The 139,287-nt window shown below is 52.2% G+C and overlaps 5 protein-coding genes across 13 annotated transcripts in view; 3 read left to right on the top strand and 2 right to left on the bottom strand.

Moving 5' to 3' along the window:
* The window catches only part of SEZ6L (seizure related 6 homolog like), a 167,567-nt gene extending 122,655 nt beyond the window's left edge, over nucleotides 1–44,912 (top strand). The window contains exons 10-17 of one of the 2 annotated variants that reach the window (XM_053929081.2): nucleotides 16,639–16,835; nucleotides 22,121–22,315; nucleotides 24,473–24,664; nucleotides 32,933–33,127; nucleotides 34,895–34,927; nucleotides 36,902–37,010; nucleotides 38,847–38,949; nucleotides 41,660–44,912. In XM_053929081.2, the coding sequence (XP_053785056.1) occupies nucleotides 16,639–16,835; nucleotides 22,121–22,315; nucleotides 24,473–24,664; nucleotides 32,933–33,127; nucleotides 34,895–34,927; nucleotides 36,902–37,010; nucleotides 38,847–38,949; nucleotides 41,660–41,689 (1,054 nt within the window). In that variant the 3' untranslated portion in view covers nucleotides 41,690–44,912. Of the gene's footprint in view, nucleotides 1–16,638; nucleotides 16,836–22,120; nucleotides 22,316–24,472; nucleotides 24,665–32,932; nucleotides 33,128–34,894; nucleotides 34,928–36,895; nucleotides 37,011–38,846; nucleotides 38,950–41,659 lie in introns of both variants that reach the window. The other variant, XM_053929080.2, reaches the window with a different exon arrangement.
* Nucleotides 44,913–67,664: 22,752 nt separating this feature from the next.
* Nucleotides 67,665–80,109, top strand: ASPHD2 (aspartate beta-hydroxylase domain containing 2). Of its 5 annotated transcripts, none has more exons than XR_008427400.2 (5): nucleotides 68,001–68,216; nucleotides 71,673–72,770; nucleotides 77,833–77,946; nucleotides 78,467–79,064; nucleotides 79,194–80,109. XR_008427400.2 is itself a non-coding variant. In XM_053928928.2 (5 exons), the coding sequence occupies exons 3-5, from the start codon at nucleotides 71,963–71,965 to the stop codon at nucleotides 78,574–78,576; spliced, it is 1,032 nt and encodes a 343-aa protein (XP_053784903.1). In that variant the 5' UTR covers nucleotides 68,030–68,216; nucleotides 70,247–70,306; nucleotides 71,673–71,962; the 3' UTR covers nucleotides 78,577–80,109. The 5 variants fall into 5 exon arrangements, 4 of the variants coding, with proteins under 4 accessions (XP_045056962.2, XP_053784904.1, XP_053784903.1 ...); XM_053928928.2 differs by adding an exon at nucleotides 70,247–70,306 and having other exon boundaries at nucleotides 68,030–68,216; nucleotides 78,467–80,109; XM_045201027.2 differs by lacking the exon at nucleotides 68,001–68,216 and adding an exon at nucleotides 67,665–67,760 and having other exon boundaries at nucleotides 78,467–80,109.
* Nucleotides 80,110–87,787: 7,678 nt separating this feature from the next.
* HPS4 (HPS4 biogenesis of lysosomal organelles complex 3 subunit 2) lies at nucleotides 87,788–114,512 on the bottom strand. 4 transcript variants are annotated; one of them, XM_053927741.1, is made up of 14 exons: nucleotides 114,428–114,512; nucleotides 112,157–112,695; nucleotides 110,420–110,510; nucleotides 108,382–108,525; nucleotides 104,839–104,946; nucleotides 104,290–104,406; nucleotides 103,073–103,167; nucleotides 101,458–101,530; nucleotides 99,542–99,578; nucleotides 98,723–98,819; nucleotides 97,187–98,120; nucleotides 92,283–92,415; nucleotides 91,676–91,784; nucleotides 87,788–89,245 (listed from the first exon to the last, which is right to left on the bottom strand). In XM_053927741.1, exons 2-14 carry the CDS (start codon nucleotides 112,195–112,197, stop codon nucleotides 89,074–89,076), a joined length of 2,151 nt encoding a protein of 716 aa, XP_053783716.1. In that variant the 5' UTR covers nucleotides 112,198–112,695; nucleotides 114,428–114,512; the 3' UTR covers nucleotides 87,788–89,073. The 4 variants fall into 4 exon arrangements, with proteins under 4 accessions (XP_053783716.1, XP_053783715.1, XP_053783717.1 ...); XM_053927740.1 differs by having other exon boundaries at nucleotides 114,424–114,487; XM_053927742.2 differs by having other exon boundaries at nucleotides 114,343–114,444.
* A 31-nt stretch (nucleotides 114,513–114,543) lies between these two features.
* Nucleotides 114,544–122,102, top strand: SRRD (SRR1 domain containing). The gene is made up of 7 exons (XM_024566732.3): nucleotides 114,544–114,714; nucleotides 116,302–116,342; nucleotides 118,797–119,056; nucleotides 119,149–119,247; nucleotides 120,935–121,089; nucleotides 121,517–121,562; nucleotides 121,722–122,102. Exons 1-7 carry the CDS (start codon nucleotides 114,554–114,556, stop codon nucleotides 121,941–121,943), a joined length of 984 nt encoding a protein of 327 aa, XP_024422500.3. The 5' UTR covers nucleotides 114,544–114,553; the 3' UTR covers nucleotides 121,944–122,102.
* TFIP11 (tuftelin interacting protein 11) lies at nucleotides 121,246–137,192 on the bottom strand. Its single transcript, XM_024566887.3, has 13 exons — nucleotides 137,082–137,192; nucleotides 134,996–135,213; nucleotides 132,911–133,064; nucleotides 132,425–132,581; nucleotides 130,789–130,916; nucleotides 129,120–129,272; nucleotides 127,267–127,794; nucleotides 127,057–127,163; nucleotides 126,162–126,330; nucleotides 125,434–125,677; nucleotides 124,830–124,972; nucleotides 123,999–124,164; nucleotides 121,246–122,595 (listed from the first exon to the last, which is right to left on the bottom strand). Exons 2-13 carry the CDS (start codon nucleotides 135,202–135,204, stop codon nucleotides 122,240–122,242), a joined length of 2,514 nt encoding a protein of 837 aa, XP_024422655.1. The 5' UTR covers nucleotides 135,205–135,213; nucleotides 137,082–137,192; the 3' UTR covers nucleotides 121,246–122,239.
* Between the last annotated feature and the right edge of the window lie 2,095 nt (nucleotides 137,193–139,287).

Here is a 139,287-nt window from a genome sequence, read left to right as displayed (position 1 = left end):
AGGGTCTGGGATCCTCACCAGCCCTTGAAAGGAGGGAGCCCTGCGTCTCCAGAGCTCAGTGACACAGGAGTGGCATCAATGGGGAGGCGCCACCAGGCGGCAGTGGAAGCAGACAGGGCTTTGAGGGGTGCCCTGGGGAGTCCAGATTCGCCCAAACTGGGCAGCAGAGGCAGGGCAGTAAGCAGTCACCGGGCTGAGGCTTCCTCTGAAAAAGTCCAGCACACGCCCGGCAGGGTGGCATCTGGACTTGGCACCTCTTTCCTCCCACGGAGGGAGTGAAAATAGCATCTCACCAGCGAGGGTTACGCGAGGCCCAAGAGCTGCTGGGTTTAATTTATCTCGCTTGGTTTCTGCTGACAGTTTTAGTAAACCAATTTGGGTTTGATAGTAAAAATAATTTTGTCCTCAGGGCCCCTCAGCCCTGCCTAAGTGTTAGCAATTGTTATTTATCACAGCGGCGAGGAAGAGAGTGTCTGTGCTGCAGAGCAAGGTGGGTAGGTGGCCCGTAGGAGGCGCCAGGCAGTGGTTGCTGGGTCATGAGGGCCCAGCCACATGTGCCCGGTCACGGCGGGGGGGGGGGGGGGGGGTGGGGGGCGGGGGACTGTTCTTCTCCCTCATGTGCTGGATGGGTCTGTTCATGCTGTGTGCATTTAAGATAACATTTATGAGGGACCTACTGTGTGCTGGGCCCTGGGCTGTGCAGTTTATATCTGTGAACAATAATGAACAGGAATGTTATTATGCAGAGATAATAATTGTATGATTTGGAGCTAATGTGAATAGAGATCATTACAGAGAGGTGATTACCCAAATTAGAGATAAGACATGCAAAGCGTGTAGCATGGGGTCTGACGCATAGTCGGCGCTTCGTGAATGGAGATTACAGTGACCAAGCACCCTTATCAGGCAGGCATTATTATGCTGTGGATTTGGAAACGACAGCGCAGACACGTTAAGTGACTTCCTCAGGTCACACAGCCAGTAGAGGACAGAGCCACGGTTTGCACACACACACAAAACCCTCCACCTTCGTGGACTTGCACAGCCTATGGGGGGACCAGCCACATGACCATGATGAAGCAGGGGGGCTCCCAGGCCTCCAGGAGCTCGAAGTTCAGGAAGGGAGGAAGGGCCACACAGAGACCTGGTGAGAAGCGGGCAGAGTGCTGTGCACAGCAGGGTGGGGATGGAGACGTCGCAGGGCCCTGGATTTATCTCTGCGGGTTGTGGAATGTCACAGAGAGGGTGACATCCAAGCAGTGTTTCGAAGAGGGTCAGTTGGTCAAGCTGTCATGGGGGCAGGGTTCCAGCAAGGGACAACAGCGACTGATAGACACCCAATGGATGCCCAGAATTGCAGCATTAATTAGGACCACCCAGGGTGCATTGTTGGTGTTGGAGGAGGGACAGGGGTGCCTAACCTTAGGATGAGTCAGGAGCCCCCAGGGTAAACCCCCTTCACACCCCAAATGCCCAGTCCCCAACCTGTCATGAACCCCCCCGCCCCGGCTCCATCAGGAATCTGCCACTTACTCTAAAACACAACCAAGCAGGAACCTTTTAAATCCCGAAGGATGTGTTAAATCTCCGTCTATCTATCCGTCCATCTACCTATCTCTGTCTCTCTCTCAGAATAAAGCATAGAAAAGCAATAAAACAGCTAAGGAATTATTAGTGAAGGCATCAAAGAGTGGAAGAGCAGAGAGGGGCCCAGAGAGGGGAGCTAACTTACCTAGAATCACACAGCAAGTCAGACTTAGGACCAGAAAGACAGCCTCAGCGTGGCTGCAAGAGCCAAGCACAGAGGCCACAACCTTGAAAATGCCCCATGACAGAGACAATGGAAGAGCTTCTGGAGTCAAAAGAAAAAGCTGCAGTTAAACCCCAACTCTGCCACTCACTAGCTCTGGGGCCTCAGGTGGCGATACCTGCCTCCCGGGGGGATCGATAGTTCACTTCATCCCCAGAGCCTGGCACCCAGGAAGTGCTCATTAAATGTCTGCTACAGAAAAGAGAGAGATGGTGAGTGTGGAAGTGAATCAAATAACACGTAAAGGTCTTAGTAAGGTTTCCGACGTGAAACAGCCAAATAACCACAGCTAACTCTATCTTCACCCCCATCACATCCAGGCTTTACGCCAAACACTTAGGGTGCATTGTGGTCATCGCTGATGCTGGCCGTCATTACCGCTATCATCATCAAAATCAATGTCCATTGTTTATAGAGCGCTCCCTAGTTGCCAGTTACTAAGTGCTTTATTCACATTAAGCCATTTAACTCTTACAAAGTAACCTATGTGATATCCCCTTTTGACAAATAAGGAAACTGAGCCTTAGGGAGATGAAGCTGTTTGCCAAGGTCACGCAGCTGGGAAGAGGCCAAGTCAAGACTCAAACTCAGGTCCCTGGGACCAAAGCCGGTGTTCTAACCACACAATACAAGGTGGTGAGGTGCTGCACGAGGGAGAAAGCCCTCGCTCCACCTTACAGGAGAAGAAACCGAGGCTCAGAGAGGTCCCTCCTGGTCCATTTCCTGGGCTCCTATTGCAAATACACGTATATCTCTAAAAGAAAAAAATTCCAACCGGGCTCCAGCTGGCTTTCCGGGCTCCACTACAAAGCCCAGCCCTAAATCTCCCTCTGTTTATGGGTCCCCGCACAGTTCTTTAACCAGGAAATAAAAGGCCCTAATAACAAACCTCGATAACCATATGATTGATAGCTGCAGAATATTTCTCTTCAGCTGCTGCCAATCTGCTCTGTGCTAAGTTAATTCCAACCCCTAAAAAATTAAGTGCCTTGTCCAGAGGCACTTCAGTCCTTCAGTGACAGAGCTGGTTCAGGCTGCAAGAATTCAGCTTGAGAGCCCAGCAAGAAGGAAGCTCCAGGGTCAAGGGCAGTGTTGGCCCCAGAAGTACAGATCTGCAGACACTAGCGGAAAGCATGGGAGAGACAACCACTATAGAAATAAAAAATCTTCCAAAGCGTTAGCAGAGGGAGATGGGATTTCCCCAGAACCAAAAGTCTAAGGAATCCAAGAAGGAACAGCAAAGTTCATAAAGCCCAAACTCCATCAGGTTGCAGGTGAGGAAACTGAGGCCCAGAGATGGGAAGAGACTGCCCCCCAGACCACTCTATCAGTCAGCTATTGCTGTGTAACAAGTTACTCCAAACCTGGTAACATAAAACAGCAAGCCTGTAGCACTGCTTGTAAGTCTGCAGGTCAGTGAGGTGATTTTTCTGGTCTCAGCTGGTTCACTCATGTCTGTGGGTAGTTACAGGTTGGGTGGTGGCTCTGTGGGTTGTAGCTGATGTTTCTCGTGTATTTGGGGGGAGGCGGCTGTCAGATGGACTAGGCAGGCCCTGGCAGAGATGGTTCATCACTGGTGCATGTGTGTCTCATCCTCCAGCCACTAGCACAAGCTTCTTCCCATGGTGACTGGCCAGGGTTCCAAGACAATGAGCAGAATCACTGGAGGCCACCTCCTACAGCGAGTCAGAAAGCAAGGGCCAGCCCAGATTCAAGGGAAGGAGAAACAGACTCCATTTCTTGATGGCTGATGCTTCGAAGCCTCGCTGCTAAGGGTGCAGATACAGAGAGGGGCAGAGCTTTGAAACCATTTTTGCACTCAAGCTACCATAGTCAAAGAAGAGTGGAGGTCAGAACCCAGGTCCTCTGGCTCTAGCCCAAGCTCCAGATGATGTTAATGTGTACAGTGACCCTGTGAGTGGCCATCACTCTCCCCGTTTTGCAGATGAGGAAGCCAAGGCTCGGAGAGGTGAAGTAACTTGCCTGTCATCCCCAGCTAGGAAGTGAAGGAGCCCAGACTGGCATGTAAGGCTTAGTCCCTGGCACTTAGAAAGCTCAGAAAACATTCCCTTCTCTACACGGTGCTTCCATCAAGTAGGAGGACCCTCTGGAAAGATCCTGAACTTTCTCAGAAAGAGGAAAAGGCCTTGACTTGCGGGAGGAAGCCTCGGGTTCAGATCCCAACTCTTCCACTTATTGGCTCTGTGACCTTGGATAAGTCACTTCACTTCTCTGAGCCTCAGTTTCCTGTCTTTAAAGTGAGGATGGTGATGGTACCCACCTCTCAGAGTCTATGAGAGGATGGACACTTGGCAAGTGCCTGGCACATGACACGCACTCAATAATTTAATCGGCAGCTATGGCAGTGATGACAGTGCATTCCTTCCGTGGTGTGTGCTGCATTACAAGGCCACACACACACACACACACACACACACGCCATGCACATACAAAGTCTGAGCTTGGGGTTTGGGGGTGACTGTGAGGAATGAAGTGGGTTCATCTAAAGCTGCTACCCAGGGATCCCCCCTGACTACTTACACCCCCTCCCCCAAAGTGCAAGGGACTGTCTGCTCAGCGCTGACTGGGACACAAACTCTGGATAGCTTCTCCCCCGATGCATGCTTGTTTTCTGCCTCTCGGCCATGCCGGCTCTTCCCAGTCTTGGTGATTCCAAGAGCGTCTCTGGGAGGGCACCCGCTCCCTGTCTCAAGCCAGGACACTGCCTGGCTGGTGCACACCTGGGAGCTCAAGACGCTCCGATGCAATTAGACCTGACATCCCAGAGAGCTGCAACTTCTTGCTTCATGAATCCCTGACATGCACTGGCCTCAGGCACTTACTATTCGGCAAGTGTTTATGGAGGGTGAGCAGTGTAGCTGTTGTTGCGTTTAGATTTTCCGAGGCCCTGAGATAACAAGAACTCCAAGGATTGAGCCCTGACTGCGTGCCAAACTCAATTCTGAGCAAGTTACCTCTGTTACCTCAATTCATTCTCAAAACAACCGATGGGTTCACGCAGGTATGTTCCCCGTGTCACAGATGAAGACAGGGATGCCCAGAGGGGTTCGGTGGCTCGCCAGCTGGATGTAGGGGTGCCAGGGTCTGGACCTGGCTGTCTGACACTGAGCCACGCCCCACATCACCTCTCAGCCCGGCCTCATGGAATGGAACCCACGTTCTCCCGATGGCAGCCAGCCTCCCTGGAGAGTTCTGAGCAGGCCTGTGCTTTAGACAGTGCACCCGATGAGAGGCGCAGTGTGGAGGGAGGAGTCGGGAGGGGAAGCCCGTGGGGAAGAAGCCCTGACCAGATCCTGTGACAGCCAGGGCCCCAGGAAGCCACTGCACACCTGTCTGGTGCCTCCGGGAAGAGCTCGGGATGAGTCTCCCAGGTTCCAGACAGTTCTTTTTTGCCCGGAGGGCAGTTCCCACGTAGGGCCCATGATCCCGACCCAGGCTTATGGGGAGGCACTTGACAGCTCAGATGAGCCACACTGAGGCTTTCCGAGGTGATGCCTTCACTGCGGAGATTCAGAATGACAGGAAACACAGGCAGCAGCTGTCAGCTCCCGCTGGGGAGGGCTCGTAAACCCCGCCCCCAGCAATGCAGAGCCCCGGGCCCACCTTCCTCTGCACAGGTGATGTGCATACGTACACACCAGACACGCGCCACACCAACAATGCACACAACACACAAACCACACACCATATTACATATGCCACACGCAGCATACCTCATATACAAGCAGCAATGTACACGCCACACACCACCCACTGAATAGAAGGACAACAGGAAGTGTTTTTGACCCGTGGCCGTTGTTAAAGAATTTTTTCACAGTTCATGGATTCTGAGATTTTTCATCCCAGGCTGGGCAAGCCGCCTGTCCTTCGTCACAGAGCAGGAATGTGACAGAGGGGTGCCTCTCGCTGAGGTCCCCAACACCAGGTTTTGTTGCCACACCCCTTGCCTCTTAGCAGACCATCTAGTTCACTATAAATGTCTTAAAGATGAAAGATGCCCCTTTAATTGAATTTCTGGCACTAATTATGTTATTTACAGCGCTCAACAACCTTATGCCCATTTTACAGGTGGGGCTACTGAGGCTCAGAGAGGTGAAGCCACTCATTCCAGGTCACCAGCCAGAAACCAGCACATCCAGGATCTGAATCCAGAGCCCATTATTTTAGCACTGTTTCCCCAGACGGAGCAAAAACACCAGGGTGGCTAAGGGCTGATTTCTCAGTCGACAGAGCAGCCCAGACCTGCTGGGTTTCCCAGGCCGCGGTGCTGGGTGTGAAATGTCACGTCACTGACCTTGACAACTCAGTCTGAGGAGTAGAAATGAGAAGCAGCTCAGCCCGTGGGGGACCCCAGAGGAAAGGCACATCCAGCTGGGGGTGCCTTTGTTCTTCTCCTTCCTTTGGGGGTAAGAGAAGGGGATTGAGAAGGGGAGAAGTGTGGAGGGGACGGAGAAATAAGAAAGAAAAACAACTGTGGAAAAGCGGGTCCGGTCTCCTCCACAGGGAACCCCCCTGGGTCTGTAATGAAAGCCACGCCAGGGCCCCGCCCCCACAGATGCTGAGGGTCTGACTCGTCTGGCACGCGGCCTGGGCATCATCTGAGTTTCGAAGTCTCCCCTGCGAGGCTCACGGGCAGCCAGGACTGAGAACCACTGGGCGAGGGCCGGGCTCCAAGTCTGACACAGACAAGCACTTGGTGGTGCTGGGGGAGAGAGGAAGGGGGGGAGGAAGAACAGGAAAATGAGAGGAAAAATCAGAAGGAAATAAGAAAACTGGTTTTTGGGGGGGTTTTTTTGCTTTCAAGTGTCCTTTTAGGGAGCCAAAGAGATTGGCTTTCTGTGTCCTCCCTGGCGTCGATATGCTTTCTTGTACCGTCTGCCATTCTATCAAATTAAATTGAAACCAAATTAGCACTGGGCCGAAGGGGCCCTCAGCAATCCACGGTGCTGAGAAGAAGCAGAAGCGGCTGGCGCTGGCTGTGAGGCATCATGAAGGAGCCCAGGCCTTGGGATCTGGGCCCTTCTGGGCTCAGTTTACTCCTCTGTTAAATGGGATTACTAACCTTTTCTCTGACCACCCTGCTATGTGGTTTAGGGAATCTGATCAGAAATGGACACAAAGAAACTCTGAACAGGTCTGGGGGTGAGGGGGTGTTGTTTGTTTTTATGGCCTAGAAAAATGTCTTTTGTAAAAGTTTTATTGCTCCTATAACTTCATGTACAGACTTTGTTTTTTTCCCCCTTATTTAAATCCTATGGTATGTTTAATCACCACCTCTACTGTCCTGTGGAGATCTTGCCTTCACTGCAAGATCTTTGTTTTTTTCTATGCAGAAAATACCTTTGGTATTTTCTTAGGAAAGTCATTTAATAATCCCTCCAAATCTCAGTTTGCTCATCTGGAACATGGAGAAAAATTCACCATAATTCGCTCATGGAAACGACATTTATTTTCACCTGTGCCAGGCCCTGGGCTGGGCTCCAGGGCCATACAAGCAAAGAACACGTGACTTCAGGGGGCTCACAGCCCCCTGGGAAAGCTGACCCAGGCAGCGGGGTCCTGTGGGTTGTGGCTGAGGTCCTGCTGTCCACCGTTGTCGGTTTGGGTTCTGGCTGTCCTGGATGACCAGCTCTTTGAGCTGCGGAATGTTTCTTTACCTCTGGGTGCCTCGGTTTGCTCATCTGTGAAAGGGGCGGCAATAGTGGGTCTTCCAGTATTTGTCTGGTGATAAATGACGTGCTGTGTGTAAAATGCTTAGAACAGCTCGTGGGGACCTTGGCTCATTGTCATGTAGCGGTAGCAGAGGGCCTTGAGGAATCAGCGAAGCGCCCAGCAGAGAGGCGAGGAGAGGCATTCCAGGTAGAGGGACCAGCAGAGGCCAAGCAGGTGTAGGGTTCCCAAAGGCTCTGGGATACAAAGAGGTTTGAGATGGCAAAAATGCGTGGGGGCCCGCCGGGCAGTCCTGAAACGCTGAGAAACCACACCTCATTCCGTGAGCGAATTTTTGCTCTTTCCACAGTCTAATTTCTATTATCAGCTACTTCCCTTTTCCCCCCTTACACTGCTTGTAAATTGGCTTGCCTTTTTCACTATGCTTACTCTAAGCAAAATAATGTCCATGAAATGAGAAGTTTGATGTGCAAACCATATATTTATATATTTTTCTAATTCACATTTAAATAAATACATAATCATTAGACATTTTCAAATATGTTTTGTCTACCTAAAACCATCTTGTGAATACCACCGGGGAACGCTTTTTAAAGGCAAGATTTCTAGGCAAAGGTCAGACGTTGATTTAGAAAGAAATAAAGAAAATGCGAGGTGGTTTGCTTATCATTTCCTTCTGCGCCTTCTGTGGAATATTAACCCCTGCTCCACAGTTGCAAAGCCCACCTACCACCTGCCCCCCCACACATCCAGGCTCCTGATTGGTTGGGGTGAGTCGAGGGGGCGCCTGCTGCCTGAGAAAATAGTTGCTTACCCCATGCTCTGGCGTACACTGCCCTCTACTAGCCAAGAGAAGAACTGCTTTGCCAAAAAGAGCAGGTTCATCTGTCAGATTGAAATTTGCATTCCATCCTCACCTCTCTGGCTGTCTAGACCCTAGTGGAAAGCAATAATGAGGGCTCCTCAGGCAGTTTTTATCTGTTTTTGAAGAAGTAATATATTCACAAGATTCAAAATCCCAAGGTACAAAGGAGTCCACTGTGAAAATTGTTTCCTACCTTCCCCCACAAACAGCCCTCTTTCCTGTTCCACTCCCTGGGGCAACCCATTGAACTAGCTTCCTCTGTACCTTCCCCAACTCTTTAGACATTTCAAAAACCATAAGAGAAATCTTGTATCTACCCAAATAGAGCCACGCAGACTAAGTAACCAGTTTAACAATGATTTTATTACATACGCTGTTATACACAATCGACAATAACAACAAAACAAAACAAATTTAATTGTTACCAAGAGATGTATAATATTTAGGAGACAAGATCTTTTTGACACAGGGAGTCTGTAGAGAGAAGAAATATTATTGTGATTCCAAAACAGTGTTGGAGCCCTGGCCGGCCCGGCTCAGTGGATTGAGCGCGGGCTGCACACCAGAGATTTGCCGATTCGATTCCCAGTCAGGGCACACGCCAGGGTTGCAGGCCAGGTCCCCCGTTGGGGGTGCGCGAGAGGCAACCACACACTGATGTTTCCCTCTCTTCCTCCCTCCCTTCCCCTCTCTCTAAAAATAAATAAATAAAAATTTTAAAAAAATATTAGAAATCATAGGTTTAATCAAATAAGCTTTAACACAGCAAAAGACCTGTCAGGATGAGGTGGGGCAGTCAGATGGGGCTTCCTCCTCCTGCAGATTTTATTTGTAATGTTTACTCACATTTTCTGATACAAGACTGAACGCAGGGACACTTACTGGAGATGTATCGCTGGCTTTCATGAACCATCCTACAAAACAGTGGTCATACCTCAGGTCTTGGCATCCAGCTGTCAAAAGGTGATCCAGAGTAATATAACAAACCCATCCTTTCTCCCCCTGCCCCGTCATGCACAGTCTCAATTGTTTGTTCAGACCTAGGTTGGAACCCTGCGCCTTGTTTGTAGGTGACCTTGGGCAAGTGGCTTCTCCCAGTAGAGCCTCAGTTTTCTGGTCTCTAAAATGGGGTGCTCATAAGTCTCAGTTGGTGGCGCTGTGGTCGTTTGAGGGCAGCATTGCTGTTCCTCAAAAGCTAAATGAGTCTCTCGCGAGATCTTTTCTCAGGTGGTCGGTGGGGTCAGTATTTCCATTGCCCTGAGACCGGGAGGAGTTAGAAGAGGGTGTTAGAAGTGGAGGCACTGAACAGCAGCCCAGAAGTAGCTGCTCACAATCCAGAAGGGGCCACAGGATGTGCCTAGAGCAGGGTCGAGGGGAGGACAGAGCTAGCACCCCGCTGGCCAAGGCCAAGGATCGGCATTGGAATGGCCAGTCAGGCACATAGAGGCATCGTGGTGTCAGGCTTGATTCGGGTGACCTTCACATGTAAGAAGAATGGAGACTGTAGGCAGTAGGGGGCCCAGGAGGTGGGCAGGACACAAAGCATCTGGGGCAGCTCCAAATATTTAGGGCTTTTGAATTAAGCCCTGGGAGCAAGTGCTGAAGGCAGCCAGGATGAGAGGAGTCTCCCTCCCCACCCCCACCAAGGCTGACACAGGTAAGGGTATATTTGGGGACAGGGCCCCCCGGCAGAGGTGGAGTCAGAGCCACAGTCCACCCTGCATGAGAGCTGCTGCTCATTCATCCAACACCCTCAACACCACGCTGAGAACTGGGGATGCAATGATGAGCGGGGCAGACCTGCTGCCTGGCACCGCGGAGCTTCTGTCTGATGCAGGCCTGGCCCAGACCATCAGAGCGCCGAGTGCTCTTCGCCACACGAGGGGTGAGCACAGAGGGGCGCCCAGCCCAGACTCAGAGGGGGTGCCGGGGACCCTAGCATGAACAAATCACAGAAGACTGAACCTAAAGAACGGTGGCACTTACCCAGGTCTAGAGAGGGAAGGAAGCAATTCAGGGCCAAGGGAACAGTGTGTGGAAAGCTCCAGAAGTACTTCTACATCCTTTGGAGAGACTGACAAGTCATTCAGTCTGGCTGGAGCATAAAAGGGACAGTGAGACATGAGGCTGTGGAGTGGCGAGGGGTGCAACAACTAGCTCCACGGAGCCTTGAAGCTAGGGTCAAAAATTTGTACTTTACCCTGAGGTGGGGTGCGTTTTTTCAAATTTAGGCGAAATTCCCGTGATGTGACAGTAACCATTTAACACATGCAAATCAGTGGTATTTAGTGCATTCACAACGTTGCACAACCAACACCTCTGTCTGGTCCCAAACATTTCCATCATCCCCCAAACTAACCCCATGTTGATTGATCCGTCTCTCTCCTGCCCTGCCCACCCTGCTCCCCAGCCCTTGGCAGCCACCAAATTGCTATCTGTCTCTACGGACTTCCCTTTTCTGCACATTTCTTATAGGTGGAACCGTGGAATGTGTGGCCTTTCATGACTAGCTTTTTCCCCTTAGCATAAAGTGTTTAAGGGTTACCCATGTTGCAGCATGGGTTAGTACTCCATCCTTTTTCACGGCTAAATAATATTCCATGGCATGGGTAGACCACATGTTGCATATCCACTCATTTGCTGAGTGAAGGGGCCAGCTGTGTGTTTCAGACGGAGTCACCCGTCTGCTGAGGGGAGAGGGATTGGGGTCAGGCAAGGATGGAGTCGGCAGGCAACGCTGCTCCCCAGTCCGACTGACCAGGGATGGAGAAAGGCTGATGGCTGTGGCTGAGGGGGAAGGGGTGGACTCTAGTGTTGAAGGAGGCACAGAAGCTAAGGTCTGCTGGCAGGAGCTCAAGCCCCTGGGCCCTCTCCCTCTGGCAGCGAAGAGGGGCTGGGGCAGGCAGGGGCTGACCTGGGAGGGTTCAGTTTTCCTGGGGAGTACTCCCTGATCAAACCCACCTGCCTGCCAGCACCTTCCATCAGCCCTTCCTTCTGGAGTCAAACAACCATCCTCATGTCTCGGCACCTCCTTGGATTGTATCTGGCTGACATCTCACTTCGGTCCTCAGCACAAAGCCTCACTCTGCCCTGTGGCCAATCTCTCTGCATTTTATACCTCTGCATTTTCATCTCAGCTGGATGCACTCGGTGTATCAAATAGAGCTGGATGGGCAAACGAAAGCAAGCTTGTCTTCAGATTGGGAGGGGTGTGAATTACTGGCATTTGCTATGTATGAATCATCGGAATCGGTCTATCAGAAGGTGACCCAAAATAATATAACAAATCCATTCTTTCTCCCCCTGCCCCTTCGTGCACATTCTCAATTGTTTGTCTACTGCAGGTGAAATCTTAATTCTCATAAGTCTTCTGGTCGTAACAAGGGCAGTTCAGACTAATAATCATAGAACTCTAAGCGCTATTCATCTTAAAACTTCCCCCTCCCCCCAGCAGGGCTCCTCAGGCTGGGAATGCTGCAGTGAGGAAGAGCCTGGAGGGCTGCTTCTTTCCCACAGGAAAGCCCACCTCCTCAACACTGTTTGGGAAGATACCCAGTGCTGATTTTTTTTTTCTTTTTTAAGGGGTACTTGATGTGGGCAAAGCCTGCTGAGCCTGGCTGCCCTTGACTTTCCCCTCAGCTGGTCTCCATCACCCAGCTGGAGAGGAACATTTGGGGAGGGGAACACTTTCAAGGATACTCCCAGAGGCTGCCTTCTGCAGGGGCCACATCTGAGACCCAGGCAATGTGAATTCTGTCCCCACCCTCATCCATGATGGGCAGCTCACTGCCCATACCTGCTTCCCTCTCTCTTCTCTGCCTTCAAGCGGGCGGGCAGCTCCAGGCTGATTTTTATCACTATGCCTGGCTTGGCCAGTGTCAAAGGCAGCTGGTGTTTTCCAAAGCCTAGATGGTGGTAGCAGGCACCGTTGGTGCCCTATATGAGCCCTGTGGCACTTACACTCCGTACCCATGACAACTTCCTCCTGAAAGTCCACCTGAAGGCTTTCCCTGATGGCATGTGGGCAGGCCGGAAGTGCTGGAGGTTCAGCACCCCTCAGAGTGGCCCTTGGCCAATGAGAGGGGGCGGTTGGAGGATAAATGCCCCAGCTCCCTCTCGCCCGAGGTATGTTCTGCTCTGCCTCTCATGGTTGCTGCAGGACTGGGCCCCGTGCCCACAGTGAGACTCGCCCACTGATGCACCATGGGCTGGCTCCTTCCCTTCCTCTTGGGTCACTCCCCCAGCAGTGCTGACTGGGGTGGCCTCCCAGGTCACCAAACTCCAAGGAACGGTCACATGTTTGGTCAGGCTCTGCTCCTGGAGAACCCAATCTCAATCAATATATCCCTTTGAAGAGTAGAAGAGCTCAGGACCTATTGATTTGTTCTTTGCTCAGGGACCTTTGCTGAAATTCCAGGGCAACAGAAGTTGCATTTAATAGTCTCTTTTTTCCTGTTTACAAAATGCATCCATATAAGTCGGGCTTTCTCAACCTTAGAACTTTGTTGGGTAAGGCTATCTTGTGTGTTGTAGGATGTTTAATAGTACTCACCTGTGGCAACCCCCTAGGTGGGGCAGCCACGTCTCGAGACATTGCCAAACTTCTCCTGGGGGTAAAAGCACCCCTAATTGAGAACATAAGTCACCTGATGTCATTTGATGTAAACAGCAATCCAAAGAGAAGATGATGATAATGATGATGATGGTGGTGATGGTGGTGGTGATGGTGGTGGTGATGGTGATGGTGGTGATGATTGTGGTGATGGTGGTGGTGGTGGTGATGGTGGTGGTGGTGGTGATGGTGGTGGTGATGGTGATGGTGGTGGTGATGAAGATGATGATGGTGGTGGTGGTGCCCATGATAATGTCGCAACATGACAAAACATTCAAATGACTTGACCAGACTTGCTCAGGTGCCACAGTGGACCTGGGATTTGATCCCAGACCTCACTGCAGAAGCCCATGAGATATTAAGCTCAATTCACTGACAAAGAGCTTTAGATAAACGTGAAAGTGTCAGAGCCAAGAATCAAGCCAGCGCTTTCTGATTTCCAAGGCAGTGCACTCTTCCCAGCATGCTGCTCCTTCCCATTTTACAAAGAACAAAGGGTTGTTTCAGGGTTTAGAAGGAAAGCTATTTCACTCTTGAAGATGTTTCTGTTATTGGCAAACAGCACTAGGTGTTAGAACTCAGTCCTTGAGTTTTGGCTAAGAAAGAATTCAGAGCCAAGACTTAAATACAAGCAAAAGTTTATTTAGAAAGTCACAGAGATGGAAGAAGTGAGCCACCTGGGCTGGGGTGGGGCGGGGGGGCTCAGGAAGCAAGTCACAGAGGCAAAAGAAGGGCCCTTGAAGCTGAAGAGAAAGAAAGACAATGAAAAGGTGCTTGGGGAAGGAGAGGCAGAAAGGCAAAACAGGAGAGAGAGAGAGAGAGAGAAAATCCTTTGTTTTGTGGGGTTTTACCTGGAGGTCTCAGGGGAGGATCTCAATAGATTATTCACCAGCTTTCCAGGTGGGTCCTTTCAGGGTCATGGTCTCTAATGATTGGTTGGCACCAGGGCAGGGAGTCGGCCATCGCAGCTGGTCCTGATTCAGCCACCGTGTCGCTCCGCCTGGTTTTGCTGTTTTTCTGGACCTGGAGCTGAAACACAGCTGAGGCCTAGATGTTATCTCCAGTTTGACCAAAACTCTATCTCTGTGGACAACAGACCCAAAACTTTGTTCCTACGATTACTTGATGTGGGTCAGAACCTCATTATCTTGTTGTCCTGATGCTTAAGGCAGCGGTCACACTAGGACTTGTGTGGGAGTTGATTGAGACTTTTCTTCAGCCCCTTCGTTCTGCCTCTAAGGGGGTCTACTGCCTGACCAGCCACATGCCAGCAGAGGAAGGCCAGGGTAGGGATCAAACCATGTGGCCAGCGATATGAAAGGTCAGGAGGTCTAAACTGGGTGACCATGTGGTATGCTAGGGGAGGAAAGGTCGCCCTGGTGGCGAGGCCCCACCCTACGGTTGTCCGTTGCTAGGCACCCAGGGCTTGCCCCCCTAGGTGACCTTCTGCAGCTGGCCTGCCATTCCTACCCTGCTCCTGTCTGTCTGGCCGCCTGTGATGTCACTGCTACTGCATTCCGATCATCGCGCTGATTGACAGATAAAGCTAAAGGGCCCAGTGTCTAGAGCCCACGTTACCAGCATTCGGCTGTGAGGTCGGCGTAAGGGATAAACACCTGCCGTTGCCACACGCACACTGGCCTCACCCAGCACTTCCACGAGCCATCCATGTGTTTGTGGTTCTCCACGTCCAGAGGCTCTTCCCTACCATAGGTCAAGCGCTGACACCAGCCCCACTATTCTGCTTTCGGACAGACTCCCAGCATGTTCTTTATACCATAGCATTTACTGAACACTGACTGTGTGCAAGAGAAGGTGGCAACTCCAGATTCCAGTCCAACAGGAGTTCAGAGGCTGTGGCCTGACCAGAAAGTGGCAGGGGGTAGGAGGAGTCGAGGGGTTTTGTCTGGGAGCCAACGGAGTGTGCAAAGCAAGCGGACAGCTTTTCGAGGAGAAGATCTTTTTCAAGTAGTGCAGGGGATGCTGCTGGAGATTACAGGGGCAATTAGAGCCTCCCTAAGCCAGCCCTTGGGGCAGCTTTCCCAGAGGAATTGTGGGAGGGGCCGTGGAAAATATTGGGATGAATCAAATGCACCCTCTGCCCTCTGGAAGTACGACTCCAGCTGGTACCTTGTGGTCCTGTGGTTTTGTTCTCACTAAGTGATGCCCCAGCATGAGTGGTTTCCACCCTTCTCCCCGCTCCCTGGCCGGCAGCAATCAGCGCCCAGGTTGGATGAAGCTGTCGGGGGTGAGGACTATTGTCAGTCTGCATCAGTTCCAGAAATTTCACTCGGGGCTATTTCCTGGCCCGCCTCTCTCCTCTGGCGGTGGATTGCTCAGTCAGGAGACTCCTAACGGAAACCCTTCACTGTCTGCCATTCCCAGCACGATGACATGCAAACAAAACGCCTACACTTCTCTCTCTAAGCCCTTCCTGGTGGGCCTCCCGCAGATCTCTCCTGGTTCCCACACGCGCCGGCCACCAAGCAGGTTCCCTCAGGAGCCATGACCTCGCTCCCTTCCTCCCTCTGCCTGGGGCTTTGCTTTCTCCCCACTCTCTGCCTATCTGCCTCATGGTCCCCTACTCTTTCTGAAGGATCAGACACAAGTATCACCTCCTCCAGGAAGGCCTCCGTGATACCCCCCCAATCTGAGTTAACACCCTCCTCTGCACTTACTTTGATTATAACTCCCACCACCACCCCCGGTTCACTAGTCTATAAATATATCACTGCTCTATGACTCCTCAGTCTTCTAAGCACAGCACCGTGCCTGTCACATAGTAGGTGCTCAGAAATATTAGGGAGAAGGACACAAGAAAAGAAGAAAGACATAAGAGAAAGGGAAGGAAGAGAGAGGGAATAAGGAGAAGGGAGCGAGTGAGGCATGTGTTACTGTCTGTCCACGATTCATGCAATTGGCATTCTTTCTCTCGGAGATCAATCTTACCCAGGACGCCTACCAGGGCATACGGTCTGGGGCCTGCCGAAGTGCTTTCCGTGTTCCTTACAGTCCGAGTATCTAGTGTCAGCGTGCCTTCGAGAGCTGGAGTGTTTGAAATGTTGTCACGCTTGAACGCTGTGAAGAGTGATAGCAGGCTTGAGCCGCCCATTGTCTGCCCCACCCCCAAAACATAACAGATAACCGGGATGATGTTGAGGAATTACCTGCATGATAAATGAAGCGTCATTCCATCTTACACGGAAATGCAAATGATAATGAGCAGGCAGCCAGCTGGTTCGGCATCAAAGGAAAATGAACGACCCAGGCCACGCCCCAGCATGTACCCCAGAGCCCAACACTTAGTCTCACCCCTGAAACGGTGGTTGATGACAGGGATATTGAAGGCAATTCTATCTACAATGCAGCAGTTGACCCTGCATGGGAAGGCCCTTTCGTGAATAATGAGCCTTCAAAAGCCCGACCCACCCACCGATCTGTGCCCCAGGCTCGTGGGAAGGATGGGCAAGTCCCGATCGCACTTAGAGCCCATGCCCAACCTGGAGCTCCACCCCAGGCCTTAGCCTGGGACCTGACACGTAGTACGTCTCAAAAAAAAAAAAAAAAAAAAAAAAAGTGTGTGTTGTCTGAAAAAAATACATCCAAAGCTGGTTGAACGTCCCTAACTTTGCTTCCCCACGCCCCCTCTCTGCCCTTAAGCCTGAACCTGAGCAACAGCGACATCCTGACCATCTACGACGGGGACGAGGTCCTGCCCCATGTCCTGGGGCAGTACCTCGGAAACAGTGGCCCCCAGAAGCTGTACTCGTCCACACCAGACCTAACCATCCAGTTCCACTCGGACCCCGCCGGCCTCATCTTCGGGAAGGGCCAGGGATTTATCATGAACTACATAGGTAGGTGTCACATCCGGTGAGGTTTCTTTTTCTTTGTTTTTAGATACAGGTGGAAATAATTTCCTCCAAATATATCTTTTTCAGGGGGCAGTTTGTGCTACACGGGCCTTTTAATATATTGGCACAGTAAATATGTGTAGGTTTTAAGACCTTAGTCAGACGGACCAGGGTTTGAGTCTTGGTACCACCGTCCGTGGCCTGGTGGCCTTGGGCACGTCACAGAACCCCTCTAAGCCTCCTTTTTGTTGTCTGTAAAATAGAAACAGTGATACACGCTTCACAGGGTCGGTATCAGGACTTCGTAGATAAAGCCTCATCACTCCGGGACTCACTGCGTTTCATCTGTTGCCAGCGGGGACTTTATTTCGTCAAGGCTGTCCCTAACCCTCACCCGAGGAACCTTGGTTCTCGCTGAAGGACTCTTCTTCCCCTGAGTCCCATCGAGTGGAGACAGCCCTTGCTCGCCCACCCCCCAAACTTCAGGACGAGTAGATGCAGGCGATGCTTCCCTGATCCTCGGTGTGGCTTCCAAACCATTTACCTCCCCGCAACTTAAAAAAAGGCCTGCTAAGTTCAAGCCAAGTTCACACTTGACCATCCCATCCCCCCTTACTGTTTTGTCCACACACACCCTTCCCTCCTCACTCCCCACCTTGCAGGGCTCCCTTATTGCTCCCTTGTGAGCTCCATCACCCTCCTCGGCTCAGCACCTAAACACGGGAGGGTCCCAAGCTCCATCCTGGACCCTGTCCTCCTCTCTATCCAAACTTACTCCCTGTGTGATCTTATTCAGCCCCACGGTTTTGAACACTTATTTATACTGCACTGAGCCCTAATTTGTACCTCCAACCTTGGACTCTCCCATCAACTCCAGATTTACATAACTCCTTACTGAGCATCCTCTTGCGTGTCTAACTGGCGTCTCAGATTTAACGTGGTGAAAACAGAACTCGTCCTTTCTCTACCCCCCAACCACCGCCACCACCCAGCTGCCCCTCCTGCTCTCTGCCCATCCCAGGAGAGGGAACCGCATCTCTCCTGGTGTCTCAGGCTGCGCCCTCTTTCCCTGCCCGTGTCCCACCCAGCCTCTCAACTTGACCTCTATGCTGTGTCTCAGATTCAAGCTTTTATCTCCATCTCTCCATGGCCATGAACTGAAACAACATGAGGCCCCACTGATCCCAGCCCTGGAAGGGACCTTAACTGACAGAGTGTTGGCTTCAGCCCCGCCGTGCCACCACAGAAGAAGCCCTGGGCCATCGAGGATACTTGATGGCACTTGCTCATCAGGGCCATACTCGAGGGTCACAGCCAGGCTCCCAGCTCTTAGGGTTTCTTCACCTACAACATCCTTGGTGACAGCAGAGAACCTGGGAGCCACAAGAGGGCAGTTGAAGCCTAATTCCTTTGGCACCCAGAATGCTGGGTGGTACGCTTTGAGAATTGCAACGGGCAAGCTTCATCCAGAAAGTAGGGGACATGCTGACACCTCCCAGGAACAAATTCTTGATTTTGATGTCTTGATTTCCAGGATGGAGAGGGAAAAGGGGGGACCCCCTAACCAGACCCCCACCTCTGCCCCCAGCGCCAAAGACCCTCTGGCTGGAGCAAGATTCCGGGCCTCCGGTTCTTTCCCCCCCTTGGGTTAGACACTTGCTCGTCTCGACCTCAATAAAATGTTGCCCTGTGCCACCTCCCACCTCTAAAATCCAGCCACTGGCCTGACCACTGGCCGTGTCGGGAGTCTCCTGTGTGTGAAAATAAGTCCCTCGTTCATCTCCAGCCGGCGGGCACTTCTTGCCCCGGCCTGCTCTGCCCAGTGTCAACAGTCTTCACAGTCTTCTTTCCCGTGTTTCTCAGGGGCCTTTTGCCCTGGACCGTGCTGCTAAATCTTTTCAGAGTGTGATTGCTGCCACTTTGCACGCGTTTCCCGCTCTTGCCTGGGCAGCACCCTGGGCACGGGGGGAGGGCTCATTCCACCTGCCCAGGCGACGTGCCCTCCAGGGTCGGCTGCCTTTGGAAGGAGAGTCTGGTGGCGCGGCTTCAATCTATCTCCTTGGACTTTTCCCCCGTTCCCTGCCAAAAGATGAGGTCACAGTTTTGCTCTTCTGTCTCCTCTGGTGCCTGAGTCAGTCTTCCAAAGCTGCGTTCAGCTCGACAGCAGAAACCTGACTCCGTCCAAGGCTATCCAAGGGTAACCGGGAAGTCTGGCCAGTGTTCATCTGGGCCACATTGAAGAGGAGGTGCTCTTGTTAATTGAAGCTGAAACTTAGACTTGTGTGACAACTTGAAGTTGGCAGGCGCTCTTACATATATTACTTTATTTTATTCTCTTCTCCAAATGCATTATCTTCATTTTCCAGACAGTTTGGTTCACAAAAATCTCTCGACACCTCCTGTGGGCCAGGCCCTGCTCTAGGCACCAGCATCTGGGAATGAACAGAATTCCACCGTCGCTGCCCTTGAGCTGGCCAGTGGGAATGGGAGGAGGAGCCTGGCCCCAGGCAATGTCAGAATTGGGTGTGATGCCGTGGGAGAGGCAAGCACGGGGTTTCAGAGGCTGCTTCCCAGGGGCACACAGCCTGGCTAACGTGGGCCGCACACAAAAGACAGAAGAGTTCCCTTTGTTCTTCTTTCTGTTAAAGAAATACACAGTTGACTTTACAGGGAAGGCAAGTGGGCCTCTGCATTTCTTTTGAATGCCAGTCAACTGCTTGTGACTGCCGGTGTTGAAGACCATGTTGAAAAGAATTCAGAGGCGGTGATGCCTGAAGTCAGGGGAAAGAATGGCATGATTGATTAGCGATGTCTGCCACGGCATGCGAGAGGTATTTGCTATCATAGGTCTAGATCTGGCCAGACGCAGATGCAATCTCCCTTCAGCAGAGGCATCAGAGGGAAGGGTCGGGGTTTCTGTGGTCATCTAGAGAATTCTGAAGCTCTTGACTGATCTCGAGGCCCGAACCCCACCCAGCTCTGGACGTTGGGCAAGGCTTGCCTGCTACGGCTGCTGTCAGAACCATGGGCTTACATGCTTCTGACCTCCCATCATTCTTTGCACACACAGAAGCACAGGCCCATTCTCATCACTGCTTCTCGTGCTTTGCGAGTGTCTTTGCCCAAGTGCATCGGAGGGAATGGGAATAAAAAAGCAGTGTTTTTCAAAGAGATGTTGCTCGCTTGTGTATTTACTCCTCTAACCCTGGGATAATGACGAAGCTCTAGACGGTAGATCAACTCCAATCACATGGCAGCAGCTCCCTGGAGGGCTGTGTTGAGAAGGGCTGGAGGGTTTCAGCTTGATCCAGTGAAAGGGACTGCTATGATTGATTAGCGATGTCTGCCTTGAGCACAAGACCAGTAGCTTGTGGCATGTATTCAATGCATTGGGGTGTTTCTTTTGTCAAAAGTTTGACCGTGGTACTACTGATCTTCACCATAAAACTAGAGCCGTGACTTCAGATCCCCGTTTTCCTAGTGGAGGAAGTTCCTCCAGCTCCTAGGCCAGTTTTCTCACTCCTAGCAAACCTAAGGGCCCCCAGAACCTCCACCGAGGGTGCTGGATGACTGCAGATTCCTGAATCAGGGCCCCTGGGAGTGCAGTTGAGACACTGAAGAACAGGAAGGCTGCGTGACTGAGCCAAGGCCACTGAATGTGTAAACTGTGAGGCTGAGATTTAAGTCGAGTCTCTGCTACAGGGTGGCAGCAACCGAGATGTAGCCACGAAGGAGACAGAGGTCTCCCAGGAATGTGTGGCCTTGTGGGCTCACATTGAAAAGTCTGACAAGCAAAGACCTTTCTCAGCAAAGTACTTTGGCACTGGGCGGACCACCCACCCAGTATTTGCTCCCTTTTCTCCCCTTCCATCCATAATGTGTGTGTTTGCCGCTGTGTCCTAAATCCGGGGCTTGGCCGATTCTTCAAAGACCTAAAAATAGAGGCTCCTGTTCCCCACCAGACGATTCCAGAAGCCATCGCCTCTCCCTACTTGGTGCAGACAGCCATGAGACCTCCTCTCCCCAAATAAAGCTGCAATGAAATCCCAGGAAGAGCCAGTGCTTCTTTCTCGGAATGACTCTCCTGCAGACAGTGGAGGTGCTTTGCTTTCCCCAGAAGCACATAAGAACTGCAAATTAATTATGCGGCGTAATTAGCTCTTTCTCAATATCTGTGCAGTGGGCACTTGGAAGCAAGAAGAGTAATAGTGGGCTTCGGATTGCTATCTTAGTAATGAGGGTTTGCTAAAGAAAAACAAAATTATTCCAGAGGAAGACTCTAAGATAACAAGCTGCCAGCAGCATTTTCTGGAGTGTGGTTAGTGTTCACCAAGGACCATGCAATGTGACTCGAAGAAGGCCCCCATCATTGTTCTCATTTTAATAGTCAAGTATTGCTCTTCACCTGCATTACAAACATATGTAGTACTAATCCATCAGACCCATGGATTTACAGATATTCCTAGGGTGAGGCTGAGTGTACTAGCTATCTATTGCTGTGTAACAAATTATACCCCTCCCCCCTAAAATCAGCAATAAACATGTATTACGTCACAGCTTCTGTGCTTCTGGCTCAGGGTCTCTCATGAGGTTATAGTCAAGATGTCAACGGCGGCTGGTGGCCCCCGTTCCACAGTGGCTCACTCCTGTGGCTGGCAAGTTGATGCCAGCTGTTGGCAGGAGGTCTCAGCCTCTCCACATGCATGCCTCTCTCCAGAGGCTGCTCGAGTGTCCTCACAACATGGCCGGTACACAACATTGTATCGCTTCCTCCAGAGAAAGTGATACAATAGAAACAGCAAGGAGAAGAGCCTCGGTGCTTTTGATGAGGTATCCTTGGAAGTCACACATTGTCACGTCTGCAACAGCCTACTGGTTGTGTGTGTCAGCCCGATTTGGTGTTGGCTGGGCCTATACAAGGATGTGAATTCCAGGCTAGAACAACTGGGGGACGCCCTGGAAGCTGGTGAGGGCAGAGAGGCAGGCATGGTTGTGATAGGCTGTCCTGTACAGCGGGGACCTTGAGACGCAGAGAGCAATGACTGTGGCCAGTCACACTGCTAGTGAGTAGCAGAGTGAGGATTCTGTCTGACTCCAAACCCTAAAGTAACTGTATCAAACCGGGAGGATGTTTGGTAAGTCCAGTGACCCACGGGGAAGAGGTCATTGTAGAAGCTCACCATAGGAGAGTTCTTACTGTTTTGAGGGCTTTGGGAAGTGTGTTTTTACCTCTGACATTTGTAAAACAGGCCACCTCCCCACTTAAGGACAATGTCTTTGTTTCAAAGAGGTGTCACGGAACGACTCCTGCTCAGATCTGCCCGAGATCCAAAACGGCTGGAAAACCACCTCGCACACGGAGCTAGTGAGGGGAGCCAGAATCACCTACCAGTGTGACCCCGGCTATGACATCGTGGGGAGTGACACTCTCACCTGCCAGTGGGACCTCAGCTGGAGCAGTGACCCCCCATTTTGTGAGAAAAGTAAGCATAGTCTTATTTTACTTCCTCTAGGTCAGTGGGTGGTGAATCCCCCCCCATGGACTTTTTTTTCACGGATGCACTGGAATTATTTAAGGTAGAATCCGGCCTCCCTTCTCCTCCACCAGCTCACTGGTGCTGCTCACAAATGTCACTCTGTGGCCTGAGGGCAGGAATCTCAGACTCAGGTACCTTCGGAAGCCGGGCAGGTGATGTAAATGAGTAAAATAGACTCCTGTCAGACACTAGGGAGGGATATGGACTGCGGCGAAGGGGGCTGCACATAGCCTGTGCAAAAACATCATTCAAGTTCCAGTCTTTAAAAATTCCTGTAGGAGCCAAGCAAAATAAATTCAGTCGGGCCCTGGAATCACAGTTTGAAGCCCCTGTGGTAGGTGGCTGACCCCTCCAGGCAGCATCCATCCCAGGTTCCTGGCTCCTTAGGCTTGCTCCCCTCCAGAGTGTGGGCCGGGCATGTCCAGGGACGGCTGAGTCCGGTGGGTAGAAAAAGGAAGTGCTTCTGGTTTCTGCACAGATGCCTCTATGGCAGGGGAGGAGCTAAGTTCAGAGATGGCCTCCTCCTCCAGCCGTTTGTCTCCACCTCCTATGGAAAGCTCTAGTCTGTGACCCTCCGACTGGGAAGCCTTGGGGGTGCCCTGGTGGACCCCTTCAGGGTGACCTGAATCACCAACTGCACAATAAGCAATATAGTTGTCCCTCTGTCCCCGCGGGGATTGGTTCCCGGAACCCCTGACAGACACAAAACCCCTCGGATGCTTAAGTCCCTTATACGAAATGGCACAGAACAACGCATAGTCGGAAAAGACTGTTTTTCACTTCGCAGTTGGTTGAATCTGCAGATTCGAAACCCGCACACGCAGAGGGCCAACCCACCAAGTGCGACCAGAGAAAGAGGGTGTGGGGAGGGGTGCGGGGCTCACGTGTAGTTCCTGCCGTGAGCATTTTGATGTCTAAGAAAATTATTCTTGTGGAAAATGTGAGAACTTGCCAAAGATCCACAAAATCAGCTACACAAACAGATCTCTTTGTTCCGCCACAGTGTGTGGTGTGTGTGTGATTGTGTGTGTGCGTCCACAACAGAAAATGGAAAATGAACACTGAGAAACGCCACGGGCGGTCACAGGAGAGACCCATCACGAGCTCATTAGTGTGATCTCCGTCACCACGTGATCAACATATATTGTGACATGTGTTACATACATAATAATATGTAGAGTAGTATGATATATATTACGTAATAATTTTTAATGTTGTAAATAGTTATTTTTGATGTCTTACATGATAATAACTTAAAATTACTCAAGTAACAAATGCTTACTTATTATACCCAAGCTGGCGTAAACTGATGAAGTAGAAGGAAAAGTAAAATCCCCTTCACTCTTACTCTCTAGAAATGATGCCACTCTTCAAAGTGCATTGTGTACGGTCCCAGGTGCATTTGCACGTGTGTGCGTGCTACCCTCAGACACATACATGCACAGGTGAATGTACCCTGTGTGCAGACGTACAGAGATTCGCAGTCGGAAATAGCTACAGATACGGATATCCTACCCGAACGGGGACCAGTTTACGGAAGCTTCCTCGCAGCTGCAGCTCAGCAATGCGGATGTCTTTTCGCTCTGCACGCGCGGTCTACCTCGTGCTTTGTAATTGGTTTATTGTTTTCCTCTTTCCACATTGATTTTGTAATTAAGAAGTAATGGGTACTTGTTTTACTCTATTCCAGCACTACAAAGGAAGCCCTGAGCCCCCTCACGTGGTTCTCCTTCGTGATTGCTCAGGATTTTATGAATGGCTGTTCCATATTTAACTCTCCCCCTGTTAAAGAATTTGTGTTGGGTTTTTTGTGTGTGTTTGTTTTTGCCATTACAAATAATGGTGCAATGCACAGCCTTGTAGGTAGAGCTTCGGGCTCTCATGCAAACATTTCTTTGGGCAAATTCCTGCAAGTGGCATGAAATCCAAATCTCTTTCGCCCTGGCCTATTCTCCAGCCACCTTTGATGAGCCCGAGATGCATCATCTTCCAAACCGGAAAAGAGCCACGTTAGGAACCTTTCTAGACCATCCTGTAATTCTCAGGAACCCTGTGACCATCAAGAGCCCTAACGCGCACTTGGTCTGATCTCGTCTCGCGTAGTTATGTACTGCACCGACCCCGGAGAAGTGGACCACTCGACCCGCTTAATTTCGGATCCCGTGCTGCTGGTGGGCACCACCATCCAGTACAGCTGCAACCCCGGCTTTGTGCTGGAGGGCAGCTCGCTGCTGACCTGCTACAGCCGCGAGACCGGCACGCCCATCTGGACCTCACGCCTGCCACACTGTGTCTGTAAGTCCTGCGACCCACCTGAGCCGGTGCGGTTTCCCGTTTGCTTATTACGGGAGGAGCGGGGGCTGGGCTGCTGGGGGAGGTCTTCCTCCCTGTGGGAGTGTTCGTTACTATTCCTATCACGGGACAATGGTTGACATGCATTGAAAGCATGGAGGCTACAACATTTAGGGTAAATGTACCAGGCACCGCAATAACCCCATTACCTAGTGTCCCTCCCTTCTTCCCCGCCCCCAGCCGTGGGGGCGTGGCATGACTGCCTCCCTTTTAAGAAGGTTCAGAGAGGTGAACTCATTGCCCCAGGTCACACAGCTGGAGGCCTGAGGCAGACCCAGGCCAGCCTGGCTCTTTACGTGCGTAAAAGCCAGCAGTCCAGCAGGTGCTAAACAGGGAGGTTTAAACTCTTCCGCCTCGTGCATGTGGAGACATGGAAGCAAATGTTCGGTTAGAAAAAAAAAACGTTCTGGATTTCTTAACCACAAAAACTCTAAAAAGGCTTCCCAGGGCACTCCGAAAAGGGGGTGGGGGGTTACCCTTCTTACCAGACAGAGAAGGTGGAGAGCGGTGGTCCAGGTATCTCAGCCCCATGGCACCTGGGAGCCACCTGGGAAGGTTTAACTCTCACTGGGGATTCGGACGCAGGTGGTCTGGGGTGTCACCGGGGCCGGGAGCAGGTTTACGGCTCGCTGGGGATTCTGATGTGTGGCCAGCTGGGGACCAGAATCAGTGCTTGGGGAAAGCAGGGGGTCTCCGAGCCGCGCGTGGTGTCTGGAGTTTAGACACTGTGGGCAGCACGGACCTCGTACATCAGTGTGTTACAAATGGCTTTGTTCAAGGCACAGCCACCTCCAGAGCAGCCGGGAGGACTCCATCAAAATGTAAAGCTGGCTAAAGCTTTTGTTGTTTCTTCACATGTAACTAGGGACCTCAGGCCACACAGCCCTCTGCTCCCATCTGCCCCTTCAGTCCGATTTCCGGAATTTCAGAGCTGAAGGGAGTCGGGGAGATACAAGCAACTGAGGGGTAACAGACATAAGATGCAGCTGCCCCGTTTTTCAGATAATACCAAGAGCTGCTGTTCACTGACAAAATAGCCTGTGTAAGATACTTTGCAAAACACATCGGATATATTTGTGAACATGTGTGTGTGGTATGTATACATGTGTGTATATACATGTGTGCATGTGTGTTAGGGAAACTAAAGCTCGGGGGGAAACAGGTAATAACCGTTATAATTTACTGAATGTATAAAATACATTGCTAAATGGATTACATATAAAAATATCTGTGTGTGTCTATGCGTGTGTGTGCATACAGTATTTATACCTATAACCCTGTGTGTGTAAAAGAAATTGAACCTCAAGGCAAATATGATTAAGATCACAGCTCTTCTTCATGGGCAGAGGTAGGACCCCGGTCTCCAAGTTCAGTGTCCTTTCTACCAGCCTGGTCTGCACCACTGTTCCACCGTGAGTGGCAGGGACGTCCCCGTGGACTCGTAGCCCTAACCCTCAACTACAACCCCATCCCCTCCCCAGTCCCCAGACCTTTAGGTCAAGTTCCTGGTATGGGTTGGATTGTGTTCTCTGAAAATAGATGTTGAAGTCCTCACCCCCAACCCCAGTCCCTGTAACTGTGACCTTTTTAAAGAAGAGAGTTTTTGCAGATGTCATCAAGGGAAGGTGAGGTCATACCAGATGGGGACGGGTGCTAATCCAGTGACGAGTGTCCTTACAAGAAGAGGGGGGACACCATGTGATAACAGAGATGGGGCGCTACACCTGCAGGTCAGGGAACGCCAAGCACTGCCAGCTGCCCCCGGATGCCAGGGAGAGGCGAGGCCAGTGCACCCCTGGTTTCAGAGGGAGCCTGGCTCGGCGGACACCTTGGTCTCAGGCGTCGAGCCTCCAGAGCTGTGAGACCAGGCGTCCCTGTTGTCCTAAGCCCTTCGGTTTGTGGCGTTTCCTCACAGGAGCCTGGGAAGTCCTCCTAGTGGCTTGTCGGGGTGAGGAATGCAAGCTGCAGAACCCCAGGCCTGAAACGCTAAAAATCAAAGCATATTGCATGTATCAACTATGGAAAGGTGGAGATGCCATTTTTAAAAAGAGAGAAAAGGCGCTTCACTAATGAGGCACAGCTTCCCGTGACCCTCTGGGCTGCAGCGGCTGCTGGTGTCTGAGGAGCGAGCCTCGCTCCCTTCTTCGGGGCACCTTTCCCTGAGATCTCAGCTTCGGGGTTCAGTGGAGTCGGCTTCCATGACACTCACGCTAATGAGTTCACAAGCCAAGCTGGGTGCCAGGAGACTCACAATCCTCCCCGAAGCCTGAAAAAGCAGCCGAGCTGTGGTTCCAGCGACGTTACCAGCCGGCGAGGCTGGCGGGGGACAACACCTGAGGTGAGAGCTTGGTCAGCTTCTTGCAGCGAGGCGCCCGGCGTGGACAGGAGGTTACGGTCTGGGTTCTGAGGGCGTTTTCCAGGATGGCAGACAGAAAACGTCTTTAAAACGTTTCCTCTCCTGAACAAACAGCCCCGATTTGATGGGCCCCTCCGCTGTGCCGTGGCCTTCCCCAACATGAACACGTTTAACCCCCACAGAACTGCATGAACGGTATGTGGGTCCACTTAAAAGCAGGCAAAGGAGGCCCAGAGAGGGTGAGCCACTTTTCCAAGGTCACACAGCAGGGAAGGGGAGATACTAGGATTTCCACTCCAGCCTGACGAACCCCCAGAGCGCTATCATCCCACCTCATCACTGTGGTCCCAGCTTCTGGCAAAGTTCTGGTGCTGAACTGCTGACAAAGATCTTCCACCAACTAGCTCTCGAGACAGACGGAGCAGATTGTGTGAGCTCTGGTCACCCACAGCTTCTGTCCCGGGTCACCAGCTCAAGGCCATGGTTTGGTCCAGCTGCTACTCCACACGATGCCTTTCACTCCTACTCCAAGCCACTTCAAGAACAGACAGTCAGGCATCAGCTGGGGAAAGAGTCTGGGACGCACAGTCAGACACACTCCCAGTTCTGCTGGGTGGCCTTGAGCAAGCGGCTTGCCCTCTCTGAGCCTCAGAGCCCTCCTCTGAGAGCTGAAAAGGAGATAATACTCCCGGCCAGGCAGGGCTGTTGGAGGCAACTTATCTGGTCATTTAATGCCACTTCCTACATGCAGGCACAGGGCCTGGACAGAGGTTCCCAAACTTTTTCAACTCAAGGTAACTGGTGCCTCAGGAACTTTTTCATAGATTTCTTGAGCCAAAATACCTCACAATTCTATTTATCAAATAGTTCAATCCAAACACCTTAGTAAGTAGCTATATCTGGATAACTTAGTAGCTGTTTGAGAAGTAGTGCACGTGATTGGAAAGAAACGGTTGAATTTTCATTGCATTCTTTGTTAACTACAGTTACTGCTACCGGGACCGTATGTCTGTGGGGCTCCTTGGAAGTCCTCAGACATCAGCATCAGGCTGGACGCTGCCTCCTTCAGTCCCTGTGCCCCCTGGGTTGGTCACAGTTCTTACCTTTTAGCACCACAGCTGCGGAACACCCAGATTTGCAAAGACGAGGCATCAGTAAAGGGAATGTTGAAACTGGGACCTTCCTAGAGCTAGTAGTTCCCACGGGTCTGAGACATGTCACTGCGTCTCCTCAGATTTTTCAAAACACAGCACCGCTGTGAGTTTGCAGTGGCACCCCAGGGTTCCTTGGTACACAGTTTGGAAACTGGTGGTAGGCCCTGCAAATACAGCAATGTACCAACAGACACGATCAGGTTCTTGTGGACGCTGGGGTCTATTGGAGATGATGGGAGGAAAAACAAATCTATGAAGAAAATAACAACTGTCACCCCCTCCAGGAAGGCCTCCCTGACTGCCTATACTAGGTCACATTTCTCTCCTCTGAATTCCCATGGCATGTACAGTTACAGCTATCACAGAACCCTCTGTAGCTTATTGAAATGATCTGTTTATTTGTTTAGAGAAGCAAACACATAACTCACCTGCTAGGATTGTATCCAATTAATTCTCACATCCCTCAGGCCCAGTATGTGTTACTATTACTGTTGTTATTGTTAGCACAACTAATATGGCCTTTATTATACCTTGTGGCTTCCTGGCACCTTCCCACCTTCCCTTCCTTGCTGGTGGCATGGTGAACGACTCCTCAGGCTCCCATCCAGAACACACAAACCACACTCCCAGAGTAATGAGGACAGGACGAATCAGTGAGGGTTTTATGGATGGCTCTCCGGGGAAGCACTTGGCTATTCCCCAGGAGGCCCTGGCAGAGCCCATGCGGCCAGACGGTGACCTGAGTCAAAGCTCCCATTGATGAGCGGTCCCTAGGTTCCCTGTCTCAGCCAGCACGCCGGCTCTAGCTGGGTGTCTATCTTCATTTAGAAATCCCTGTCTCTGAGAAAGCAGTAGCTCAGGGGAGCCCCTGACAACTCAGGGACTTTGGGCACGAGAAGGGCCCTTCGTTACAGCAGAATCGTTAAAAGCCCAGGACTGGAAATCCAGCAGGTCCGGGGGTGCGGCCAGCTCTGCCACTTGGCAGTTGTGTGACTTTGCATGAGCTGGTTCCTCATCAAAAAGACTGAGAAAATGATCGTGCCAACCACAGACATAAAAGCTCGTAACAATGTGTCTGGTGTATAACAAGTGCTCAGTTAACACTGTTTGCTAGTTACCACTCATGGGATACATTACAAACCAACTGTACCAATAACTAGTGAACCTGCCCTGGCCCGTAGCTCCACTGGTTAGTGCACTGTCCCTCCACTCCAGGGTTGTGGGTTTGATCCCTGGTCAGGGCACATACAAGAAGCAACCAACGAATACATGGGTGGCTGGAACAGCAAGTCGGTGTTTCTCTCTCTCTCTAAAATCAATAATAAAGAAAAAAGTAACTAGCAAACCTTATTTTGAGCATTTTGCTCAAATGTGCTCCAAAAATGCACATTTTTTCGTATAGTTAAAGACAGGGGGGAGAATGAAACAATAAAAATGAGGGGGGGGGTTGTGGTCCCGTCTCCAAGACCACCAGTCTAGCTCACTCGCATTCCTGGGAGAGAATGGGGGGAAGCCACATGGATTTGCAACCAGAATTGTTTAAACCTCTGGCCAGTGTTTCTCAGCCAGGGGTGATTTTGCTCCTCAGGAGACCTTCGTGAATGCCAATTTCCAGAGACATTTTTGGCTGTCACAGGACTGGGCAAGGGGTGCCGCTGGCACCTAGTGGGCAGAGACCAGGGGTGCTGCTCAACATCCTACAAGGCGCAGCACAGCCCCACCATGGAGAATTCCCCAGCCCAAAATGGCAGGAAAGTCTAGGATGAGAAAACCCACCTTAGATGATTAATTTTCAAAATGTGGGACATCCTCAGAGTGGGAATGTCATTGTCAGCGCGTCTCAGCTGAGGACGGGGCCTTGGTGCAGGCCATTTACTTCACAGGTGGGAAAATGTAGCCCAGGGGCCTGAAAGGAGTCACCCAAGGTCACACAGCCGATTCAGCCTCCAGTTTCAAATTCGCGTCGCTTTTCATGTCACTCTCCTGCCATCTTCTGGGAGCTGAAGATAAACACAACCGCCCCCAAAGAAAGCTGGTTTCTGCCCCAGGGGGAAATCGACACGGAATTCTTCTCAGACGGTTGCTGATGGTTGGATCAAAATCAAACCGACCCACTTGACAGAGAATCCTGGACTCGAGTCACAGCACAGCTACTTCCTTCTGGGGGGGGAGGGGGAGGATTTCACGAGTGGCCTTGCCCCTGAGCCTCAGTTTCCCCATCTGTAAAATGGCTGTAGGGTGTGGTGGTGAAGGGTGGGCTTGGACCACCTGGCTCTCCCACTAGCTCGTTTAGGCTGCCCAGCAGTTCTGTGCTTTGTTTGCCCAGATGCCCATGGGGGTGGTGATGATAATATCTGTGCCTTGGGGTTGTTCGGGTAATTACATGAGCCGGCAGATATAAAACTCCAAGCAGTGCCTGACGCACAGGGTGCCCTCAGTGAACGCCGGCCAGTCCGGTCATTAGTGTCACTGCCTTTAAGGATGTGGGAAGGACTGGAAATAATATATGCAAATCATCGGGTCCCAAATGAATGTTGGAATACTTTGGAAATTAATTAAGTGATTAATATTTTGTAGTTCCGGGCCCCAAACCCGTCAGCCCTAAAGCTCTGGCTGAACTTTAGAATCCTCTGGGGAACTTTAAAGGAATGTTCTGGGGGACGAGTCAGAACGCCCTGGGGGTGGAGACTCAGCCCTGAGTAATCTGGTTTGTCCGGGGCCAGTGCAGAACAGCTGTGGACGCCTCCCCTCACCTTCCCCAACTTGCTGGCAACACCTTCCTTTGCCTCCAGATCTAGGAATTTACTCTTTGTCATTTTCTATCTCCCCAGTGCCAGGGCAGTTCTTGGCACGGGACTGGCATCCAAAAAATATTTGTGGAATACATGGGTGTTAAGTTACATGAAGGCAGGGGCCCTGTCTGTCTAACTTGTTCATCGTTGTATGTCCAGGGCCAAGAACAGTGCCTGGCACAGAAAAGGTGCTCAATAAATATTTGTTGTACTCACTTCTCCGTTAATTTATGGAAGGAAATTCCGGGAAAGGTTGGGGGGAGATTCTTCTGAGCTACCACTGCCACCTGCTGGCCACTTTGCTACATTGCAGGTAATATACAGCCATAAGGATCCCTTATTTCTCCACCCACTGGGGAGGCCACCCCCATTCCCAGTCCCCAGCCCGAGTCCTCACTCTCCCCCAGCAGAGCCCTGGATTTCCAGGTTTCCCCTGGAAACCTCCCCTGACCTTCCCTCCCGGGACTGAGTCAGGTGAGGGTTTCCCCTGTGCTTCCCCATCACAGCCTTTCCTGTGCTGGGCCACAATCACCAAATATCCCCTCTCTCTCCCTCTAGACTGAGTTCTGGGCAAATAGAAACCCATTTTCCAGCTCATCACACTGTACCTGTCTCCCTGCCCAAACCTGGCGCGGAGGGCAGAGCAGTGTCTGCTGGACCAAAAATAAATAAGTAGATAAGTGAGTTCTAGGCTCTGGGGCTCACAAACTACAAAGTGCAGCGCGTCGGGCTGCCTTCCCCAAGGAGTGCTATGTACACCCTGGTGGCACCGGCGCGGCTTGCTCGAGACAGTGCCCAGGTTAGCTTTTTTGGCGTTTTGTTTTGTCAAGAAAAATGAAAACTGACGTTTGAAATCTGTGATCATCAAAATATTACTTAGGGCGAGGCTGAATTGTATAGCACTATTTAAGTGGAAAAGCAGACCAACAGAAATAAAAAATGTTAAGTAGACAGTAGTACCCTTGGTATGAAAAGACGACAGAAATCGTAAAGGCCGCACAAGTGACTGGCATCCACTGGGCGCTCACTCTCTGCTGCTCCCTCACACGCTTGGGCTCATTCAACCCTCCTAACAGCCCTGCGAGAGAACCCATTTTACCCATGAGGAAGCTGAGGCTCAGAGAAGTCAATATTTTGCCCACAGAGGTTACTTATGATGTTCCTACTGTATATGTTGAGGTTATTTATGATGCTCCTACTATATACCAGGCCCTGAGCTTCAAGCAAGCCTTAACAGGCTCATTTCCAGTAAGGGAAGCTACTAGTAAATGATTAAATATAATACAGTGTATGCAGTGCTGGGGTGGAGGAAGAACTGGAAAGACTAGTGACTGAACTAGGGATGGGAGCATCAGGGCAGGCTTCCTGGAGGTGGAGAAATGAGAACTGAGTATTGAAAGACAAGACTTATCCAGCCTGGGAGGGCAGGTAAGGTGTAAGGTGAGAAGCAGAAGGAATACTTCATAATTTAACACCACCATCCCTCTTTTATAGAGTATCCAGGACATGCCGAGAGCATTTTACACCTTCTCTTATTTCATCTTCCAAACCCCTGTGAGATATTATTATTTCAAATCCCTGTGCTATTATTCCCATTTCGCTGATGAGGAAACTGAGGCTCAGAGAGTCTGTGGCCTTTGCTGGAAGTCACACGGCTAACTAGTGAGTAGCAGATACAAGATTTTAACCCATATTCTGCAGCCCAGCACATACTACTGTGCCCACGTGTAACCCACGCCCAGAGGTGGGAGAGAGAAAGATACATTTGAGGATGGGAAACAGTTCCGCATGAGGTGGGGATGGAGACGGAGAATGTTGCCGAGTGGCCACAGCCAGATCTTCCCAGCTGAGTGGGAATCCCCAAAGGTTCGAATCACCTCATCAGAGCTCCTTTTGGCTTGCATTTCAGCGGAAGAGTCCCTGGCATGTGACAACCCGGGGTTACCAGAAAACGGATACCAAATCCTGTACAAGCGACTCTACCTGCCAGGGGAGTCCCTCACCTTCATGTGCTATGAGGGCTTCGAGCTCATGGGCGAAGTGACCATTCGGTGCATCCTGGGACAGCCGTCCCACTGGAACGGGCCCCTGCCTGTTTGCAAAGGTAATGAAACCCCCTCGAGACACGGGGACTGGGGGCCCTGGGGGTGTCAGGACTGGCTCGCAGGGATTCTGGATCTGTTACAAAAAGCTGAGCTCCTGCCTTTCATTAAATCTAAGATACCACCATCATTTTCTGCACCACTGAGTAAGAAAAAATCGCTGACCATTAAACTGTGACACCGTCCCTTCTCCTTGCTTAGCATTCTTATTTTGACTTACTGAAAGAGCTCTTTCAAGCCTAATTTTTATCATAAAAGAGAGCCATTCTGCTTCTGACTCACTTCGACAAGGTGGCTGGAATGTCTCCTGCCTCCTGCACCTGCTTCTCACAGCCACTCGGTTCCCAAGGATTACAGGGCTTAAAGAAGCTAAGTACTTAGGTAAATTGAGAATGTAGGAGAAATGAACTCAAGTGCTTTTTGGTATCATGTGATCTGGGAAATTATTTAATATTAAAACTAATTTAAGTTTGGTTTAATTAAAACAGACATGTCTGTGAAGTTATTAACGTGCCTGGCGTAGTCAAACAGGATCCGAAGTGGCCTTGCCGTCGTGGGCCTGCATCCCAGACAGCCAGGCGTGGCCCCTGCAGAGCCTCCTGTGTGCTCACAGCCCCCACGGGTGCTGTCTCCCCACCTGCCGAGGCTCGAACCTCCCTGCTCTTTGGGTTGAAGTCAAATGCCTTTATTTGAGATGGTGGGAGGGGCTCTGAGGGTCACAGCAGTTAGTTAATTAGTTAGCTAGTTTTTTGACTGGTTTCGTTTTGATGAAAAACAAAAGCTGGCTTTGTTTTCATCACACTGTAATGATGAACATTGGAGGCACTAGTTAGGAAGTCTAGGTATTAGGTAGGACATGGGTGCACCTGGGTCACTGGGGGGACCTCCCTCCACCCCCTCATAATGCAACCTTTCTATCTCAGCCTTCACCCCGAGGTGTTGCATCCTCGAAACCCACCCGTGGGGGCCTGTTTTTGTGCTCAGCTACGACGATGACTTCGGTGCCAAAGCAGGAGGGGCCAGCCCCCATCAGTTTGAACTTCCGGAGGGGTTTTACAGGGAAATGAATGAATTCCAGAGAGCTCTAGTCTGTGGCAATGAATGAATGAAAACAGTTTTGCAGGGAATATAAATCTTTGTCAAATAAGCATGGAATAAAAGTGAAATCAGACAGGTTTGCATAACTGTGTTTGAAAGCAGGAAGAAGGTTCTACCTCTGGCTGGATTTGGGGTTTGGGATTTTGTCTCGCCCCTCACCGTTCACCAGCCTTTGCTCTGCCTGGCAACACTAGAAAGACCAGCGCTCTGTAGTTAAGAGCGGGGGCTCGAGAAAGGCAAGCAGCCTGGGTTTAAGTCCTGCCTCTATCACTCAGAAGCTGTGTGATGTCCGAGAAGTCCATTTACTTCTCTGATCCTCTGTTTGCTCATCTGTAAAATGGGGCTGATAATAGTGTCTACCTGACAAGACTGTCGTGAAGGTTAAATGAGCAGGTATGTATAAAGCTTTTGGCACAATGCCTGACGTATGGTGAGTGCTCCGTAATTATTCATTATTACTCTTGCTGCCCTTGTCTCCTTCATATCAATCTTCTCTTCTCTCAAGAACTTGGGAAGAAAAGCACCGAGGAATTTTCACTAATTTCAGTAGCCCACAATAAAGAAAACATAACCCTGTCTTCAGCCAAGTGTGGTATGGGGCTTCTGCTCCTGTTCTTTTGGCTTCATTACATTCACTTGACATTGACCAGTGCTTTCTTTGTCTCTTTCAGTGAATCAAGACAGCTTTGAACATGCTTTAGAAGGTGAGTTCCATCGTGAAAAATCCAATAAATCAGGCTAATACCAACAAACAAGGGCAGGGCCTAAACTATCCCAGTCCATGGGCTTACAAAGAGAACAAACTAAAAAAAATCTTCCTTCACCCTGCTGAAGATAATTTCAAAACAGATGACACTGTAAAGAGAAATAATTGAATTTACAACATTCAGTCCTCCCTACGACCTGAAAGGCATTTGATGCCAATACTGTCTGTGAGATACAAAAATCCAAGAGCCCCTCCCTGTGACAAAGGCGTCACCCTATCATAAAACTTTTCAACCATGTGGTCCTCTTTGGGGAAACCATATCCTGCGATGTTTCACCTTCTATGCTGAGCAGCATCCTGGTTCTGGAAGAGAAAAGTTGACCCCAGGAGATGGTCTGTTTTTCAGTTGGTCTTTTTCTTCTGCAACATGTCTGTCCCTGTACCCTCTTCTCTGTTCTCCTTTTATTAGGAATTTCCCAGTAAGATTTGTTAAAGTGCAACAGAGGCTGAAAGCTATCCAGGATTTATTTTGGTTTTCATGTTGTGGTTCCTTCCCCTTTCAACTTCTCTCATAACTAAAATATTCTCTATATTTTTAAAGATTTTGTTTATTTATTTTTAGAGAGAAGGGAAGGGAGGGAGAAAGAGAGGGAGAGAAACATCGATGTGTGGTTGCCTCTTGTACACTCCCAACTGGGGACCTGGCCTGCAACCCAGGCATGTGCCCTGGCTGGGAATCGAACTGGCGACCCATTGGTTCTCAGGCTGCCACTCAATCCACTGAGCCACACCAGCCGGGGCTGTATTTTCTATAACCTCCCTTCGGTGGTACAAAACCACTCACCAGGGTATGGCACCAGAAAAACATAAAAATATATTGTTTTGTTTTGTTTAAAGTTGTAACCAATTAAGCAGCTTTAGTTATTATTTTTGGAGCCATTTAACTTTCTGGCAATGAGTAGTTCACTCAGACTCTGGGGCTGTGGCAATGCCGTGGCTTCAGTCACTGTTCCTTATAACAGATGACATTTTAATCTGAGCAGACAGAGCGGAGGACGTGTTATTAGTCACTTCACTGGACGTTTCATGGTGTGTGTGTTTTCAGGCCGTCCTTTCCTGCCCTTTGCCAGCCGGTGAACCATGAGAATGCCCCGAAGGTGTGGGGTTGCTCGGAGACTGTGGCGCCCTTGTGGTGTTTGGTGCTCATGCATGTATTGTGGGTGTTAGGGTCGCCTTTGCAGACTCCATAAGTGGTGGTTGATGAATTATTGATTGGCGAGCAGCTGAGCTCTGTAGACATGGCAGGGAGAACGGCAGAGGGAACCCTGGAGGCCCAAAGAGATGGGAGGTCCCCTTCAAGGCATGCTGGGAAAACACCCCTGGCCCCCACAACAGCTGTCCTAGTTCCTGTGATTTCCATAAACATTGAAAGGGAGCTGGAGGCTCCAGGTGAGGGGGAAAGAATGTGCAGCTTCTCAGTTGGGGTACCACCGGGATGTGCAGTACTGAGACCAGCCCCAGCTGCCCAGCGCCCCCTGCTGGAGGGACCCGCCCGTCTGGGTACAAGGAGCTCCCTCCTCTCCACTCTGCGGAATGTGATGCCAATCTGCCTTCCCCCTTAGCACATTTGGGATTTCTCCGAGTCTTGCCTTGAATTGGAGTTTAACCAGATTTCACCTGCACCCCCACCGGCCCCCCAAAATGGGCCCAAACAGCGTAATTCTCGGTAGACCCCGTGACCGCCCCACTCAAGGATGGGTCTGGACTCAGTTGCCCCGAACCAGCACCAGCTCCTCTAGTCTCCGCCTCCTTCCCCCTCGGAGACGGTTCTCCATTGGCGAAGGCTCCGTGACGTCAGTTCTTTGAATGGGTGCAGGACTGGGAGGGTGGGTGCTCACCCGGGACCCAGGTACCCAGGTGGGCTGAGCGTAGGCGGCGTGAAGGCCTCACCGGCTTGCGTGTTTAGTAGCAGAAGCGGCAGCCGAGACGTCGCTGGAGGGAGGAAACACGGCGCTGGCCATCTTCATCCCAGTCCTCATCATCTCCTTGCTGCTGGGAGGAGCCTACATTTACATCACCAGGTAGGCGCCTGGGGGCGGGGGGCTGCCATCTGCTCAGCCAGCAGTGTGCCAGGGGCTGGGCACTGCACCTCCCTGAGCCTCAGCGTCTGCACCTGTAGCTGGAGGGCAGGGGCGTGTGTGCGACTGAAGGATGATGCGATTCAACTCACTTAGAGGCCGTTTCTATTGGAGAACTGCCAACCCTCCATGGCAAGGGGGCCGAGTGTGCCGCTGCCAAAAGACAGACTCTATCCCTGACCTCAAGGAGCCGTGGTTCGGTGGGAGAGATAGACATTTCACATCAGCAGTCCTACCAACCCATTCGTTCCAGCGTTCACTCGTTCACTCATTCATTCATTCATCCCCCTGTTCAACAACTCTATGTGCTGACAATTAAATGTGTACCAGACATTGTCCCAGGTGTTTGGGGATCACAGAACTTGACTTCAGTGAAGGAAGGAGGAAAGTATTTAACATGGCTAGGACAGCCACTAATTCATTCAAAGTCACCATCATTAAGCACCTACTATGTGCTGGGCAGTTTTCTGGACTCTAGGGACATCGTTGTGAAAAAAACAAAAAAAAACGAAGGAAATCTTTGCCCCCATGGGGCCAGATTCTGATGGTGGAAATAGACACCAGTATATCAGAAGCATAGGTAGTACATTAGAAGGTGGTAAGTGCAGGGAGGAAAAGAAAGCCAGGAAGGGAGAAAAAGGGAACCAGGCTAGGGGCCAAATAGGTAGAGGAGGCACCCCAGAGAAAGGACATTTGAGTAGGGACTTGAAAACAATGCAGAGATAAGCTATGCAACTATCTGGGATAAGAGGATCCCAGGCGGAGAACCGGCATGTGCAAAGGCCCTGGGGCAGGTATTGCCACATATAAATCGTCCCTGCCTGCATGGAGCTCCCAGTCTAGTAGGAGGAGAGGGGCCATACACGAATTATGAGACACTGGGACAAACACAGTGAAGGAAAGAGTGTGGTAACCGAGGGGCCACCTTTAAATAGGGGCTCAGGGAGGGCTGCTCTGAGGCAACGAGGCATTAGCAGACACTCTGAATGCCCATTAGTGTTGCTCGTCGCATTAAAGAAGGACTTGAATCACTTTTCAGGTGGAGACAAGTTGAGCCCCACCCCTCTGCAGTCAGGGGAGGTACTGAGGCTTCAGTTATCACTGACAGGGTTGGAAGTTGAGAGCAATTATGATTTCAGCTTTTACTGCACTCGGATTCTCGCCTGCAAGGAGCTGTTTCCACACATCCTCCTTGTCATTTGTGGCGGTGCCGGCGCTCCGAAGGTGGCACCTACTGTTGTCCTCAGGCAGCGACTTTTCAACCCGTGGGCCGCAAGAATGTTTAAAACATGCAGTCCCTGACTGCTTGGTCAGGGTCACTGCCTTCTTTTCCCTTGGACTATCAAATTAAAAAATGACAACAGCCAACACAACAGCCCTCCAGTGTGAATGCCCGGTGTTGAACCATAAAGATACAGGTCATAGAATAGAGATGCATCTTATTGGTCCCATCACATAATAAGGTCACATCTGATTGGTTAATTCTTGGTACCAGAAATCCTTTCACACAAGTAGAGGCACCTGATTTTTTTTTTTTTTTTAGACATCACTTTGGAGCAAAAAGGGTAGGCAATAACCATTTTTAAAACATCAATCCAAATTATACCTATTTCTTGTCAGATTGGCAAAAAATATGGTTCTTGGTGTGCTGCAGAATGCTGGTAATTAGTTTATGTATGCCCTGGGAAGGAGAAGGTTGAAAATTGCTGCCTTGGGGTTTATAAGGTGTCTCCAAGTCCAGGAGAAGTAAGCTCTCTCTCCTTCTTTCCTCTGCTCCAGATGTCGCTATTACTCCAGCCTCCGCCTGCCTCTGATGTACTCCCACCCTTACAGCCAGATCACCGTGGAAACCGAGTTTGACAACCCCATTTATGAGACAGGGGTGAGTTGGTCTCTCTTTCCTCCCTCTTTGTCTGCTCTGAATTCGCTGACACCAAAACAGGTTGCATTTCCTTTTGCTCATGAAACCACTGGCAGAAAGTCATGGCAGGTGGTCCTGTCTCGTCCCCACGGTGACCCTCACTGAGCTAACTGCTGAGAGAGCCCTGCGCTCTTTGGACCCCTATGACAAGCCTGTAACGCCGTTCACTCCTGGCAGAAGGGTCACAGGAAGAAGGGGCTGCACCAGATACTCTTGGGGAGACGGCTGAGGTGGGTCAGAGCCCGCTGGCGGCCTGGTGGCAACAGGCAACATTCCCACACGTCCTGCTGGGCGCCGCGCCCTAATGAATGGCAGTGAGCCCCATCCCTGCGCCTTTGAGTGGCAGGCCTTGTGCCAGGCACGAGGGACACCGTCATGAACCAAGTAGACACAGTCCAGCCATTAATGAACTTCGAGTCTTGAAAGGTGACCGATGTCACTAACAACAATAATAATACGGGTCATGGGCTGGACATCTTGCATGCGTGATCTCCCTGAATCCTTGCAACTCCCTGGGACAGATGCTGCAGTCAGTCACCTTTGCTTCACTCATGAGGATAACGAGGTTCAGGGAAAGGAAAATGTGACTTGGCCGAGGTGGCACAGCACCAGAAGGCGCAGCCTGGAGCCAGGATGCAAACGCTACCTGGTGCCATTAATCATTATGCTATCCTGCCTCCCTTCAACCTCAAACAATCCAACATGCCCACGAATACCTTGACTGCAACAAGTCATCATTTTTAAGGACTACAGAAGAAATTAGGGTGCTACGAGAGTGTATGATGGGGGGCTCTTATTGTAGAAGTGATGGGGGAAGGCATCAATGACACAGTGGTGTAAAGCTAAGTCTTGTAAGGTGGGCAGACCTTAGGCGGGGGTTATAGAAGGTGCCAGGGGGGAGGGAGAGCCCATGCAATGGCCCAGAGGCACATGGGAGGAGCCAGAGGCTTGGTCAGGACTTTGCAAAACCACGACCCTTCGAACTCACTGTGTAATCATCTCCCCATATTTGGGGAGCATAAACTTGATTTGTTCATTGTCCCTGCTAAGGTTCCCTCACCACCCCCACCTCTGACCTCCTATGTTAGTTATTGACTGATGTGTGGCAACTTTATTGCAAGTTTGGGAGCCTAAAGTAACACACGTTTTTTATCTCATAGATTCTATAGGTCAGGAGTCCAGGCACCGTTTAGCTGGGTCTCCACTTCAGGGCTCACAAGGGCTGTGGTCTCATCTGAGGCTTCACTGGGGAAGCCTCCACTTTCAAGTTCACATAGTTGTCCGCAGCACTTAGTTCCTTGCAGGATGTTGGACTGAGGGCCTCAGTTTCTTGCAGGCAATAATCTGGAGGCCACCCTTGGTTCCTTTCCATGTGGTCTTCTCCATAAAGCAGCTCACCTCATGGCAGCTTGCTTCTTCAAAGCCAACAAGAAAGAAGGAAATGGTGGAAAGAAGGGGAAGGGATTAGTCAAGGAACATGTATGAATGACCCATGGACATGGACAATGGTGTGGGGATGGACTGTGGGAGCGGGGGTCAGGCCGGATGGAGGAGGACAAAGGGGAAAAAATTGGGGACAACTATAATAGAATAAACAAGAATAAGACATAAAATTTAAAAAAGAAAGAGTACCCTTGCAAGGTGGAACTCATAAACCTGTGTAATATAAAACACAGAAATGGCCTCCTAGGACCTTTGTGCTGTATTCTCTTGGTTAGAGGCAAATCACTGGCCCTACCCACATATAAGGGGAGGGGGTCACACAAGGGAGTGGGTGCCAGGAGGTGGAGATCATGGGGACCACCTCAGAGACTGCGCACCATGCTCCCATATACCATGCAGCACAGACCTGATTGCATGTCTGTGTGGGCTCAGCAGGAACTGTAGACTTTCACTAAAGCATGTCCTGTGGCACAGCCTTCCAGCCGTGTGGCACAGCCCATGACGTCTTATACCTCCTGCTCCTCAGCCCCAGGGCCTGGAGAATGTTACACACACTCTCCATCAATAGTAGGGAAAGTGTACTAGTTACTACCCACATATTGTAATCGTTTTAGATATGACACTGGTAAGAAGCCATATGTTATTTTGTATTCCATGTAGCTTCTTTCCAGATCCGTAAAGAAGGTCAGGCTGATGAAAAACAGCACTTTAGGAACCAGACGTTGTTATTACTTACTAGCATGATATATCAGTTACCTGACACTCTCATCACGCTGCGTAACAAACAACCCCAGCACTCAGAGGCTCAGAGCCACTCGTTAATTTGCTCATCAGTCGGTGAGGCAGTATTTTCAGCCAGTGGCAGCTGAGTGGCTTCCCTGGTTTGCCTGCGCTCACCCACACACCTGGGATTGGCTACTCGTTGGCTGGGGGTCTCAGCTCTGTTCTCCACATCCCTCATCTCTCCCCCTCTTCTGGGACCAGAGGCCATCAAGTCATGCTCTGCTCAGGAGGAAGAGAGAAGGGCAGGGCACAAGCACTTTTCAAGCCCCCCTTGTGACACGTTTCCTTGTAACCCATTGGCCACAGCAAGTCAGGGTCAGAGTGGAAGTCACGGCAAATGACAAGGCCAAGGTGGTGGGTACAGGGAGGGATGAAGCGCTAGAACCATCCATGTGTCTCTCCCCCACACAAGGCTTTGCTCGATCTCCGCTTCTCCCTCCTGCAGGAAACCAGAGAGTATGAAGTTTCCATCTAAAGAGCGTGACACTTGAGAAGGGAACCCCACAGATACGAACTCAACCGGAACCTCCTCGAGAAATTCATCCAGAGACCAGATGGCCTTTGACTGAAAAACCCCGGAGTGTCGGCTGTCTTTTCTTTAGACTCTTTATGGAAGACTTCCTGTTTTCTTCTTCACTGTATTTATTATATTTAAAATTGAGATCGGTGTGGCTGGACGTATTGCAGCTGCACTAGGGTCAAGTCACAGCCTCAGCCAGTGCGGAAGGCGGGCGGAAGACCTGCAACACGGCCAACACCGCAGCAGAGGGGAAAAAGAGAGAAAAGGCAAAAACAGGCTGAGTTTCTCCCATCAGCCATGCCGTTCTGTGGCCGCCTCAAATTGCATGCGTCTTTGAGACCGATGCCCATGGTGTTTTTAGTACAAATCAGAGTCCCCAGATTAGGTTGGAAAGAGCATCTTTTTTGTTGGATTAACGTGGGTTGGAATGCCACATGGAGACTTAACCAGGTCTGCTCCTGAACAAACCCTGCGTTCCCTCTTCCAATTTCCCGGCCTCTGACAGGTCGTGCCTCATCCCCGCCCACCCGTGGTCCTTCTGAAGGCAGCAAAGGCGTTACATAAACCTTCCCTTTGCCACCCTGGCCTCACTGGATGCTGGCAAAATAAGAAAATGTTTTCTTGCTAGAAGAGTGATATAGGACAAAAGAAATTTTTTCAGAGCAGATGAGAGATTTGACAGTTCTGGGCGAAGGGGAACGCTTGCTGAGGGAATCCAGTTAACAAAATGTTTTCCTTTGACACTCCTTCAACGATGAAGGAGCAGGTCACTTACTCTACAAGTGCCAGAATCGACCCCCTTGTTCAGCAAGGCCGCCCTGCGATGCTAGATCCGCAGCCTTGGGAGGCAGGGGCAGCTTCGTCCACAGGGTTATAAGGGTTTGTGTTGGAGGGGGGGTGCTGTGTCCTGAAGTCCACGGGGGCAGTGTACGGGGGACAGGCGAGCTCTGTTTTTCTCCTGGGGTGCCGGAACGCCCAACCCCACTAAATAGGGGAGACCCAAGGGCACTGTTTCTCTGCAAGGTGTAAATTCAGACTATATTTGCAATCAAGTCCTGCAGGGGGAGGGGAGGGGCCTAAGAGTAGCAAACTATTTTCTTGTCCTCGGAAGCTCTACCCAGGCATCAGACGGTGGCCTGAATGCAGAGAAACAGAAGATGCGGGGGTTAAAACCACACAGGAACCCGCATCAGATGGCTCAAACCCCCGTGAGGCGAGAAGGAGGAATTTCAGGCTGGAAGGAATTCATAGCACCTGATTACCCACATGCACATCCCAATAGTTCATCCGCGTCATGTCCTCCCGACTCAGTGGGACTAGTGAGTGTGCAACTCTCAAGGAAGAGTCTTTTCTAAATGCAGGTATTTAAAAAGGCAGGGGGTGAGGATGCGTGGAAGGAAAAGTAGGTGCAAGGCAGATTCACCTCCCTGGGACTATCAGTCACCTCCCTCGTGACAGCCGGTGGCTCAGAGCAGCACACTGGTTCAGTGATTTGGGAGCCCTCTTCGGCTCCCACCCGCGCTCTCCAGAATCGTTTTAAACCGGCTGGCTTTCAGACAAGACAAGACATTTCTGGCTGCCGGGCTGTCGGTAGCTTGTTTGGGGAACACCTGGACCGGCACAGGGTAGTTGGCTTTGCACCCACACGTATACACACAAACCCCTCCTAACAAGGAGCGGGTACCTCACTGAGTCTTGCAGGTCTGAGGCTGGAATATTTTCTTTCTGCCAGAAAAGATAACACTCCCTAAGGCACGCATGTGGGACGCACAGCAAGCGATAATGAAAGGCCGCGTTTGCAGCTGCCCAGGGCCCACCCCGTTTTCTGAACAAACCGGGAGAAGAAACGGTGCAGACCATTAGCGAGGAATAATCACGTTTGGAGAAAGGCCAACAATGCAAATGGTGTCACCATTTTTTTTTAAAGACAGGATCCCATCTTTGCTTTTACTTTCACTTGATGATTCTCACCCTAACCCTGGGGCACCCGGAAAGAACGCTATTAATGAGTCTTCATTTGAGAACATACTATGGTTCTGTGAAAACTAAACATTTGCCTTTCATAAAGACTGACCAAGTGTAAAATCCTTATTCTAACCTTGTCCCCCCAAACTGGCCAGGCCATGGCCCAGGAATTCTTACTGGTTGTTGGATGGGTAGAAAGGGTGTCGATTTCTTTCCCCGGGATACCCACGTCTTAGTTCTGTGTTAGTAGTGCAGCGCCTGTGACCACATTTTAAAAGTTTGTTTTAACCTAAAGATGGATCGTGCGAGCTTGACGGTGTACAGTGGGATTGAAAAGACAGGCCGGTGTCTACTTTTCTTTCCGAATGTGTACTTGTAACAGGTAAAGGTAAAGAAATCATCGTCGTCGTGCCAAAAATGTACCAGGCATCTCGTTGCAGTTCCTACATGTCTGTTTTTATAAGATCGATATTAAAACCCATTGAGATTAAATATTTTTGAACAGGATACAATCTTGAGAAACTCGAGAACGGATTGGACCTTCCTACAAGCCACTCTTTGTTTATCAAACAGCGGGGAAATACGTTTACAGAGATTTCGAGCTTCGAAGAATGCATGGGATGGCGTGTATTACATGCTCATTTATGGAAGCTGGATCTGTCAGCTGGCACCCTGTACTTTAAAAACACGTACACTCCACCCTCTTCAGCTTGGAGCTCATTCTTTTGCTATTGGGGGGTGTAGAATTATTTAGCCAACATAACTCTTCTGGTCGCTCTTTGATGGCCGTCTTTACTTAGTTCCATAGACATGCTTTAAATATGATCTTTTGAAGTCCGCTCCTTGGAGAGCCTACAGAACCTCAGGCTGACAGCTTTCGAAACTGCCAACAGCCCTGCAAGAAGCGGAGTGGTTACATCTTCAGGATGGCTGTATAAGCGGAAGTGACTTGGCAACGAAATGGGTAAATTTAGACTGAGCGTGAGCCTTGGGCAAAAATGACCTTTTTAGGGGGTAAGTCCAAAGAGCACGACCTTCCCGTGCCCTGAGAGGTCATGGTGGGTCATGGGAGTCCAGCACCCCCAAAGGCAGGCTTTCTCCTGGGATGTTTTCATGTTCACTTTATCCCCACACAGAATAAAAAGCAAAACCAACTTTCTAAGCTAGAACAATGAAATTAAGTCATTTTCCACTTTGTATATATTGATGCTAATAAAACGGATGAAAAAGAGTCAGTCTATGGGTTTTTGTGACCGACTCTGCACAGTGGCACCCAGCTCGTGTTTCCACTTCCAGGAGGGTGGGGGGGATGCCTGCTGAAATTTCGAATGCCTAGACCACACTGCCGCTTTGAGGGAGTTCTGGGAACATTTGGGGAGTATGTGAGACAAGACAAGTTCACGGCCATCATCAGACATACTGCCACCCTCCCTCCCTGTCTCAGCTCAGGCTGCTGTAACAACACACCACAGACAGAGTGGCTTAACCAACGGACATTTACTCCTCACGGTTCTGGAAGCTGAGACGTCCAAGGTCAGGGTGGTGAGCGATTCAGCTCCTGGTGAGAGCTCTCTCCCTGGCTTGTCCTCACATGGCAGGGAGGGACAAAAGATGTCTTCTTCCTCCTCTTCCTCCTCTCTCCTCCTTCTTCCTCCTCCTCTTCCTCTTCCTCTTCTTATTCCTTCTCCTCCACCACCTCCTCCTTCTTCTTCTCCCCCTCCTCCTCCTCTCTCTGTTAGGACTCTGCCCAAGATTTACCAATCCTTTGTACTAAAAGACAACATAAGATAGAAAAAGTAGTTTCTATGTGAATGTCATGGCTTAAAGATTTTAAAGACCTGGTTTTTATTGCCTTACATTTCCAGTATGTTTCTGTTTGCACTAAACTAAGACATTAGTCTTATCCTAAACTATGCTCTTATTACTACTATTTGCAATATAGCTGCCTGGCACATAGCAGGCACTCTGAAGCATTCATTGAAGGAATGAAGAGCACAGAAGCCCTAGATACTTGGATGGTCAGTGCCGTGAGGGCGCTGGGTCCCTTTGCACCACCAGATGGCGTCCTCAGCACGGTTTGCTCCGAGGCCTTCCTAATCCCAAGGGTTATTTCCACTGAGCAAAGTCACGGGATGGAAGGGGTTGTTTCTGATACAGCAGAGTTCTATTTGGAGAATGAGCAGGGTGCCCTTCACTCCCGCCAGAAACAGAGAAACCGACATCATTGCCACCCCATCCTTGCCCACGAAAGGGACTCAGGTCTAGTGTGTTCCCAGGGCGCCATGGGGTTGCCTTGGACCCGGGCTCATGGAGTGTGGCTCTCACCTGGAGTTCGACTCCAGGGCTGTCAACAAGGACTTTACAAGGCTTCTACTGAAGGCCTCTCCAGGGGACTGAGTGGGAGGCTATCACCGGTGCGTTGTCCAGGGAAACACCTTGAAAACCTGCTGTAGCCACTTCCTTCCCCGAGAGCCTCACATTCCTGGGGACCTGCTCCAATCTCTCTCCCTCCCCAGACTCCAGCCCTCTCCTGGTGAGAGAGCTGTGGCCCCCTGCTCACTACCCCCACCGCTACCCCAACCTCCTGCTTTCTTCCACATGGAGTTAACAAATTCAGAAAGTAAAAATAAAGCACACCCAGTTATATTTGAAAATCAGATTTTTTTTTTAAAAAAAGCATAAATCTTTAGTGTAAGTTCGGACTATGGGTACCTTGACTACCACCACGTGGTGTGGTCCGTGATTCTATGATTAGTTCAGAGATGGTCACGTGACCCCATCTGGGCCAATGGGAAAGTGCAATATTTGGGACATATTTATGCTAAAAATTATTCATCCTTTATTTGAAATTTTATCTACCAACCCTACCTCCTCCTCCTGTGAAAGCCATGTCTGCCTGTCCCACTCAGCCTGCAGCCTCTCAGGGAGGGCGGTAGGTGCCTGGTCCCCGAAGAGCCTGCACTTGGTTTAATGCTCTGCTGTCATTGTCCTGATACTCTTTTTTAAAAAAATATATTTTATTGATTACGCTATTGCAGTTGTCCCACTTTTTCTCCCCTTTATTCTCTTCCACCCTGCACACCCCCTCCACCAGCATCCCCCCACCTTAGTTCATGTCCAGGGTCGTACGTACAAGTTCTTTGGCTTCTCCATTTCCCATACTATTCTTCACCTCCCCCTGTCTATTCTGTGCCTACCATTTATGCTTCTTCTTCCCTGTACATTTCCCCCATTCTCCCCCTCCCCCTTCCTGCTGATAACCCTCCATGTGATCTCCATTTCTGTGATTCTGTTCCCGTTCTAGTCATTTGCTTAGTTTGTTTTTGTTTTTGTTTTGGGTTCGGTTGTTGATAGTTGTGAGTTTGTTGTCATTCTATTGTTCATATTTTTGATCATCTTCTTTTTCTTAGATAAGTCCCTTTAACATTTCATATAATAAGGGCTTGGTGATGGTGAACTCCTTTAACTTGCTTTACCTTATCTGGGAAGCACTTTATCTGCCCTTCCATTCTAAATGATAGCTTTGCTGGATAGAGTCATCTTGGATGTAGGTCCTTGCCTTTCATGACTTCTAATACTTCTTTCCAGCTCCTTCTTGCCTGTGAGGTTTCTTTTGAGAAATCAGCTGACAGTCTTATGGGCACTCCTTTGTAGGTAACTGTGTCCTTTTCTCTTGCTGCTTTTAAGATTCTCTCCTTATCTTTAATCTTGGGTAATGTAATTATGATGTGCCTTGGTGTGTGCTTCCTAGGGTCCAACTTCTTTGGAACTCTCTGAGCTTCCTGAACTTCCTAAAAGTCTATTTCCTTTGCCAGACTGGTCAAGTTCCCCTTCATTATTTTTTCAAATAAGTTTTCAGTTTCTTGCTCTTCCTATTCTCCTTCTGGCACACCTATGATTTGGATGTTGGACTGTTTAAAGTTGTCCCTGAGGTTCCTAAGCCTCTTCTCATTTTTTTGAATTCTTGTTTGTTCATTCTGTTGTTGCTAAATGTTTACTTCTTCCTTCTGCTCCAAATCATCTATTTGAGTCCCAGTTTCCTTCCCTTCACTGCTGTATATTTTGCTTTATTTCACTTTTCATAGCCTTCACTTTTTCCTTATTTTGCAATCATACTCAACCATTTTTGTGAGCATCCTGATTGCCAGTCCTATCACTGGCAATCAGGATGCTCAATCTCCATAGAACTGGCTTCATCGCTTAGTTCTACTTTTGGAGCTTTGATCTGTTCTCTCATTTGGGCCATGTTTTTTTTGGTCTCAGCACACCTATTACATAGTAAGGGGTGGAGCCTTGGGTATTTGCCAGGGAGGGGCAACCCATGTTGCTGCGTTGTGGTGCCGTATTTGGGGGAGGGTCCAAGAGGGAACAATGTTGCTTGCTCAGCTCTCCCCCAACTTTCGGTCACTTCTCCCGCTGCCAACAAGCAAATTGGGCCCTTCTGATGCTAATTTCCAGGTGGGTGGATCTGTGTACATTCTAGGACCCTTTGGGTCTCTCCAACAAACTCTCCAGTGAGGCTGGGAGTTTCTCCTGCTGCCTCAACCCCCACAGGTTTTTACAGTCAGAGGTTTTGAAGCTTCATTTCCACACACTGGAACCCGGGGTTGCACGGTCTGTCTCACTCCCCAGTTGTTCCTCCCAGTTTATCTGCACTCAAATGTGGGACCGCCCACTCTGCCAGCCACTGCCTTGTCTGCCTGGTCCTCTCTGCCCCAGCTGCCCATCTCCACCCTTCCTACAGGTCTGAATGAATGCTTCTTCTTTAACTCCTTGGTTGTTGAACTTCCATATAGTTTGATTTTTCTGGCAGTTCTGGTTATTTTTCTTTTTAAATTTGTTGTTCTTCTTTTGGTTGTGTGAGGAGGCAAAGTGGATCTACCTATGCCTCCATCTTGGCCAGAAGTCCTCATTGTCCTGATACTCTTAATAATTGTGGAACAAGGGGCCTTGTGTTTTCATTTTGCCCCACCAATTATGTGCTCCGTTCTAGCTATGGGTGTTTCACAGGGTCTTTCCAAAGTCATGCCCTATGGAAGAGCATTGAAGGCCTGGAGAGGGGTCTTCTTTGGGAAAGAAGCTGATGGAGAGGAAAGCTGAACAAACAGGTGTGAACTCTTTGCTAACTTGGAGGAAAAATGTGGGAGAGAGAGAAATGGTGAAGGGTAGGGCACCAGGGCATCCTGACTAATAACATCCCTCCCTCCTCTTTTCTCTCTTCCACTCAGCTTTTCTCTCCTTTTTCCTTCTCCTCCTTGCTTTCAGGCTCTTTTCTCCTCCAGTTTCCCAACTCTCTTTGGTTCCCCTGCCCTCGTTTTCTAAGATCTTGCTTCTCATTCTCTTTAAGTCAACAACTACTTGGGTCCCTACTTGGAGAATCCAGGCCCAACCCTCAGCTTCTCTCTCTTTCTCCTGGTTGCCTTTTCGTCCCATATGTTTCTGTCAGTTCTGCTGGTGGGGGGGTCAGGGGGGTGTTTTATTTCTCAGTCTTCCTTTTCTTTTTCCATCTTCTCTCTCTCCTCCTGATCTTTCCGTCTCTGCCTCTTTCCCTTTCTCTCTCTGCCTTTCTCTGTGTGCTTTCTGTCTCTTATTCTCTCTCTCTCTCTCTCTCTCTCTCTCTCTCTCTCTCTCTCTCTCGATCTCTCTGCATCCCCCCAACGCCATGTCACCCAGCACCAGCCCCCTCTTCCAGGGACCCATTGTCATTCTGCTCACATCACGGGCTGTCTTAAAACCTGGCACTCGCATTCCCTGGCTCAATTTTACCTGTGTCCTCCTCTGTTTAAAAACAAATCTTTGACCTCTGAGATTCCAACAAAAAGAGTACAGTATGACCTTGGGGGACAGCAGTAGGGAACAGCAGCGCCTGGAACAAGAACCTCATTCCTATAGCTTTGTGTTTTGACAGATGCATGGCCCGAGGGTGTGGAGGTTCCTAGAGGTCTGAGGGAGTTGTCACACCCAGTCCTGGGCTGTTCCCCTCCTACGCCTACTGTAAACACCAAGGGGAGTTGAGCAGGTGACAGTTTTGTTTTCTGGAGCCTCCACATGGACCACAGAGAACCCAGCATTTGCCTGCAGATCCCGCTGAGCCGTTTGCCACTGAGCCGCTTGCCACAAACTCCTCTCTTGTCATAATTTAGCTGAGAGCTTAAGAGAGTGACAAAAGAGGAGGAGCAGAATGAGGCCGTGAAAAGATCCCGGGGAGGCGTTAGGAACAAAGCAGCAGAGTCAGGCGTCCTTGGGACCAAGACTGGCTGGACACAGAAGGGCTGGACAACCTTGGCCAGGGCGACAGCTAACAAGCGTTTAGCATTCCCAGTGTGCCTGGGGGTGTGATAAGCCCTGTAGAGATCGTCTCATTTAATCCTCCCAGCAAGCCTGTAAAAGACAAACCAGTATAGATACAAAAGTCAAGCTTCAGAGAGGCTGAGTAACTCGTCCAATGTCACACAGCTAAGAGGTCACCCTTTAAACGGTCTGACTCCTGAGCCCACTGCTGGAGGTGGTGGTTCCCGGGGCCTCCCTCCCAGCCACCCCGTGGCCCTCTCCATCACCCCGAAGGGAATGTTTTATCCATCGCAGGCCCACTTCGGGAACTGTGCAGCGGCCTTTACTGCTGCTCCCTCCCCGGAATGGAGTCCATGTAGCCCCTTCAAGTTCAGGGACCCACAAGACCCTGACCATCAAGGAAGATGGGTGAGTATCTGGAGTTTTCAGCAAATCTTGGGGGAGGCTGGGCCTGTTCCCTGAGCGTGCAGCACTCTAGCTAGTGGCCTCCCAGGCAGCAGAGAAGGGGCAAACGGGCTGAAGAGGTTAAGCAACTCTCCCCAGGAAAAACGTTCAACTCTTCAGACAGACTCTTCTCCGGGAAGGGCGAGATGGCCCGCAATCAGACTTTTTTCTTTTCACATTCGACATTTCTGCAATCAGGGCGTATCTTACAAAGGATGCCCTTTCATAATTATGCGGCAGCACTTTCCTCAGGGAACATAAAAGAGTAGGAAATCCTACAGACGAAGACACAGCCTTCTATTCCCCGGACTACGGGAGCTCCAACGCTGGCTCTCATTAGCCCAACCTAGATCACATGCCTCTCCCTGGCCAATCACCTGGACTCTGGTTGTAATCCCTTAAGCAGGTGCCTTCCTTGTCTTAAAAGTGGTGCTACCCGAAAGAGAGGTTGGGGATCCCGGGCAGGCGGAAACAGCTGCCTCCTCTACCCAGAGCCATGCTGAGTTTTGGTGACAATGTGACTCTGTACCAGTGATGTCCTAGGACCTGCCCACTATTCTAGTTCGCTCTCATTATTAAAGATGCGAAGTTGAAACTTTCCCCCTGAACCTGTCGAGGCCTCTAGATAAAACTTCCGATTTACATGAAATACCCGAGACAGAAGAACAAGTTGAATGATACTACCCGCAACTACTCAGAGAAATCCAAAATGCAGACTCGGGGCGCAGGATGTGCAGGTGTTTTCAGTTTGGGGTTTTTCTAAACCTTTTCAGTGTGGGGGAAATTTTTCAAAATTAAAAGAACTAGTGGGAACAAGCACAGGAAAAGACACGCAATGAGATACTACTCGGACACCCATGAGGGCGGACGCAATTTTAAAAGCAGGAAAGCGGGAGCGCTGTCGAGGACGTGGGAAAATCGGAGCCCTTGTGTGACTCCTATGGGAACCGTCGGGCAGTTCTTCAAAAGCTAGACAGGGGACTAATTAGATGATGCAGCAGCTTCACTTTTAGGTACGCACCCAAATGAACCGAAATCCTGGGACTCAGGCAAAAACCTGCGTGGGAACGTTTGTAGCAGCCCTATTTCCAAACAGCGGAAGCAGCCTAAATGTCCACCCACGGGCCGACGAATAAACCAACGGCGCTCTGTCCGCACAACGGAATGCTCCTCAGCCATAAGAAGGAGCAAAATGCTGGTCCGGGCTGCAACAGGGATGAATCTTGAACACGTTATCCTGAGTGCAAGAAGTCAGACACTAAAGGCCCGATTTTGTAGGATTCCGTGTATGGGACAGAACCAGAAGTCAGTCTATAGAGATAGGAAGCAGGCGGGTGCTTTGAGGAGCTGAGGGAAGGGGAGGAGGGGGAGTAACTGCTTAGCAGGTGCGGGGGTTTGAGGGGAGTGATGAAAACGTTCCAGATCGGAGATGGGACTGCATGACATTGCGAATGTAGCGAAGGCCATTGAATTGCTCACTTTAAAATGGCTAATTTTACATTATGTGAATTTCACCTCAAAAAAAACGAAATCGGTGGGGAAATAAAATAAAAATAAATACACAAAAAGCCCTCTCTGGAAACATCCATAGGTGAGTAGGGAAATGAGGCAGGGAAAGAGAGGTAGTTGATAAAAAAAAAAACCCACAGACAGCAAGGTACACCTTTGCTTAATGCAGCTCTGTCCCACTGGGAGCCCTGGGCGCCAGTGGAGATGAACAGCTTACTCCCCCCGCCCCCATTTTCCGTGGCGAGAAAGCAGAGAGAATTGTCTCCCAGCTCCTATCAGTCACTGGAGAAGGGCTGTTCTCAGAGGGTGTTAATTCCCTGCCACTGCTGGCCTGGCACCTGTGCCAACAGATGGGGCTCTCCAAAGAAAGCCCTCAGAGCAAGGGACACAGGTGCAGAGACAGGGAAAGGACGGGGAGGATCGGTGGCTCGTCCTGCAGATTCTAAGATGAGCATCTATACGAAGACGAAGGCCTCTCTTCTGTGGCCAAACGGCTTCCAGATTCCAGAGCAAAACAAAGTCAACAGTTCCCCTTTTCCTGTGTGAGAGGGGGCAAGGTGCTCACCGAAGCTCACTGAGGGTCCCTTTTGGGTTTTTCCTACACACGTGCCACATCCAGCTCGTTAGGGAGCTAAGAGAGAGGTCAACGGCCCTCCTGCGGACAGTGCCTCCAGTAACTGGACTTCTGCACGTGGTCACCCATCAGCCAGGAACGTCCCCCAGAATCCAGCAGAATGTCAGAGTCTGTGAAAAATGTGTGCTCTCTCTCTCACCCCCCCACTCAAGTATGTAAAATATTACGAATTGTTGAAGCAACGAACCCAACATGAAGTGTCCTAGCAAGACACACAAAGACTCCCAGGAATTCATTCCACGAGGAAGGAAATGCCCGCCAGTGGGCAAGGCACCCTTCCAGGGCCTTGTCATCTCCCTGGCGCTGTGAACGCACGCGTCTGACAGGCGGCAGTCCCTGCATCTGCTCTGCTGCTGGCGGAACACCGGGAGTGGGAAAGACGAGGAGTCAGAACCCTGGAGACACGGAGGAAAAGTACGCAGACCCGGAACACTGGGGTGGGGGGAAAGATTTCGTCTTCATCCTTCTGCCCCTCTGTCTCCAGAAGGTCCAGTTGGCCGTGTCGGAGAAAGCCCCAGAACACAGTTAATTTGCCGTTAACTTTCGCCAGTAGACTCACATGCCCTCCCCACGGTAGCTGGTGTGTGCTGAACCTGTCACCGCCTCTTCAAAACACTGCTGGTTTCCATGGAAACAAGAAAGCACTGACTGAAAGAGCTGCTGGAAATCTCAAGATGTCCAAAAGCCTCCCTGCAATCTATTTTGCTAAGACCTGATTGGAAAGAGAAACAACAGTACGACATGGCAAAGAAGATGAAGGAAGACAAATGATAATCAGAATGGCTTGACACCATTTCTGGACCCCAAATTCCTGTTGCAATTCTGTGCTTTTAAGAACAAGCTGGAGGGACGTGATGGGTGCAGCAGACCCACAGAGGCGCGGACCCCTGACAGTGGGCGTGAGTTTGTTATGCTCAGCAAGCCCATTGCCGCTCAGAGTTTACACCTTGACAGGACAGTGCAGCCGCTCGACTCCTTGCACACCTGCTAAATGAACCCGGTGTCTCCTGCCTGTCAATCTGCCTCCTACTCTCAGAGCTAAAAAGGGCCCCTCGGCTGGGATGATTGCATGTCTCTTTCTTCGGTCCCCTCGGTCAGGTGCGGATGTGAAAGGAAAGACAATGGCTTTCTTTAACAGCTATCAAATTGCCATCACGTCAGATGACATTTTCTTTTCAAACTCCTTAAGAAGCTATTCAGTGCATAGTTTTAAAATAGATTCAAAAAATAATTAGGCAAACTGGATTTTTTAAAAAATTCTCTATTCATAATTTAAGAACTTGTCAATCATGCCCTCTTGTTCTGGTCTTTGAATTTGGTTTGGGCCATTAGAGGACCATGGCCTTATGCTCTTGGTTTTTCCCCAGGATTTAAATAGTTAGTGGGAAACTTCTGGCTTCTTCTCTCTTTCACGTGTTGGAATCACCATCTTCCCCTCCAGTTACCCAAGGTAGAAACTTGAGAACCGATTTTGATTCTTCCTTCTTCTTCAACTCCCATGGCTTGGCCAGCTGAGGCCGCTATAACAAAATCTCATAGGCTGGGTGGCTTAAACAATAGAAACATATTTTCTCTTGGTTCTGGAGTCTGGACACAGAGATTGGGATGCCAACATGGTGAGAACTCTCTTCCTGACTTGGAGACGGACACCTCCTTGCTCTAGTCTCACGTGGCAGAGAGGGGGAGAAAGAAAACGCTAGCTCGCTGGTGTCTCGTCTTCGAAGGGCACTAATCCCATCATGAGAGACCCACCCTCATAACCTCATCTAAATCTCATTGCCTCCCATCTCCAAATACTATTGTGCTGGGGGTCAAGGCTTTAACGTAGGACCTTGGGGGAGACACAGTTCCCCCAAGTCAACAGCATCCTTATGTCCACTGATCACCAAATCTTGTTCCTTTCATCTCCCAAATACTCATCAGGTTTTCTTCCCTCTATTGTCACTACCACTGTCCTAGTGGAGATGCCTCTCACCTCTTGCTAAGACCATGGCGGTAGCCTCCTGGCTAATCTCTCTGCTCCAGACCTTGCCCTCCTCAAATCCACACCCCACATAGTAGGCTGCTTTTCCAAAAATTGAGGCCAGATAGTATAGTATGGAAGCCAGGCATAATGGGAAGGCGTAAGGATAGCTGAGAAGTTCAAGCGGTGGATTGCATCAGTCATAATCGAAATCCGGTCTCTTGGAAAGCCCAGCGACCACCACTGCCGAGGAAGTCTCCACTGCCTCCTGCTGGCTGCCTTGCTTCCTGGGAGCAAGCATGGGGTCAGGACAACCACCACTGAATGAGCCATGGCATCCAGGCCCATGAGCACAGCAAACTCATGGAGACCTCATCAGGTCTAGACTTGGATGGAGCTCCGTGCTGTAGAACCTGGGGAACGGCATCCTCAGCAGCTTCCCAAAAGGGCCTGGTAATGGTGGAGACTTAATGGACTTAATGCCCCTGTAGATAAATTTTGACCAATGAGGGTCAAGGGCCAGGAGAAAATTCCTCCCTCTTCCTTTCTTCAGTGAACTGGTCTGTGGCAGTTTCTATCCAGCCTGTCCAGGGACCCATGTGAACAAGCAACTGTCTGAGCCTCTCCACAGTCCCCTTTTATTTGTCCTGCTTCCTTCTATGGCTCATCCCCTGACCTTTGGTCTTCACTGAACTGCCCAAGGTCGCGTCTCTCTATTTCAATTCCCCTGGCTCCCCGTCATCCTTGTCCACAAACAAGGTCAGAGTCAGGTGTCCCTCCTCTGGGCTCCCACAGAGATCTGAAGTGTTGAAGCCATCAGCTTTCTTGAATAATGTGCTCCTCCATCGCTGTCCCCTGCTAGACCGCGAACTCCTCTGAGAGCAGGGACTGTATTTTAGTCATATCTGTGATCCCCAACACCCAGCGCTCTGTCTGGGGAACTCCGTAGGGATTTGCTAACCAGGGGGACCCATTCATGAGCACTTTGTCCAGCCTCAAATGATGACCAAGATTTCTACAGACATGAGGCACTAAAGGAAGGCATTCCTGGATATACAGACAGCCTCAGCCAATACCCAGAGGCAGGAAAATGCTAGCATATAAGGGTAAGTGTGGCTGGGCAGGGTGGGGCTCTCTTTTGGAAGACCTTGACAACCAATCTGATCGGGTTACATGTTTTGGTGGGGGAATTGGGAGCCTTTGAAACCAGAGAGTTGCTTTAGAAAGCAGACACTGTCAGTGATGCGTAGGATGAACGGAGGGGGAGGGGTACAGATCAGAATTGCTATGGTAGCAAAGAGAATGGGACAGAGATGCTAGTGAGAAAGACAGGTGAGGCAGAAGCTGCCGGGTGTAGCAAGCACTTGGGAGTGGAAAGGATCAAAGTTGGCTTCCAGTACTCAAAGCAAGGGCTCTGGGGCCCACCGCAGAGAAAGAAAAGACAGGAGGGGTTTTCGGTTGGGGGCTGGGAAGAAGGACTGAAGAATTGTCAGAGGCGTTTTTATAAAAGATGAGGCTCTTGCTGCAACACACACACACACACACATACACACACGACCAACAGCAGCAGCAGCAAGCCGACAGCCAGGCATGGTGGTTCTTCACTTCCATTCTCCCACCGCTGTTACTGTCATCAGTGACGGGCCCAGGAGGAAAAGAACATTTCCACCGCTCCAGAGAGCAAGTGCCGCGTGTCCTGCCAAATTAATGCTTTCGATGTAAGGCGCGCCCACAGAGGCGAAAGCGTTGGGCCCCTCTCAGCTGTCCGTGCCAAATCCCATCTCTCTGTGTCCGCCCAAACATTCACTCTGTAGGCAGAGACCTTTGGAGGCTGAATGAGTACATTACTTCAGGGACAGATCATGTTCGTGGGGCAGGAAAGAAAGCCAAAGAGGGAGGACAAATGTAAGTCCTAGAACAACAGAAAAATTCGTCCTTCCTTACCCCAGGTCATCCGTCTTCTAGAAAGGAAGAAACGCAGAGCCTGTGTTTCCAGCCAGCTGTTATGATTGTTGCACCTGTGGTCATCTCTGCACCCCAGGCACTTAGCCTGTGCCCAGCTGCGGCTGTAAATTGGTCAGTGAGTTAAGAGCGCCAATGAGTGTCCTCTTGGACAGCTGGCACTAAGGAAAGATGTCCCTGGCCTCCGAGGTTCCGCTCTAAAGTGGATGATTCCGACATAGAGGATTGTTTAGAAAAAAGAGACTAGAGATGATTAAATACTCAGCAGTGAAAGGCTAAAGGTAAGAATTTAGTATTTTCATAGGGGCAAGGAAGTAGGACACTTAGGCAGGCATGTTTGGGGAGCCCAGGAGCATCGTCTGGGAACGGAACCGTTTGGAGAAGGTCCTCTCCTCCTTTTCATCGGTTATTCTGGGTGGGCTGCACCCACGCAACAGAAAAAGATACGAAGAGCTGTCAAATCGCACGCCTGGGGACTGGAAAGTGATTCTGAGATGAGGGAAGAGGAGCAGGGCATTCCCGAAGGGAGAATGGTTAGGGGAGGTGGTCAGTTCCTATAAGGAGAGTCCAGCGTTTCTCAGTGTGGTCCTCAAAACAGCTGCATCAGCCCTGCCTGAGCAGCTGGCCAATGCAGACTCCCAGGTCCCACCCAGAGACTCTGATTCCGTCCGTCAGGAGTGGGGTCAGGGAATCTGAATTTTAACCCAGCCCCAGGGGAGTCTGGAGCATGCTATGTTTGAGGACCACTGCACGTCTTTCTCCTGGGCCCTCCCATCCCCACCCCTCTCTGTAATCATTCTTGCGAATTCAGTCTTTTAGTCAAGCATGTGTACTGAATCTCTGCTGTGTGCCAGGATCTGTTCTAGGCTCTAGAGATTCAGGAGAGAACAAAAGAGGCAAAGTCTTGCCCTGGCTCGTGTGGCTCAGTGGGTTGCAATGTCGTCTGGTAAACTGAAAGGTTGTGGGTTCAATTCCCATTCAGGGCACGTACCTAGGTTACAGGTTCAGTCCCCGGTTGGGGCATATACAGGAGGCAACTGATTGATGTCTCTCTCTCTCTCTCTCTCTCTGCCCCGTCTTCCTTCCTTCCTTCCTCTCTCTCTCAAATCAATAAGCATGTCCTTGGACAAGGATAAAAAAAAAGAGAGACTCAAAGTCTCTGCCTTTCTGGAGTTCAGTGGAGGAAACAATCCATAATGAAATACATACGCAATAAACATGCCCTGTGGGGAGGAGCCCCGGGGGGTGGGGGGACGGCAGGGGTTCAAAGACCCCATGGAGCATTGTTGCAGTCCAAGGTCATGGAGGCCATCTCTGATAAGTGGCATTTGAGCAGAAACTCAATCCTTTTAAGTCCCCTGGGACCCCTACGGGCCTACCCCTCCCCCCAGTCCATCCTCATTCTCCAATTTCATTCATTCACCGATATTTATCCAGGTATCGAGGGCCTGCTGTGCACCAGGCAATTCTCTCCACACCCCACCCAGCCTCATGAGGGTGGCTTAGTGTTTGTGCCCTGCCCTTCTCAGCCGTTCCAGTTTTCACAGCCTGCTGATCCTCCAAGTCTCTCCCATGCCCTCACCGTCTACGACCCTCCACCCACCCGCCCCAGCACTTTCCACTTATTGCTTTGCATTCGCAACTTCCCGAATCAACATGGCACTTCAAACGTTGCCCTCTGTCATCGCGCAGTGGCAAGGGCTGGATGACCGCTGGATGGAGGGGGCCACATGGAGCAGTGAAGCCTGTGAATAGCAACAAACTTCTTTACGATGATGCTCACTCCGCTGGTGGTTAGGCAAGCTCCTGAAGTCAGCAGCTCAGATGAAAAGGGTTAAAAATGTGTGCACGTTGGTGAGTCCAGAGACTGGGAACAGGAGGAAACTCACACGTTTGATCCCCTCTGAACCAGGCAAAGTGTTAGCAGTTTGCCCGTGCCATCCCGTTGAATCCCGGCAACAATGCGGTGAGATAGGCATTAAGCCCATTTTTGCAGACTGGCAGCTGAGGCTCAGAATGCTTAAGGAACTTGGTCTAGAGCCAGCCGCACAGCCAGTGATGGGCGGAGCTGCAATTCAAACCTTGATCTGAGTGTTCAGCTCCTTGTTTTCTTCCACCAAATGAAGGTAGAGTTTGGGAAGGAAAAAAAAATCCCAGCAGTGCATCTCAGGTTAACAGAAATTGTGATGACTTTGCCAGCTCAAGGCTCGGAGGAACTCTGAGTACAGAGCCTTTCAGTCCTAGGCAGGGCACATGTGTCAGCCAGCAGGCTGCGTGCATAACCTGACCACCCTCCCACGCCAAAGCAGCCGTATAGAATCTGGCACTACCTTAGACAGGTGTAAGCAGGGGGCAGATGTGGACAAAGCACAGCAAAAGGGAAAGTTGCAAAAACAAAAAATAAATAAATAAAACAAAACAAAAAAAAGCAACTACAAGTAAATCCTAATGCGTCTGGCTCAGGCTGTTGCAGACTCCCAGATGCATAAAAACCAAATTAACTAATGAGAAATGCAAAAAGATGTAGTTCCATGTGGCTGTCCTAAATTCATTTACTGTGCCCAGGCTTATCACTGTGACCCGAGTGACTTCCAGTTGCGGTTGGGCGGTGCTCACCCTCTCCCTCTAGGAATGTGACCTCTGCGAGGAGCAGACTTAGACTGCCTGGTCTCTTCCCACTTGCTTCTTCTTCCTCCCTGGAATCCAGAAAATTCTGGTGACCTGCAATGTGAGAAGGCAGCTGGCCAGGCAAGGATGCTGGCGCCAGGTCCCCGGGGCCCCTCCCTGGTGGGGAGCAAATGCCTCTCGAGTTACAGCTGCAGAAAGAGGGAGGAGACTGCGGGGGGGGGGGGGGGCACAGGATGGTGAGCTGTGGAGCCCCTGGATTGGACATTAACTCTGTGACTCATGCGCCTGGAAGCTTTTTCCAAGAGTTACAAATTCCAGTAACAGCAGATCAGGGACATCCCCTCGGGGGAATTTTGACCGATCCCAAGTGCCTCTTGCTCCATCTTGGCAGTTCTGAGCCCACATCTGAATAGCTTGTCTTCCAAACCAGATCCTGAAGCTTTCAGTGCTTTGGTCCCTGGGCTTCCTGAAATGGGAGGTTACTCTGCCTGGAAGTTGGAGGAGCCTGATGATATTCATTCCCATCGTCAGGGGACACTACACCTGGGTGTGGCCCCCAGTCCAAACACAGGTGTGATTTTCTTTTCCCAAGACCTGCAGGGCAAACCAGGTATCTACCTTCCGTTTGCCCCGCCAGGTGTGCTCTCGGGCTTCTCCTCTCTGTTCTCTCCCTGGGCAGGGTGACCTCCCAGGTCTCCATCAGTGGGCTCCCTCCACTTTGGCATCCACTTGGATATGGCCCATGGGGAAACCCAGCAGAGGATGAGAAGGTAAGGGGAAAGTGAGGTCATTCCTCTCAGCTTTCTCTTTGTGGGGTCTCACCGGCTGTCTTTGTCCCTTACGGGAAGAGGAGAGTTGTCTCCAAACAGTGTCTCTATATCCAGGTTGCATTCACTCTCTCCCTAGACCCTTCAGGCCTATGGGGGTAACAGCGCCCCCTATCACTAGCCCTGGGTATTTCATCATCCTAGAGGAGCCTTTTCACTCTCTTCAACCCCTTTATGAAACCCCACTCAAAGGACCCAGTGGGAATGTGCCGTTTCCCACTTCTGGGCACCTGGGTGATAGTAAACATTTAGGGAAAAGCCAACCTGACCTCTCTTCTCCCTCGCTGTTTCTGCTACCCTAGCCTACCCTAACATATTCAATACCTGAATTTTCCTCAAGCCTTGTTCAGGAGGAGCCTTTGCAAGTGTCTAGCAGAATGCATGTCAAGCCTTTTAGAATACAATAAAACCCAAGCTTCTTACCACGAATTAAAAGACCGGAGCCTGTGCCCGGGGCCAGTGTGGCCCAATTGGTTGGAGCATCATCCTATAAACCAAGAAGTCACAGGTTCGATTCCCCGTCAGGACACATGCCTGGGTTGTGGGTTTGGTCCCCAGTCAGGACACGTGTGGGAAGCAACCAATTGATGTGTTTCTCTCACATCAATGTTTCTCTCTCCCTTTTCCCCCTCTCTCAAAAATCAATATGCATGTCCTCCAATGAATTAAAAAAAAAAAAAAAAAAAACTTGGGCCTGCTCTCCAAACTCATCGCCTTCATGCTCCCTGCTCCCTCCTGTCTGCCCCAGCCATGTGGGCTTCCTGCCACGTCTTCAACAGGCCAAGCTTGTTCCTACTTTTAATCCTTTGCACTCACTGTTCCTTCCTTCCCTCTGCTTGCTACTGGGGCCTACGCGGGTGAGAAGAGGGAGTTCTCACAGGTTGTCAAGTTTAATCCTCAATCCTGCAAACTCCCTGGGCAGACATCACTTTTTTATTTTCTAGTTTATGGCACAATCGCGTTCCAGGAGCTGCAAACTCAAGTGCCTCTGAAAGCGTCAGGTAACATAAACAAGGCAAGTGGCCAAGGTTAATAAGCATCACCTGGCCCTTGGTCTGGCTTTTGTTCTCCCACTTTTGACAGAAATGTGGAAGCAGAGAAATGTTTCCTTACTAAGAACACAGGCACGCACGCACAGAAACCCACAGGCACGCAGCGCAGAGTCAGTGGCGGTGGTAAGTGACAATCGTGCGTGGTGGGGAGGGATGGGAAGAGGGGGGGAGGCTGTCACACACCATTGTCCAGCCAATTTGCTGTTTTGCAGAAATTTGGGCCACTATGGCCAGAGAGTGCCCTTTTGCAAGAGAAGTAGCAATTCCAAACTTTTGGATGGTGTCTCCTCATTTGTACATGTTGGTGATTTTTAAAAGCCCCGAGAAGGCCACACTGGATATTGCTGGATTTAACACAGAGGCTGCCGATACTCCATCACTGCCACGTATTCAGTGGGTACCTGGTATATGCTCAACAGTTATGTGCTGAAATAAATAATAGTCCCCCCAGTTGACTTCTCAGAGTTGAGAAGTACCTGGCAAGCAGTACAACTCCCGTCCGTTGGGAGTGTAGAAAAGGTGAGTCCAGAATGGGAGGCAGCATCTCCAAGCTAGCTGGCAGCTTCGCAAACGCACCTGCTCCTGCGCTCAGATGCAGCCTGCATGAAGTTTCATGAGGATGCGGCTTCTCTACCACCTGGTCGGGGGCTGCTGTGGGTCAGTGTGCCCTGATATGGCCCTGCCTGTTGTTTACAGCCCTCATCCATTCTGGTGATCGGTGCCACGATGTACTGATTATTAAGTAGTTTTAATATCAACCCAACCAGGTGCAAAACCGGAAACCTTTCCTGGCCACCGTGTGTTACCACCAAGAAAGGCTCTTGGAGGTGAGAAGTGAAGCGTGTCGTCACAATACAATCTCATTCATTTAGGGGTTGAATTCTATTCCCGGTTGGCTAGAGGGCTGGTTCTCTTCGAGATCTTAGGACTCTGGCCACATCAAAGAGACTTAGAGGTTCTCACAGCCACCTTCCATGCCTGGCCAAAGCTATTCCAAAGCTTCTGGAGGATGCAGGATGCCTGGAGTGGTCCAGATAGAGAGAACAAGCCAGAACAAGTGTGGGGGTGTGGGGTGACCCAGTGGAAGGCCACGGCAGAAACAGGTGATGGCTTTGGGAGGAAGTTCTAATTAATTCGCTTACTCCAATGTACAAAGCAAGCTCTCTGGGACTTCACAAGCAGCAGGCTCCTGTCTGGTTCTACCTATTTGCATTGTAAGCAGGAAGTTCACTGTCTGTTCAGATACTAAATAGATGTTAGCGGCACTTTATTAGATCAGTTCAAGGTGATTTAGATTGGTTCTTGGAACTTATTCAGCATTTGATAATACTCGGGTGTGGCTCTGCTTTCTGGGGAGACAGAATTACACATCTGTGGGAGCTGACCAACCGAAGTGTATTATCCAATGGAATAAATCCATTTGGAGGGATATGCAAGCTTATTCCCTAGAATTTCTGACCCAGGCTTACCCTAATAGTTCCCCGGGGGAAAGCTTCCCAACTTTTATTTGGTTTACAAAGTTATTTTAGTCTTGGGATCTTTTACTGCCCAAATGCAGAAGGTCAACATATAAAGCTGGCCAAGGGCAAGCTGCTCAGAGGGAAGGAACTGAGAGCCCCTGAACAGGTGCATGTCCCTTTCTGCCCCTTTGTCGTGTCGAACCTCAGTTCAAACAGCTGTGTTCTTGAATGTCTCCTACTCGCTTGTCATATGGGAAACTTGCAACCTGAACTTGCAAAGTCAAAGTGCATTTTACCTAATCAAATTGGCTTTTTATAATTTACAATTGTGTGATATTTCAGACGCTCATAGAGATTAATAGGACAAACATTTATGTACCCAGCACTCCACTTCATGAAATCTTAACATTTTACTCTATTGCTTCGGTTTTTGTAAAGGAATAAAATGTTACAAAAATATCGTTACATTTGTCCTCCCCTAATCCCAATACCCCCTCTTCCTCCCACCTGCCCCAGAAATAACCACTATCCTGAATTTGTGTTAATAATCCCCATGCGAAATCTTTACTATTAACACTTATATTAATACACTTAATGTATACATTTCCCCGGAATATATACATATTTCCCTGAATAGTGTGCTGCATGGTTTGCACGAGTTGACACTTTTATCAACACTATTCTGCCCGCACCAACCTGCAGTTTGCTTTTCCAGCCCGGCAGTGCATTTCGGAGAATTACCCACGGGGAAACATTTCGCAGTGGCTCGTGCACTGTAACACAAGTGTCTGCTTGACCTTGCGTGTGCATCCTCTTCCTGGTGAATATTCTTTGCCTCCCGTCTCTCACAAAACGTTGCAGTGCACATTCTTGTGCGTGTCCCATTCCGAAAACTTCTCTGGGGCAAAGGCTCTCACACGTACCCGACTGCCACCCATTGTCAGAGATGCCTGTTTCCACCGGGGCCTAGTGCAACACACACACACACACAGAGTTCTCTTAGGACACATGCAGAAGCACTCCGATGCTTTCTATTGTGATTTGTTCTATTTCATTGCTTTGTGTGTGTGTGTGTGTTTTTAATTCTTATCCGAGGATATATTTATTGATTTTTTAGAGAGAGGGAGGGAGAGAGAGAGAGAGAAACATTGATCAGTTGCCTCCTGTCCACACCCCACCTGGGGACCAAACCCACACCCTAATATGTGCCCTGACCGGGGATCAAACCCACAACACTTTGGTGTATGGGCCGGCACTCCAACAAACCGAGCTACCCAGCCAGAGCTATCCATTGTTTAAATTGTGGTCATGACTCCCCTCCCAATACTACAACTATCAGCGGGACTCCCAGTTTGAAATTCAGGGCTCTAGAGCATATACCCGGAATGGAAGGGGGAGGGGCTGGGGGGGGTGCGCGCCCCTCCAGCTTTGCTCAAGATGGCCAGATTGGCTGTGCGAATTTACCTGCACCTGCAGCATACAATCATTCGGCATCCACAACAGGCTTTTACATTTTTGCCGACATGATGAATGCAGAATGCTGTCTCCTTGTGGTTTTATTTTCAATCATTGGGGTGATGCTGGTTGGTAAGACTATATGAGTTTTAACACACCATCTGTATGGGAATTGCTCTGTGTGCTCCCCACCCAAAGTCCAGTCTCCTTCTGTCACCACGTATTCGATCCTCTTTACCCTCTTCTCCCTCCCCCACCCCCTTCCCTCTGTCTGTCTATGAGTTTGTTTGCTCCTTTTGTCTGTTTATTGCTTTCTGTTTTATATCCCACACGTGGGTGAAATCATATGGTTCTTGCCTTTTCCATCTGACTTATTTTGCTTACAATGATACTGTCAAGACCCACCCCTGTTGTTGTAAATGGCACTGTTGCATCTTCTCTTTGGCTGAGCAGAATGGAAACAGCCTAAGTGCCCCTCCACGGATGACTGGATAAAGACGGTGCGGCGTCCATATGCAATGCAATAGTATGCGCTGTGGTTTAGTTTGTGTCTCCATGGCGTCTGTATTACGTGTGTATCCGTGGTTCCCCTGTCCGAACGGCCAGCTCTGATCCTCTGCTCTCCTTTTATTAGGTAGTTTCAGTCTGTCCTTAGTTTTCCTGGCCCTTTGCTTTTCTACATAAATTGTATGATCTATTTATATGTTTCACTAAAAACACCAGGTTGTCATAAAAATTGATTTAACTGTCATAGATCACTCAGGGAAACTGACATATTTATGATGCTGTCTTTTCATCTGTTGAAATTCTGCATCCATTGTCATTACTCACAATTTATTCTGTACCCTTCAATAATTTTATTTTGCTTTTTTTTCATCTTCTCCATTGTAGTTAAATTCATTTGTGAGTTCTGTACAGTTTGCTGCTGCTAGGAACAGTTTTTTCTATTACTGTTCCAAGTGCCTCTTATTTTATTTTCTTTCCTCGCTGCACTGGTCAGCACGTCCAGCCCAATTCTCGGCAGGAGCAATGAGAGCAAACTCCTTTGTCTGGGTCCCAGTCTTTGAGGAAAGGCATTCAGTCGCCAACCATCAAGTAGGATGTTGGCTGCAGGTTTTTCATAAATGTTCCTTATTAGATTGACAGAGTTCCCTTCTATTCCCAGTTTGCTGGGAGTTTTTAATCATGAGTGGGTGTTGAATTTTGTCAAATGCTGTTTTCCGCATCTGTGAAATGACTGTATAGTTGTTTGTCCTTGCTGTGGTTAATGTGATGAGTTCCATCACACGAGTTTCCAGTGTCAAACAATTCTTCATTCTTGAAAAGTAATTGTAATGGACTTTTAAATCCGTGTTTCATGTCACTAATGACATACTAATATTGCCCTTTTTTAAGCTAAAATACTTCTGTGTGTGTACAAATGCGTAGCATTTTCCTGGACAGAGGCACAATACATTGGTTACAATGACTGTCTCGAGGAAGGGGATGGGGGACAACAGAGGTAGCCCTGGTAACTCATTTGTCCTTTTGGTGTTGTGTTCCAGGAGCATTTAAATCTTTTGAACATGTTAAACCCAATGAAAACGTTACAGAATATGCCACAGTTTGCTTTGTCCACTGTGCCCAGTTCTCCATCCTCTCTCCTGAAGTGACAACTCCTGAGGTGGTGTGCCTCCTGAAGAATAGCCTCGGCATCTGCCAACACTGCGATATTTTAAGTGTTAAAAAAGAGAGCATACTAGTGTATTCTTCTAGAGCTTTTCTCCTGCTTTTACATAAAGATAAACATACACTTACATGCATTCATATCCGCAGCAACTACAGAGCTACGTATTACGTACTGCTTTTGTCATGTCTTACTATTTGGTTAGAGGAGCTGTATCCATATTTTTACACATGCATCTAGCTCCCCTCTTTTCATTGTGGGTGAGCTGTGCAGGATGATATAAAATGAAGACATAACTATGCTTTTATCTACCCCAGAATTTCTCTAGGGTAGCTTTACAGTAGTGAAATAGTCGGTGTAGGGTATACACACTTGGCGTTGTTAGACCAAATACTACCACATTGCTCTATGAAGTGATTATACCAGGTTCTTTAATGCAGCAACCCAGCACTTGCCTACTGACTTGCTGTGGGTTTGATTGAGCAAGACATGTTTTCTCTGGACCCCCAGTGACTCCATCTGTAGGAGGAAGAAACTAGGTGGCCCCCTCGAGGGTAGGAGACGGCATAATGATAGGCTGCCTCAGCCTCGGAGTGGGTCGGAACGACTGCCGGGGGAAGACAGTGAGGGCGGGAGGGCGCCCGGGTGGCAGCCAAGCTGGAGGCAGACAATTTAGATGCACTTGGCCCTTATCTCAACTCCTCCATTAGCGCAGCGATCATTGCTCTGGAGCGCTCACCCAAAAGCCCCTCTGGGAGGGGGGGCTCACCTCCCAGGGTCTCCCAGAGGAAGAAATGACAAGCAAGGTTAGCAAAATGTGTGCATGGTAATGTTGCCACTGAACAAATAGAGAACTCTTAAGAAGCACAGAGCAGTATAATTTGCAGTGGCCAAAGATAATTACAGGATTTACAGACAATATTAATTCATAATGTACTACAGATGGCGTGGTCCAGGAGAACACACATTTATAACTATATGAAGAATATTTTCCTTTTTCCTCCCTGTCAGTGTGTTGCTGTGGCTGGCTGTGTGAGCACCTTTGGAGAAGTGTGAATTAGAGCAACTTTCTGAATGGGGGATGGACCAATGCCCTGCCCCCTTCTCCACCCTACCCAGGCTCGACCACGCTGCGGCTGGCAGTGAAAAGAGTTTGTTTAATGTTTCTAAATCTGATGCCTGTTGATTACCCACACTTGGAGCAAATCTGGGTACATTTTGGGGTTTCCCGATGTATTGTATGCATTTTGGCTTATTTCAGTAGAATAAAAGAGAAACGAAGTTCTTCCCCCTTTGGGTTGAGAAAAGGGATGAAGTCATGGTCCAGGTAGACTCTGGACCACAGTAGGTGTGGATTCTGCGCCACAACAGAGGTGGGATCTGGGACAGTGGCGGGCCGTGGATTCTGGGACATGGTAGAGGTGGTTCTGGGACATGGCAAATTGGGTTCTGCGATGGAGCGAGGCAGATTCAGGAACCCGATAGAGGTGGTTCTTAGGGCAGGGACCAGGTGGATTCTGGGAAAGCAACAAGTGGCTTGTGGAACTGGAACCGAGGGGTTGCTGTCCCACTCTGTCCTCCCAGAACCTGCCCATGCAAAGTTCCACTGGAGCACTTCCCGCATCCGATGGCCGCTGTTGGCTTATTTTTTTCTCCCAGAGGCCTTAGCTCAAACATCACTTCCTCAGAGAGGCCCCCACGCCCTCGTGAGGTCCCCGTGTTGCACACTCTCCCCTGTCCCTTTCTCTCTCTTCTAGAGATGGTAGATTCCCACCTCTGATTACTTGGGCGTTGTCTACTCCCGGTTGGACTGCGACTCCCTGCCCGCTGTGGTCTTGTCTGAAACGCTCCCACAGAGCACAGGGCCAGGCACAGAGAGGTTGCCTTATCCTTATTCGCACTGGGCAAAGGAGCTTTCCGTGAGACTAAGGACGCTGTGTGATTTGCGGTTTCATACCCAGTGCCCAAGAGGCCTTGTGAGTGTATACTGAATCAATCGATAAAGGAAGAAGGATGTTAGGGCGGGACGAAGTGAGAGGAAAGAAGAAAGTGAAAGAGAATGAAAGGAGGAAATGTAGGAGGGAGAGACTCAGAGAGCCAGAGAGAGGGGCAGAGGAGAGAGACAGAGAGGAGAGAGAGGGGCAGAGAAACGAGGAACAAATGAATTAAGGTACGCCGAACTGAATGAATTACTGAACTCGGACTGGGCGGACGGAGCCTCTTGCTGCGCAGGGTCACGGCAGCTCCAGCAAAAGCCACTTGAGCGGGCGGCGCGAGTCCGCCCTCCGCAGACCCCGCTCAAGACCAGCGAAGATCAGCGCTGGGAATCGGGGTCCCAGGCAGCGGGCCACCCCCGCCCCGCCCCGCCCCGCCCCGCCCACACCGGCCCGGCGGCGCAAGGCATTGTGGGAGTTGTAGTTCCCGCGGCCCCGCGGAGCGCAGCGCGGCGTCGGCAACGGCGGGGCACTACCTCCGCTCCAGCTCGGGCTCCCGCGGCGTGGGCCGGGCAACTGCCGGGCGGTGGCTCCGTGGCGCGGGCAGGGGGCGTCCGCGCGTCCGCGCCCTCGGGTGGCGGCGTCGCTCCGGCCCCAGGAGTCGCCCCTGCCGCCCGCGCGCCGGGGCGCAGGTAAGCGGCGTCTCTGGGGGCTGCGAGGCGAGACGGCGGCGTAGCCGGCCGACCCTGCTACGCTAGGAGGAGGCGGGTGCCGGGCGGCTGCAGGCCCGCGGTCCCCACGCCCCGCGGCGCGGTCGCTGGGGATGCTCTAAGACGTCGGCGCCCGCCTGCGCCCCGCATCCCGGCCCGGCCAAGGGGCCCAGCCGCCCGGAGCTCGCTGCGTGCTGAGCGCCACCGCCTCGCCAGTGTTCGCGGCCCCGGCCGGGCATCACCCTCCTCCTAACCCCTGCCCCATCGCGGACCCTTACCTCGTGTTAATGCGCCACCCCCCACCCCGTCCCAGTGCTTCGCGATGACCCTCCTTGATCCCTTTCCTGGCTTGCTGTCTCCCTCCCCCCAGCGCGAGCGTCACCCACTCCCCATATTTCCTGTAGTAACCCTCTTCTCCTGTCCCTTGAGTAAGCACCATAATCCTCGTTGTTCCCTACTCTTTAGCTGGTCGTCTGCTTTTCCTGTCAATAGTCACCTTCCTCTTTTCCCATCCCCTCCTCCCCTGACCCCCTGGTGATCACCATCTGTGTTAACCCATTCTCTGCCCTCCCCTTTTCCCCCCCACTCCGGAGCGAGTGCATGCTGAAAAAGCTGGCCAAGAAAGTGAGGAGGAAAGGTCTCCAGGTCCCCACGGGGGAGGGCTGGCCCTAGAGCAGCTCCTGGCCCCTGGGTGGAGAGGGAGGCATGCATGACACACCTTGCCCAGCGCTGCCTGGGGGTGACCTGGCCTCACCCTGAGACTGACCAGAAACTCCTAAGCACCGGGCAGCCCCTCGGACTGGTAATGTGGACTGGATGAAACCAGGTTAGAGCCATTAGTCTGTCCCCCAGGTGGGTGTTCGTTGTATAACAAGTTATATTGGATTGGACTTGCTCACCATTGGCTGTGAATTTGGACTTTATTCCCCAAGCCCACTGACCTTTAAGGTCTGGGACTGCATGTTATTGAAGTGCAGAACTGCAGTGAGATGTCCCCATCCCTAATGAGGACAGCAGTGAAACAGATAAATGACAGATGCGTGAAGGAAGCTGGAGGTTACTCCGGTCCCTGAGACAGGAGCTGGGGCTGGGGACATCCACGCCCTCCCCAGTGGGGAGATGGGGGGTTGTCACCGGGAGCAGTAGGATCACGTGTTGGAAGCAGTGTTTAATAAGCCGCCAATCACACTGAAAATGTAAGGGCTGCTTTTAGTGTCAGGTTTCAGCTGCGAGCCGTTAACTGGCCTCTGGGCTCAGGGGCCTGCTTGCGCATTTTGGCTAAAAGTGACTGACAGGTCTGAAAAGTCCTAACTTCAGCCCTCAGTGCCGGTTTTGGTCTTTGAACAGGGTCTGACCCTGGAGCTCAGGGCATCAGCATCTCTTGTTGCCTTTTGTTTACAGCTCAGGTCTAGGGAGCTCTGGTGGCTGTCACTGTACAGAATGACGCTTCCCCGGGGGAGGGAGGACGGGGAGTAAGCTGCAGGGTGCTCCATGGGGCCATTCCTGCCCCCTCTACCCTGTCCTCCTTGTCTTTGTTTTGATGGGCTGAAAACTACTGAGTAGCAGGGCTGATGAGAGCTAACACTTAACAGGTGTTGGTCAAATTATCACCGTGTCGCTCTTAGAACATTTAAGGAAGCCTCACTTCCTGAAAGAGGAGTTTAATTCCAGTTCGGAGTTCAGCTCAGTGTTGAGGGGTGGGGGATCCTTTCAGAACAAGCGCCTGTTAGTACGCAGGTGGCAGTTTCACACTGAAGTTCAGGAAACCTGGGGTTCTCTTGGGGAGGTGGCTTGCAAACCGTTCACCTTACATTCAGATTTTTGTTCGCTTCTCAAGAGGAAGCAGCTGCCAGTTACATATGGTGGGACGAGGAGAGAACCCGGGGCCCAGAGGGGTCTGTTCCCATCCAGGGGGGCCCAGCCCTTCCCTCTTCTCCCAGATCTGTGAAGGAGCTGAGAACATGTGAGAAAAAATTTAGCATCTAACCTCCCCACTCTTGTATTTTTCCTAGAAACAGAAGAAACGTGCATGAATATTCAGCATGTGTGTTTCCGACTTGCTAAACACGATAGTGAGTGATTCTTTATTCGGCCTAAGCTGGGAGGATGCAGAGAGGCAGTTAATGATCACCTGAGGTTTCCCTTCCGGTTTTCAGCTTTGCAAGTTGGGGACCGAAAAACATCCCTTGAGATGTGTGACAGGAAGAGTGTCCCGAACCTACCTTTGGCTGTTGGAGTTTTCAGTCCTGAGATATCTCTCCCTGATGGCCCTGCCCTTGGTTTGCTGGCTAATCGGGGTAGGATGCCACATGGTGTAGCAGTCACCAGCGCATACAGAGTCCGTGGTTCACCTTCAGTCAGTGCAAGGAGCACCCTCATCCTGAGACTCGGGGGAGGAGGCAACCTGGCTGGGGGTGGGGTTAATACTCCAGCCCATCTCCAGTTTGGGTGTTTAATCTCTCTGCTACATGGGAAAAATGTGTGAGACTTGTAATAGAACGTAGACCTGGCTGTTGTCATCAGATTAGAAAAAGCAGGATGGACAGAGGGTTTCAGCTGGGGGATGTGGCGGAAGTTTATAGACACAGGCAACCTGCCAGTGGGGCTCTGCTCACACCGAACTTTTGGGTTAATCAGGGTGCTGGACCGCGGCCCCAGCTGTCAGCGAAGTGCGCGGTGCAGCCCCTTTTGCCTGGTTTGGAGCCAGCCGGACACCTGAGAGGGCTCTTATTTCCATTCTGTCTCATGGTGTCACTTCCACAACCTTGTGGGCGAGGCCGAGTGAGTTGTCTCCCTAGTGGGCAGACAGAAATCGCCCTGTGTCTGCCATGGCTGTGACCACAGAGGGCCCACTTCCTTTTCCAGTTTGACTTAAGCCTGACCCACGTCAGAAGGGCAAGAGAGAATAAGAATGATGGAGTGCTATGAAAACGGACAGTACAATGGAGAACCTGCGGTTTTAAAGTCCCTGTGCCATTTTTAAAGTGCTTTTGAATCTGTGTCTCCTAAAAGGCACACAGATTGAAGGAGAATAAGCATTTATTACATGCCTACTACGAAAGAGTATAGCCAAGTGGATAGATACCACTTTGAGGGCAGATGGGGTTTGTGTCCCTGTCCGGGCTGCATGAACTTGGGGGAGTGAGGGGACCTCTCTGAGCCTCCAGTGTCTGTGAAGTGGGAACTGTAGTGCCTCCTAAGGGTGAGAATATGGGTGGGGTTGCGGTAATTATCAGAGAGTGCTCGATGCCGATGAAATGCTGCTGGTCTTGGGAAATGGGGGTGGCGGTAAAATGGGGGGAGAATACACAAGATTGAGAAGTGTGGTCCCTGTCAGCAAGGACCTTACAGAATGATCTGTGACTTTATGTTTCAGCTGAGGACTTTTCCAGGTGTAAAAAGATTCATGCTGTTTGTTGGGTTTTTTTCTCATCCCAGGTCTGAACTTCCTAGAGAGTCATTCCACAGGGACCAGCACTGCTCACTAATGTGACATAAAGCAGCTCCTCCCACTCTCCCCACTGTGACTTGCCCGGAGAGGAGCGGTGGGCACGGGCGGCCTCGTCCTTTGTCAATGCCGCCCCTGGCCGGACCCGAGGAACCGGGGCAGCCATGCCTCCCCCTGCCCCAGCTGCCCCGCGCTAACCTGCACAGTGTGGGCGCCCTTGGGACCCCAGAGGACTGACTGTCTGACCTTGTATCACGCCCTCAACAACAACTGCCCCAAGATGTCGCTCGAGTGGCTGGTGGCCTGGAGCTGGTCACTGGATGGCCTGCGAGACTGCATTGCCACGGGCATCCAGTCCGTGAGGGACTGCGACACCACCGCCGTCGTCACCGTGGCCGGCCTGCTGGTCCTGTTCGTGTGGTACTGTTACCACGTGGGCCGGGAGCAGCCCCGGCCCTACGTCTCCGTCAACTCCCTCATGCAGGGCGCCGACGCCAACGGGCTGCAGAACGGGTACGTGTACTGCCAGTCCCCCCAGTGCGTGCGCTGCACTCACAATGAGGGCCTCAACCAGAAACTCTACCACAACCTGCAGGAGTACGCCAAGCGCTACTCCTGGTCCGGCATGGGCCGCATCCACAAGGGCATCCGCGAGCAGGGCCGCTACCTCAACAGCCGGCCCTCCATCCAGAAGCCCGAGGTCTTCTTCCTGCCCGACCTGCCCACCACGCCCTACTTCTCCCGGGATGCCCAGAAGCATGACGTGGAGCTGCTGGAGCGGAACTTCCAGACCGTGCTGTGCGAGTTTGAGGCCCTGTACAAAGCTTTCTCAAACTGCAGCCTGCCGCAGGGCTGGAAAATGAACAGCACCCCCAGCGGGGAGTGGGTCACCTTTTACTTGGTCAATCAGGGGGTTTGCGTCCCCAGGAACTGCAGGAAGTGCCCACGGACGTACCGCTTGCTCGGAAGCCTGCGGACCTGTATCGGGAACAATGTGTTTGGGAACGCGTGCATCTCCGTGCTGAGCCCTGGGACAGTGATAACAGAGCACTACGGGCCCACCAACATCCGCATCCGATGCCACTTAGGTATGTCTTGGGACCGGGGTCTCCTGACATGCGCCCTCCCAGGGAGAGTTGGCCTGGCTGTCGGGAATCCAGGTGCCGGCTCAGTAGGCAGAGCCTGCTTCCTTCACACTCCTCACTGCACTTCCATCACACATGGATGCCGTCAGAACCTGTCGGCCGTTTTGACGGCAGGGACGGGGTCAGAAAAGACCCTGCCGAGCAGTAGGAACCTCGTTTCTGACAGAGGCTGTGCCCAAAGGAGCTTTCCGCAGTGGCAGAAGTGGTCCCCGTGCGCACTGACGTGGTACCACCCGCCCCCGGGGCTGTTGCGTGCTTGGCGTGTGAGTAGTGCACCTGTGGGTGCACCTCAGTTTTACTCCAAGTTAAACTCTCAGTGGCCACGTATGGCGAGCGGCCGCTGTGGGGGGCAGGGAGCTGCAGAGCTGAAGGCTGTTACAGTGGTCTCCAGGTTCGAGGTGACATCAGGAGGCCAAGTGCCTTCTGAATGTGCAGGGAGAGGTGATGCTTGGCGGCGACTTTCCCAGATTCTCGGGACGGGGTGGAGCGTGCCCAGTTGCCGAGGTGGTGTTGAGAGCAGTGTGGGTCAGACTGCCCGTGAGTGCACTCGGGCCCCACCACGGGCTAGCGGTGTGACCGGGGGCAGGTCGCTGGGCCTCTCTGAGCCTGAGTTTCGTCGTTTGGAACGTGGCGGGAAAAGATCATCTTTTACAGAGAACGGGTGTTGCAAAGCATTTGTTCACACGGAGCGTGACAGAGAGGGAGCACTTAATCAAAGCAGGCTTGAAGACAGCATGGTAAATGGGGATATGAGTTCCCAGAATGCTGCCTTCATCCCTGGCGAGTTGGACAGAGGCGTGGTTACCAGGACGAAGGTGCCATGGTCGGCATCCCAGACTAGGGGAGGGTGCCAGGGGCCTCAGCGAGGCTCGGGTCTGGGAAGTTGGTGGTGCGGCTGCGGTATCAGGGCAGAGGGAAGGATCCCCCGATGAGCCCCTGTGGGCCGGAGCAGGGGCCCCTAACCAGTTCTGCAAAGCAGCCTTGGGGCTGCCTGGGGGGGCCTGGGTTTGACCCTGCTTCACCCAGAGCCCTCTGCTCCTCCTGTTCTCGCTCTGGGGATCCTGAATAAAGTTCAGTTTCAATCTGGGGCTTCACTGCTTTAAATGGCAAAAGGGATGAGATTTGGGCAGTTGACACCATGAGTGTTTGAGCGGAAGGGCAGGTCAGGGTCGAAGCTCTGGAGCAGGTGGCCTGGCTTCGTGGTCAGCTGGGTCACTTTGGGCACGTAACTGAGTGTCTCTGGGCCTCAGTTTGCTCATCTGTCTAATGGGAAGGTAGCAGTTATCTCACAGGACCCTTAGAGGCTTAAATAAAGTACTGTCTTTGGCGGCCACTTGGCATGGTGCCCAGCACGTGGCAGCATTCAATAAACAATTGCTAGTAGCTTTGCAGATCAAACACCATGTTGGACAGTGTAATAAAGAATCCACAAGACCCGGGCTCTGCCCTCGGGAGCAGTAGGAAGTGGACAGACTCTGGAAGCAAACACACCTGGACTCAGGCCTGTTAGTCCCTTGTGCTGAGCAGCCTCGGGCACGGCCCTGAACCTCTCTGAGCGGCGGACTGCTCCTCTCCCCAGTGGAGGCAGTGACCCCTCCCTGGAGGGCTGGTTGGAGGGTTAGAAGTCCTGTCTGCGGAGCAGGTGGCAGGTGGACAGCGGTCGGGTAACAGCGGCTCCAACTAACCCAGGGGGTGATATGATCGCATGATGGATGTAAGCAGTGAAATTGTGGTGCGAGGCGCCAGGGCATGCTCTGAGGTCAGAGGATGAGAGGGCTGAAGGTGGGCAGCTCAGGGCACGCACTCTGACCTTAAAGGGTCACTGGGACCACCAGGGCAGAGCTAGAGAGAAGGCCTCCCTTTGGAAGTTGGGCGAGCCGTGTCTGGGCCTCCTGGGGCGTCCAGTGGTGGAGACTGAGGTTGGAGAGGCCGGGTGGGAGCAAACCACCGAGGCCCCCCATCAGGCTTCCGTCTTAAGGCTCTGGGCAATGGGGAGCAATGCTGAGCAGGGGGGTTGTTTGTTTTTTAAATAAAGGGTTTCCTTGTATGTTTTCTAAAAACTACAAAACAACATAGGGAGCAACATCTGAGGATGGTTGTGGCAGAACTCCAGGCAGGCGCACGGAGTCAGAAGGGCTGGAGGTAAGGTTTGCCTCCTGTGCATTAATGCCTTTGTGCATCCGTGCAGTCGACTTGGGTGTGTAAGTCACACCCACACAGGCCCTCTTTATGACCTGTCAGTGCCTCTCAGCCAGCTACCTACTGGCCCCCAGGAAAGTGGGCCACGTCGTGTCCCTGGACAGCAGGACACCTTGGAAGACGTCCCCCTGGAGTGTGGCTAGTCCCCGTGGCCGGGGCATGCTCCGTGGTTGGCTTTGCTCACTGTTCCCTTCTCTCCAGCCGAGCCCCACCCTGGAAGGAAATAAAGGTGTGTTCAATTCACGTGACCTTGTGTGTTGACAGAGAGGGGTCCAGAGAAGGAGGTGAGGAGCAGAGCAAGCCCAGTGCGTGCCTGGTGGCCACACCTCTGCCAGCTTTCAGGCTGAAGGTGGAGGAGGTGCCTGTGGTTCCAGGACGGTGCTCTTGAAACGCCAGCCCTTGTCCTCCTTTTCTGCCTTCTGTCTGAGTTGTGACTGATAGCCCTGTCCCTCCAGGTACTGCTCATGGGGCACACATTTGCTGAGCCCTGTTCTGAGCTACCTTTAGAGGTGGTGTCACTTGGTCTCAGTTCCCTGCAGAACCACAGGACAGTCCAGCCCAGCCACCACCCGGCATGGTGCAAGGGGCCGAGACGTCCCGACCGTACTGCCCCAAAGCTCCAGGAAGCAGCCTCTGACGATTGCCAGGCAGGGGTCCCTGGGGAGGCAGGGCCTCCCTCAGTGGCCAGCCCTCGCGAAAGGGTAGGTTGAAGTGCAGGAGCGTGTGCAAAGTCTCACCAAATGAGCACAGTTCGCCTCTCATTCCCCCTTCACGTGTATGCTGGATTTCCGGGCCGTGGAGCTACCTGGTACCAGCAGACCAGCTCGTGTTTGCCTTGGCCACCCTGAGTGCCAGCCGCCAGCCTCCTGAAGTGGGGCTGCTGGCAGCCAGTCTTTTCTCCACCCTTCCCGCGCCTCCTGCAGTGGCTGGGGGGACCGAGCAGCAAACCCTAAGCCAGAGAGGGGCCTGGGTGTATGGGACAGACCGCGGCCATGTGTGGGGCCTGTCTTTGTCCCCAGGAGCCACCCGAATTCTCTGGGGGAGTAGCGATGACTTCGGCCAACTAAACTGGTTTGTGGGCAGGTGGTGGGCCACTGGAAGACAGGAGCAGAAGGGGGGAGGCAGGGGAAAGGAGGCAGGGGCGGGCAAGCCAGGCCATTTTTCTGTTGTACTGTGGTGTGTGGCAGCCAATCGCGTAGTGTCCCAGAGAAAGGGGAGCTTTTCTGACCCCCGGGTAGACTGTCCCTGCAGAGAACAGCTGTCCCTCAAGGCCTTCTCCCCATGCCCACCAGGGAGGGCACCTTTGAAAGCGGGGCATAGCTGATGGGGCCCTCTTCGTCTGTGCAGCGAGCAGCAGCTGAACCCCTTTGTAGCCCTAGCCCCTACCCCCAGCTGCTGTTAACACCGGCGGGTGATCGTGGTTTCAGAGCGAGAGTGCACAGTCTCAGCCGACCCAGTGAAATGTCCCGTTGGGGTGGAAACTTGTATTCCCTGCAGGAAAGTCAACAATCCTTTCACTACCTGTGCTGCTAACGGAATCACTGGCATTACATCATGGTGTCCAGTGTCCTAAGAGCCTGTTCTTTGGAGCCAGAGGGGTTTGGATTCAAATCCCAGCTCCTGCCAGGACTAAAGTGACAGCCAGCAGGCCAGGTACCTCTCTGTGCCTCGGTCGCTCCGCCTGCAAAGCAAGGGAAGTGATGTCTGTAAAGTGGTTATGTGACATAAGCCTGCTCACAGCGAGTCTTCAGTTATTGGTGGCAAGGACGGCGGGCACGTCACCCTTCACAGATGAGGAGGCCATGGCTCAAAGAGGTTCGGTGCTGGCCCGGAGTCCCACAGCGGCTGCAAGTCAGGGCCAGCGGTCCGATCACAGGGCCTCTGTCCTTCCCACTGCCCCTGGGGCCCCTGCAAGAGCTCTCACCCGTCCACCCAGTGTGACACGCCCCACTAGCGTTCTGAGCATGTGGCTCCTCATGAAGGTGCCGTTCTACGTCCCCTTGGGGCTCAGGCATTTTCCTCGGGGTGGCCTCCAGTTCCCCTGCATGTGGCCAGGGAAACTCAGGTCAGGAACGTGCCGTCCCCGGGCCTGGAACTGGATTGGAGGGTTGGAACCCAAAGGGGAGGGCACTGCGTGAGCCTCTGCATCTTCAGTGTCGCCTGAGACAGGCCTGGAGGTGGGACGCAGGTAACAGGATTATTGAAAGGCAGGGTTCTGGACCTGGCTCCCTCAGTTTCCAGGGGTGTGCTAGGGGGGCTTCAGGAGTCTTGGAGGTGTAGGCTGGCCTCGGCTCCTGGCTTTAATCGGAAGAGTCCCCGACCCTGAAAGCTGAAGCCGGCGATTTCCAGCTGGTGAGCCGCACGAATTTTTAAATCATGTGGTGCCTGCATGTGTTACTCGGGGCACTGACCTCTTTTCCCTTAGACTGTCAAATTTAAAAAGTGACAGCAGCCAACACACTATCCACAATCGGTGGGAACAAATCAAAATTATACCTATTTTATTGTCAGATCAGCAAAAATATATTTTTTGGTGTGTGGCAGATTTTTAGTAATTAGTTTGTGTGTTCCATGAGATGAAAAAGGTTGAAAATGGCTGGATTAAGCCAGTGGAGGAGTAAGTTTTTCCAAGGAATAGGGATCCAGGTGCCTAGCCTGTCGAACTCCCTCTCACTCTAAACAGGGTCCCCCTGGGGGGGGGGTGAAGACTGGAAGTTGAGGCCTCCCCCCAGAGCAGCCACCCCCCACTTCCTCCGTGCCTGATCCCACCTGCCTTCACGCTGTCTTCTCTGCTTCCGTCCCCAAGGCCTGAAAACTCCGAGTGGCTGTGAGCTCGTGGTGGGCGGGGAGCCCCAGTGCTGGGCAGAAGGCCGCTGTCTTCTCTTCGATGACTCCTTCCTCCACACGGCGTTCCACGGTGGTGAGTGTCTGCCTTCCCTATGGCCACTTTTTAACCATGAACTTTATTTTAAGACAGTTTTAAGTTTACAGAAAAATTGAGCAGAAAGTCCACACCACATCCCCTCCCCGTAAACAGTTTCCCCTTTTAATAACATCTTGCATTAGTGTGGCACATTTGTGTCATTGACAAGCTAATATTGACACGGTGTTGTTACCTAAAGTCAGTCGTTTATATGGGGTCCACTCTGTGTGGTACACTCTGGGTTTTGACAGATGTATAAGGACATGCACGCACCACGACCTAGTCACACGGAATAGCTCTGCCGCCCCAAACACCCCATGCTCCTGCCACACATCCCCCGCCCTCTGCCTCGTTCCTTATGCACTCTGCTCAGAACCCTAGGAGTCCTTGATCGAATTTCTGATCAGAGAGGAGGACATCTTCCGGTGATGCCCGAAGCTAACCAGGTGGGCGAGGGCGCTGCGTGGGCTCTAGCCCTGGGGCTGTTTGAACCTGTTCTCTCTCGCCCCCACCCCAGGTGCAGCGGAGGATGGCCCACGGGTGGTTTTCATGGTGGACCTGTGGCATCCAAACGTTGCCGCGGCCGAACGGCAGGCCCTGGATTTCATCTTTGCTCCAGGCCGGTGAGACCAGTTCCCGCGGGGGCTCTGCGAGTGGCCCCGGCTCCGCCTGCGCAGACTGTGGTGCAGCCCAGCGCCCGCCGCATCACCTTGCCATGCTCAGAAACCTGCCTCCACAGAAAGCTCTTATTTGGGATTTTCTACCGTGTTGGGTCCCTCTTTCCTTTGGTTATCATTAGTGGGAAATTTCCAGCCTGTATTTCCTTAGATTTTTTTCCTCCCATTCATTTGCTTCTGCGATTCCTTTCTGCCTGCTGGCGCATTACTTTGCTCTGTGGCCAGAGGCTCGGTGCCGCTGTCGTCTGTGTCCCGTGGCTACGTGGTTTATCATTCCTCTGAAGTAGAGTAACCAAGCAGTTGTCTGTCTGAGTGTGACAGCGTGCAGCCTCCTGTGGGCACCTAAAAGGAAGAAACAAGGACAAAACACCGTACACTGAGCACAGAGAACTCAGCCTCCACCGCTGTCACAGTCCCCCGGGGACCCGCAGCCCCCAGGTAGGGGGCGTCTGCAGTCCCTGTGCCTGGCCGGCTTCATGGGCAGGGTGGACGCGATCAGCAGCAGTGCCCAGGGTCACGGCCTGGGGACACGTCACCATCTGCTCGCCCCACCCCAAACCCTGTCAGGTCTCCCGTGGCAGAGTACCGTCGGCTGCTGGGACTGGAGGCTTTCCTGGGACACTGCTTTCCTTCAGAGCTGAGGCTGGTGTCCTCGAGGGCCCAGCCAGGGCTCCCACGGGTCAGCCGCAGGACTCACGCCTCACTCACGTCACTGCCTACAGAAGCCCTACTGCCACGCCGGGCCGGGACCACTCCCCGTGTCAGCCGCCTTGATGATGAACTTGGACACCACCAGGCCGGCCCCCTGGAGCCGGGCAGGGTAAGACTTCCCTCACCCAGTGACGCTCTGGAAAGCCTTTCTCTGGCGAAACTGGAATCGTAGATGTGACCAAACTCTGTTTTGTTTGGAGTTCCATTGCCTATGATTTTCCATTTATTTGTCTGTACATAAATGTCTAAATGCTGGACTCAGAGACTCAGAGACAGTGAGTCAGCCCCCTGTCCTTGTCACTGCACAAGGTGTGTGCTGAGCGATGGCCACCTGGGCGAACGTGTGAGTGAGGACACTGGGAAGACCTAAAACGGGAAGCACCCGGAGTCCCGGGGCGGCCTTTCGTGTCCAGGAAGGGCACGGCCAGTTTGAGGCTCTAAGTCTAGAAGCAGCTTCCTTCTGGCCGACGGGTGGACGGGCGGCCTCCAGCCCCGCTGCAGACGCTGGTTTGAATAGTGCGTGTGGCGGCGTCAGATCGAAGTGGCCGTCCCGTGATGCGGAGCACAGGCGGGTCGCGTGTGCGGGGCCAGCGTGTCCCGAGCAGAAGCCAGCAGCTTAACCGTCAGAAGCAAACATGGTCTGAAGTGCACTGGGCAGTTACTAGCAAGTGTGCAAAGAAACACACTTGTTAGTGACACACATGTCTGCAGTTGAGTAAAATTTCTGCCGGATGTATTTTTCGGTGGTTAGAATACAGGGAAGGGCAGACGTTTCAAAAGCGCCTGAAGTTTTTTATTCATTAAGTATTTGTTCAGGAGTCACCGAGGTGCATGATTTCTATACGTACCGCCTGCTCTACGTTTACAAAGCCAACAACCCACGCAGGTGCTCCTGCGGCACCTGCGCTCACGTGACGCGGCTGGGGAACAGGAGGTAAATAAAGGATCTTGCTGAGACCCAGAGTGAAGTTGGTGACACTGTCGATGGGGAAGGAGACGCAACTCGGGCGGAAGCCCTGAGTGGGGCGCACGTGAGGCGGAGGCTCTTGGGGTTTGGATCACGTCACAGCAACAGGCGGCACCCTGAAGGTGACCCAGTGAGTGAAGCAAAATGTTCTAAAATACTGGGTGTGGGGCGGAAGAGAGAGGAGCACATCTGTGCAACGTTAGGGATTTGCCAGTGTCAGGCTGGCAAAGAACAAGGGCTTTGGCTGAGGACTCAGGGCTCAGTGCCAGGTGCTCATTCCCGTGTGCCCTCTGGCGAGTCCCAGAGCCTCGGGGAGCCTCAGCTTGCTCCACCACATAAAGCCACGACGTTGGTTCCCTCCCGCCATGGCCATGGTTCTGGCAGTTACAGAGAAGCAGGTGAGGAGGAAGGATGGGTAAGGAAGAGGGGGTACACACCTGGTTGGGGTTGCGGTGGCCAGGGGGCCCGTGGCTCCTTTCCATGACCTGTGGCTGACTCCAGGTGGAGAAGCAGGTTCCTCAGTAGCTACGTTTTGAATCTTTTCCCTTTGTCATGGAAAAGGGACAGGTGATGCTGGTGGCCTGGAACCCGAGGAGCAGCCTGGTTGCCAGGTACTTTCCCATGCAAGCCCGTTTCCAGCCTGCAGCCCAGAGCAAACCAGGGCGGAGCACCCCTCTCTGGGGACCGCGAGGTTTCTCCCTCACCTGAAGTGTGCCTCGCCAAGGAGTCAATTGCTAAGGTAATGTATAGGCTTTAGCTAGGGATGCTCAGGGCGGCAAGGAGGCCAGCATGCCCCCCCAACTCCAACAAGAAGCCCGGCCTCTGCCTGGAAACCGCCCACTTCAGCTTCAGGGCCAGCTGCACACAGCCACCTCCTGGCTCTCCCAGGCTCCCCATCCCCCAGACTCACCTGGACTGTGGGTTCCGAGCCCTTCGGTGACAGTGACCACGCTTGTAATGTTGAGTACCTTACAGCTTACAGTGGGGGGAAGAGACCCCTAATCCACGGGTTCTCGACTTTGCACAGTACAGTCACCTGGGGAGTTTCAGGAAACACTGAGGCCCCGGCCCCACCCCCGGAGCCCCTCTTCCCCCCCCCCCCCCCCCCCGTTCTGCCCCTTTCCCGCCCCGATTCAGGTGTGTGGCTGGAACTGAGGGTTGCTGCTCTGAACAGCAAGGGTAGCAAAGCCTTTGAAACCAGCCAGTTTAAGACCCCCATGTGACGATGGGCAGGCCACTCAACCCTGGTCTCTGGGGGATGGTCGGTGGTGTTGACAGGCTTCTCCAAAGGTATCTGATGAGCCTCTTGCAAGACCATGCCATCCTATTCTTAGTCCTTGCGTCTCCAGGACCAACCCAGCCCCAGTTGTAGGGCTTTGTTTATGATCCAGACCTGACCAATCAGAGCCTTCCAAACGCCTGACCGTATAGGGATTGGGTGAGGGCTGGGCACTGAGACAAGTTATTTTGCTGGGACCAGTGGGAAAGAGGCACCTTTTCACAGGGTGGAGGTGGGATCTAGCGTACAGGAAGTCCGTGGGTGAAGCCCACAGAGGAAAAGCTGCTCCACCCTGTGGAGATCACGTGAGCCCTAAGGGATGCTTTCAGTGGACCCAGCTCCACCTCGGGACTTCTCGGTATGTGAGCCAGTAAGCTCCCCTTTTATTCTTCAGCCAGGTTCGAGTCTTGGGTCCTATCCCTTGCCACCAAGAAGTCCCACTCCACTCTGTGAGCTTCATCTGTGAAATGAGCCTAATGTCTACTCTCAGACTTAAAGTGGGATTTGAATAATAGGTCAGATTCTGGGCAGATTGGATGTGCTCCAGACGTATTTTTAAAATGTAAATATGAGAAGCAAAGGCTAAGTACAAAGTGCTGTTTTTAAGGATTATCACGCCTGCTGCTAGCACCCGCTCTGAAACACTCACCCCCCCCCCCCGCCCCCCACCTGGCTCCTGCCAACCAGATGTAAACACAAGGAGCAGTGCAGAACGAGGCCTTGTATTCCCGAGCTGCTGACAGATGGCAGCGAGGATGCTCGGGCAGATTGCAGTGCTGGGTGGCAGGAGGCGCGCACACAGATTGATCTACTTTCTGCCTCCTTCCCAGGCACACACATGGGGGCCGATTTCTGATCGCCTCCCCCTCCCGCACGTCCCACACTTCCGATGCCTTAGCCACCCCAATTCCAGGTGAAGGGGTTTCCTCCCGGGGTACAGACAGCACTGTGTACGCTAGGATTCCTTCACGTCCATTACTGTCCCACTGGTACAGCCACACAGGGGTAAGTGGGGACAGTCACACACATTTGCCACGAGAAAATGGGCTCAGAGCTGGCCGCCAATAGGAACAAGGCCACGCGGACGGCTGGAGGATGGCTGGGATCAGAAGCCAGGCACCCAAGCTAATGCTCAGCAGTCTTAGGCTCTAGACGTGCACTCAGGCCTCATCCCTGAGGCACGCAGAGGGGCTCCCCGCACAGGGGCTCCCTGGGGAGGCCATCAGCCTTCTCAGGACACTCACGCGGGACTCCATTTGCAGCGGGTCCACAGCATGCCATGTCTTTAAGAACCACGTTTTCCTCTCCATTCTAATGACGCTGACCCTGAGTTTCAGAGACATAAGGGAACTTGGATCCGTTTCCGCAACAAGGAGTCGCAGAGCTGTGACCAGAGCCCAGGTCTCTGACACCAGAGCCCACAGGGCCCTGTTGCCACAGCATCCAGTGGGGTCGGGCTGAATACTAAGGATGTCCATTCAGATCAAAGTGCCTCCTTACCCACACACACAGGAGGCGGCCTGAGTCACCCACCCCCTGCCCAGGAGGCCTCACTGCGTAGTCCCACAGTCAGGGCCCTGGGCCCTTCCCTGGGTGCACGGGGCCCAGTTGACGAGGAAGGCGGGGCAGAGGAGAGCAGCTGGCATGCAGCTTGGACTCAGGCAATCAAGAAATGGCTGCTTCTGCCCTAGCTGGTGTGGCTTGGTGGTTGAGGGCCAGCCTGCGAACCAAAGGGTCGCTGGTTCGATACCCGGTCTAGGGCAACATGCCTGGGTTGCAGGCCAGGTCCCCAGTAGGGGGCGTGCAAGAGGCAACCACACATTGATGTTTCTCTCCTTCTCTTTCTCCCTCTCTTATCCTCTCTAAAAAATAAATAAATAAACTCTTAAAAACAAAAGAAAAGAAATGGCCTCTTCTTGGCCCTTCCCAGGATTCAAAAAGCATTCTGGGTCTTATCCCCAGGAGAAATACTGCTGGTTTCATTCAGGTCAGGACAGTAAAACAGAGAGGAAGTGTCCTTTTTAAACCTTGAAGCCTTCAGAACCTTCACCTTAAGCTTCCCAAGTTCAATCAGTGTGTTAAGATCCAGAGTATCTTTTTGTTTTCCTTCCCTGAGCTGGGATGGCAAGTGTTGAGCTTATACTCTGCACCCCCACCCTGGTCTCACAGAGGGGCCCAGGGGCAGGGGACAAGGGAGTCCCCTCTTCTGCTGTTCCTTTCCCAGGACAACAGTCAAGAGTGGGGGCTGGGTGTGTGGGGGGCTGTGGGTGTGGGGGGTGCTGTGGGGGGGCTGTGGGTGTGTGGGGTGCTGGGTGTGTGTGGGGCTGTGGGTGTGTGGGGTGTTGTGTGTGGGGTGCTGTGTGTGTGGGGGGCTGTGGGTGTGTGGGGTGCTGTGTGGGGGCTGTGGGTGTGTGGGGTGCTGTGTGGGGGGCTGTGGGTGTGTGGGGGGCTGGGTGTGTGGGGGGCTGTGGGTGTGTGGGGTGCTGGGGGGAGGCTGTGGGTGTGTGGGGTGCTGTGTGGGGGGGGCTGTGGGTGTGTGGGGTGCTGGGTGTGAGGGGCTGTGGGTGTGTGGGGGCTGGCTGGGGGGACTGGCTGTGTGTGTGCGGTTGGAGGGGTGAGCATACACTCCCTTTGCGCACAGCCCTAGAATATCAGCCATGGGCTCCCGGCTACTCCCACCAGGCCAGGAGCTTTGTGAGGCCGGGTTTTCCCTGGTTGCTCCCCCATCTGAAGACGCAGTGCCCACCATAAAGTCGGCACATCCCTCTACCTGCCCCCAAACCCAATCAATCTGTAGCCCAACACAGGCACTTTTTCTCCTGAGTGAATCCTCAGGTCTGCCCATTTCTCTCCACTGTCCTGCCCTCTGCCTGCTCCACACCACCAACCTGGACAGCCACAGCCCCCTAAAAATAGCTTCGACGCTTACCTGCTTATCAGCCCTTCGGAGCCAGTGGGCTTCCTACTGAGAACCAGGTCGAGTCCCTCCCCGGCTTCAAGGCTCTCCTTTGCCCAGTATCTTGGGAACCTGGAGCACCCTTTGTGGTGTGGCCCCACCTCTCCTCACCGCCCAGCGCGTTCTGTGACACCGCACTATTTATTGAAAGGGCTCAGGACTGCCAGAAGGACCAACTTGTCATGTTTTCAGGGCAGGCTTGCTAGTTTCCTGTGGCTGCTGCAACAGACCACCACAAGCATGGTAGCTTAAAGCAACAGAACTTCATTCTCATACTTCTGGGGATCAGAAGTCCAAATTCAGTTTCATGGGACTTAGATCAATGTGTCAACAGTCATATTCCCCCCCCAGAGACTCGGGCAGAAGCCATCCCTCTCCTCTTCTGGGATCTGGTGGCCCCGGTGGCCCCAGGTGGTCCTCAGGGCGCATGACTGCAATCTGTGCCTCCTGTGTGGCTGAGGTCCGTCTGCGTCTCTGATGAGCACACCGAGATGGCATTTAGGGCCCACCTGGGTAATCTGGGATAATCTCTGCATCTTGAGATCCTTAACACAATCACCCCTGTGAAACCTGGCAGCACGTGAGGTCCACAGGTTCCAGGCATTACGACTTGATACTTTCTGGAGGCCACCGTCCAGCCCGCAGCGCAGCGTGGTGCACACAGTGGAGGGCATGTTGCTAATCACCGCAGGATGGGGGGTCAGGGACGCGGTGCCTGGGAGGCATCAAAGCCACTTAGCCACATTGGAGAGGACCATCGAGGAGGTTAAACAGTCAAGAGAGACACCAGAAAGGGTGACTTCCACCAAGACCAGCCTTCACCTGCTCGTGCTGTCCAGGTGACAGGCGGAGGAGCCCAGGCACTCCCCTGCAGGGGCTACGCAGTTTGGTGAGGCTCCAACGTCCCCCTAGGCACCAGAGACCTCCCAGCCGGAATCCATTTGCCACTATTAGTCACAGGGAAGTGAATCCTTAGGGTTCACAGGTGGCAGACACTGAGCCTTTATAAAGCTGTCTTCTTTGGTCTTATATGGGGGACAATGGTTGGTGCCAGAGGGCATAGTGCCTGAGGAAACAGCCACAGCTGAGCCCAGAGGAGTCCCGGAGGCCTCCAGAGGCTTCAGGAACAGGCAGGAACAGTGGAAATGCACACCCTGGGGGCCTCAGATACTTGACAGGAAAATAGGTGAGGGGGATTGACCCTTGCCCCTCGTCCTGCTCCCTCCCAGGGTGATTGATGTATGCATCCTAGGTCCAAGGAATGAGCCTCCTCACGGGAACCCCCAACTTCTGCCACCGGGCTGCCTGTCCTCCGGTGTGCACCTGCCGCTTGGAGGCACGTGGAACGCTGGAGAATGAAGAGGGCACAGGCCGGGGCCTAAAGGACGCAGGGACCCCGCTGGCCTTTAAATGCCACGCTCTGGAACTCGTGGGAAGGAAGGTGAGGGGCACTCACCCTTTTCTCCTTGGTGGACCAGCCCAGTTCTCCAGGGTGGGAAAGGCAGCAGCTGGGCCAGAGCCTGATGCTTTGTCTAGCATTCGGCTACAGAGCCTATGCACCAAAGTTGTAAGGACCTAGTTTGAGGATGAGACAGGGGCATGCAAGTGCGTTGCCTATTGCTGTGTAACATTTCCCCAGAAGGAAACAGACGTCTGGAAGTGGCTTTAGCCTGCAGCTCTGGCTCCGGTTCTCAACGGAGACACAGTCAGGGCGTCGGCAGGTGCTGCGGGACCTGCTTCCAACAAGGTTCACCTGCATGGCTCTCTGCGGGAGCCTCACCCCAAGGGCTTCTCCTCAGGGTTGCTTGAATGCCAGCTGCCCCCGGACAACAGGTGAGCCAAGAGGGATGGATGCTGTGGTGTTTTGTATCTGCCCTCAGAGTCCCAATGCGGTTTCCCCACATTCTGTTCATTGGAAACGAGTTACTAAGTTCGACCCAAGCTCAAGGGACGGGAATTAAGTCCCCAAGTTGCAGCAAAGAATTTGTGGACATATTTTAAAGTGATCACACGTGGGTCTTCATTCTGCTGCGCGGACCACGTGCCTGGCATTTCGCTGTTAAGGCTCAACTAAGGGAAGCACCTGGCTGCCGGCGGTACTGATGCTTGGAAACAGAAGCATCTTGTATGAAAAGCATCTGTAACTTGGCAGCAGCCACGGGAGAGGAGGTGGGAAGAGGTTTCTGAATGCAAAGCAAGGACGATTAACATCCGCGAAGGCCTGACATCTCGGAAAGGGCCCAGCGGGCGCCCAGCGACTGCCTTGTGAAACGGATCGTGTGCGGAGTCCTTGCACGCAGGCAGTGAGCCGAGCTCCCGGTGGGTGGACGAAAACGGGTGCCGGGCCCCAGCTCTGTGCCTCTTTCCACACACAACAGCTTGTAATTCCACTGCTCTCGAGACTCGGGGGCGTCACCGTTCTGGAGCCCCAGTGAGCGAAAGGGAAAGTTTGGCCGTTTAAAAATACCCCGTGAGGGAAAAGGAAAAGGCACGTATCTGTGGGTGAGTCATGACGGATCTTCGAGTGGTTGGCCCAGAGGCTTCTAATGGATTTTCTTCTTGGAGAACTTAGCAGAGAAGCAAGAAAATACGCATTTATCCTCGCTGGAGATCCGACCCTCCTCCATCTTGGAAGATCGCCCTTAGGCCGGCCAGCGAGAGGCAAGGCAGGCGGGTGAGAGGGTGGCACGGGCCAGCTGGGGCTGCCGGAGCAGCTGGCTGTGCCCCGTCGGCCCCGAAGAGAGGCCACGCTGCGGGGCACCTTCTTCGCCTGGCCACGCTGGTCAGGCGAGGCAGAGAGAAATGTGTCCACATGAAATATGTGCGCACACACATGTACGTATGTAAAACGCCTTAGCCCTCACCGTAACTTTGTCGCTAGGAGTGTTACTATGCACTTAATTACTCAAGAACTCAACGGCATTTTTGGCTGTTTTATCTTAGCTCTTGGAAAATCGTTTGAAGGAAAAGACACCATGTCATACACATTAGGCATTTGCTCGCACACATGGAATTATTAACATCGCGGTTTTCAAATGGAATCTCCTGGTAAACATTCAGTTACAACTCTAGCAAATACTGGGCTGGCCGAAAAAGCTCATCTGGTTCTTTTCCTGTACAGTGGTTCTAGTAGGGTGGCTGTCTTTACCTTCATTCGAAATAATTCTGTTAGATTGTATTGTGACAGCTGTCCTATCAGCAGGCATTAAAAAAAAAAACCAAAATTGGTGAATTTTTGTGTAGCCATTTTAATATTGAAGGCGGAAGTACGTACGCAACATTGTCAGCATATTACGCTTTATTATTTCAAGAAAGGTAAAAACACAACTGAAATGCAAAAAAAGATGTGCCGGGTATGGGGGAAGTGCTGTGACTGATCGAATGTGTCCGAAGTGGTTTGCGAAGTTTTGTGCTGGAGATTTCTCGCTGGACGATGCTCCACTGCTGAGTGGACCAGCTGAAGTGGATAGCGATCGAATGGAGCCATTAACTGAGAACAGTCAGTGTTACACCACGCGGGAGACGGCCAACATCCGCAAAATATCCAAATCAGTAAAGCTGCTGATGGAAAGGAACAGGTGGCTTGTACTTCACGGAAGAAAACGTGCGGGCCTGCCTTGTGGCCTGCAGCGTGCTCTCGCAGCGTGTCTGGCGGTAACATGCCAGAACTGATGTGACTGCGCCGGCCCAGAAACACCAGCAGCTGCGGTCCTCTCTCACACAGGACGCACAGCACCGCTGAAGAGCGCCACTCTGCTTTTGCCCCCAAACGTGTGCCAACTCCCACTTGGGGACACCCACTCAGGAGGAAGCAGCCACACAGCCCAGGCCCACCCGAAGACGCGCAGCCTGGCCGGGCATCACCCAGTTCTCCAGTCTCTGCGCCCCGGCTTTCGGTTACCGATAACCCCCAAACGCCCTTCCATACTATCGAGACTTGCCTGCGATGGCTACTGCACAGAACAGGCTCCCAGCGTGGAACACAGAACTCAGACAAGGCGGTCCCACCCCGGCCTGTCCCGGCCCTCCCAGGAGGACGGCCCTGGTGACACTCTAACTGAGAAGTGGGCGTCCGGGCCGCCTGCCGCCGAGCCCAGCCCCTCTCTGTGCGGCCACACCTCGCCCCATCCCGCAGACGCGGCTGGGGAACACTAGACTAGGGACAGCTAGGTTCTAGGAAAAATGCCACCCTGAACGTCTGTGGAGACACACTCCAGAGATGTCAGGTCCTCAGGCTCAGGGTGACAGAGGTCTGAGTGGCCCTGTCTCTCTTCAGTGCGAGGAGCCGCAGCGCCTGGCCAGGCCCAACACCGCCAGTGTAATAAAGGTCTTATCGCGTGCTCCAGGTCCCGAAGGGCTACACTCTCCCACTCTTTAAATGGAGTATCAAACACTCAAGCATCCTAAGTTCCTAAAAGAGGGAATATTCCAGAAAAATAGAAGTGTTTTCTGTTTAAAAAGGCAGAGCTTCCTTCGTTGGTATTCCATTCGACAGTCACCTCCCAGGGTGATGACCTTCCCGCTGTGGCCAAGTTCAAAGTAAGTTCACCCCATGCTTCAGCAGCTTCTGCTTGGCTTTGCCCGGGAGGCTGAAGGCACTGTCCTGTGGACTCGGGAAGCCGGAGCTCCGCACGGCCGACGCCAGCTGCTGGAAATAGGTTTCCTGGACGGGGCTGCAACAGGCGTACACAGCTGTGGAGGCATTTCTACGGGAGAAAGAGAGAAGGCAACAGTCGGACGCGGCCTGAGCAGATCCGAGGCCGCGCCGAGACCTTACGAGGTTGCTCAAGTGTGGCTCAGCACACCACGGGCCGCGGGTGCAGCTGTCACGGCTCCGGGCTCTACCTCTTCACCTGCATTTCAGGTTCGGTGCCAATAACCACCTCCCTTTCGACTCCCTGGATGCTGGGGCTGTCCACAGTGGCCGCAGCCACGGGGCCTGAAGTGGTACCAACTGAACAAAGGGTTGATGGGTGTGTGCCTTGCAGATGCAGTAGCAGCTACGCAGAACGTAGCCCGGCCCACTCCTCGCGCGGCCTCATGCACTAGCGGCGTCGTCCTGTTTGACAGAGAGGACCCTGAGGCTCAGAGGTGCGTGGTGCTGCCCGGCCTCGAGGACAAGCGTCTGAGGAGGGGCTAATCTTGTCCGCACACTGGCGCAGCTGGAGGAGGAGCCAGGGAGCCAGGGGACTGAAGAGTGGGATGTGAAATAACATGGCAGGAACCCAGAGAACACCGAAGTAGAGGGAGGGGTGAGGGTCTGGTGCAAAGGAGGACCCGCCTGAGAGGACCGACTCTGGGGCCAGGCGACCAGCAGGCTCCCGGGTCCTGTCTCGCACTATTTCCCCACTGGGCCCCTGTCTCCCCTCATCTAGTAAAAGGGGACAGAGCCAGGGATCGCCAAGGCTCCCCTCACCCAGGTCCCTCCTTCTACACAAGGAGGGAAGAGGACCCACTCTCCTCCTTCAGCCTCTCCCTGTGGGACCTCGAGGGGCCAGAAGGCCACTGGTGTGTTTTGTGCCCCTCACGGGACCCGCAGGACAAGTCACGGATGGGTCACTACAGCCACGAAGAAGGCACCGGGACCTGGTGGCAATGAGCTCACCGCAGCCCGCCGTGTGCCCGCGGCTAAGTTGCTCAGCCTCTCTGAGCCCCAGCGTTGTCGTCGCTCAGATGGGTCTGACAGCAGGACACCCTTCACTGGGACTGTCAAAGAGTAAACGGGAAGGAATACGTATATATGTATATACACATGAATATAAAATACATGTACATATATACACATATATGTATTGCTCAGCACATGGTGAATTTTTAACAAATGGTACTGTTTCTGTTACTATTCTAAAAATAAGCTACAGACCCCAGCGCCAAAGCCCTCTCAGCAGCAAGACAGGCACAGTGCTGGGGGGCCAGAGCACGGCTGGAGGCTCACGCGCTGACGGTGTATTCATCTCCGTTGCTCACAGAACAGACACACGCACCCACACCCACCAGAGCCAGCTCCCAAACCGTGATCGTGGGCGCAAACCACGTCTAGGTGGCCAGCCTGGGGCGGCAGCGCTGACTCAAAGCCAGGAAGACAGGAGTGCTGTGCAAAGAAGAGCGAACCACTGGCTGCAGAGGGCACCGTGCAGCCGGAACACCCCACAGGCCTCAGAGCCTCCTCACCAGGAGGGCCTGGGCCCCAGGCACCTCCTCCTCGACCGAGCTTCCCTGAGCCTGGAAATGTGTGTGGAAAAAGCACGTCATTTAGAGTCTGGGAGATTGGAGTTCGACCCTGGGGCAAGTCACTGTCTTAACTGTGCTTCAGGGTCCTGTCTGCTAAATGAGGAAGAGTCAGGCACTCGCCCGACCGGCCCCAGGCACTCCCCTCCGACCTTCTACCTTGCCTTACGTCCTGCTTCCCAGCTCACAGAGACGCACGTAGGGAGAAAAGTGGGATTTGGTTGGTTAAACACTGTGAGTTGCAGTGATAACGAACAGACCTCTATCTACTGGCATGGAGGCGTTCCGGACATGCGACACAGTGGGGAAAAAACTCACAAAACGGCATGTTAGTATGACCCTGTTTTCTAGAAGAAAGACTATTAAAATAATTAAAATAAGCAAATACCCCCCCAAAAATAATACGAATGATCTATATTTTAAATACAAAAAATGGAAACTACACCCAACAAAACCTGGAGCAGTAAAGACCAAACCAACGACCAAGGGCATCTCGGGGGGGGGGGGGGGGGGGGGGGCGGGGGGCGAGGCGGGATGTTGTACTGCGCAGACTGGGGGGGCTGTGATTGACAACAAGCACGTACAGCTTGTTAGGTTGGAAGACGACACCAGCACTTCAGTACCACTCCTGACAAGGAGACAGAGATGCTCCTTCCCCAGGGTTGAATGGAAGCTCTGAGCTGGTGTGGACCTCGGGTGCCCTCACTAACGTAGCCCGGGGTCTGGAGCAGGTCTGAGCCCCAGAAACGCATGAGAGCAGATGATGGAGCCAGGGGGCGAACGAAAGGAGGCCTCAAAGACAGTAACTGGGATGCCCTTCATTTAGTTGCACAGGAGGCCCCGCCTGGGACCCCGGGAGAGGCGGTGGCTGGCGCAGGACCGTGAGGGTGACTCACGGGGAAACTCACCTGATGGTCATCTCGTACAGCGAGGGCAGCCGGGCGAAGTCGGAATGCATCAGGCTGACGGCCTGCAGGAAGCGGCGATCCTGGGGTGTGGCCACCTGTGGCAGGTTCGCTTCCAGAAGAGGACACAGAGGCCATGAGTAGCAGACCCCCTCCACACACCTCCCCGACCCACACTGTCAGCTGGGACCAAGCACGGCTCGTGGCCATGAGTGTGGGTGCTGAGGGGGAGAGGCCTGCCGAGGGTGCTGGGCCCTGACAGCTGCCACCAAGCAACAGAGCACACTCTGTCCCCAGTAATAAGCAACACTGGTTTGTGCATGAGTATCAAAATTTTGAGGCAGAACCTTATCACAGATATTTGAACATGTGTGTGCTTCTCTCAAAACACTGGAGAAACAGCCAAAAAAAGACAAATGAGCAAGGAAGTGTTTGCCAAGCAAATTTTAAACACAGTGGGAGCTGGGCTGTGAGTCAGGAAGCAGCATCCTAACCCGCTGCACAGCAGCCAGCTCTGGACAGCACCGGCACCCACCGGGCACTGGGCCCCAGTTCTCACCTTCCCCCACCGGCGGGGCCCGGGGCCCGGGGCCCACACCTGGCCTCTTACCCGTCAGCACGTTCTGAATGCGGTCGTAGTGCGTGAAGTTGTACGTTCTGCTGGAGGACGTGGCCTCGTCTCTGGGCAGCGTCTCCTTCAGGTGGACCTCCAGCCCGTTCAGGGAGGCCAGGCTACTGTGGTACTGCAAAGGAGCCCAACGGGGTCAGGGCTGCAGAGCTAACCTCCGCGGGCCCACACTCAGCAAAGACCCATCCTGAGAGTATGCATGGCCACTTGGTTCAGCAACAAGGACTCTGCCCGACGTTTTTACCCATTTTTAGAGAAACATTAACTTCTGCCCTTATGTTTTAACCCTTTTTTATACTGTAGAAAAATCAGAAAATGGAGGTAGACAGAAAAATAAATTTTAAAAGGAAGAAGAAAGCAAAGAGAAATGCCCCCAAATGTCACCACTCAGAAACAGCCACTGTTACTAGCCCCCTGTGCTCTCCCCCAGTGATGACTTTCCCAGGGAGGCAGCAGGGTCTCACAGCACAGCATCCAGGCCCGCCCCACGCCGCCAGGGGAGCAGCACTGGCCAGCCCTCCACTGTCTGCAAGGAGTTCACTGCTCTCTCGGGTGCATCAGCGCAGTGCCCACGTGCACCGTGCTTGGAAGGGCCGAGGTGTGTGGGTCAGATGGTTTTCCGTGCTCTGGTTCAGAGGAGGATCCACCTGAAAAGGCTGTTCAGGAGGCAAGGCCCGGGCACCCGCATTTAAAAACCCTCCCAGGGAAGAACTGTGTGCAAGTGCAGCTGACAACAGTGGAATATACCGTTTGGTGCGATGCTTTCTTTGTAAAATAAAAATGGGATCAAACTGTAAATAGTGATTGCGACCTAATGATTGACTTTGTTCATCCTTCAAATATTCTACGACAGCTGTGTGGTACTCTTTGGCTCCACTTTGGGCTTTTCCAAGTATAGTGGTTACGTCCTGATTCACTCAGTCTAAAACAGAGCCTCCTGGGGCTCCCATGGGGCTGCTTCAGCCACAGGAAGGCCCCTGTCCCCAGCGGCAGATGGGTCCCAGGTGAAGGACATCCTGGCTCAGCCTCTTCCTAGCCAGATGACCAGGGCAAGTTACTGAATATTCCATGCCTCTTTTTTTTTCACCTGCAAAATGGGACTACTGCCGGGCTGCTGAGTGGATAGTGAAATAGCATAGATAAAGTCCTTTGTAAACTCTAAAGTGCAACCCTGGAAAAAGGCATTTTTGTAAAGAATCAAGAAAATGAAAATTAGCCCTGGCTGGTGTAGCTCAGTGGATTGAGTGCCAGCCTGTGAAGCAAAGGGTCGCCGGTACCATTCCCAGTCAGGGCACATGCCTGGGTTGCAGGCCAGGTCCCCAGTGGGGGCATGCAGGAGGCAACCACACATTGATGTTTCTCTCCCTCTCTTTTTCCTTCCTTTCCCTCTCTCTACAACTAAATACATAAAATTAAAAAAAAAATAAAGTGAAAATTGTCATTGTTAATAAGCACACACGACTTGTCCACGGGCGAGCGACTTTTCCAGACCTGGGGGTAAACCAGTGTGCGTGGGGAAACCAGTGTGCGCGGGAAGGCAGGGGTGCAAACAGAAGGCCTCCGAGACAAGTGTCACAAAGGCGCAGGGTTACTTTGGGCGGTGGGCTCAAGTTCGTCTTTCTGTGTGAACGTCTCAGAAATGACATTCAAAGGCAACCAGCTAGACGCGCAAAGTCTTACGTTACATGTGCACTGTGTGTGTGCAATGCCTGGCCGCGTGCTGGGCTCCTAGGCTGCGGTCAGTCAGTGCCTGCCCAATGAGTGACCAGGCGAGTGTGCCCCGTGGCAGGACACCCCACTTAGGAGCGATCTGGCTCACACGGAGGGTGCGGTGAGGTCCAAGGACGTGTGGTCGGGGAAGGTGAGTAAAAGGCCGCCTGCTCAGGCCGCTGCTCTAGCCAAACCAGCACAGCGCTCACCGGGAAGTCAAACCACAGCCGCTCCGGAGGCGTCTGGGCCGGGGGAGCCTGGTCACCGGCGGCCCTGCCCTCCTGAGCAGGTGCGCAAAGGAAGGGACGATGGGGACAGAGAATGAGACACGCCAAAACCTGAGTTTTCCCTGGCGGCACTGAGCTCTGCTTCTGGAATTTCCCGCCTGACTTGTACTCAAGATAAGACCCCTCGACCATAAATGCGCATCACAAGATACTCTATCAGATGACAAGGACACTTTTACTAGCACCCGAGTGCTTTCACATGTACTGGGGTCTGTGAACCACGGCCTGGGCCCAATCCAGCCCATCCTCTGTTTCTGTATAGCCTGAGAGCCGAGAATGGTTTTTACAGTTTCACAGAGTTGGGGGAAGTCAAATGAACAGCATCGTGATCTGTGGAAATTACTCAAGTTCCCATTTCCGTGTCCATAAACGAAGTATTACGGAACACAACCCCAGCACCTACACGTGTCTGAAGTTTTGTACTGTAACAGCAGAGGTGAATGGCTGTGTGGCATGGAAAAGATCTCCTACGTGCTCCTCAGCATCAAAGGTTGGCCAACCCCGGCATGTACTACTACGTACGCAACCCTCACAACAGCCCGAGGTGACGTGGAGCTGGGGTTAATTCCTGGGTCCTCCTGCTTCGGGTCCACAGCAAAGCAAGGGGCTCGAACGTCAAAGTGGGCCAGGAGGTGAAGAGACTGCCGTGACACACACATCCACTCAGAAGCACCAGATTCACGGGGCGGGGGTGCACTTCCACATTTCAGGGTCACACTCTGCACCGTCCCCAGCCTCATCTGCTGTACACGGAGGGCTCAGTACCTGCATAGCCAGGAAGAACCGGTGCTATTGCTGCATTTGAAGGTCAGTGAGAGTATCTTGGGCTCTGAGCAGGAAACTCTCAGTGGCTCTCTGCTGCCCCCTGGTGTGAGTCTAGTCTGTTCCCTCTGAGCTAATCCCCCTCTCTCCCGGCTGCTCCTGGGCTCATCCCCTGTGCCCACCTCCCAGCCGCCCACCCTGGGCAAACATAAAGAGTGGCAGTTGATCCACTGAAACACAAGGAGGCAAAATGACACCAAGGTGCCTTGGCAGCATGTAACACAACCAAGGAGCCCTTTCCAGGGGGTGTACCCACTGTCACCTCTGGGATGCAGCTGACCATTTTGCGGGGACACTTGCTTTTCTAGACAGCAGTGCACAGAAATCGGGTCTGGGACAGAAAGACAATAAAGGACCTCTCCCAAAATTACACAACAGACCACCTTTGTGTCTGGTCCTCCAACCCCACTCAGGCCAGCAAGCTGATCAGTTAGTTCCACCCTCCTCTCTCTAGGAAAGACGAGCTTTTCTCCTTCCCTCATGCTGCACTCTCCCCTGGGGCCTACCCGACGCTAACCCCCCCTTTACGTGAAAGCCCATGGAGGCGGCTGCCCTAGCAGCATGGATGGGCTGGGGCAGACCATGTGACATGTCCACATACGAAGAGCCACAGAGGGCAGGGCATTCCCCCTTCCTTCACCTTCCTACCGACCATTCCAAGGTCAGGTCCATACGGGACAGGGAGGCTGGGGTGGGGGGCGAGAGACAAGAACTCTGGGCCCGCCACTTGCGGTAGGTCTTTAACCGGACGAGGCTCAGCGTTCGTGCTGGTGAAATGGGGGTTACAATGCCTGCCCCCAGAGCTGTTCTCGAGCCTGGCTGACAGAGCAGATGTAAAGCACTTAGCATGTACTGAGGGTACAGAATACATCTCAATTTACTTCCTCCTTCAAGTGCAGCCTGAACTACTTTCTCTTTTTAGGGGGAAGGTGAGAGAGAGACACCATATCTGCTTGATGGCGCCCAGGCACTGGACCTCGAAGTAGTAACATGTCCACAGCTCAAGGCTAAGCAGAGCAGCCACGGAAACCAAGGCCTGGGCAGGGAGACGGGTGTAGGGACTGCACTCCTTGCTGGAGACGCCACTCGGAGCTGTGGTGAAGGAGCGAACGGAAGCAAACGAGCCGCCACCACCCCGTGACTGGCGTCTGCAGCAGGGAGAGATAAGCAGGGCAGGTCTGGAAGGGAGCAGTGTCTGGCCTGGGGCTCTGAGTAAGGAAGCTGCATCCCTCCTCCTCAAGCTCCAAGGTGCCTCGCTCATTTCTGGAAAGTCACGAGCCCTGCATGCTAATGAGACACACTTAGAGTACTACAGGTTTAAGAACAAAAACAAGGCAAGCCCCAGGACACCATTCACCCTGCAGTGATTTCAACCTCCTATTCCTATGCTACCACTTCTCCCGCAACTACAGCCAGGCTGTTACTATAGCAACTGCTATCTCTAGGGTAGGCCCTGAAAAGGTACCACCAGCAGCGGGGAAGGGGCTGGAGTGGGTTAAGGGGTGCCTTTTGGAGCCAGTTGGGACTTCAGATGTCCCTGGCCCTCTGGGAAGGAGCTCCACTTGGGTATAGTGCATGGGCTTCCAGCAAACTCCTGACACTGGCTGTGACCCGAGCAGAGAACAGACTCCAGCCGACTCGTGTCCTAGAGCTGCCCAGGCTCAGAAGTGAGGCCACTAGTGATGGCGATGGCACAGCAATGCCGTGTGTGTGGCCAATGCCCGCATGATCGCACTGGGGCTGTAAGGGCAGGACCTGTCACCACCCCACAGGGCTGACGAGGATGCCCATCACACAGCCAGCACTAGACTCTGACCTGGCCCTCTGCGACCCTGAGAGAAGCAGGAAGTGCGACAGAGCAAGCTCTGCACCGGTCCTGTTCTCACCCAAGCCCGCACGCCCACAGGGGCAGCACACCACCTGCCCGGGTGAACGAGGACTTCTGCACAGGGTTGTGGGCAAGGCAGGGCTGTGAGGGCGCGGCTCCCCGACCTGTCCACGTTCGGGGGGGGGGGGGTGGGGGGGGGGGCGGGTGCCAGAGGGGCTGGGCGGTCCGAGCACACTCACCACCTCCTCCACTGCGGCGCTGTCCCCCAGCAGTGGCCCCTCGGCCAGCAGGGCCAGCACCAGCCCTTTGATGCTGTGAGTGTAGAGGTTCACGCGCACGAGTTCTCCGCAGGACGCTGTGGTCTCCTTGGGGTCAGCGCTGCCTACAGAGGGGCCGTCCTCTGGAGAGTCTGTGGAGCCCTCGTGGCACCCCCAGCCGCAGGCTGAGTGGCCCTTAGGGTCCCCATCCACACACCGCTCTGTGCCTTGCTCCCCTACTGGCAGCTTAGTTCCTTGCTGCCTCGAACCTAAGCGAGGCGATGACAACGGCCAGCTCGTCCTTCTGGGGAGGAGGTCTTCCCTGGGAACGGGGCCCTGGCTGCGGCCCCCAGGAAGGTCTTCGTGCTGCTCCTGGGCCCCGTTCTGGTTGAGCACGTCAGGAGCAGAGGAGGAGAGGCCACCTCCGATGGCTGTGCCCACAGGCAGGGCCTCAGGAGGCTTCGGTTCCACGTTGCCAGCGTTGCCGACAGATTCCTTGTGACAAGGACCACCACCATGGGGGACATGCACATTTGAGAAGGCAAGATAACCTGAGGATGTTCCTGTTTCCTGAGCTTCTGGGATGTGGATTTCAGACAAGTCCAGCTCCTCTTCGCCCCCGGGAAAGGCAGGCTCCCTCACCAGGGCGCAGCGGAGACCAGGAGGCTGGTCCTGGGCGGTGCCACACAGGCTCACAGTCTGCGTGCTCTCTAGGTGGCCATCGCGGCACTGCCCGTTCTCTTCACAGCCATTTGCCCAGGCCATGTCAGGGGGCCTGGACTGGGGGGTGGCTGCCCACGTCCAAGCAACGGGTTCCTCGGGCCTGGTGCTGTCTTCCTTCAGGGCGGATGGGCTCCAACCCTTTGGAGGACGCCAGGCAGAGTGCTCGTGGAGTCTGGCTGGAGGTGCAGGAGGGCTGCCGAACAAGGGAACTGTGAGGGCACAGCCACTGGGCGTGGGGCAAGTGCCCCGCCCGGGGAAGACTAATGCACCGCCATCTGTGACCAGCAGGGGACCCGAGCCCACAGAGTCTAAGAGGCCAAACCACAGATGTAAAAATAAGGCGATGCCTGGCTCTCGGGGCTTCGCACAGCGACACCAGGATCACCCACTGAAAGCGGCAGGACCCGCTGGGTAAGAACCACCCACATCTGGAGGTCTACGGTAGTCAGCCCCATACTGGGTACCACACGTACACGACTTCCCATTTCCACCACGAGCCCATGAGGTAGACGTTACAGGGCCCATTCTAGAGAGGAAAAACTAAGGCTCAGGTAGTGGACGGACTGGACCAAAGCCACGCAGCTGACAGGCAACAGATCTGGGTTTTGAAACCCACACTGCATGCCACCACACCAGCTGCCCTAATCTCTATGCTGAGGTTCCAGAAGCCCCTTCCGGGGCAGAGCACAGAGAAGATGGAGTTAAGGAGGGACGGGATGTACCAGGGGCTCATGTGGATGAAGCCGCGTGAGGGAGCCCCTAAAGCGTGGTTTAGAGCAACCCCGTGCCCCTCACCTAGCCACGTGCTCCCCCGGGAACTCGTGCAGACTGGCGGCCTCCTCTTCCGTCAGGAACACGGGCAGGATGCGCACGTTCGGGGGGAGGGCCGCTCCTGGAAGCACAAAGCAACATGGACAGGGCCCTCCCCTGGACCAGAGGAGGGACGGCAGTGACGGCTCTCAGGGTGACCCAGGTTCCCCACACGCCAGCTCAGCGAGCAGAGCTGCGACACACTCCTCAGCCCAGAGTGAGAGCACAGAAATGCAGCCTCGATGCCCGTGTGGGCACCCTGACCCCCACCGTGGAGAAGGGTGACACTGGGTGGAAGAAAACGTGTGGCACTTAAACAAAAAACACATGAACTGGGAAAAAAGCAGTTCCAACAGCTAAAAGGGATGTGCCCCAACCTAGGCCTCAAATACAACAACACAGCCCCCAGGGATATGTCCCCACGCTGCACGAGGCCTTCCTGGCGCCTGCCATCCGTCTCCCCTCGCCTGGCCAGGCCCCCTGGGCCTCGTCTGCGCCAGCTCCTGCCAGTGAGCTGGGAGGGGCTGAGGGGCTGAAAGGTGCACACACAACACAGTACACAGACACTCTACCGCAGAGCCGGGACTTATCAACCAGTGGTGGACGTCACGTCACCCGGTAAGTTTAACTTTTGAAACAGGCGTGCCTACAATCGTGAGCCGTATTCACAGTTAGGACTGCGGTGGCTGACTGCACCTGAAACTCTACACTATCTCCCTAGCCTTCCGAGCGGCTGAGGCAGCCACACGGGACGGCGGCACGCAAGGCTGCTCTCCCGCGGCAACAACGCACCTCCCTACTTACCGCGCTCCTGCAGGGCGGCCCCTCCTGCAGGCGTCCTCTGCAAAGAAACACACACAGAAGTTGGTGCTGGGTGCCACGTCCTCCTCCTGGCCTGGCCATCAGGGCCACGCCGGGCCATCTGCTCACAAAGTGAGTCCGTCCCAGAACGCTTGTCCCCACCGCGTGCCGAAAGTGAAGCAGATGGAAGAGCGGCTCCCCCAAGCTGCCTGCTCACCACCACGGCGTGGGGTGGGAGAGACCCTGAGCCTCCTCAGGCCACCGGGCAGCAACTCCACCCACTCTCGTCAGGCTTTATGTTCTGGTTCCTTGGTCTTCCCCTCCGGGAACGAAAGTGGGGATTCGCGTTCTCTCTCATGCTTCGAGAGAGCGTGCCCCCTGGAACACAGCCTCCTCTGCCCTGGCACAGAACTCACACGAATTCCCCGGCACTGAAAACGTGAGGGTCCCGTGACCCTCCTGGTGAAGGCTAGACCCAAACAAAACGCTATGCCGGGTCTTTGGGTTTACTTGGATTCATGAGCAAGGTGAGAAACCTGGGAATTTTCTCAAAATAGCTTTCCGGCCTTCCCAGCCCAAAGACTCCAGCAGGACACAGCCACACAAAACCAGAGCCGCCCTTCTAGCCAAACTGACTTCCACCCCCACGGAACGACAGGGCTTTCTTTCTTCACTGAAGCTTATTCTAGACAAAAATTCGTTTAAAAGAAATCATGTATAATTCCCCTACCCACAAGCTAATGCTATGATTATTAGGCATATTTTCCTTTAAGCTTACTCATTTTTAATACTTTATATAAAATCCTATTTTATAAAGGAGGATTACATAAAATGCTATTTTTTGGCTTAAACAGTAACATACAAGTCCTGTCACTAAAACACCTTTGGCCATTTTGAATGGCTGAGTAAAGCTGTATGGAGTTTAAAGTGGTAAAGGTGCTGGGGTCCCTTCCCTATTTTAGACCAGCGAAAGAGGCAGACTCTTCCGCACGGGGGGCAGTAAGCATTCCGGCTCCGTGGGCCATATCCTGTCTGCGGCAGCCAGGCAGCCTGCTGTGGAAACTCAAGAGCAGACCACCGAAACTTTGCAGGCAGCTGCGCCAAGTCCTACCTCGGACACTTCAGATCTGACTTTTTACTTTCACGAAGCCTGTCGTGCTAAAGTGGTGAGGATAAAGCTTCTTCAGCAGGCAGATGACTTCCTCAGGACTGAATCCTGGAAGCTGAATTACGAGGGAGAGAGGCAGGGGCGTCCTTCACCCGCTGCTCGGAGACTGCCAGAAAGACGGTTCTGAAGACCCGCCACCTGGCGTGGCGAAGCAGCCCGGCGAGGGGCTCACCATCGTTCTCAGTGCCGCTGGCTCGGCCAGTGCGAAGAGCTCGCCTGACAGCACACGCAGACCTGTACCTTCGCGGGCTGGGCATAAGCAGTGACAGAGAGAAACAGGACTGGAGGAGGGGCGCCAGGAGCTGCAGCGATGGTCACCGCGCAGTTCGACGGCCGCGGTTTCACCCTCAGTGAGCACGCAGTGTCTTCCATTGAAAAGACAATTGACAAGTACACAGTGGAAGCATCGCAGAAGAGTTTCTGATTTCCCACGTCATCCTCCAGCACCTCTAAAGAGCCAACTGCTCTTTGACACGAGGCCCATCCTGGCGGGAAGGCTAGTGCTCAGAGCCCTCCGGGACAAAAGGAAAACCAACCATCCAAGCCCACCACGCGGAAAGAAGCCATTCTCTCAGCCTTGCTGGTGAACTCGCTCTTGAGGACAATCACAGTGCCAGGCCCAGGGTCTGGACAAGACGAAGGGAAACAAGCACCCCGACGGCCACCCCCATCCTTCCAGCACCGGGCTCAGCCTCGCCAGCGGCTTCCCGGCGAGGACACATCCTGGCCCACTGCGTGGGCTCCACAGTACCTGGTCCCGGGGTGCGGCTCGATGAAGCAGGACCTTGGCCGTGAGGGACGGTGGGAGCTGGGTGCTAACGATCCTAGGAGGTCAGACACAGAAATGAGGACAGTGTGAGAAGAAATACACTGCAGGACTCTGAGCTGAAAAGACTCCTAACACCCCTCGTTGGCCAGGATCTTAGGGACACAGCTGGTGGAAGTGTCAACTGGTTACCCCCTCATGGAGGGAACTCTGGCAACTTCTACCAAAATCTTAGATGCCCAAACCCTTGGACCTGGCTTGTAACAAGAAGTATGCAGAAGACTTTATTACAGACAAAAAAGGTAAGATCGTTGGAAACGATGGGAAAACAATGGAAACTCCCACCAAGAAGAGAAGAGTTAAACTCATCAGGCACGGCCGTAACACCAGTCAAAGTGCAGCAACCGGGAGGTGGACCGATACAGACTGTGTTTCCCACCCCCAGTCTCCAGGGGGCTGAGGAACCACAGGGTCCCTTCCCGTGGAGAGTGAAAACAAGCGGAACCCGCACAAACACGTGCGTGCGGACGTGTGAAAACACAGAGGCAGGCTGCTCGCCAAATGCTGACTGCGGGACGGGCAGACGGGGAGGGAGAGTGGAGGGAACTTTCAACTGTGCCGTGGGCTTCTCTCTGGGTTCGTTGTTTTACAGTGAAATGTGTTCATGAATTCAGTGTATAATTTGAAAACAAAAATACAAAACATGAAAGGAAAAAGACATACCACCTTTGACAGCCAGGTCACAGGGAGCCTGGAGGCTGATTCAGAACCATCAAAACAAAAAAAGGGGAAAGGGATGTACGGAGGACCATGAGGAACCAGGGACTATGCTTGGTCCCATGTCTGTCACTGCATTTCACGGCCCACAAACTATCTCTATTTCTCAGAAAAGAAAACAGAGATCCAGCAACTTGCCCGAGGTCACACGGCCGGTAGGAAGAGAAGCCGGGACTGGGAACACAGCCTGTAAGACCCCCGAGTCACCAAGGAGCCTGGGGAGTTACTCTGTCAGACATTTCCTCTGGTGGCCAGAGAGCTCTGGGCACAGAGCACTTGCCCTGCGTGCCCCGGGGAGAGCAGCTGTGGGAGACACGTGCAGTGCCTCTTAGGTGTTCAGCTCACGAAGAGGCCCTCCAAGTGCGCGATGAGCTGCAGACGGGTCTCAGAGGCCAGCTAAGAGACGGATGCAGCCAAGAGGCTGGCAGGAGGCTGAGCAGAAGCACTAATGCTGCTCTGCCAAGCTGAGTGGTGGACGAAGGGCACAGAAGGCTCCCGCCCCCTTACTCACTGTCCTGGTTGGTGACCTTGGGGGCCTTGCGTTCGCATGACACAGACCAACAACTGTAAAGGCATACCCCATCCTGAGAATTACATGGATCTCTTTAAGTCTGCCTTTTCTACTCCTCTTTTCTGGACACAAAAGTTTCCAGTTTCCCAGCTTTGCTCAAAGACAGGTAATAGCCCAAATCAAATCCGAACTAGCTGATATTTGCGAAACAGCCCACCTGGAACTGGCCCGAGACAAAGCTCCCGCCTACGATCTGGACAGTGGGGCCTGCAGCGGGGACTGGGGTGGAGGAGGGGGTCTGGCGTTACTCACAGGCCTTTATAGAGGATGCAGCCGGCCAGAATGTGAGGGGAGCGCTGGCAGGTCTGCAGGATGAGCGCCGCCTTCAGCAAGAGCAGGGGGTCCACCTGCGGAGGGCGGGAAGCACGCCTCGCTTACAATCAGCGAGGAGGGAAGGGGAACTGGGGTTTGTACAATGAGTAGACAGTTGTAACCCAAAGCCTGGAAAAGGAGACCATGTCACATGTAACATCTGTGTCCTCTCTATACCCAGAACTCCTGACACCACAAAATGCCAAATCCTCAGAATAAGGAGGCCTCTCCAGAAGCTGGAAGGCTCAGTGAATGGGGCCCATGGTTATTCACAGGAGACCATGACTATAAGAGCTGAGACCAGCAGGCAGCAGGAGAGGAGGCTGCAGGTCTCAGCAGGTCACGGAGCCAGGTGAAACCCACCCCCACCCTCTCTGACAAACAAGCCCCAATGCGACACACAGCCACTTCAGTGTCTGACCAGGTCCCGTCACTCTGCTCCGTAACATAAAGGGGGACACCATGCTCTCACTCGGGGCAGCACCTCGGTGCCCAAAGTCCCTAAAATATGGACAGGGAGGATGTGGTGTCGACCTCGGATCAAGGTCACAGAGCCACAGGCAGCACTGGCGGCCAGGCCAGCCGCACGGACAGCCCACATCTCACCGAATGCCTATGGTGGGTGGGGCGGCTCGAGGGGACACAGCACTTCTCAGCCACTCTCTCCCAGATGTGGTGACCTTGTTTTTAAAAAGTTAGCCCTGGGCACTTTTAGTGTCGGGAATAACGAAAATCACACAGTAGTATCAAGTGAGAAGGGCACCTTCAGAGTAAATCGTGTCCTAACATCGATGGAGAAGGGGACTTGGAGATTACAGCGTTCTCCATTTCTGGGTCGTTAGCAACATAACAACAACGCCCTCACTGAGCATTTGCTCCATGTCATTTAGGGGTGGCCTCATCTCACCACCACGACGGTTCTGGGGAGCAGCTGTCCCAGCACCGCTCTCCGGGCAGGAAGCCTGGGCGCTGGAGGTGACCCACTTGCCCGAGCTCACAATCAGCAGCGCCATGGGATCGAGCGCAGGCCTAACCCCACCGCAGAGAAAAGCTACGCCCCAGTCCCCTCTCTCCACACACGGTTCATTAAAGGGGGAAAGAAGAGCGTCCAGAAGCTCTGTTCCTACACGTGCAACGAGAAGGGGGGAGAATGTTACTTTGGTCTGGTCCAGGTTCCAGAGGGAAGTGAATATCTTATGCAGATTACGGGTGTTTTTCAGGATTTGTTCAATGAAGGTGTTCCACTCGGCGCTCAGCTCCTCCTGGGAACAGTGCTAAAACAGAAACAGCCTGAGGTCAGCGCCTGAGATTCTGAGAGACACACTCTTCGGCACAGATACCAACGACCACAAAAACTATTCCTCGCACAGGAAACTGGCGGAAGGGACGGTGTGTTTTGAACTTCCTACAAGCACATGGTCTCCCAACCTCCTACCCTGATAACCTACCCACCACAAACTCGGGGCACTGGCTGGGGGAACCTATTCCCGTTGGGGGTGGGGAGCATGGAGAGAAATGCTTGGAGTGAATGTGACCCACGCCACTGGGGAATGGAGGCATCGAAGAGCAGCTCCAGGAGCCCCTGACCTTGTGCTGCGCACAGTGTGGTCATGCAGAGTGTAACAGACCCGAGTCAGCGCCGTGCCCTGGCAACACCGGCTTTGCTCAAGGGCCCCACACCAAGACTCCTCAACGCTCCCTCCTACCTTGTAAGCCAGAGAAACAGGTCCATTGTAAAAATTAAAAAATCCAATCAGCTGACCCAGAAACTGCTGGCAGCTGACATCAGGGAGCTCCACAGCACAGCCCAGCACCTGTGAGGGGGGAAGCCGGGAACACAGGCATTTTCCCGTACTCTGAGTGCAGGCCCAGATGCTGGCACCCCGGGCTCGCGGCAGACCGAGTCCATACCCCAGAGACATGGACCTGCTGCCCAGCCCCACACCCTCTGCTCCGGCCACGCTGGTCTCCACAGAGAACAAAGTGCTTGGGCTGCCCCACCGGAAATGCCCTCCTCCTTCCTGTTCATTTGCCCAGGGCCCTCCCAGCCCCTTCAGTGGCCATCAGAGGTTCTAGCACCTCCAGATGCTTGCTCTGATCACTCCAGCCAACGCTGGCCTCTTTTCGGACCCCTGAGCTGTTAGGCCTGGTACTTGGATGCTGAATGTTTAACGTGGGTTTCTCTGCAAACTGGGCTCAGACTGCTTCACGAACAGCCGTCTCATCCCTCTGCCTCGACAGAGTGCTTTGAGGACAGAAGCTGGCCACGTCGTCACACGGCTCTAGACCCCAAAGTGTCGTGGAGCGCTCAGTTCCACGTAGGGTGAGTACTTGCTCGGTCACAGAGCTATCTGGCCATGTGTTTAAAGAGCCTGAAAAAAGTTCATCTGCTTTGACTCAGTAATTCTGCCCCTAGAATCTTTCCTAAGGGAATCATCAGAAATTTAAGCAAACTAACAAACCCCGACAGAAAATAAATTAAAATTCCTTCTGAATGGAAGCTCCACGGAGGCAAGGATCTTTGTTTTCTCCACTGATGCCACCCAGGCGTTTACAGCATGCCGGCGCAGAGTACAAATGCTAACTTCTTCTCCAACTGACTGAATGCAATTCTAATCATAACCCCACCAGCTTCTCTGTAGAAACTGACACACTGACTCTGCAACAGAAATAGGAAGGACCTGCGATGTCCAAAGCTGTCCGGGAAAAGAAAAAGGCTGGAGGACGTACACCACCTGACCCCACCCTCAGGTAGATCCGTGGAAAAGAAGAGACAGTCCGGAAGGGGACCCACGCTAAGTGGCCACCTGACCTTTGACAAAGGAGCCAAGTAGGGAAGAATCCAACAGGAAAGGAAAGTTTTGCAACAGTGTGCTTGGACGACCGATATCTGTATGGAAAACAAGGCCCCTGACCTCTGCTTCATGGCATGTACATACATTAATGCAAGATGGGTCACAGACTTACACTTAAAAGCTAACACTACAAAACTTACCAAGAAAATGGAAACATCTTCTCCAGTGAGCTAGGCAATGGTTTTAGACAGGCCAGAGAAAGCGACAACCATAGAACTGATAAATCAGACTTCATTCCAACTAAACACATCTGCTCATCAAAAGACATCATTAAGAAAATTAATAGGAGCACTACAACTTGGGAGAAATTACCTTTAAAAAATATACATATGTATATCTGACAAAGAACTGGTATCCAAGAGATACAAATATATAAAAATATAAAACTCCTACAACTCAATTAAAAAAAAAAAAAAAAGAAAGCCCAATTTACAAAATACACAAAAACTTCCGACAGACACGTCTCAAAGGAGGATACACAAATGGCCTGGAACACAGGAAAAAGCCTTAACGTCACTAGTCATTAGGGAGATGCGCATTAAAACCACAAAGCGCTACCACTACACACCCAGCAGAATGGCCAAAACTGGACAGACCGACACCACCAGTGTCGGCGAGGATGTGGAGCAGGGCAAATGGAATTCTCGTATGTTGCCGGTGAGAACGTCCAATGATACAATCACTTCAGGGAAGGGGCTGGCAGTTTCTTATAAAAGTCACTCTACCTCTACCCCATGACCCAGCAACTCCACACCTAGACATTCCCCACGAGAAATGAAAACTTACGCCCACTAGAAAGACTCGTATACGAGTGTTCCTAGGAGCCTTTCTGTAACTGCCCCAAACAGGACAGTCCACGTGTCCACACACTGGAGAATGAAGCAGCAGGCTGATACACTTGGACAACGGAATGCAGTCCGCGGGGGAAGAGGAAGACGCTGCCCGTGCGCACAGCAGGGGTGAGTGTCCCAAAGGCTAGGCGGCATGGCGGACGCCTGTAGGGAGGAATGTCACATGTTCTACTGCACTCATGCCGCGCTAGACCAGGCAAAGCTAATCCACCGGGCAGAGGCACAACAACGGCTGCCCGAGATCGGGTGGGGAGAGAATGAACTGGGTAAGGATATAGGGGAGCTTTCTGGAGTGACGCTGATATTCTGTATCTTGAGAGGGATTCTGTTGCCAGCTGCATCATTTGTCCAAATGCATCACGTGCTACACTCAGGATTTGCGCATTTCATCACATGTAAATTTTACCTCAAAAGAAAAAACCACGAGCAAATGCTGAACTCTAGTTAACATCACAAATGACGACGGACTAGGGGCCGGGGAGGAGTCCACTAACGTGCACAACCTGGAAAAGCACTACAGTAAAAACTGGACTCATAGGAAGATAAAGGGATGAACAGAGATGGGACAAAGCAAACATAACACAAAGCCCACGACAGCACGGAGGAGGTTCAGTCAACTCCTGAACAACGCAGGGGTGAGGGGCACTGACCCCCTGCACTCGAAGGTCTGCATGTAACCTTGGACTCCCCCAAACTTGACCGCTAATGGCCTGCTGTTTCCTGGAAGCCTCACCAACAACATGATCGAGTACCACGTGCTTTGTGTGTTGTGTGTTACAGTATATTCTGTATTCTTACAGTACAGTAAGCTAGAGGAAACAAGATATTATTAAGAGAACAATAAGGAAAATACAGTTATTGGATTTACGGAGAAAAACCCACACATATGGACCCGCCCAGCACGAGGCCACGTTGTTCAAGGGCCGACTGCACGAGCGTTCACTGTAAGCTTCTCTCGACTATGTGGTGTGTTAGAAAAAATTCACGATAAAATGCTGGAAATAACACCCACAAAGCTGAATAGACTTCCTTACACTTAAACACCCTTCTGCTCAGGAATAGTGTAAAGTAAGTGTAGGTACGGGAAAGGAGCACTTTAGAGGACGTGGCACTACTAGCTGTAAATAAACAGCTTTTTTTTTCTTTTTAACTGCTCTTTGAAACCTGATACACATGCATCGACATCTTAGTCACTGATCCAGTGAGTGCAGCAGTAGAAAGGTATAAAGAAAAAAGGATGGCGATTGAAAACTCAACCCGCATCACAGACTAAAGAGAGTTCCGGCAGGCTGGCTGCAGCTTCCCAGAGCGAGGAGGAACCAGCCCCGCGCCCTGCGGGCCACGCTGCTGCGCAGGGCGCTCAGTCGCCTGGGCGCCTGCAGGGAGCGGCAGGGGACTGTGGACACAGCACGTGGGGCGAGGGGAGGAGAGTCTAGGCTCGAGAGCCCTGGAAAGCATTACTTTCTAAACCTCATCATCACGACACTTATCGCCAAGAGAAATGACTCCTGGTAGAGGCACTGGTTCTGCCTGTTCAACTTACCCAGAGGTAGTCTCCATCGACCTTGATGGCGAACTTCAGTTTCCGCAGCCGGATGAGCGTGGGCGGAGAGCCAGAGAGGTCGGAGATACAGTGGACCACGCCGGCAATCTGCCCACAAAGCAACTCCTGTTGGTCAAGCAGGGTCTGTGGGGAAGAAGCAAATCCCAGGCCGGAAGCTGAAACTGCCGTCAGCTACTCTGTCACTCCCTGGAGCGGGCACAGCCTGCAGGCCAGAGCTAGCTGGCTGCCTGTTTTCCTGTGGCCCGTGAACTAGGAATGGTGTCAGCTACTCTGTCACTCCCTGGAGCGGGCACAGCCTGCAGGCCAGAGCTAGCTGGCTGCCTGTTTTCCTGTGGCCCGTGAACTAGGAATGGTGTCAGCTACTCTGTCACTCCCTGGAGCGGGCACAGCCTGCAGGCCAGAGCTAGCTGGCTGCCTGTTTTCCTGTGGCCCGTGAACTAGGAATGGCCCTTTTAAGGGTTGTCAAAACAACAACGAAGAAGGATATGTGACAGAGACCTTCAGTGAAGCCTAAAATATTTACTCTGGCTGCTTTTAGACCCAGGCGGTGGACCCCTGCCTGGGATGACTGGACTGTCCCCGAATGCCCACACCGAACGCGTTAAGATGACTCCACAGAACTGGGCTCTTGTTCCCAGGATTCCATCCGTAACATAATGGAACCTGCACGCGTGGGTAGAGGCCTGAGCCTCTCGTGCCTATTCAAACCCCTGCAGAGCGGCAGAGCAGCCCAGTTTAATCCCAATCAGCCCGGTCCGAGGGCAATCACAGGAGCCCGCTTACAGACCTTCTAATCGATGGTAGTGCTAGGTCAACTGTGGGGCAGCCAGACATTCTGCGATGGACAGAAAATGTACACACCCCCTGTGAAGAATTCTTGCCTAGGAGAAATGAACTTGAACCTAGCCAAGGCTCTAGAATTCAGGGGTGTCCAACCTGTGGCCACAGGCCGCACGCAGCCCAGGATGGCTGTGAATGCAGCCCAACACAAAATTGTAAGTTTACTTAAAACATTATGAGACTTTTTTGTAATTACATGTCACAATGTATTTAATGTGTGGCCCAGGATAACTCTTTTTCTTCCACTGTGGCCCAGAGACGCCAAAATGTTGGACACCCCTGCCTAGACCTTACTACAGTGGGTAGAGGACATTAAGTGACACCACGTGAGGAAGTCATCGCCCAATCCAGAGCATGGGACACACATTCTGCTGTATGAATGACCTGGCTTCTTCAGTAACTCAGCAGCACGGAGGGGGAAAGGGTGTGTGGGTGAGGACTGTTAGACAATCAGACACACAAGTAACCAAATGGAACGGTGAACTTTGTTTGGACCCTGCCTAGGAAAAAGAGAAAGGGGGAAGGAAGGAAGGAAAGAGTAAAGGAAGGCAGGTCTAAGAAACACCTAAGACAATAAGGTGAAATTTGAATATAGACACTACCCTAGAAAATGTTAAGGAATTACTGTTACTGATTATTGCTACTTTTGTTGGGTGTAGTATTAAAACAAAAAGTCATTTTCAGTTGAAGGTGTTACTTGATACTACTGGGGAGGTGACACAGCGTCCAGGATCTGTTTCAAACACTCCGTTAAAAACAAAAAGAAAAAGGAGCGGAGAGAGGTTAGGCGCGGTCGTATAAAACGGACAGGCGCTGACAACTGTTAGAGCTGGTGACAGGTCTGAGGGCTCATGATACTCTCCTCTCCCCTTCTACGGATGTTTGAATAACAGTTGTTTTTGTCAGCGAGCGGACCAAAAACTGGAAGCATTGGGGGCAGAGAGAAAATCATGACAGTAACAGAGAGCTAAAGAAGGTGGAAGCACAGAGCTGCCAGGGAATTTTAAGACCCGTGCAACAAGAAATAGCACAGCTGAGTATAAGAGTAGAAACGGCAATTGCCTGGATTATCCCAAGAAAACTGTCCCAGTGAAAACCACTTCTGCGAAGTCACCACTTGAGGCATAAATGGTGTTCTGTGAATTCCCACGAAACCATCACGTGCTGTGTGGCTTACCTGAGAAGGGTAAAAGTAACAAATGCCAGCTCTTGTTGGGTCCCCTTCTTCCTTTACCTTTGAACCATCATAGAGGAAAAAGTAATTCCACCTGGCAAGAGAACAGAGTGGAGCCGTGTTTCCTTTCATGCAGCGACCAGGGCGTTTGAAGGCACAGCGTCCTGCTTCCCAGCCCGAGGAGAGCTCAGCACTCAGGGTTTGCAAAGCCAGAGGAGAAAGAACCCAGTGGCTACAAATAGATGAAAACCATTTCATAAGTGCAGTTGAGTCTAACTAGAAAGATGCCTCTCCCCAGCCGTCAAGCCGCCCGTGTGAAAGACAGGTAGCTCAGGAAGGGCGAAGTGCCCGCAATGATGCCTCCCACTGAGACGCTGCACCTTGACTGTATCAGCACCTGGCTCAGTAGCTGTATTTTAAGGCCCTGACGTCAAAGTAAATTAGGAATGTCTCAGATGCACATCGCACATCCTTGGGCACGATGATCTCCCGAAACGTCCCTTCTACCAGGAACTCACGGATTCATTTACCAAAGGTGACTGAGAGCCCAGTGTCCCACAGGGCCCCGGTGAAAACAGGGAGACAGTGAACTGCCCGTTTTAGTGCATGACGTGAGTCTATGATGGAAGAATTGGGGACTTTTAGGGTTCACAGAGAAGCACCGAACCCCTCTTTGCCTATCAACACCTTAAGAGGGAACTCAAACACGAAACCTCATCAAACTTCTGGTCCCCACGGGAATCTCTCTTCTTGATTTCCCGAACTCTGTTCTTCCCTAAAGTCTCATAGTCCGCTTGGCGACAGAATAATAATAACCTCTTTAAGACCTCAAGGCAAACTCCACAAAGGCTAGACCTGAATTTTACTTCTGCACCTCCAAGAGCACACCTGTGAGGCTGCAGCCTAAGGAGGAGCTGTGAGCACTCTGTCATCACCTGTGCTGCTCTCCCCCGGGCCCCCTACCACCCTCTCGGGCTCCCACCCTGTCTCCTGGCGACAAGCACTAACGCAGTTACTAGTACAGTCTGCTTCCCTCAGTTCCCGATGTGCAACTGGCTTCAGGGCAGGTCCAGATCAAAAAGCCTCAAAAATGTTTCAAACTCAACTTAGAAACCTCACTGCTGGGCCCCATTCTACCCTCTCCTAGGGTCTTGAGGTAAAAGCTCCCCCACTCTTCCAAGCACACACAAGAAAACGGGGGTGTCGTTCTGAACTGCTCCGGCTGTTTGCCTTCCACATGCACATTACCAGGCACTCACCCCGTTCAGTCCATTTCAACCAGGCCTTTCACTTTTCTCTCCTCCACTGAGGCTTGCTGAACCCGTGTGGGGCTGAGAAGGGCGCCGAGGCGCAGGCGGGCATTGTGTAATACTCTTCAAGGGCCCAGCTGAAGGCCGGCCAAACCTCTCCTCATGGGGTAATTCTGCAGTGCGACCATTTCTTGTCTTTCAAAAGTGGAGACTCCAACACCCACACTATCAAAGCCAGAGGCATGGTTGGTTTCCCTACAATCTACCAGCAATGCTGGACTCGCTTGAACCCTGCAAGGAGCTCACAAGGTTAGAGCGCGTCGGTTTTGGTGAGGAAAGGCTCACCTGTTTGATCCAGCTGCTCTGAAAAAAATGGCTTTTTTTTCCCCCTTACTAAAACCAAGACAACCTGGCTGGGGGTTTTCAGTTAACCCAAAACATCCGTCCAGCAGCCTGGCAGGAACCAAACCACAGCAGGCTCGCTACTCACCAGGAGGCCGACTTCGTCTCTGTTGAGGTGGAGGCAGCCATTTACCTTCCAGTCACCCTCATCCTCTTTATCGGGGTTTTCTTTTCCAGTTATGGCTTCTCTCTCCCCAGCAGTGACCGTTTCTCTGTGTCCCCGGTCCAGTGCATCCAGACATGGGAGGCTTAAGTGTTTTCAGTCACAACTGTCGCTTGCTTAGTTTTCATTCCACATGAAAGTGCTACTTCCCTCCTAGCAAGCCTTTCAGTTCCATGAATACCTCCACGCCTCTTAGAACCCCGGGAAAGAATGTAATAAAGCAAGAGAATTCCACCAGAAAAGTCAGATCCACTACCCATTAATCTGTTAATGTTCTGTGAACATTAGCTCTCTGGCTCTCTGCAGAAAGACCGCTTCAAAAAGCTCGCCAGGAAAGCCCAACAGGGGAGATGCATGTTGAAGGTGGTGCTCTGGGGCAATTTCTAGCTTGTGTGGTTCAAAGCCATTCTGAAGGTTCTTTTAAAAGTTTTGAAGCTTCCTGTTCAAACATCAGTGTCTTAGACCTAAAATAAACACAAGGAATAGATTATCTCAGAAACCCACAGGACAACATGTGACCCAGCATGGTTAACCAAATGGTATGCTTCAAAAGAGCTTTCTAAAAAGTCAAAAATAGTTTCAAAATTTAAAAAGAGAGGGTAACAGGACATCAAATCCCTTAGATTTTGGAACAGCGGTGTCTCACAGAAGAAAAAATTAAATAACTAGTGTGAAGAAGCTCCAGGGGTCAAGGACGGCTCTGCAAAAAAGGCAGCTGCTGAAGTAATAATGGAACTCAAATTAAGGAACTGTCACTTTGACAGCCCAAAGGTTATCTGAACATGCAGAATTCCGGAGCTGGGTAAGTTTCCAAAAGACATACTGAGAATTTGCCCTGACCGGTGTGGCTCAGTAGGCTGGGTGCCATCCCGCAAAGCAAAAGGTTGCCAGTTCGATCCCCAGTCACTGTTCAAGCCTGGGTTGCGGGCTGGGTACCGATTGGGGAACATCCTGGTCCAGGTACATACAAGAGGCAACAGATGGATATTTCTCTCCTTTTTCCCTCCCTGCCTCTCTCTAAAAACAAATAAAGTCTTTTTTAAAAAAGACCTGGTGAAAACTTAACAAGTGACTTTTAAACTCCCACAAGAAGGCAAATCAGGCTATCAGGGGATTTCAGAGTCTGAACAGATGCACCCTAGTACCATTTACTCTAATCCTTATTTCTTGTACTCTTTCTTCAAAACTGACCTGGACTGTCTGGTGTACTCCTTGCAATTCATCGTGTTAAATTTATCCTCCCACCAGGCTAAAACTGGCCTCCCAGCAACCGCTACACAACGGTTTGCATAACACCCTCCAGGCAAATTAAACAAGGTCTAATCCTTCCACAAGACAACCTTTTGGTCTCTTCATAACTGTACCCCTATTGTCACTTTCTCCAAGATTAATGTCCCCAGAGACATGGTCTCAAAGGGTTGCTCGCCATCTGTCGTCCTCCTGGGAGGACAATAGAGGTTTTCAAAGCTCCTTTGGTAGAGCGAAGTCCCCAGAGAGGACCCCGCTGAATCTTTGATGGTCCACACAATCTATTTTTTCTCAGCTCTCAATATCTTGGGTGAGCCTCCACAGGGTCACACTCATGGTATTCTCTGAAGCATATCTGGGTGCCTGTGGAGACGCATCTAAGCTCTCTGAACCAAGGACAGCAGCCTGACTCTCCCTATCCCTTGTTCCCAGAGGACTGCGCCCCACACTCTCAAGTCCACTCTCTAATCTCTGAAAGGACCAGAAGAGGCCGGTAGTGGCCCTGGGGTAGGGCAGGGGTTGGATGTGACCACAGACGGCTCTGGCAGCCTGGGAAGTGGTGGTAACGACACAGGGAAGTCAAGAGTGGCCGGCAATGGCCTGTGGGTGGCGGTGGTCGTGGTGGTGTAGGAAGTGGCCTCAGTGCGTCACCGGGGCAGGAAAAAAGACGCTAACGACTGCGAAGGGCTAGGAAGCGATCGGTCACCGTCCAGTGCACTGGGAAGTGTCTGGCCTCGGTGCCAGGGGGCTGGGAACTGGTGGGCAAAGGCGCAGGGCTCAATCTGCACCCGGACCCGGCGCAGAGGCCGCGGCGAGGCGCTCTTGGACCCGGTCCCTCCCCTGAGCGTCCCGGCGGTGCCCACCCGCCAGAATAGCCAAGGCAGCCCGAGGACGGGGTTCGGAGCGTGGGCGGTAGCGGGTCTCCAGCTACTTCCCCCAGGTACCTACGCGCGCGGCGGAGAGGCCCGACGTCACGCGCCACCCGCGCCTCCCGCCCCCTAAAGGTTCCTCGGCGCTGGCGCGTGGCGATGACGTAGACCCGAGAGCGCGTCGCTCCCGTGACGTCAGAGGCCAATGGCGGCGCCGACGCTGGAACCCTGGCAAGCTGTGGCTCCGCGGAGAAGACGCTCTGCGGCTCGCCGCCCGCGGCCACAGGAAGTGGTGGCGGTCCAGAACCCGGAGGCGGAGCCCGAGGTGGACAGCGGAGTCGTGCTTCGTCGTCTCCAAGAGGCCGAGTGAGTGCCGGGTCTGCCCTGAGCCCGAATCTTCACGCCTGTGGGAATCTCTCCGAGCCTCAGTCTCAGGATCTGTAAAGTGAGAGTACGCGCAAACCCTTCAGCGGTTGTTGTGAGGGTTTCATGGAGGTTAAGAGTTCATTGCCGACTCGATTGTAGTAAGCGGTCAATAAAGGTTCTCATTCCTCTTATTGCAATTACGGCTGCGTCACCTTTGGGCAAGTTATGTCATCTCTGTGCCTCAGTTTGCTCATCTGTGAGGTGGGCATGCAAAGAGTACTTGTAGGTTTGTTTTGAGTATTCAGTGAATCCGTAAATGTAAACCCTTTCGAACAGTGCCTCCACACTGCGCGTCATAAACACGGTACCAGTGTTTGCTATTAATGTCACGCCAATGTTATTGGTTATTGCTAACGCCGGAGAAACAACACAAACACGTGATTATCATTATTCATTGAACTGCTCAGTGCCTGGTACTGGCTTGAGTATTCTCCATACCTCGTCAATTTGAACATCTCCGCCTCGCTAGGATCCTGTTGGCGTGGAGTTTGAGAGAGTCGTAGGCAGTGTGCGGAACCAAATTTCAAACCCATGTCTTTGCCACTCCAAAACCTGTGCTTCAGAGTGCTCCATTATTCTGGTTTATCCCAGTCCCCATCCCTCCATGCCTTGCTTTGTATCTTAGATAGCACTTAGAATAGTGCTTAATACGGAGGAAACAATAAATGTTACCTACTTTTGTTATTTTGTATTACTGCCTTTTTTGTTTGTGGTCCTTTAGGGGCTCAATAAGTAAGAGCTTTCATGAGCACCTTCTCAGATAGCAGCAACTGGAAGAAAGTTTATATGCTCCGCCCCCCGAGAATTAGGGTCAAAAGATGGTGGTGACTCCGAGGTTACCGCTGAACAGAAAGTGGGCTGACCAGCTATTGAGCCGGAGAAAAAAGCAGCAGTGACTGTTTCTAGGATCTGAAGATGCCAAGGAGAATGGGGTGCCTAGGGGTTTGGAGAACTCTTAAGGCCCTTTGCGTTTATCTCGATGTTGTTACTCCTCCTCACCTTCTTCAGTATCCCCCAGGAGATCCCGATTTCTACCTGCACCCCCAAGTACAGTGCATTCCCCACCGCCCTGAGAGGAGCCCAGCCCCTTACATGTTCTCCTGTGCACACACTCACTCACCAGTGGTCAGAGCACTCCCTGTACATCCCAGCTCTCCTTGACCCTCTGTGAGGAGCATGAGGGCAGATGTTTTCAATTCTGCCTGTTCTCCAAGCCCCTGAACGGCGGCTTATAGCTTGTCAGTTCAAATGCTCTGTTGTGGACCAAGGACACAGAACAGACCCAGACCTGCCCCCAGAAATTGGGGGCCTCCTCCAGGAAGCCCTCTCTGCTGCCCGATCTGAGCCCCAGCCGTATGTGTTCTGGCTCTGCACACGTTCACCTTATCCTCCTGCCACTCAAGGGTGGGCTCTGCATGAGGACACTCCATCATGCTCCCCACATCCAGACTGCCATCAGGAGGGGGGTCACTGTTAGGATGGCCCTGAGAAGGACGGGAGATTATCATGCCTTTTCTTTTCCAACAGGGTGGACCTGCTTATTTCTGATTTCTGGAGTTCGGCACTAGGTGAGTACCACCTTACCAAGACTGAGGGTGGTAGGGGTGGGAGGAGGCCCTGAATATGGGCAAAGAAAGGAATCCCACCCTCGTTTGATGACATTTTGTTCACAGAGCAGTGTGCGTGCTGGGTTCTAACTCTGACTTGCCCTTACAGCTCTGTGTTTGTGCTTCCCAACTAACTCGGACCCTCAGCTTCTGTATCTGTGATACGGAGATGGCAGTACGCACTCTGTAATATAACTTTGAGTATTAAATGGGGCTGTTTAGAACAGTTCTTGCCGGCTACACAGGGGGCCATGGGAGTTAGCTGTCATTCTCATTTCTGTCGGAATTTATATTGGGTTGGCCAAAAGGTCTGTTAACGTTTTTTTCTGTAAAATAAAAGACACATTTTTCATTTTCACCAATAACTTTATTGATTTGGATATTTTGAGTATGTCGTCTATCTCCTGCTATTGGCTTCTAGTGGGGAGAGGCCAGGGGTGCTGCTAAACATCTTCCAATGCATGGGACAGCCCCACAGCAAAGAATCATTTGGCCAAAATGTCAACAGTATCAACAAACTTCACAAAGCACTTCTGACTCGTTAAGTCAGTCACAGCACCGTCTCCATACACTGCACACATCTTTTTTGTGTTTCAGTTGTGTTTTCCCTTTCTTGAAATAATAAAGCATAATATGCTGAAAATGTGTATTTTCTTCCGTTTTCAAGATTAAAATGGCTGCACAAAAATTCACCAGTTTTAAGCTTTTTAAAAATTGTGTATATTTTTTAAAATTTTTATTGCTTGATTTTAAATTTTTAAAGGGGGGGCAGTGAGAGAGAGAGAGAGAGAGACATCAGTTGGTTGCTCCACTTAGTGATGCGTTCTCTAGCTGCTTCTTGTGTGTGTGTGACCAGGGACTGAGCCTGCAACCTCGTGTGTCAGGACAGTGTTCTAACCAACTGAGCCACCTGACTAGGTGAACTTTTTTTTAGATGCATGCAAATATGACAGCTGTCACACTACAATCTAACAAAATCACTTCAAGTGAAGTTAAAGACGGCTAAGCACTACCAGAGCCATCGTGTGGACGAAACCATGGGCTCTTTGGCTGACTCAATATTACCCTGCTCTTTCCCCTTGAGATCACAGTGTATACTCTTTCCCGGGCAGTCATAATCTCTTCCTAAACCTCACGTGTGGGAGCATAAATACTAACACATGGAGTGGACTTACGGTAGTTATAATTTTTACTGAGGGACATTTAGTTTGTTCCCTTTATTGGTTTTCTAGTTATCGTAAGTTTGCACTGAGCACATTTATGCACAAAGCTTTTACCAAGTTTAGGATGATCTTCTTGGGCTATACTCCCAGAAATGAAATTGTTCGATGAAAAAGGCAGTGACCAACTTGATATCCATTGTTTAGTTGTTCTCCAAAAAGCTTTTACCAATTCTTTTACCAGCAAGGACTAAAAGAGCCAGTTTTTCACGCAGCCTTTCCTGCTAGGGTCTTGTTTAAAGGGATCTTTGCTGCTAAGTGAGAATTGGTATTTTCTTGTGGGAGTGTACAGCTTTTTGCGTTTTGTTTTGTTTTGCATACAGATTCGTGCAACTAAATTCAATAATAGTATAATAAAAGGAGAAGCAAGAGAAACCAGCACTATATGGAAGATTTAATGAGAATATTTTTATTAGACTCTAGAAGCCCCAACCTACCATTTAAAAAATTTTTTACTGAATTTTTTTGTATTACCATTTAAGCCCTTATGCCCCTCCCCCGTGGTCACCACACTGTTGTCCATGTCCATGAGTCCTTTTTCCTTTTTGCTTCATCCTTCCACCCCCTTAGCAGTCTTCCTGCTCTCTTCTATGACTCTATTTTGCTTTTTAATTCAGTTTGTTCCACATAATTCAGTTAGACTCCACATAGGAGTGAAATCATATGCTAGAACTTTTTACACATCAAATATTCCTACTCCTACCCTGGCTGGTGTGGCTCAGTGGATTGAGTGCCAGCCTGCAAACCAAAGGGTCACTGGTTTGATTCCCAGTCAGGGCACATGCCTGGGCTGTGGGCCACGTCCCCAGTTGGGGGCACATGAGAGGCAACCACACATTGATGTGTGGTGGTTTTTTATCAGGGCATTTACCAGGGACCTGCTCTTAAACTGGAATGAGTTTACATTAGAGGTTTAGATGGAAACTAAATGTGTAAATGAAAGCTATTTCTTCTTGAGACCCTCTCTGAGGCTGTAGGCCGTGGGGGTCCAGAGACCTGGAGGCCAGTGTTTGGTGGACATGGCTGCATGTCGCAGGCGTGTTTGGGAGTGGGGCCGGTAGCCGTTCTCGCTAAGGAGTTGAAGCTCTTACTGCCCACGCCTTTTCTCCCTGGATCTGGGATTTCTCTTGTGGTTGACTTGCTTCGCAGGGTCAGGGCATGCCCTCTGACTGTATCTGGGGGCCTGTTCTTTCAGAAACCATCAACAAATGTCTTGTGAAACATCGGGAACAATTGAATGCCCCTGTGGGGACTCTTTCGGAAGCCATTGGAAACCTGCACCTCGACTCATCACCAGATGAGTCAGATGTGGCCCCTGGCTGCACCCCAGGAGAGACCCCAGTCACGGGGACCTGCAGTTGGAAGTGTGTGTGTTACGGCATTGGGAACTTTGCCACCTGCGTCATAGCTAGAAACCAGCTGACGTTTTTGCTTCTCTTCCTGGAAAAGTGCCAGGTACGTTTTTGGACTCATCGCCCTTCCCTGGGCCTTGCACACAGTGCGCACATGGGCATTGGGTTGAAGTAACTCCTTCTTCCCACCTGCAGATTCCCAGAAGTTGCTGCTGGGTGTATGACCCTCTGTTTAGCCAGCTCGAAATTGCGGTTCTCAACACCCTGGGGGTGATTGTCCTCAGGGAGAACGAGGTGAGTGGTCTAGGAAAGGAGCGTGGGGAGGGCTGTGCCGCTGCTGGTCCCAGCCTCTGGCCCGTGGGAGCCAGTTCCCTGTAAGCCATCCTTACAGGGATGCCATCCTTCCCACTGCCTGCCGCTCTCTCTCAGCGCCTGTCATGCACGGCCAGCCTGGTCCCATCTCGGACTGTTGTGCCCATCAGAAAAAGCAAACTACACAGATGGCGTGAGCCGGGACACATTCAGGTTACAGAACTTTTTGATGAGGAGCCTGTGTCCCCAAACTATGCTGAATTGGTGTTTACTGTTAGTTCACACATCAAAAGGGCGCACAGTCTCAGTGTGTCAGATGGCGGCTTTCTGGTTGGAGTTCATTCCGTTCCATGGGAGGCCATAAAAGGGGACAGAACATCCCCTCCCTTTGGAGCTGGAGCTCAGTCACACCCTCAGCACCTGGCTCTGAGCTGTGGGTGAAGCCTGTGTCCACCCCTGCATCCCCTAAAATAGTTGGAATTCAACATTTCTTCAGACCTGGAAAAAAAAAAAAATTCACAAGCAGAGGACTGACACCAGTATGAGCCGATGCCTTTGAATTTTGTTTTGTTTTGTCTTGGTGATTATGGTCATTTTGAGTCCTCTCTGTTCTGAGAAACTGCCATCTCATTGCTGCTTATGAAACATGAAAATTAGGCCCAGCTGAGATGAGGGAATTGCTTGCTGATGTTGGCAAGCTGCTAAAACACTGCCGTTTAATTCTGATCTTTTCTGAGTGCCTGCTCTGTGCCAGGCAAGGAGCTTCGGGGAGCCCGAGATGAATGGGAGCCAGCCTGTAAACAAGCAAACAATGAATCAGACAGTGCAGCAGAGCCACACACTAGGAACTGAGACTGGCGGGAAGGGGGCCCGATTTGTTTGGAGGGATGGAGGAAGGTTTCTGGGTCGGAGCTGGGATCTGAAGACTGACCAGGAGTTTGCTGGAGGGCCAGGTCCAGGGGTGCAGGCAGCCCGTGCAGAGCTGGCTGCTCAGAGCCATGGCCATTTGTTAATGGAAGGGAAGCTGCGAGGCCAGTGGAGAGAGGAGCTGCCGGGCCAGACAGCAAACAGAGGACCTTGTGTCCTTGCCGAGGAGCGTGGCTGTGCAGCAGCAGTTCTCAAGACGGGGCATTTGAAAAGGGCTCGGTTGTGACGGGTCTGAAGAAGGTGACACTGGAAGCAGAGGCTCACCAGACTGGGGACACAGGGACAGTGACCATGGCCGCCCCTCCTGCCCGTGCGGTCACAGACCCAAGAGGCCCTTCCACTGACCCAGAGCTCTGTGTGTGCGTGGGACACGCAGCTGCTGAGTGCACACGAATTCTGCCTCAACATCACGGTCTCCTGACTTCTTGCCCCGTGTCGCTTTACAAATTTCATGCACATCACTCGTGTTTCTGCTCCACAGTAGAGTGTGGGGTTTCCCATTTCATGCTTCAGTTGCCTTTCCTCTCGGCTTGTTTTCCCCGAGCTGTGCTGGTGGTTGACATGGAGCATCAGGGAAGTCTGCGGGGTGCGGTGGGGGCCACGTGTGCTGCACAGTGACCACTGCGGCTTCTGTAACGCCCGGCAGTTTGCGGAATTACACTTCCTCTCGTGTGTGTGGTGAGAAGCCCCCCCCCCCCCCATCATAAGAAGTGTTCCCACTCCTGTGCGTGCTCGCCCTCAGGAAGGAAAGCGGCGCGTCTGCGGGGCACCCACCATCTTCTACATGCTGCACTGTGGGACGGCGCTGTACAACAACCTTCTGTGGAGCAACTGGTCGGTGGACGCCCTGTCCAAGATGGTCATCATCGGGAACAGTTTCAGAGGACTGGAGGAGAGGTAGGCCTGAGAACACGGAGACCCTGTCCGCCCCGGAGCTGAGTCTGCGAACTGTTCCCACGGCTGCTCCTGGGAAGTGCTCTTGCACGGAGGCTGGGCCGAGGGCTGGAAAGGTCGGCCCTGGGTCAGGCTCTGAAGCAAAGGGGTTTTTGCCCGTCATTCCTCCCTCCCCTTATGATGGGCAGGAATTTTCTAAATGGGGAAAACCATCAGATTTCTACCTGTGCCCCTCCTGTTTTATACCCTGTCACTTCTCCTTTGATAAAAGGGCTGCAGTGACGGGACAGCCCCGTTTCCTGCTGAACACCTACTCTACGCCCCCAGTTTGTACAACTCTTACAGTATTTCAGTCGCCTTGCCTTCGTCTTAAGTTGGATAAAACCACTCTCATGCCTCCTACCTGTGCTTTAAAATCTTTTATTTCCAGACTGTTGACGAGAATCCTGCAGGAGAACTACGCCTACGTTGCGAAGGTATCCACCCGAACAAGGGGCCAGGTGGAAAAGGGGGTGGAGCCCTCCCATTTCTCTGTGGGTGGGAGCCGTGCAGGCAGACACCCGTGAGGGGCGAGCTGCAGGCAGAGTGGGCATACTGTGAGGATCCAGTTTACACACTTTGTCTTTTGTGCTCAGATCCTAAAGGGACTGGAGGAGCACGCGTTCCCCCAGACTCCGCGTTACACGGACACGTTTAACGACACCTCTGTCCACTGGTTCCCTGTCCGAAAGCTCACCCAGCTCTCCGCGGACACCTGGGCGTTTCGGGAAGAACCGGACTATCAGGGCTGTGAGGACCTCGAAATGATCAGGAACGCTGCACAAGGCCCTTCAGCCACGGACTCGAACTGGCTGTAACACACTCGGGGTCAGCTGAGGCAGAAGCGGAGGCTGCCGTGGCGGGGCTGCAGAGGACTGTCTTTGCAGTGGGCCACTTTGGGAGGGAACAGAAAAGCCCTCGCCTCGGCTGTTGTGTGCTGAGGATGGTACGCTGCGGAAGAACTTGGTAAAATGGCATTATCGTGTGTCATCCTTCCTTGGTGGCCTGGCCTGACGGGGGCATTGGTGAAGAGAAGTTACTCTTTTCCAAGGTGGTTTAAAATACTGTTTATTCGTAAACGGGTCCCTCTCGGGTGTGGGTGCCCCGCCACAGCCTACTTGGCCATGTCGATCAGGCTCTGCAGCGAGGTGGGCACCCACGTCTTCTCGCCCTGCACGAACACCACCCCGCGGTCGATGTAGATGACGATGCGGCCGAAGGTGTAGAGCTGCTTCCCTTCGTGTCGCTTCCCAATGACGGGCATGAAGACGATGTTGTGCTCCTCGGCCTTGGTCTCAATGAGGTCCTTAAAGTTCATGGGCACAGAGCTGGCGGCCACGCCGATGCCCCTCTGGGCCATGTTCTCAGCCTCCCGTCGCTCCTGCATGGCCTCATACTGGAAGTCCTTCCTCCGCTCCGTGTGAGTGAGGTAGGCGATGTTCTCCCGTGCTCCAGGCTGCATGTAGGCGCCTGGGAGAGACGGAGGGCAGGGGGTGAGGGGTGGCCCAGCACGCACAGAATCTAGGGCGCAGTGGGGCGAACCTCTATAAAACCTGTCACTCTCCGAAGGGTAGCTAGCTGCGCCTCAATTCACAAAGCACTAAAACAGATGATCAAGCACCTAGATACCCGGCTGGAATCACACAAACACAGGTCTGCAGGTTTCTGGCTAATGATACCTAGTGGCCAGAGAGCTTCCATCCCCACATTGCTTGGTAGTGTTCACTCCACACTGCCAAAAAGGTAGCCTGCAGAACCTTGAAAACAGGGCCTGTACTAGGTGTGTGTTTAACTTACCATACAGGCCTCTGGGCCTGGAAGGATTTCAAGTGTATGTGGGGAGCTGAAACCTAGATGTTGAAGGACAGAGAATGCAGGACCAGTGCCCAGTACCAGCTGGGTACAGGTGGGGAGCAGTGCTAGGAGCTTGGGCCTGGGGAGGCTGCAGGAGTGTCTAGAGAGTTATGAAAACAGACAGCCTACTGATACCCCTTGAAGGGCCTGGATAAACAGCAAAAAAGTGTATTTACTTCATTCAGCATAATATTAAGTAACCTATGAATCCCAACCCTGTTTTCACGTAACAGACTTAGCAGAAAGAAGTTTAGGCTCACGAAACAAACTCCAATCACAGCTGCCACCGTAAGCTGTGTGACCCTGAACGTGCTCTCGGCCCTGGCCCATCTCATCTGAAACACGGTCGGAGTGGCCGCTTGGAGAGGTGCGCACACTGACACGGGAGCGGCTGCGGAGGCTCCCCGGACTCCTGATCTAGGCAGCCACTCACCTAGGCCTGAGTTGGGTGGGGAGGCGGTATTAAATGAAGTGTCTGCTGCCCACTTCTGACACGACAAAGACACCTGTTGCGTGCTATATGCAAACAGTAAGCTAGTCCCTTTAGGTTTTTAAATAAACCTAGAAGGTAGTTATTGTGATGGTTTTACAAGTAAAGAAAATGGTCTGAGAGATGTTAAGCAACCACTAAGAGTTACACCGTGCCCCAACTCCACCGTGAGCTGTTATACTCGAGTAGTACACCCACCACTGGCCGAGCAGACACACAAGTGAAGCCACACAGTAGTGTTTATGAAGGTGGGCACTGGACGCAGACCCACGCAGTGTGACTCCTGCTTAAATCTATCTACACTCAGGGAAGGATGTCCCCCCCCCCCCCCCCGCCAGTCCCAAGAGAGCTGGCAGTGGTGCTCGCCAGCTACGTCACTCGGCCTGGCGGCTGAGTTGGTATCTGTCGGAGCGGATGGTGAGTCACGCTGCAGTCAGCCCGCGGTACCTGAACACTGCTTCTGTGTCATTTACGTGTTCGGAAACGCGGAGCTCAGGGCCAGGACGGCCCAAACAGAACCCCCACTCACCAACGTTGGAGGACACCGCCCTGTTCATGATGTCGAGTGCCTCGTTGAATTTGTCCTTGATGGATGGGTGTGCCAGCACTTGGTCCGAGAACATGGACTTCCAGCCCAGGTACCACTTGGTGATCTCTTCATAATTTGGGCTGTTGCTGAGCCAGGAGCACAGCACCTGTCAAAAAGGAACAAAAGAAACTTGCATCCGCAGTGGCAACAAATGGGATCAAAACTTCTAAAGAGGCCCTGGCTGGTGTGGCTCAGTGGATTGAGTGGCAGCCTGCGAACCAAAGGGTTGCCAGTTCAATTCCTGGTCAGGGCAGATGCCTGGGTTGTGGGCCAGGTCCCCAGCTGGGGGCATGTGAGAGGCAACCAATCAACATATCTCTTAAATATCGATCTTTCTCTCCCTCTCTCTCCCCCTCCCTTCCCCTCTAATAAAAAAAAGGAAAAAAAAAACTTCTAAAGAGGACCTATGTTTTAGTCACGGTCCTTCATGCTGGTGATGTTTATGGGACTGAACAGCCAGGCACTTCGGAGGGTGGAATTTGGAGTCAGCTTGCTAGCTAAGAGCCTTGCACCTGAACTCAGCCTCAGGTCTGTCTGTACAACAGGGGTATCATATCCTGAAATCATGCAAATAAAGTGCTTAGAACATCTGGCACATGGCAAATGGTCAAGAAATGGCAGTGACTGTTGTCACTGCTTAACTATCCCTGTCCTACCTCGAGATTTTATTTTTGTTATGTGCTTACATAAGCACTGTCATCTGCCAGTTTCCCAGGAATGAAGGGAACCCTCCCTGCCCCCATCCCGCCCCAACAAAGCAAACAAGCGTACCTGAAGCCACTTGGGGAAGAAGTGCTTTTCCAGAAGCCCCACCAGGCTGGAGACAGAGATCATCCCCTCCCAGTCGATGACCCAGTAAAAAGCATCCATGTGCTGCTGGTGGGGGTTAATGACTAACTCTCCAAGACACATCCCTGGAAGAGAAACCCGGTCTCTAAGGCAAAGCCCCAGAAGCACAGAGAGCACAGTCTTCACCAGCCGGTGCTGGCCTCTGGTCTGCCAGTCAACTGTGAGCTCCTGACGTGGCCGTTCTTAAAGATCCCTCTCCTCTCTAACCCAGAAATAACTCACATTTAGTATCAAATGCCACGAAAATCTCAGAACACCACCGGCTATCACGTTACCAGCCCGAGCCAGACCAATCAGGAACCAGGAGGCAGGCACACTGAGTCTGACGTGGCCACCACAGCCTTTTAGTCACTGCCGTAAGGACCTTGGCTTCATGAACATTCAGCCTCGGTGCACAGAAACGACGCCTCTTCCAGTGAGAAATGCCGTGTGCTCAAAGGCCTCATTTCAGAAGCACGGTCACGCCACCAGAGAAACCGGGGCCCCAGACCTGCTGGACTTGGGTGCGTTTTCCCCACCTCCTTACCCAGCTTGGGCACTATGTTCTTGACCATGAACGCTTCCCAGGAGCCAGGGGTGAAGACGTCTTTCCAGGGCTGGAGGATGAGCTTGGCAGAGGAGTCGCTAGGATGCCACTTCTGCAGGGCGCTGGACAGCTTGCTACGGATGGGGGAGTACAGCGGCTCCAGGCGCGCCTGCATGAGGGGCAGCCACGGGTGGATCCACGAGTGGATGGGGACGGTGTCCGTCAGCGGGTTCCAGTTTTCCACCTGCAGGAGGGGCGGGAGAGGGCAGTTCACACAGCCTGTGGGGCAGTCACTGATGCCCTGCGTGGGTCACAGTGAGGAGGCCGTGTGCTCTCTTAGCTGAGGTCCAGTCCCCTGCATGTGTGTGGAGGACAGTCTCTCCTTCATGGAGGGACACGTTGGGTACAAAGAGGCAGCAAGGGCGCTTGGTAGGCATTCTGCACTACATTTCCTCAAAACAGAGACACTGACCCACAAATACACCCATTCAATTGTATTACATCTCAGAAATGGCACAGTTTTAAAGTTTAAGAAAGAAACCAAGAGAATTCCCTACTAGTGGGGGCTCTGGGGAGAAAGGTGCAGATTAAACGGCCAGAGTTAACGCAGGACAAGCACTGCGGCCACGTTCTGGTGACTGCAGGCATTTTAGCAGCACTGAGAAAGAGCAAAGCTAACCAAGTCCCCATGGCTACCAACGAGCTGCCTCCCAGGCTCTGGGCCCTACCTCCTTCTGCAGCTTGGGGAAGATGAGCTGGTCCAGGATGTTATCCAAGATCCACACGGGGATAATGTGCGCCCAGCTATCCAAGAAGTCCACCATCGGCTCACAGTTCCTTGGTTGCCACTGGGTGACAATATTTCGAACGAAAGGCATCCAGACTTCCCATATCAGCCTACGGGAGAAGGACAAGGCAGGCTGGCTAACTGCGCTGCCCGGGCTCACAGTGTGCAAAGGACACCAGCACCCACACCTCCCGAACAAGGAAGAGAAAGGCACAGCCTGGAGACCGGGTCAGAAAGCCATCGGTCCCGTCCCCACGCTGGCCAGACCTGCGCCTGCCTCTTCCTTGCTTTCCTGGCCACTCACCCAGCCCGGGGCCCTTATTCTAGGCAGCGCCTGCCTGCCCGGCACGGTTGCTGTGGGATCACACCGGCTCGTGTCCCCCGCACAGTGGCCCCTCGCAACGTGTCGTGTGCTCTTCCACCCTGAGCTGTCTGCATAGCTGACACTTCTCGACTTTGGGTTACAGATTTAACGCCCCCCTCAAAGACCTCCCCGCAAAAAGGTGTACGCCTTCGTTATCTCCACCGCTGTGCTCAGGTCGCACCGCAGGTTTACGTGGCCAGTCTTTACTACAGCCTGCCTTTTCCAGTCACTGCAGACAGAGGCTGTCCGCTGTACTGCCAGGGTGAGCCCAGCCCACGCGTGCTCCTCCACAGACTACTGACACGCGCAGGGCGAACTAATGAATGGGAACTGAAATTCCCAGCATGCCTGCACGTGGCGGAGGGCTAATAAAGGCTGGTTCCGCCCCCCCCCCCCCCGGCCCCAGGTAGCAATCCTCTGCAGCCCCCCAGGGGACGGCAGGGGGCACGCTCCACACCCCTGCTCTCAGTACCTGTGAAAGGCATCTGCCGAGAGGTCCTGCCCGCCATGGGACAGGAGCTGGTCATTCTCCAGGAGGCTCTTCCACTTGGAGATGATCTCGGTGCCGTAGGTGCAGTCCTGAGGAGGGATAGAGCGGCTGAGAGGGCGCGGTCACAGCCCCTCTCACCCCTGGACACGCTCTTGTGGCCCAGGCACACCCGGACCAGGGGCAGCGACTCACTTTGAGGGGATCCCACTCCTTGAAGTACTCCTTCATGAGCGGGTAGACGATGGCCACAGCGAGGTCCACGCGGTCAGACATGCGGTACTCCTCGTAGTACTTGTCCTGCAGGGTCTCGAAGATGCGGGCGCACTCGTCCAGGGTGAGGGGGTGGCTGCAGTTGGGCTGCATGCGCCGCTCGCACCCCTCCACCATCTCCAGGACCTTGCTGAGGTTGGAAATGACCCGCTCCTCGTGGTCCAGCACCTCCGACATCTTCTCCAGCTCGTGGGAGAGGTTGACCACCATGTCCCGCTCGTACTGCAGCTGCCGGTCGTTCTGGATGATCTCCTGCTCCGTGAGGTCGATGAGCAGCTGCAGGTTGTGCTCCAGCTCCGGCAGCGCGAAGCCCGGGGCCTTGGCCTCCTTGCCGGGCTGTGGCAGCTGCTGTGACTGCAGCGGCAGCCCGTCATCGGGGATGTTGTGCTTGTTGCTGATCTGGCTGTAGCTGTAATAGACCTTCTGCTCCCGGCCGGTCATGTCTATGACCTTGGAGAATGGCAGAGGGGACAGGGTGGCACTCAGCAGCGCTGCACTGTAAATGACACCCCTACGGCCGGAGCACACAGTGCGAGTGGCAGGGTGCGACACCACACTGCTCGGCCGGCAGCACTGGGGGAGGGCGGGGTCTGTGCTGCCCTGGTTAGAGGCAGCTCGGGGTCCCTCGGACAAAGCAGATGGAGAAGACTTTTTGGGAAAACTGATGAAATTTGAATACAGACTGTTGAGATGAAAATCTATTTTCGTGGAAAAGTAGAGGCTACTCTGATCAAAGCAACTAACAAAGCACATACAATGAAAGTAATATTTTGGTAAAAAAACATGTGTTTCAGCAAAGATCTGGAAGGATGTATGTACATCAAGATCTGAAAACTATAGGAAAGAAGGAAAATAATATTTTACTTTTGCCTCTGTATTGCCTAATTGTCTAAAATACACTACACACTGCTCTGTGATAATAAAAAAGCTTAAGAACAAACTAAAACATACAAAAACCCAGTTATTGGTCAAAGGCAACCTAGGAAATGAGCTAACTCCAGCAAGTCAAGAGAACTGAGGAGAATCGGAACACGGACTACTCTGAACAGGACTGCTCACCATCTCTGCAGAGTGCGAGCCAGGAACCGCCCGCACCAGCCGCGCCGGGGGAAAATACACTCGCAGGCCCGGGCTACATGGGGCTGGCCCTGGACGCCTGCACTTCTCACCGGGACCCAGACGACCTGGAGCACCGTGCCCTGACCCCGAGCGCCCCACTCCAGACTGAGTGCCGCTCCTACGCCGGACTACCACACACAGCTCTCAGCACTGTTCCTTGCTACTTGGGGGGGGTGAAGGAAAACCTAAGACTGGGCACATAACTGTGCGATAATGTAACCTGTTCTTTTTCTTTAAGACTTTATTTATTTTTAGAGGGAAGGAGAAAGAATGGGAGACAAATATCAATCAGTTGCCTCTCGTATGTGCTCTGACCCGGGACCAAACCCACAACACGGGCCTGGTCCCAGACTGGGAACTGAACCTGTGACCTTGCACTTTGCAGGACGACACCCGACCCACTGGGCCTCCCCGGTCAGGGCTGCCATCTGGTTTTAAAAAACCAGGCGTGCGGTGCTGGTGCCCGGACTGTGCGGCACGCCTGGTGGGAGAGTGACACACACCCTCTCCGGTGTCTAAGGGCCTCGAAGACCGTCCTGTTCCGTGACTGTCCCGTGACCGTTCTTCTCACGGTCTCTCCTTCGAAGATGGGCTGTGGGAGTACTTATTGCTGTCCAGCGCCCCATCCTAGACCAGGCATCCCAGGGTCCACGTACCTTGACCTGAGAAAGCTCCTTCTGTGGAGCGGAGAGCTTCTTGCTAATCCTGCCCTTGGCCTTCAACTCTTCCACTGTCCTGTAAGAGTATTTGGGCTTCTTCTTGCTTCCGCTGGGGTCTTTCCTCCACTGGCTCAGCTCCTTCTGAAACTCCTGAACCAGGGAGACACAGCCCGTCACACAAGCACGCCCACTTGTCGCAGTAGGCGGGGCCCCCGAGACCAGGACCAGACATCCAGTAGCTGCTCTCTTAGATGTCCGCAAGGTTGCGTGCTAAGGACCGTGCCCGTGTGACACTAAAACCACCGAATGGTACTCCTGGGCACCCCCCCCTTATGAATAATGCGGTTCAGAAGGCAGGTGTGTCAGACTGGAAAGAGAAACAAAAATAAAAACAAAGGCAATAGTTATCGAGCATCTACTGTATCAGGCACGCTGGCAGTTTTGAATTTACCTCACGTAAAACTTAGAAACACAGTAAAAAGGGGTTTTTTAAGTACATAAAACCCTGGTGCGAATTTAAAATGAGGGCAAATGAGCAGGTTCGAAGGCAAAGCCGTCTTTCACGAGCAGCGCTGCAGACCCGCTCTGGAGCACGATCCGAGGTGAAGGAGAGCACTGTCAGACCGAGGGCGGCGGAGCTCAGCCCACCGGGGTGGGTTTTGTGTTTGCCACTTTTTCTCACATTGGTCTAACATGTGAAATTTTTTTCTAAAAAACCCCCCAAAACTGGACTTCTACTCTGGGGAAACCATTAAATCAGGCAATACCGAGCCCACAGTCTACATGGCAATAACTGCCCAGAGCTGACGAGGATCCACCCCTTTAGACGGGATATGCCTGCACCTTTCCGCCTCAGGCCCCACCACGCCCTGCTGTCTCTCACCTGGCTCCCCTATCCTACTCTGCTGCATGCTGGGCACCTGCCAGCCTCTAAGTCTGAGAGCCCCTGACTCAGAAGTCAGCCCCCGTTACCAAATGCCTCCTTCCCCAGTAAATGGGGAGGGTGGGTGACAAGAATGGGAACGAAACGAGTCTTCACAGCATCGTGCTTCCCCCATAACTGTGAAGGGAGAAGAGTAACCCGTTGATCAGGAGAGCCCCTTCTGTCGCTGCAGCAAAGCCATGTGCGGCTGATAGTGGTGGCTCCCTGCTGCATGTGGGACGACAGCCTAGCACTCAATGGCCTCCCAGGCCGGGGGTGAGGGCCACCACCTCAGTGCGCCGATCCTGCCACAGCACCACCTCAGTGCCACACTCAGGGCTGCCGTGTCCTCTGGCCTCGGGCCCGCCTGGGGCCGATGCCCGCTCTTCTGCCAGGACGGAAAGTCTCCCTCCTGAGAGGCCTTCGCGGACCACTCACCGCATCTATTGGAAGCGTGTCACCCACCCCACCCGCTGCCCCGGCACACACATGCCCCCAGTCTCATTTCCTCCTTGGCACTTCATAGCACCCACTGCTCTTTCCACCCCCCTGTGGCTGACTGTGCACTGCCTGTCTGTCCCCAGGCCCTAGGCCGTGCACACCCACCCCCACCACAGTGACTGGCCCATAGTGGGCAATAACCACGTGAGGACTGGCGATGAATGAACGCATGAATAAATGAAGGAACAAACATACCAAAATGGCACAGACACCACCCACCCGCACCTCCTGGCTTCCAGTTACCTCTTCGGCTTCCTCTTCAGAGTCAACCACGGGGAAGTCCTGCAGGGACTGGGTGGTCCGCTCCGAGCCGTAGGCTCCCACGGCGCCTTTTCCCTTTCTCTGTTTGGCTTCGATTGGGTTAATGATGCCTGACAATTTCAGCAAAAGAAAACAGAGAGACTTCAGATCACGGCAATCTTGCATTTTAACAGGCCAGTCCGTGAACTCACACTTCCTGGACCCACAGTGCCACGTGGCCCGGGAAGGAGCACCCCTCTGCCCTGGAACACTGCTCATGTGCTGTGCGACCCGAACCTTCCGAGCGTTCACGCTGCCGCAGAGCAGTTTGCTGACGTGAGGCTACTTACGTCCTGCGCACAGGCTCCCGTTTCCCCTCGGGTTCATTTTGTGGCGGAGCATTTGTAACGGGGAACTGTGGCAGGCTAAATCCTGTGCTCGGTTGGGAGCCTTTAATATGGAGAGTGAAGTGACTCAGATAACATATTGATTCTGACTGAAGCGGGTAAAGCTGCATTTGAGACTCCACCTATTTTACATTCATACCAACTGTGCTCAACTCGTTTATGTGTTTAAGCCTTGGAAATAAATGTTCTTATAGAATAGTTCATAAACAAAATCACCCTTCAATAAAAATTTCCCCTCGCCCCAAACTTTCCCCCACCTCCCACTTCCAGTCAGTACTGCTGAAATCTCAATTCGAACACACCCCACTCCCACTCCTGGTCACCATTTCTATCTCCACTTCACATCGTGGGGTTTTCATCAGCTAGGGTTTCCCACACAGAACCTGGGCTCAACCTGCACCGTGATTCAGGGAGCGGCCTGCGAATCCCAGAGCACACACCTGCTCACACCCACCCAGGGCTGTGCCTGGGCAACAGCTCGCAGACAAGACAGATGTCTCCTGCGGGGCGGCTGCAGCTGCCGGGTGTGAGTGGCCCTGGCACTGAGGAGCTGAGAGCCTGGGAGAGGGGCTGTCTTCATGGGGCTGCGGGAGCAAGGCCAACAGGAAACAGTGTGTGTCAGTGAGGCCAGAGGTAACTGATGCAAGATTTGCTCGGCCAGGTGTTTATAGCTACATGTCTCCCGCTATTAAAAAAGCTACACACAATGTTTTATGGATATTCCTGAAGGACAAACGGTTATGTCTGCAAAGCTGAAACTCTTGTGAGCAGGGACTATGAACTCTCAAGCCTTCAGGGCCCAGGAAGATAAATGAAATGAGTCAAGCAGACTGGGGGGAGACAGCAGGCCGTGGTGGAGAGAAGGCCATGCACTCTGTCCCGCGGCAGCTGTGATTCAGCTGAACCAGGGACTGCCAGGCAAACCTAGAATGTTAGGTGAGACTGTCTGTTTTTAAGTACTGGCAACATGTTCAACTTTTTTAGAAACACTGGGCAAGCCAAAAAGTCTGTCTTCCACCTGTTTTAGACCCTAACCCCCTCCTCCTGCTGAAACAAGCATTTCAACTGAGTTTGATACAGCAAGGTGGCTCAGGAGCACAGCTCGTCTCGTGCTAGACCAGGCTGAGGAGTGTAAGTGCTTTCAGAGGAGAAAAGGCAGACCGCGCCCCACAGCACTCTCCTTCCCTCCGCCCAGCCTCCCTCACCCAAACCACAAGGGTGCCAGTGCCTACCCTGCGCATTCTTCCCGAGGCCCCTCCCAGGGACGTAGCCCATCTTCTGCAGAAGCTTCTGTCCAATTCCTTTTGTGTGTCTTTCCCAGCTGCCAAAATCCATGAACGACTTGGTTCCTCCTGCGAAACCTTTCTGGCTGGGTTTAAAATTGCCACCCTGAAAAGAAACGTCAAAGCTTAGTTGATGAAAAAGAAGAGAAACCTAAAAAAGCAAGCTTGGCCAATGGGAAAGCTGGCCTGGCAGCCACGGAGCGCTACACGACACGTCATACCGACCGAATGTACATCCATGGCGTGCGTGAGGACAGAAAAGAGGCAGCACCACACACGCCACACCTCGAAGCACCTGCCACCACAAGGAAAATCCCACAACCAGACTCCTGCTGCGCTCCCCCACCCCACCCTCCCACTCGCTGGGAGATGCTTAGGTGGCAGTGACCTTCCAGGGCTATTACTAAGCTCACAGTCCTTCAATAAAGATGCTACCGTTTTTAACTTCTTTGGTCCGAAATCCTTAGGAAATTCATCCTGCTTAACAGGCTTCTCTTCATCATCAGAGTCTTCTAGCTCCGCCTCCTCTGCCGCCCCTTTCTTGAGCCCGGCACTGATGAAGTTGACCGGCGCGGAGTAGTCGCGGGCCCTGCGGGCAAACACAAGCCCATGGGGTAGTCCAAAAAGAACTCCTCCGCAGCCACGCATGCCTTGTAGAACCTCTGCTGGCCACCGAATTCCTTACAGTGGAGCTCATGCGATCCATTCAAAAAGCAACACGGTTACTTCTGCCAAAAGGGCCCCAGGTCTGGCTTTTTGTTACTTAACCTTTTTATCTGATGGGCTCAAGTCAGCTCTCTGGCTAAGGAGCTATCAATATTAGTGTAGAGGTGATTAAATATTCAATGAATGATGTGATAATCCAACTTCCCTTTTACATTTTTTAAAGTGCAAGCCTGGTGTACTACACTTACTTTAAAAAGCATTTGTTTTGGACACTATTTCGAATGTAAAATCAAAGAGAAATTATGATAGCTAAAAATCATAAATAAATAAAAACACATTAAAAGAGATTATATGAATGGAAAATATATTAACAATTATATCAAACTACAAAAAGGTACATGTCCATTACATTTATTTGTAAGTGAAAACTAAACTAAAATACCTGAGAAATTAACTCTTGAGATGGAATGTATCAATTTTAACTGAGTGCCTCAAGAACAGCACTTAAAATGGGTCATTATCCCCAGTTCCCTTTCATATAAACTGAGGCCAGTACCTCTGTATTGTGTGGTTAAAGGAACAGAGAAAAGGTTCTAAAGAAAAACCCTGGGAATGCTGAAAATAAAGTGATGCTTTATTAAATGACTAACCTAGAAATTAAACAGCCCCATGAGCAACAAAACTGAGAGATTCCTTCCTAAAAGATGCACCATAACTCAGTGGCTAACAGCCTGAACTCCAGGGTCAGACAGGCCCAGATTCTCACAGCCTAGCCGCGTGGCCTTCGGCTGCAGCTCCTTAACCTGTGAAACGGGACGGTGATTGTGGTACCCCTCTCATTAAGGTACAGGACCAGGCACGTGAGAACCTGGACAAGTAAGCAGCCAACAGATGCCGGCTGCTATTATCTTCTGATTATGCAGTTCTTGACCTCCAATCTACTTATCAGCCACTTTTAGATTTCCTTGCCAGATGAGGTGAGGCTGAACTGTTTTCTTCTCTCGGGCACAAGTTCAGTGGACTGGAGCCTGCAGGCCACAGATGGGGACAAGGAGACAAACCCAAACCTGCTGTACCCACACTCTGGTTGAGTAAAGTGTGGCCCACGCACACAACTTCGCACCGAGGAGACTCTCAGCCTCAATCCTCACCTGTCACCATCCTAGGCAGGGCCTCAGCCCCCTCACAGAGCTTCCTACCCACAGGGGCTCCATGTCGACTTTGTCCATCAGCAAAAAGGTCTTCTCCAAACGTAACCCCGCCCCCTGCCACACCCTCTCTAACAGAGCAGGGGCCTCTCCTCAAGCTCCGGGCCTCTTCTCAAGCTCCACTCCGCTCCCTCTCTCGACTGCAGCCTGTAAACTCGTTCCCATCCTTGTGGGAAACCCGCCGCCTCCCGTCAAGGGCCTGGGCCTCTCCTACCACCCTCGTTACATTCTGTTTTCATATCAGCTCCAGGGTTGCTTCTCTAAAGAAATCTCCCCTGCCCTCTCAGAACAGGTCAAAACCCTAAAATGTGCTCTCCCCCAGGCCCCAAATCCTAGTTACACACTTCCATGTGAGCTGTTGATTAATGCCTGTCCCCTCCACCAGGGTCCGGGCTCTTGGCAAGGACTGGGTCTACCGCACAAGGCCCTACATCACTGCTCAGCAAGCACCAACCGGTGACCAATCAGCAAAAGGGCAGCCCTCCAGCCTAAAGACAAAGCTGAGCCTCCCTGGCTGACACCTCAACTAAGGGACTCAGTAAGGCCAGGAGAGAAGTATATTTAGTGGGGTACCCCCCAAGCCCCTCTCCATCTACCCCAACCCCTTCCAGGCTGCAAAGGGAAGCAGCCCCATGCTAGCCCGTACCGTTTGCCCCCAAAGCTGGGCCGCTCTTCATCGGAGTCGCGCTCCGCCCACACTCCGTAGGTGGCCTCTTCCTTGGTCTGCCAATGCCGCTGCCGGTTGGGGTTGAACTCATTCTGCAGATCCCAGTCAGTGATCTCAAAGTTCTCCCTCTCATCCTCGTCGTCATCCATGTGGCCTTCCCCGTCCCGGTACAAGTGGGACAGTGACATGGCCAGTCACTAAAGGAACAGACAAAAAAGGCACAGTCTGTGGTTAAGTTCTGAGAGCATTAAGAGAAGACTTCCTTGTGAGTTCCTATTCCTTACTACCTTCAGAACTTCCTGCGAGCTCAGAGTCTGTTAAAATCATTGTTACAATTCCAAACACAGGCATTACCAACACATTTTAAAAAACAATCAGTAATAACACAGGTGGAACAGAAGACCAGTCCCAACAGTCTACGTGACTCGTAAGCATGTATTCCCATGTCCTAGTTACTGTGATAAGCATCTCTCACACACACCACAGAACAACATTTCAGTTACTCCACAGACGATTGCCTCGGAAACTGTAGACATCATCCCGGACTGCACATCTTTGTTATTGTTTCTGTTGTTGAGAAAGTTATATCTGGATCCTTCACAGTCCCAGGAAGTGATTTCCTCAGAATGTGTTTTCTGAAACACATTATTTGGTGAGACCCTAAGACTCAGTTTTCCTCCCAAAACACGAACCAACCTCTTCTTAAAAGCTGGAAGGTAGTTGTGATTAAGAACACTACCTTGCCCTGGGTGGTGCGGCTCAGTGGATTGAGCACCAGCCTGTGAACCAAAGGGTCGCAGGTTTGATTCCCAGTCAGGGCACATGCCTGGGTTGCGGGCCAGGTCCCCAGTGCGGGGGTGCGTGAGAGGCAACCACACACTGATGTTTCTCTCCTTCTCTTTCTCCCTCCCTCCCCCCTCTCCAAAAATAAATAAATAAAATCTTTAAAAAAAAAAAAAGAACACTACCTTAACAGTCAAACAGCTCAACTGGAATAGAAAATTCAGCTCTCATTAACTGGGTGAGCAGACTCAGCAGTCTCTTAAATGCATTAACTACCACACCAGCCTCAGAGAATGTTTGTAAGGCAGAATCAATGAGACGGTACTTAAAAAACACTTAACTCAGAATAAGTGCTCAAGGAACGACCGTTGTTACTGCAGTCCCGCGATGACCTTCATCATCATTACTATTAGATTAGGGGGGCAACCTAGCAAAGTGACTGTGAAATCAGGTGCTAAAATCACAGCCTGAGTTCAAATCCCCACGCTGCCAGGCACTCGGTGTGCGAGTATTAAATGCACACGAAGTTCCCAGCGTGGTGCGCTGCACAGCAGTACATTCACGACCTGACAGCGATCGTGACTTTCGTTTGCCACTTGCCGCAAGCAGCCTTCAGAGACAAGGAGTTCATGACTTCCACAGGCAGCGTCTACCTGCTCAGCTGTCAGACAGCTTCCCCTGCTTATTCTACTCACTGGCGCTCCGGCTGGGTGCGTCTGGATCCAACCCACCCAGAAGTGCGAAGGAGAAAAATGCGCTGCGGCGTCCCGGAAACATGGGAGACAATAATGGCACCGCCTCCCTGGGCACTGGACAGGATAACGACCACCGAGTTGTCGCGAGGTAAAGAGCCCTCGGCTAGTGCTAAGTACTTGCTGGACGCTTCGGACCGACAATCTAACGTAACATCAAGACACTTCTACGACATTGGTTCTATCGGCGTCTCCACGCTCCAGGTGGGCAAAATGAGGCTCGGGAAAGTTAGTAACAACTCGCCCTAAGTTCCACAGCTGGCCAAGACTTGAAGCCAGGTGGGCTTGATGCTAAGGCTCCGGCGTCTCTTTACCCTACAGTCCAGGCTTCGCGATGTAGGTTCCGTTCCCAAATCGACCCAGGCCCCGACTCCCCGGTAACCCCGAGTGGGCCCGCCCCCCTCCCGGCCTCGGCAGACCTGTCTGCGAAGCCCACGCCGGCGAGGCCGAGCCCTGCCTCCCCGGGCGCTCGCACCTACTCCCTCCTGGGACGGAGTTGCCCGTCCCTTGCACTCCCCAGCCCAGCTCACCTGGTCCTGGCTCGACCTCCCCAACAGTGTCCCACTCGGCGAAAGAAGCGCACCGTTCTGGATGTCGGAACCCGGATGTGCCCGGTCCGTCGCGCCGGAAATAACGTTTGAGACAGCGGAAATGGCGCGCTGGTTGCTATGGCAGCAACGGAAGGTTTGGGCGGTTTGGGCTTAGAGAGGGCGGGCTGAGATGGGGAGAGGAGCCTCAGACTTTCAGGGCCCCGCGTGGCTGGGTGGTGCCATCCCCGCTAAGTCGGCCTCCCTGCCGCGCCCCTGGGCTTCGTGGCGACGCCCAGCCTGTAATGAATGGTGTGGACCTCGCCGAGCCTCCTTTGCCAGCCTGGAATTCTAAATCTGTAAAATGAGAATATAGGACTAGTTCATAGGATAGTTGTGAGGAATTGTGTGAGACATCAAGGGAGCTGGGACACGCCGTTCATATGGGAATAACGAAGGTCAAGACTGTATCCCGTATCTTCGGGGTCTCTCAGTATAACCATCATGTGGGCACAGAGCCTTATATAGCAGTTTGAGGGAGTAAAAGAATGAATGGGCAAACTCTAGAGTTCCCAAGTATTCCCTCCACGAAATCTTCCCATTTCTTTCTTTCCAACAGGTTCGGAGAATTCAATGGACAAAATCATCCCTCTCCAGCTGTGGACTCTGTAGGGACACGGGCCCTGGAGTTCTAGTCTCAGCTTGCAATTTACCAGCTGTGGACCTTGGGCATGACATTGTATTTCTCTAAGCCGCGGTTTTCTCCTCTGCAGAATGGTTGAAAAATCCAATGAGATACAATATATAAGCAATTAAAACTGTACACAGTACACGTTAGGTGCTTAGGAAGTGTTAGCTGTTCATGTTTGCATATGTTCTCTCTTGAACTCCCCCCCCCCACCCCAATGAAAGGAAGATCCCAGGGGCAAATACCGGAGTGAACAAAGAGCACTGGGCTTAAGTGTCAAAAGACTTGGGTCCAACATCCCGTGGTTGTTTTTAATTAAATGAGAACCTACATGAAGTTAATTAAATGCCGACTTCTTAGGAATGGGGGCTGGAATTAAGTAGTCTCTGTATCCCTAGTGACATGTATTGTCACTATGCCTGACCCAAAGTATGTCCTCAGGAAAGAAACTAGAAAGTGAGGTTTTAGTACAGAGCAGGGGTGGGAGATTGGAGAAAAGTCTTAACAGACCGAAGGTTTCACAAAGGAGCGGAGTGAGGAAAACAAGGAGATGAGAGAAGCCATTTTGAGTCTGGGCCTAAAAATGCTTACACAGCTGCTTATGGCCCAAAGCCGAAAATATGAGCACAGCTCGGCTCTCCGAAGCCGTGTCTATAGCTTCACACTAGGCTTTATGGGGGTGTAATTACTTTGATCATGAGGAACTAATGGAGTTGCTTCACCAAACGGATCCCACCGTGTGACTTCGGGAGAAGAGAGGTTTGGACTACTGTGAAGTCATTAAGAATGCAGGCTCTGGTCAGGGGTTCCGAGTGCGCACCCTCAAGAACGGGACAGATCGCAACCACGTACCACCTGATAGAAGATCACAGCATCACTCCTGTGATACTCCTGCTGCAAATGCATACCCTGGACCAAATCACGAGGACACATCAGACAAACCCAAATAAAGGACATTGTACAAAACTAGCCTGCAGTCCTCGAAAGTGCCAAGGTCCTGAGAGCGAAATACCCTGTAACTTCCATACTGAAGGAGTCTAAAGAGACATGGCCATCAGATGCAATCGTGACTGAACTGGATCCTTTTGCTCTAAAGGAAGTTATTGGGACAACTGGCAGTATTCAAATGCAGTCTGAGGTTTCCATGGAGTGATGGTAGTGATGTGTCCATGTTAATTCCCTGATTTGGTGGGGGTGGGGGGTTGCATTTACATTGGAGAACGTCTTTGTTGGAAATATGAAATATTTGGGGGTGATAGGGCATCAAGTAGGCAACTTAATTTCCAATGACTCAGAGAGAAGATTTTTGCATTTAGAATTTTTTTTAAAGGAGGTTCTGGAGTAAAACTTCAAGGATCTCAATCTTTTTTTCTGCCTCCTAGGTTTGGGACCTGGGGCAGGTTGCCTCACCTTCTGTACCTCAGTTTCCTCATCTGTAAAGTGGGGATAATGAAAGCACTGCTGTAAAAGGGTTGGTTTCAGGGGGGAAAATGGGGGTGAGGCTAATTAAAGCATGTAAAG

Source organism: Desmodus rotundus, chromosome 7 (genome assembly GCF_022682495.2).
Source record: "Desmodus rotundus isolate HL8 chromosome 7, HLdesRot8A.1, whole genome shotgun sequence".
Lineage (NCBI taxonomy): Eukaryota > Metazoa > Chordata > Mammalia > Chiroptera > Phyllostomidae > Desmodus > Desmodus rotundus.
The sequence above is the reverse complement of the archived record's forward strand: the minus strand, read 5'-3'. Positions and strand labels throughout refer to the sequence as shown.

Excerpts from the sequence above, each read along its gene's own strand:
- ASPHD2 (XM_045201027.2), top strand. The coding sequence starts at position 71,963 with ATGTCGCTCGAGTGGCTGGTGGCCTGGAGCTGGTCACTGGATGGCCTG. Across the intron at positions 72,771-77,832 it reads CCGCATCCGATGCCACTTAG|GCCTGAAAACTCCGAGTGGC; the intron begins GTATGTCTTGGG and ends TCCGTCCCCAAG. Across the intron at positions 77,947-78,466 it reads CCACACGGCGTTCCACGGTG|GTGCAGCGGAGGATGGCCCA; the intron begins GTGAGTGTCTGC and ends CCCCCACCCCAG.
- HPS4 (XM_053927741.1), bottom strand. The coding sequence starts at position 112,197 with ATGGCTGCCTCCACCTCAACAGAGACGAAGTCGGCCTCCTG. Across the intron at positions 103,168-104,289 it reads GGAACCTGGACCAGACCAAA|GTGGACCCCCTGCTCTTGCT; the intron begins GTAACATTCTCC and ends CGCCCTCCGCAG. Across the intron at positions 92,416-97,186 it reads GCGCCGCAGTGGAGGAGGTG|TACCACAGTAGCCTGGCCTC; the intron begins GTGAGTGTGCTC and ends GCTCCTTTGCAG.
- SRRD (XM_024566732.3), top strand. The coding sequence starts at position 114,554 with ATGGCGGCGCCGACGCTGGAACCCTGGCAAGCTGTGGCTCCGCGGAGA. Across the intron at positions 116,343-118,796 it reads TTTCTGGAGTTCGGCACTAG|AAACCATCAACAAATGTCTT; the intron begins GTGAGTACCACC and ends CTGTTCTTTCAG. Across the intron at positions 119,057-119,148 it reads TCTTCCTGGAAAAGTGCCAG|ATTCCCAGAAGTTGCTGCTG; the intron begins GTACGTTTTTGG and ends TCCCACCTGCAG.
- TFIP11 (XM_024566887.3), bottom strand. The coding sequence starts at position 135,204 with ATGTCACTGTCCCACTTGTACCGGGACGGGGAAGGCCACATGGATGAC. Across the intron at positions 129,273-130,788 it reads CTGAAGAGGAAGCCGAAGAG|GAGTTTCAGAAGGAGCTGAG; the intron begins GTAACTGGAAGC and ends TCCCTGGTTCAG. Across the intron at positions 126,331-127,056 it reads TCGGCAGATGCCTTTCACAG|GCTGATATGGGAAGTCTGGA; the intron begins GTACTGAGAGCA and ends CTTCTCCCGTAG.